We start from the raw sequence: 102,474 nt of genomic DNA on the forward strand, positions 1-102,474 counted from the left end.
ATAGTGACTCGGTCAAAAATCTAGGTGTTATATTTGATCCTAATCTGTCGTTTCAGTTACATGTGAAAAATATTACTAGAATAGCTTTCTACCACCTCCGTAATATTGCGAAGATTCGTTCGATGCTGTCCCAATCAGATGCAGAGATTTTAATTCATGCGTTTATTACTTCTCGGCTTGATTACTGTAATGTATTGCTTTCTGGTCTCCCGATGTCTAGCATTAAAAGTTTGCAGCTGGTTCAGAATGCGGCAGCTAGACTTTTGACTAAGACTAAAAAGTTTGAGCATATTACACCTGTATTGGCCAACTTGCACTGGCTCCCAGTCCACTTAAGATGTGACTTTAAGGTTCTCTTATTAACATATAAATGTTTGCATGGGCTTGCACCCTTTTATCTCTCCGATTTGATTTCCCCCTATGTTCCTGCACGGAGTCTGCGCTCGGAAAATGCCGGTCTACTTGTGATTCCGAGAGCCAAGAAGTCTGCGGGCTCGAGAGCGTTCTCCATCCGGGCCCCGGTGTTGTGGAATTCCCTGCCTCTGGAGATTAGATCTGCAACCTCAACGGAAGTTTTTAAATTGAGGCTTAAGACACACTTCTATTCCAAAGCATATGATTGATGCCCACCTCGTATTCTGTTTTGTCCTGTCTTTTTCTGAGGCCTGCCTGGCTGATACGAAGGAGAAGGATGATTTGGGATGGGTCAGCGGACCGGGGTCTGACCTGCAGCATGTCAACCCCTGCATTTACCAGCTGGCGTCGTCGCTGATGTCACGCTCTTTCCGGACATTTTCAACATCTTACCTAGTGTTTACTATTCTGTGTACAGTAATGCTAATTGTAATTCACCCTGTTCAATCCTGGAAGGGGGATTACCACATGTGAGGTCCTTTCTCAAGGTTTCTCTTTTCTCCTCACACTGAGGTTTTTGAGTTTTTCCTTGCCCGCATGCTGGTTTGCTAGTTTAAGATCAGGTAATTGTGTAATTTTGTAACTGTAATCCTGTGCAGTCCTTTGAGACATTTTTGTGATTAAGGGCTATATAAATAAATTTGACTTGACTTGACTTGATCCGCCCCGTGTGGAAATACTCTTGGTCATTTTCTCTCAAGAAACAAGCGCGCATAATTGTTAGATGAATGTGGGTCGTGTTTAGTCAATGGAGTCAGATAACTCATTTGAACAATTTGGTAAACAGTAGATTTTGATAGAAAATTCCCAACATATCTATAAAACACTGTCGGATTTCTTCTTGGCTCTTGGGATAACTAGTAGACAAGTGTTTTCATAGCGAAGGCTCCGGACCGGAACATAGGGCGAAATTAAACATGAAAGATATGAGGGAGCAAGTCCATGCATGATTTGGTATACTACCAACAGAACCTTGAAATCACATCTTAAGCTAACAGGGAGCAGGTGTTCTCAAATCGGGGTCATGTGATCAAACTTTTTTGTCTTAGTTAAAAGCCTCGCTGCAGCATTTTGTACCAGCTGAAGGCTCTTGATTTTGGACTTCGGGAGACCGGAGAGTAGGGCATTACAGTCATCCAGACGGGAAGTAAAAAACCTGTTAATTATAATTTCCGCATCCGACTGAGATAGCATAGGGCGGATTTTAGCAATGTTGCGAAGATGGAAACAAGCTTTTCTAGTAATCCAGTGGACATATTGAAAACTGCAGGTTGTTTGATGCTCATTTTTCTCTTGGGCTTCTCTCAGCGTTGTCTCATAGGCGGGCCTTATTCGGCCCACGGGCCTTGAGTTTGACACATATGCTCTCGTACTAAGTAACTGACGATGAAATCTTGTTTTTTTTTTCTTTGAAAACAATGTAAAAGGGCTTTTGTTTTGGAACGTTCCAGATTGGGTTGATGTAGATCACAGGTGCCAAACAGGCGGCCCGCGGGCCAGATCAGGCCCGCTGAGGGATTGAATCCGGCCCGCGAGACAACACTCAGAGAAGCGCAAGAGCAAAACAAGCTGCAGGTTGAAATAGGTCCACTTGATGTTGCCAAAGCCAGGTTCCTCAAACAAAGACACTGAACATGTATTTCTTTCTCTCTCTCCCTCTCTCTCTCTCTCTCTCTCTCTCTCTCTCTCTCTCTCTCTCTCTCTCTTATTTTCCACCCCTTTATCTCAATAAAGTTGTGGTTAACGTTACGCATCTGGGTCCTAATTCCGTTCTAGATGTGACAGTAATACAAGGGAGCCTCCACAGACTCTGCCGCTATGCCGCAAGTGACAGGAGACGAGTGAAACAGGAGCAGGGAGGGGATGCGAGCGGTGCTAGGAATCAAACGGACTGAACCATTTTGAGGCAGCGGAGTATTTCTGACGCTGCGTTTTTCACATTGTTTTATTTTCCTTATTTTATATTTTACCTCTCGTTTTAGATTTAAGCCTATCCCACAGGTGTCAAACAGGCGGCCCGCGGGCCAGATCAGGGCCGCTAAGGGATGGAATCCGGCCCGCGAGACAACACTCAGAGAAGCGCAAGAGCAAAACAAGCTGCAGGTTGAAATATGTCTACTTGATGTTGCAAAAGCCAGGTGCTTCGAACAAAGACACTGAACTTGTATTTCTTTCTCTCTCTCTCTCTCTCTCTCTCTCTCTCTCTCTCTCTCTTTATTTTCCACCCCTTTTCTCCAACTCTGTCTCTGTCTCTTTCACTCTCTGTGTCTCTCTTTTTCTCTTCCTTTGTTGCTCTTTCTCTCTTTTTCTCTCTGTGTCTTTTAACCTCTTTTGCTCTAACTTCCTTTTTTCCTTTTCTCTCTTTTCTCTTTCTCTCTTCCTACCCTTCCCGCTTTCTGTTCTCTTTTCTCTCCCTCTGTCTTTCTATTTCTCTTTGGATTTCTTTCTTCCTCCTCCTTTCTTTTCCCCCTCTCTCGACTTTTTATCCTTTGTCCCTCACGCTCTCTCCCTCTCTATTTTTCTTTCTTTTTCCCACCCTCTCTCCTTTTCCCTCCCTCTTTCTCTTATTTCTTTATCCCTCTTTTTCTTTCCATTTAATCTACTTGTCAGGCCCCCGACAGAATGGTTGTTGTATGGTGTGGCCCCCGAGTTCAAACGAGTTGGACACCCCTGATGTAGATGGAGGACGTGGCAATTCCCAGCTGGAGCTTTCTCAGCCGAGAGAATTCTCGACAAGTTGGCAAAGGTAACAGGCTGGAAATAGTTTATAGACTGTTGGAACATTCGGGGGTCTGCAGGCAATGACACAGAGAAGAGAAATGAAATAATCTGCATTTTATATAGCGCTTTTCAAGTCAATGACTTCCCAAAGCGCTTTACAATGTGCTCCACATTTCCCAATAGCGGCCTTGCAGCCATGTAAGGCGCTAACCTGCTTATTGGGGGTATCAGGGGTTCAGTGTCTTACCCAAGGACACTTCGACATGTAACACGGACGAGCCGGGATTCGAACTGGGATCCCTTGATCCCGAGACGAGCGCTTTTCAAGTCAATGACTTCCCAAAGCGCTGGTGGTTCCTAATCCCAAAGGTGAGAACCACCAGGAAAAGTATGTGTGTCTCTGTGTGCGGAGTCAAACTTTGGAACAATTTACATTGTAAAAAAAAAGAAATAAGAGAAAGAGGGAGGGAAAAGGAGAGAGGGTGGGACAAAGAAAGAAAAATAGAGAGGGAGAGAGCGTGAGAAACAAAGGATAAAAAGTCGAGAGAGGGGGATAAAAAAAGGGAGAGGAAGAAAGAAATCCAAAGAGAAATAGAAAGACAGAAGGATAGAAAAAAGAAAAAGCGCAAAGGGTATGAAGAGAGAAAGGGGTGTCAAACTCATTTGAACTCGGGGGCCACACCATAGAACAAACATTCTGTCGGGGGCCGGACGAGTAGATTACAGAGAAAGAAAAAGAGAGATAAAGAAATAAGAGAAAGAGGGAGGAAAAAGGAGAGAGGGCGGGACAAAGAAAGAAAAAGAGAGAGAGCGTGAGAAACAAAAGAGATAAAAAAGTCGTGAGAGAGGGATAAAGAAAGGGAGCGGAAGAAAGAAATCCAAAGAAATAGAATGACGGAAGGAGAGAAAAGAGAAAAGAAAGCGCCATGGGTAGGAAGAGAGAAAGAGAAAAGAGAGAAACGGAAAAAAGGAAGTTAGAGCAAAAGAAGTTAAAAAGACACCGAGAAAGAAAGAGACAAAGAGCAACAAAGGAAGAGAAAAAGAGAGACACAGAGAGTGAAAGAGACAGACTGGGAGAAAAGGGGTGGAAAATAAAGAGAGAGAGAGAGAGAGAGAAACAAAAGAGATAAAAAGAGAAGTCGTGAGAGAGGGGGAAAGAAAGGAAGCGGAAGAATGAAATCCAAAGAGAAATAGAAAGACAGAAGGAGAAAAAAAAGAAAAGAAAGCGCGAAGGATAGGAAGATAGAGAGAGAAAAGGAAGAAAGGAAGTTAGAGCAAAAGAAGTTAAAAAGACACCGAGAGAGAAAGAGACAAAGAGCAACAAAGGAAGAGAAAAAGAGAGACACAGAGAGTGAGAGAAAAGGGGTGGAAGAGAGAGAGAGAGAGAGATATAAGTACAGTGTCTTTGTTCGAGGCACCTTTCTTTGGCAACATCAAGTTGCCATATTTCAACCTGCAGCTTGTTTTTCTCTTGCACTTCTCTGAGTGTTGTCTCGCGGGCCGGATTCAATCCCTTAGCGGGCCTGATCTGGCCCGCGGGCCGCCTGATTCACACCTGTGATTTACAAGACCAGATCAAACAATGTTCAACTATTCACGTCTTCAAATTGAAATACAAAAAAAACATTCCTAGCGAATATAGAGATGAAGAAAAAACAAAAACAATTTTTAAAAAAGGACCTAAAATTTGAAAAGTACTTCAAAGAACTATAAAGACTTAAAAATACGTGAAAAGGTATTAATACACAAAGTACAAAAACTATTGAAAGTACAATAGTGAAAAAAGATGGAGTACAGTACTACTGTTAGCTTGTGTTGGCCGTTGCTATACCGGCAAGTGACCACAGGGTGTCGTTGTAGTGCAGTCTTTTCATGCGCCAGGTAGCAGTTATTTGTTGCCCTGGAGAGGGATGGGCGCCACCAGGCTGTACTTGCCCAAGACACACCGCAAGAAACGGGGCCCCTACCACCCACAGCCCACCAAACCGATTCAATTGAAAAGGACAATAAATAGGACAGAGAAGTTACTGGTTTTCGACCTGGGACTTGATGAGGGTCTATAGATTATTGCTCTATTACTGTAGTTGTATTTTTGTAGAATTTCTGTAGTCATAATGTCGTAGTATTGCTGTAGTTTAATTTTTGTAGTATTTCTTTTGTAAAATCTTTGTAGTATATCTGGAGTATTTCGGACTCTGATTGGCTCCCTGTCCCTGTTTGAACCCAGTCCTTTCTGTCCCCGTTTGTCAGTCTGTCTGCGAACCTCAGTTTACACTAGGCAAGCCATTTTTCAACCCTGAGTCCCACCTGTTTTTTGCTCCCGTCTGTCCCCCGGCTTCCACCCGTTTTTGATCCTGACCACGTCTACTCTCCCGTCTCAGCTTTCGACCTATTTTTGTCCCTGACCACGTCTACTCTCCCATTCTGGCTTACGACTCGCTTACGACCCAGACCGCGTTTTTGCTCTCCTGTCCCGGATACTGACCCGTTTTTCCGTTCTCGACACCGCCATCACTCGCCACGGAAGATCTACTTCCGCGTTCAGACCGACCTGCTTCCCGCGTCACCAGATGGTGGGCGCAACCCTTTCTCTTTCTTCCAATAAAACTGGTGAGAAACGCAATGCAAGTGGGTCCTGTCTCCGTTCTGGTTCTGAAATGCAGTGTTTTTATGTAGTATTTCTTTAGTATTTATATTGTATTATTGTACTTTTATTTTGTGTTATTTTGTGCTATTGTTACAGTAGTAACTTTGTAGTATTTCCATTGTCTATATTTTTAGTATATCTGTAGTATTTTTGTAGTATTATTGTAGTTGTATTTTGTAGCACTTCTGTCATAATATTTATTAAAGTATTTTTGTTGTCATAGTTTGGTAGTATTGCTGTAGTTGTATTTTGCAGTATTTCTGTAGTCATAATGTCGTAGTATTGCTGTATTATTACTGTAGTTGTATTTTTGTAGTATTTCTGCAGTCATAATGTCATAGTTTTTCTGTATTATTACTGTAGTAATATTTTTGTAGTATTTCCATAGTATTTATATTACTGTACTTTTATTTTATGTCATTTCGTGCTATTGTTACAGTAATAACTTTGTAGTAGTTTCATGATGTATTTTTTTAGTACAGGGAGTGCAGAATTATTAGGCAAGTTGTATTTTTGAGGATTAATTTTATTATTGAACAACAACCATGTTCTTAATGAACCCAAAAGTCTCATTAATATCAAAGCTGAATATTTTGGAAGTTGGAGTGGGGCTTTTTTAGTTTGAGCTATTTTAGGAGGATATCTGTGTGTGCAGGTGACTATTACTGTGCATAATTATTAGGCAACTTAACAAAAAACAAATGTATACCCATTTCAATTATTTATTTTCATCAGGGAAACCAATATAACAGCTCAACATTCACAAATATACATTTCTGACATTCAAAAACAAAACAAAAACAAATCAGTGACCAATATAGCCACCTTTCTTTGCAAGGACACTCAAAAGCCTGCCATCCATGGATTCTGTCAGTGCTTTGATCTGTTCACGATCAACATTGCGTGCAGCAGCAACCACAGCCTCCCAGACACTGTTCAGAGAGGTGTACTGTTTTCCCTCCTTGTAAATCTCACATTTGACGAGGGACCACAGGTTCTCTATGGGGTTCAGATCAGGTGAACAAGGAGGCCATGTCATTAGTTTTTCTTCTTTTAGACCCTTTCTTGCCAGCCACGCTGTGGAGTACTTGGATGCGTGTGATGGAGCGTTGTCCTGCATGAAAATCATGTTTTTCTTGAAGGATGCGGACTTCTTCCTGTACCACTGCTTGAAGAAGGTGTCTTCCAGAAACTGGCAGTAGGACTGGGAGTTGAGCTCGAGTCCATCCTCAACCCGAAAAGGCCCCACAAGCTCATCTTTGATGATACCAGCCCATACCAGTACCCCACCTCCACCTTGCTGGCGTCTGAGGCGGACTGGAGCTCTCTGCCCTTTACCGATCCAGCCACGGGCCCATCCATCTGGCCCATCAAGACTCACTCTCATTTCATCAGTCCATAAAACCTTAGAAACATCCGTCTTGAGATTTTTCTTGGCCCAGTCTTGACGTTTCAGCTTGTGTGTCTTGTTCAGTGGTGGTCGTTTTTCAGCCTTTCTTACCTTGGCCATGTCTCTGAGTATTGCACACCTTGTGCTTTTGGGCACTCCAGTGATGTTGCAGCTCTGAAATATGGCAAAACTGGTGGCAAGTGGCATCTTGGCAGCTGTACGCTTGACTTTTCTCAGTTCACGGGCAGTTATTTTGCGCCTTGGTTTTTCTACACGCTTCTTGCGACCCTGTTGACTATTTTGAATGTAACGCTTGATTGTTAGATGATCACGCTTCAGAAGCTTGGCAATTTTAAGAGTGCTGCGTCCCTCTGCAAGATATCTCACTATTTTTGACTTTTCAGAGCCTGTCAAGTCCCTCTTCTGACCCATTTTGCCAAAGGAAAGGAAGTTGCTTAATAATTATGCACACCTGATATAGGGTGTTGATGTCATTAGACCACACCCCTTCTCATTACAGAGATGCACATCACCTGATATGCTTAATTGGTAGTAGGCTTTCGAGCCTATACAGCTTGGAGTAAGACAACATGCATAAAGAGGATGATGTGGTCAAAATACTCATTTGCCTAATAATTCTGCACTCCCTGTATATCTGTAGTATTTTTGTAGTATTACTGTAGTTGTATTTTGTAGTATTTCTGTCATAATATTTATTAAAGTATTTTTGTTGTCATAGTTTGGTAGTATTGCTGTAGTTGTATTTTGTAGTATTTCTGTAGTCACAATGTTGTAGTATTGCTGTATTATTACTGTAGTTGTATTTTTGTAGTATTTCTGTAGTCATAATGTCGTAGTTTTTCTGTATTATTACTGTAGTAATATTTTTGTAGTATTTCCATAGTATTTATATAATATTACTGTACTTTGTGCTATTGTTACAGTAGTAACTTTGTAGTATTTCCACAAAGGAAATACTGGTATATTTTTTCAGTATATCTGTAGTAACCCTAACCCCTAACCCTAACCCTGAACCCTAACCCCTAACGCTAACCCCTGAATCCTAACCCCTAACCTCTAATCCCTAACCCTGAACCCTAACCCTGAACCCTAACCCAAACTCCAACCCTTAACCCCTAACCCCTAACCTCTAATCCCTAACCCTGAACTCTAACCCTTAACCCCTAACCCTGAACCCGAACCCCAAACCCCGAACCCCAAACCCCGAACCCTAACCCCTGAACCCTGACCCCTAACCCTTCCACTGACAAACAGCATGGGTGCGGAATCTTTCCCAGGGATCAGACCCTCAAAAGAGCCCATTAAGACATGACGAGTCGAAAAATGAAGAAAGCTTTTCCTAATTGGATTGCAAGAAAATCCCCTTTATGGCTAGCCGCAATCTGCTCGCTCCGTCGGAATTCTGATCCCGATTACGGAGATCCCGTCCTGGAAGCTTCTTGCCTTTTTTCGTCCCTGTCGAGGAAAAATCAATCGTCTTGCTCCTCCCTGGTTTACTCTCCTGATAAAAAAGACATTTTATTTTGGCGGGGAAGACGCAATTAATCAAATTCTCTTGATTTGAAAAACGGTGCTAAAATGTTTAAAAAATGTTCGAAATTTCATAGATGAACCCACATCCTTGGTTTGAGTCCGGAGGAATATATTACACTAGTCCCCCGGGATACAGCGACCCCGCCTTACGGTGTTTTACCCTAAGGTGTATTCCACTATACAACATCGACAACAAAATATTTTGCACCAACTTAAATTTGACGACCCTTATTAAGTCTTTAGAGGTTGTAATTACAAGAAAAACCCCGGGATACGGCGACCCCGCCTTACAGTGTTTTACTATAAGGTGTATTCCACTATACAACATCGACAACAAAATATTTTGCGCCAACTTAAATTGGACGACCCTTATTTAGTCTTTGATAGATGTAATTACAAGAAAACCCCGGGATACGGCGACCCCTCCTTACAGTGTTTTACTTTAAGGTGTATTTGCTATACAACATCAACAACAAAATATTTTGTACCGACTTAAATTTGACGACCCTTATTTAGTCTTTGGTGCCGAACGATGTAATTACAATAAAACCTCGGGATACGGCGACCCCACCTTAAGACGTTTTAACTTTAAGGTGTATTTCCCTATTACTCCAGGAGGATGAATTACATACCCCTGGGATACAGTGACATCACCTTAAGACATTTTCACTTTGTGGTGTGTAATAAAATATCTTTTTTTTACCCCTCTTTATGGCATATTCCCCACTCTACCATATCAACAACAAATTGTTTTGCACTTTTCTAAATTTGACAACGTTAAATTAGTCTTTTAAGCCGGGAGAAGGAATTACAGTAAATCTCGGGATACGGTGACCCCGCCTTAAGACGTTTATTTTCCTACTATACCACATCAACAAAAAATTGTTTTGCACTTTTCTAAATTTGACAACGTTTACTCTTTTAAGCCGGGAGAAGGAATTACAGTGAATCTCGGGATACGGTGACCCCGCCTTAAGACGTTTATTTTCCTACTATACCACATCAACAAAAAATATTGTGATTTTGGCAATCTTTACTTAGTCCTTCGAGCCAAAAGACTTGATGACGGTAGACCCCTGGTATACAGTGACCTCACCTTAAGACGTTTTCACTTTGTGGTGTGTAATAAAATGATTTTTTACCCCTCTTTATGACATATTCCCCACTATACCACATCAACAACAAATTGTTTTGCACTTTTCTAAATTTGACAACTTTTTACTTAGTCTTTCGGGCCGGAAGCAGGAATTATATGTATATCCCCACTACTCCAGGAGAATGAATTACAGACCTCTGGGATACAGTGACATCACCTTGAGACGTTTTCACTTTGTGGTGGTCTTTCGTACTGACTTACGACCTGTTTCTGACCCCGACCACGTTTTTGCTCTCCTGTCCAGGCTACTGACCTGTTTTACGTTCCCGACACCGCCATTGCTGGCCAAGGAAGATCCACTTCCTCATTCAGAGCGACTTGCTTCCCGCGCCTCGTGAACACCGGATGGTGGGCGCAGCCCTTTCCCTTTCTTCTAATAAAACTTGTGAGAAACGCAATTGGGTCCTGTTGCCGTTCTGGTCCTGACAGAAATCAAATGAGATTCTCTCCAGAAAGCGGGTTTAGCAGTTTTGCTAAAATTTCCTCTTAAAAATTTGGTGTGACTTTCTCATAAAAGAAAATCCAAATATTTTGCTACTACGGCTCTTTGGGACGAAAATGTTCCTGTCCCATGCTATAGACACAACAAAATTCCCTTAAACTGTTGAGCAGTGAAGATGGCATTTTTCAGAATGATTCAATTGGTTAGCGCATGTGCGGCACAGTTCTGAGGTCATGAGATCGAACTTCGAAGTTTGCATGTTCTCCCCGTGCTTGCGTGGGTTTCCTCCGGGCACTCCGGTTACCTCCAACATTCCAAAAACATGCATGTCAGGTTGATTGGCCGGTCACAATTGTCCCTAGGTGTGAATGAGCGAGTGAGTTGTCTGAGATCGAACCTACTGTGTGGCCTACTGTGTGGAGTTTGCATGTTCTCCCCGTGCTTGCGTGGGTTTCCTTCGGGCACTCCGGTTTCCTCCCACATTCCAAAAACATGCATGTCAGGTTCATCGGACGGTCTAAATTGTCCTTAAGTGTGAATGAGCGAGCGAGTTGTCTGTCCCTGTGTGTCCTGCGATTGGCTGGTAACCAGTTCAGGATGTCCCCTGCCCACTGCCCAAAGATGGCTGGGATGGGCTCCAGCACCCCCGCGACCCTACTGAGGATAAGCGGTGCAGCTAATGAGATGAGATGATATATATATATATATATATATACATATATATATATATATATATATATATATATATATATATATATATATAAAATGTCATGATTACCAATTGAGAGCACCTGCTATGGCTTAATTGGCGCCCAACAGCCTCGACTGCTGATTGGCTGACACTCTCTTTTTAAACCCCTGGCAAGAGGAAGCCGTCAGATCGCCTGATCTTTGTTGCCAACCTGTTTACGGGCCTGACTTCGCCCCGTTCTGCTTGCCTGTTACCTGACTTGTTTTGCCCCGTTACCTGCCTGCCTCATGTTACTGACCTCGTTTTCGAACTTGACACTGCCTTTGCTCTCCAGTCCTGACCAACGACTTGTTGTTCCCGCCTGTGTGCGATCCTCCTCGCTAGACACAGAAATGCCACTTTTGCATCTCCTGCTCCCCTTGTCCGTCAGCCATCGGATCGTGGAAGCAAGCCCTGCTCTCCTTCTTTATTAATAAAAACTGAGAAACGAGCGCTATTGGGTCCTGTGTCTGTTTCTGGTCTGTGACATATATACAGGGTTGCGTAGGGTTACTTTACCTTGATTACTTTCAATGACTTTTGGACTACTCCAATACCAAATATGTTAATAAAAGACAAAAGAAAGTAAATAGGAATAAAATGACAAAATTTTGTGCAGGCTTGGGGAGTAACGGAATACATGGAACAGCAAAAATGATGTTGGCCAGCTATTTTCATTTTGTTTTTGTGGCATTTTATGTTAGGATCGGAATGATGCATGATGGGAAATCCCCACGCGGCAGACGCATGCACACAGTAGTATCTATGGTATCTATCTATGGTATCTATCTATCTATCTATCTATCCATCTATGGTATCTAGCCATCTATCTATCTGTCTATCGTATCTATCTATGGTATCTATCTATGGTATCTATGGTATCTATCTATGGTATCTATCTATGGTGTCTATATATCTGTCTATGGTATCTATCTATGTTGTCTATCTATCTGTCTATCGTATCCATTCTATGGTATCTATGGTATCTATCTATCTATGGTATATATGGTATCTATGGTATCTATGATATCTATCTATGGTATCTATCTATCTATGGTATCTATGGTATCTATGGTATCTATCTATCTATCTATCTATCTATCTATCTATCTATCTATCTATCTATCTATCTATCTATCTATCTATCTATCTATCTATCTATCTATCTATCTATCTATCTATCTATCTATCTATCTATCTATCTATCTAGCTATCCATCTATGGTATCTATCTATCTATCTGTCTATGGTATCTATCTATGGTATCTATGGTATCTATCTATCTATCTATGGTATATATGGTATCTATGGTATCTATGATATCTATGGTATCTATGGTATCTATCTATCTATGGTATCTATGGTATCTATCTATGGTATCTATCTATCTATCTATCTATCTATCTGTCTATCGTATCTATCTATGGTATCTATCTATCAATCTATGGTATCTATCTATCTATCTATGGTATATATCTATGACATATATCTATGGTATCTATGGTATCTATCCATGGTATCTATCTATCGTTGTGCTGTCTTAAATGGCCTGGCGACCAATCACGTTTATTCCGTCTTTAGGTATCTTAACATGAACTTTCGACTGTGCAAATGGACATTGGAGCGTCTCCGACCAATCCATTTCGGTTTTCATGGGCCGGTAGATGAACGGTTCTTTGGCTTAATGGACTTCATCGGCCTGGCGACCAATCCTCAATTTCTTCTCAGAGTTCTTGCCACTGTTTTAAGTTGTTTCCCCTATCGCACATTGACTGGTCCTTCATTTTTCTTCTGACCGTGCGTCGATGTCCGATCCCTCTATCCTCGCGTGTCTCGCTCGACCACCATGGTTCCCGGGACGGAGGTCCATCTGGAAGGAGGAAGGGATCGCTCGCCGTCTTGGTGTTCTTAAAGTGGATTTGTGAAGAGCTAATCTTCATCCGGACCACCGCTCACCAGATTGGGAGGAAATCGCGGATTATTCAATTCGGGGGGCTGCCATATGTTCCTTTTGGCTGCCTTCAAAAGGGAAAGAGAAAAATATCTTTACCTGGCAAGGTGTGCACATGACATTTTATATATATATATATATATATATATATATATATATATATATATATGCAGGGTTGGGTAGGGTTACTTTAACTGGATTACTTTCAATGACTTTTGGATTACTCCAATAGCAAATATGCTAATAAAAGACAAAAGTAACTAAATAAGAAAAAGAAGAGCCGGAGCTAGCTAAGCGGCTAGCGGCGTTATAAGTCTTCGGTACCATCTGTAATCATGGTAAATGCGAACTCACGACCAAATAAGATCATCCAGTGCTGGTGGAAAACATTGAAGCGCACAGGGAGCGCAGCTGCTGTGTTTTGCGGAAACGTGGCTCACGTTTAGCATTCCGGACGCTAACGTGTAGCCACCCGGAGATACCCGGAGCTATTCGGCTTCAGCGCCGCTATACAGAGACACGAAAGCCGGGGGGAATCGGAGAGGAGGTGGACTTGCTAACACAAGGTGGTGTATCCCTGGACACAAAGAAAAGATTTCCATCTGCCGCAGGGATGTCGAACTTTTGGACTAGCGTGACGTCATCCACTTCGCTACAAGCACCCCTAGGGCATCATGTTAATCTGTTAATAAAAAACGGGGTAGACTGCTGGAAGTGGGAATTTCCCTACGGGGATGAACAAAGTATCTATCTATCTATCTATCTATCTATCTTTCTGTATGAATAAAATGATGACTCACAACGCGTGGTAAGCTTTCTCTCCTGGCTTTGATCTCCGGCAAAACGAACATCTAATACGACAGAAACAAAATGAAAATCAATCCAAACATCATTTTTGCCGTTCCATGTATTCCGTTCCTCCCCAAGCCTGCACAAAATCGAGTCATTTTATTCATTTTTTAGTTTCTTTTGTCTTTTATTAGCATATTTGGTATCGGAGTAATCCAAAAGTCATTAAAAGTAATCCAGTTCAAGTAACCCTAGCCAACCCTGATTGTGTTGCTTGCAAAAAAGACGTGAAAGTAGCTGCCTCCGCTTTCTATGATTTAAAGACGCGTTTTGATACAAAGAACCACGCCAAAAACCTTGAAGTTTAGCTTCATGAAGCAACACTTGTAATTGCATCATTTATTAAGAATATGTACAGAATGATAGAACGAAAAAAATATGGTGTGCGATTATTTTGTATTTTGTAAGGGAAAATATGACAGTTTGTGGAGCCCTGGAATTTGACAGCTATGCATTTCTGAGTGCAAAAAGACAACCAAATGAGGACAAAGACTATAAACTGCAGTGACGAAGACAAATGGAGGCTCGGTCGCCCAAAAAAAAAAAACGGATTTCTAGAATTCCAATCCCGGATTGGCACCTGAACGTCCGCTTGTGTGGCGTGCACGCGCCCCGCCTAGCGGAAGTGGGCGGCGCCTCACGCAGGAACACGCGAGCTGGCTGGCGTGCGCGCGCTCGCTGACGAGGAGCAGACAAGCGCGTGATCGCCTTCGCCTCGTCCTTCTTTCTTTTTCTTCCTTTTTATTTCCCTCTTTTGATTTTTTTCTTCTCTCGCCACGGTGGCGTCGGGCGCGGGAAACCTTCCCGCCGGCGGGATGCTCGGCGGCCCCCTGGCGTGCGCGCGCGCGTCGCCTCTTCTGCTGCTGTTGCTGCTGCTTGGCGTGCACGCGGTGCGCGCGTCCTACCCGCTTCAGGGAGGCTGCCCGGGAAAAGACTGCCCAGGTGAGCCGTCGCCGTCATTTTTAGGATTTTTTGTTTTCCACCTGTAATGGGAATTGTGATTGACGGGGACGCGCGTGCGCGGCGCGGCAACCCGCAGACGCTCCTCGGGCGCGTGCACGCGCGAACGCGTGGTTCCTGACTGGCCGCCACTGCGGTAAATTTCATTTGAATTCGACGCAAAATGTGCTCAATGACGTAGAAGAATGGACACGTGCTTTCTTATGACGTCCTTTGATGACGTCACAACGTGTCGTTCAGAGGCCCAATTGGAGTTTTGTAAATTTGGGGCCGAAACTCTAAAAATGAAAAAATATTAAGGATCCATATGCAATTCAACTCATCAAACAGTGATAGATGAAAACATTTTAGGCTGCATTTATTTTAAAGGTACAGTGTGTACGGTTTCACCAATAGTTATCGCCATGTTGTGTAGCGAAACTGAAAAATGGGTGCTAAAAAGCACAAGGAAGAATACAAACTACGGAAGCTCAAAATGACCAAACTGCAACATTCTTCTCAACTTGTTTTACCCTTTAAAGAAGAAAAAATGATTAAAAAAAGGAAAAAACAGGGAAAAATGGAAAATTCAAGAGAAGAAAAAAGAATAGAGAAAGGGGGGAAGAAAAAAGGGGAAAATAGGGGGGAATAGGAGAAAAGGAAGCAATGAAAAAAGAAAGAATGGAAGAAAGAAAGAAAGAAAGAAAGAAAAGAGAAGAAAATAAGCAAGAAAAAAGAGAAACAAAGGGGAAAAATGGGGGAAAAGGGAGAAAAATGAATTAATGAAAAAAGAAAGATGGAAGAAAGAAAGAAAAGAGAAGAAAATAAGCAAGAAAAAAGAAAAGGGGTTAAAAAAGGGAAACAAAGGGGAAAATGGGGGAAAAGGCAGAAAAATGAATTAATGAAAAAAGAAGGAATGGAAGAAAGAAAGAAAAGAGAAGAAAAAAAAGCAAGAAACAAAAGGGGTAAGAAAAAAGGGAAACAAAGGGGAGAAATGGGGGAAAAGGGAGAAAAAGAAATTAATGAAAAAAGAAAGAATGGAAGAAAGAAAGAAAACAAAAGGAAAAAAGCAAGAAAAAAGAAAAAATGACAAAATCTCAGAGTAGGATGAGCTAAATAATTGACTCCACCTCCTAGCTGCAGAATTTAGGGTTGGTACTAGTGCTTGAAATCCTTGAAAATGCTTGAATTTTAATGCTGTGTCCCTACGGTGTGAAAACTGTTTTTGAGTGAAGTGCTTGTAAATGCTTGAAATTGTTGCCCTGTTTTTCAACAAGTCCACTTAAAAATGACGCCGACACTGCTTTCTGGTGGCTAGGCTTTGTTGTTGCATTTCTTCCTGTTAGTTCGATGAGCTTACATCTTCATTTTCCTCATGTTGAGGTTTTTGAGTTTTTCCTGGCCCTCATGTAGGTTTTAGATCAGGGGATGGTGCCATAATAGTCTGTAGTTTGCAGCCCTTTGAGACTCCTTGTGCTAAAGGAGTATACAAACAAAAATGACTTGACTTGAATAAAATAAGAGACAAGAGACATTAATTTAAGCTCATGAGGAGATACAGTCAGTTCAAGGCCTGATTCTTATCCGACTAAAATTTCGCAGTTTTTATTACAACTCACTCATAGAATTGTTGGGGGAAGAAGATTGGGGGGAGGAAGATTGTATACAGGGGAATATTGTTGTAGATCAATGGAGTCTGAGCTTATTGACATAATGAGGACAAATTTGTTTAGACAGGAAATTCCAGGCTTGTTTCTCCCGAGTTTAAATGTAATAACAACACTCGCCTTGGTCTGGAACAGCTTGCAAGCTGACAGGAATTTGGCTGGATCAGGCCGACTCCAACAAATTTCTTGGAAAATCGGCGTAAATTTGGAGAATCGAAAGAGGACGAAAACATTGTCAATTCCTGGAAGCGTGCACTTTGAGAAAAACAAGTGCATCATTGCCAGGGAACGCACTAAGCAACATGTGATATTTCTGACGTGATGTTTTTGCTCCGGAGGGTATAAAAACGCTGATTGTCTCTTAGACGAATGAGAACTCTGTTTGGACACCGATGAACATCAATAAACAGCTTCTCCGTCTCCCGTCAAAACCTCTCTGTGCTTTTGTGCATATTTCTGGAGCATATTTCACGGGCTGCTCCGAAAACATCAAAGAGAAGAATGCAGCTTCACTCCAATGGCAGAAGGTTAATTGGCTTGAGGAGATCACAAGAGGATAAGTCTCTTTGTAATAAGGAAATACAATTGTCAACTGTAAGGACTCTGTCATGCTCACTGAGTAATCTGAGTTGGAACGTACAGAAATTGAAGGTTTTTATTCTAGCCTGAATTTGTTTTTGGAATCACATAAGGGTATGTCAAAGCGTTTCCAAAAGTGGCGACCAGTTTACAGCTCTAAAATCTCTACAGCCGTGTATTTGATTTTTGACCAATTTTTAGACATGGAAGAATGAAAGGAGTTGTAAATGTTTGACTTCTCTTTTTAGAAGTCAATTCATGATTTTGCACTCATATGCGTGATAATTGCGGGTAAAAACAGATCCTGCTTATTTTCTGCTCTGATTTAAACACACCCTGTAAAATTGGATTCATAATTTAATTGGCTAACCAATGTGTCAATCAACATTTAAATCGGACAGTATTTGCTAAAGATTTTTGAAGTAGGTCATGCCTTTTTTTAGGTTGTCACAGGCTAAGGACCGTATAAAAAGCTTGCAATTGGCCGAGAGTGGTGTCAATCAAAAGGTCAGAGGCTAACGGCCATATTGGAAATCCTCTTATTTTTAAAGGGGAGTTGAAGCCAAACAAACGAATTACAAGAAGGAACGTCGCATGAAGCAGACATGCATTTAGGCGGATTTTTTTTTCATTTCTGGGCATTATGGTGTGTTTTGGAGTAAAAATATAGTGTTGGGAATTAAATACCAAAATGTAGCGTTTACCAAATTGTTCGAATGAGTTATCTGACTCCATTAACCAAACACAACCTACATTTCTTGAGGGAAGAGATGAACAAGAAAGCCGATATTTTCACAAGGGGGGCAGATTTAATTTCATTAACAATTTAACTAAGTGTACTCCATCGAAAACGGCCGAATTAGTGTCCTTGGAGTCTCTGGGAAGCCCTCTTCTGAAGTCCTTTAGCTCTCTTATTCACCATCTTCTCCCCGCATAATGGCGTGCCGACTCCTCCCATGGGTGTGCCAAGGAAGCCCCCCCTGGGCATCGCGTTGTCTGGAATACTCAAAACAACACCGAGCGTTTCTACGTCATCAGGGCCTTTCTGCGTCTGGATGTCCTGATCATCTTATCAGCCTTACGTCCCGTTCCCGCCGTTCCGGTAAACAACATTTTCCTCCAGGGTGCCCTGACCTCGCACCACAGCCCAGTCAGTGAATGTCTTTTGCATTAAATGTCATTTGTAGTCAATCGTATAAAATCCTTTATAGTCTAATGTATAAAATCCTTTAAAAGAGACCGCGTTTGTGAAAATTTGTTGCATAAGTGGAGTATTATAGCACTTCTGGGTGGGTTGTAACAGCTTCATAAGTTTGAAAGTCCGTAAAAAGTGCTTGAATTTGGCGATTAAAAGGGCCTAGGAAACCTGGACTGGAGTTTCGAGACGATACATTTGCCAGTCTTGTCTCAAAATGATCTCTAGGGTCCGAACAATCCATGTGGGCGGAGTCAAATATTTCATTCCTACCCCCTATTGCTAAGCCCCGCCCCCCGAAGTATTTTTAGCCAATACATGAATTTATATTTTTTTTTTCAGCTACGTCGGAGAGGAAGGGCGACCTACGGGCGTGCGACCAATCCACGTGCCGCTTTGGGGGCGTGTGCAGGGACGACCAATCACAGCTCAAATGCGTGTGTCAGTTCCAGGTGGGTGGCGACCGATTCTTTGATTGACAGCTGGACAGCCGCCGTCATTTTTATAGGATTCAAATGAAATCCATGTTTATCCGTATATTATTCTTATATTCCATCCATCCATTATCTGCACCGCTTATCCTCAGTAGGGTCACGGGGGCGCTGGAGCCCATCCCAGCTATCTTCGGGCAGTGGGCGGGGGACACCCTAAACTGGTTGCCAGCCAATCGCAGGGCACACAGGGACAGACAACTCGCTCGCTCATTCACACCTAGGGAGATTTCGGTTAGGCCAATCATCCTGACATGCATGTTTTTGGAATGTGGGAGGAAACCGGAGTGCCCGGAGGAAACCCACGCAAGCACGGGGAGAACATGCAAACTCCACACAGGAGGTTCGATCTCATGACCTCAGAACTTGTGCCGCACACGCGCTAACCACTGCGTCGCCGTGCTCCTATTCTTATATTCCAGACTCTTAATTGCGAGCGTTACAATATAATCCAAAATACGGTACAAGATAAAAACAAACGTACAATGACACCTAAAATGGGCCAAATTATTGCCTGATTAAAAATAAATGTTTTAGGTTCATTATTATTATTGTTTTGCTGGTGAAAAAAGCCAAAGATTCAGAAAAGTAACCTAGAAACGTTTTCAGGATTTATTTTAGAAATATTTTGGAATTTTTTAATAGTAACCCTTAAAATGTGAAAATGTTTATGCCGACTCTAAATAGTACCAAAAAGGGTATTCAAAGTACACAAACCCACTAGAAAATATTGAAAATAGACTAAAAAGAAACAAAGAGTACTGAAAACGTATTCAAAGTATGCAAATGCACTAAAATGTACTTAACATACTAAAATGTACCCAAAAAGAAGTATCCAAAGTACACAAACCCACTTGAAAAAAATTGGTAATAGACTTAAAGTACTAAAGAGTACTAAAACATATTCAAAGTATGCAAATGCACTAAAAAGGTACTAAACATACTAAACAAATAACCCAAAAAGAAGTATTAAAAGTACTGAAATGGTATTCAAAGTACACAAACTCTCTTAAAAAAAAGTTGAAAATAGACTTAAAGTACTAAAGAGTACTGAAAACATATTCAAAGTATGCAAATGCACTAAAAAGGTACTAAACATACTAAACAAATACCCCAAAAAGACGTATTAAAAGTAATTAAATGGTATTCAAAGTATGCAAATGCACTAAAAGGTACCAAACATACAAAAAATACACCAAAGGGAAGTATTAAAAGTACTGAAAAGGTATTCACAGTACACAAACCCACTTGAAAATATTGAAAATAGACTTAAAGTACTAAAGAGTACTGAACAGGTATTCAAAGTATGAAAATGGATGAAAAAGTACTAAACATACTAAAAAAAATACCCAAAAAAGAAGTATTAAAAGTACTGAAAGGGTATTCAAAGTACACAAACCCACTTGAAAATATTGAAAATAGACTTAAAGTACTAAAGAGTACTGAAAAGGTATTCAAAGTATGCAAATGCCCTAAAAGGTACTAAACATACTAAAAAAAATACCCAAAAAAGAAGTATTAAAAGTACTGAAAATATATTCAAAGTACACAAACCCACTAGAAAATATTGAAAATAGACTAAAAAGTAACAGAGTACTGAAAAGGTATTCAAAGTATGCACATGCACTAAAATGTACTTAACATATTAAAATTACCCAAAAAGAAGTATTTAAAGTACTGAAAAGGTATTAAAAGTACACAAACCTACTTGAAAAATATTGAAAATAGACTTAAAGTACTAAAGAGTACTGAAAAGGTATTCAAAGTATGCAAATGCCCTAAAAGGTACTAAACATACTAAACAAATATCCCAAAAAGGAGTATTAAAAGTACTGAAAATGTATTCAAAGTACACAAACCCACTTCAAAAAATTTGAAAATAGACTTAAAGTACGAAAGAGTACTGAAAACGTATTCAAAGTATGCACATGCACTAAAATGTACTTAACATATTAAAATTACCCAAAAAGAAGTATTTAAAGTACTGAAAAGGTATTAAAAGTACACAAACCTACTTGAAAATATTGAAAATAGACTTAAAGTACTCAAGAGTACTGAACAGGTATTCAAAGTATGAAAATGGATGAAAAAGTACTAAACATACTAAAAAAAATACCCAAAAAAGAAGTATTAAAAGTACTGAAAAGGTATTCACAGTACACAAACCCACTTGAAAATATTGAAAATAGACTTAAAGTACTAAAGAGTACTGAACAGGTATTCAAAGTATGAAAATGGATGAAAAAGTACTAAACATACTAAAAAAAATACCCAAAAAGAAGTATTAAAAGTACTGAAAGGGTATTCAAAGTACACAAACCCACTTGAAAATATTGAAAATAGACTTAAAGTACTAAAGAGTACTGAACAGGTATTCAAAGTATGAAAATGGATGAAAAAGTACTAAACATACTAAAAAAAAATACCCCAAAAAGAAGTATTAAAAGTACTGAAAAGATATTCAAAGTACACAAACCCACTTGAAAATATTGAAAATAGACTAAAAAGTAACAAAGAGTACTGAAAAGGTATTCAAAGTATGAAAATGGATGAAAAAGTACTACAACAACTGATAAAGTATTCAAATTATGCAAACACATTATAATGTTCTTAAACATACCATGAAGTACTAAATAGTGGGGCAAGTACTAAAAACTAAAAAAAAACTCATAAAAATATATTGTAAATATGCCAACCCACAATAAAGTATTTAAAAATATACTAAAAAGTACCAAAGAGTACTGAAAAGATATTCAAAGTACGGAAATGTAATAAAAGGTTCTTAAACATAATAAACAAAAGAAGTATTAAAGAGTACCAAAAGTACTGAGAATGTATCCAAAGTATTTAAAGGGATTAAAAAAAGTACAAAAAAATACAAAATAGTACCAGAAAATATAAAAAGTACTTAAAACACTGATAAAGTACACAAAATATGCAAACACTCCGTAATGTTCTTAATACTAAAACGTAAGGCAAGTACTAAAAACGAATGAAAAGGTATTGTAAGTATGCAAACACACTAAAAAGTACTAAAAAGAAGAGAAAGTACTTAGAATTACCTTAAAAGTATTCACAGTAAGCACATGCCCAAAAAAGTACAAACACAGTACTAAAAAGTACTCAAAAACACTTAAATCGTGTTCAAAGTTTGCGAATGCACTTAAAAGTACTTAAAAGTACTTAAACTTACTACAATTTCAATAATATGTATCAAAGGTATTTAAATACAAACATCCTGACAAATACTCATATATGTATATATATATATATATATATATATATATATATATATATATACAAAAAATACTGAAAAAAGCTCTAAATACTATAGTACAGAGAGGTTATTCAAATTACACAAACACATAAAAAAAGTAGGAAATGACAAAATAATTCCAAAGAAGTAAAGTACCCAAACTCACTCAAAAGTACTAAAGTGTCAGGAACCCGAACAGGACCCAAACGCGTGACGTTTCTCAAACAAACCTTTTATTTTACGGGACACGGGGAGTCATGCACGTGAGGTAGCCGGTCTGGCGTGGAAGGACAGGAAGCCAGAGACCGACGAGATCGATACCGATTGCCCGAGTAGATATCGGACAGATGGGGTCGATACCGGACAGGACGGGACAGACAGGATTGATAATAAAACAGGATATCAAAATTAAACAGGAAAAACTAGACGGGAACAAAAACTGGAGAGAATAATAGACAGGGACGAAACTGGAAACCGATATTAAACAGGACAAAAATAAACGGGAACCATACCGGACAGGAAATACCAACAGGAAACAGGACCGAGTCAGAACCCACGTCTTGCGGGGAAGAAGTTCGTTGACGGACTGACAAAGGAAGAATGAGAGCACTGAACTTAAATAGACGGAAAGCCAATCTGTCAACGAGCCACAGCTGGCGCCACATGGGCGGGGAAAGACAGGAAGCCAGAGATCGACGAGACCGATTCCAATTGCCCGAGTTGATATCGGACAGATTTGGTCAATACCGGACAGGATAGATAAGGAATCAGGATATCGAAAATTAACAGGACAAACTAGACGGGAACGAAAACTGGAGAGAATAAGAAACAGGACAAAAATAGACGTAAACGAAACTCGAAACCGATATTAAACAGGACGAAGATAAACGGGAACAATACCGGACAGGAAATACCAAAAGGAACAGGACCGAGTCAGAACCCACGTCTTGCGGGGCAGAAGTTCGTTGACGGACTGACAAAGGAAGAGTGAGTGCACTGAGCTTAAATAGAGGGAAAGCCAATCCGTTAACGAGCCGCAGCTGGCGCCACACGGGCGGGGACAGACAGGAAGCCAGAGATTGACGAGACCAATTCCAATTGCCCGAGTTGATATCGAACAGATGGGGTCCATTCCGGACAGGATAGATAACGAATCAGGATATCGAAAATTAACAGGACAAACTAGACGGGAACGAAAACTGCAGGGAATAATAGACAGGACAAAAATAGACAGGAATGAAACTGGAAACCGATATTAAACAGGACAAAAACAAACGGGAACAATACCGGACAGGAAATACCAACAGGAAACAGGACCGAGTCAGATCCCACGTCTTGCGGGGCAGAGTTTTGTTGACGGGCTGACAAAGGAAGTGTGAGAGCCCTATTAGCTTGAAATAGACAGAAAGCCAATCTGTCAATGAGCCGCAGCTGGCGCCACACGGGCGGGGCCAATTAAGCGCCGTGGCAACCGTGACAAAAAGAGGACTGGAAAGTACTAAAGACGAATGAAAAAGCAAAGCGACGAACTAAACGTATAAAAATAAAAATAATTCTGAGCCTTTTTTGGAATTCTTCAGGATATTGAAGTCATTGTCTTTGTTTTTTGTGTTTTTTTGTGTTTTTTTTCTCATCAGTGCCACAAAAAGTACGTGCCGGTATGCGGTTCCAACGGCGATACTTACCAAAACGAGTGCTACCGACGCCAAGCCTCCTGCAAACAACAACGCCTCATTGCCAGGGTGGCCAACGGACCCTGCCCGCAAAACGGTAACGCTGTTTTAAAGGGACAGTGTGGAACGTTCCACCGCCGGATGTCGCTCCGTGGTTTCACGCTACCGAAAACGAGCGCTACCGAGCACAAGGAAGAATACGAATTACGGAAACTCAATGTGACCAAAATCGGCAACGTTCTGAATTTTGCAAAGGAAGAAAAAAACAGAAAACAAATTAAAAAACGAAAACTTTCAAAACAAGGAAAGAGAAGAAGGAAAAAGAGAAAGGAAAGAAAACAGAAGAGGAAAACGGTAAACAAAGACAAAGAAGAAAGTAACGAAAAGAAAGAAAAAGAAAGAACAAAAAATGTTATAAAAAAGCTGAAAAGGAAAAAAAGAGGAAAGTGAGAACAAAAAGAAAACAAGGCAAATAATTGGAAGAAAAGTAAAGAAAGAAGATAAGCGGAAAAATGGAGAGATAAAAGAAGAAATCAAGAAAAATGAAAAGAAGGCAAAGAACAGAAAAAAGATAAAAACAAACAAATGAAAAGAATAAATAAAGAAAAAGGGGAAACAAAGCAAAGAAAAATTGGGAATAAAGAAGAAAGCAAGAAAAAAAAGAAACTCAGGCACTGAATAGGAAAAAGTAAAAAAAATTGAAGGAAAGAAAAATGGAAAGGAATTAAGAAAACAAGAAAAAAGAAAGCAAAAAAAACTGAAAAACAAGGTAAAGAATAGAAAAAACATAACAAGGAATGTAGGAAAATAATTAAGTAAATAGAAGAAAAGTAACAAAAAAGGGAAAAAAATAAAATGGAGATAAAAGAGAAGAAAGACAGAAATTAGAAAACAAGGCAATGAATATAAAAAGGAAAAAAAGAACAAAAGAAAAGATTAAAGAAAAAGGAGAAAAAAGCAAGAAAGGGGAAAAATTAAAAAAAACTGAGAAGGAATTAGGAAAACAAAAAAAGAAAGCAAAAAAAACAAAGCAAAGAATAGAAAAACTGTAAAAAGGAACGAAGGAAAAAAAATCAGGAAAAAGGGAAGAAAATAAAAGAAGAATGAAGATAAAAAAGAAGAAAGCAAGAAAAGAAAACAAGGAAAAGAAAACCCAAAATAATTTTTTTGTTTTATTTTTGGAGGCAGCAAGATGGCCGACAATCAACTTGATCAAATCACTACGATAAAAACACTGTCCCTTTAATTTGCTTGATACAGAAAACAAACACATAGTGACGATGGTCCTAATACCATTTTTTTTTTAATTTGATTGACAGATGGCGGCTCTGGTTCTGGAGATCCAGAAAGTGAGTTTTCTTGTTCAATTTATATAAATATTCTTTTTGAAATCTGTTATATTTCTCTCCATTTGTCACAAAATTGGTGTATTTGACGACATTTTTATGCGCAGGCTCATAAAAAGAATACTTTTTTTTTTTCGTCAGGCAAATTGTTAGACAGCTATGTCTGCGAGTGGGAAAATGGCGCATTTTTAATGTGTTTTTTATTCAACAACAAAGCCACAAAAATATTTATTTTATCCTATTTAAAATTGTTATTTTAAATTATTATAATTAATTCCTTAGAAATAAGTTAAAACTAGTAGCTTTAGTTATAAAAAATTGTCCCACTTGGAAATAATATCGCATTTGTATTCAGGCTTAAGCATAGTCGTTCTTGTATTCTTTTTTTTATCCAGTAGATGGTGACAGATCGCTGTGTCATTTGTTTTAGTGTATTAACGTTGACTCCCAATTATCATTCCCCCTCTTTAAAGTTTTTCTTTCTTTCTTATTTTTCTTCTATTATTTGCAACATTGTGTATAGTTAGTACTTCTTATATCCAATATGTGTAATAGGATTAAATTACATTCTCAGAAATGAAAATAATTTCAAGATAAAAATGAAATGCAATTCACCTTTGATGTGATGTGACCTGAGCTGGTGCGGTGAAGTATCGGGTGGATGCAGTAGGAGGAGGAGACTCTTGTCAAATTTAGTTAAGTGCAAAATGATTTTTTGAGGTAGTATAGGTGGGAGAATTCTGTAAGGATGAGGTTGAATAATCTTATTATCCTACACTGGAGAGTGAAAACATTATAAGATGGTGTCGCTGTATCCCGGGGGTCTACTGTAATCAATTTTAGGCTTCTTATATCTAATATGTGTAATATGATTAAATTACATTCTCAGAAATTAAAACAATTTCAAGATAAAAAGGAAATCCAATTCACCTTTGATGTGATGTGACCTGAGCTGGTGCGGTGAAGTATCGGGTGGATGCAGTAGGAGGAGGAGACTCAAATTTAGATAAGTTCAAAATGATTTTTGAGGTAGTATAGGAGGGAAAATGCTGTAAGGAAGAGGTTGAATAATCTTATTATCTCACACTGGAGAGTGAAAACATTATAAGGTGGGGTCGCTGTATCCCGGGGGTCTACTGTAATTCATTCTAGGGCTCAAAGGACCAAGTAAGGCTTGTCAAATATTGAAAAAGGTTAGATAATTTGTTGTTGATATGGTATAGTTGGGAAAATGCCGTAACGAGGGGCCTAAAATCCTCTCATCCCACACCGTTGACGTAAAATGACATAAAGCGGGGTTGATGTATCCTGGGGGTTTACTGTAATGAATAGTTCTGGCTTATACAACAAAGTAAGGCTTGTCAAATTTAGATGAGTGCAAAATCATTTCTCCTTGATGAGGTACAGTGGGGAAATATGCCTTAAAATGAAAACGATGTAAGGCGGGGTCGCCTTATCCTGGGGGTCTACTGTCATCATTTCTAGGGCTCAAAGGACCAAGTAAGGATTGTCAAATATTGAAAAGGGTTAGATGCGGTACAGTGGGGAAATATGCCTCTTTTAGTAGAGGGGCTGAAAAAAAACCTTATTCCTCAGTGTTGAGTAAAAACGTCGTAAGGCGGGATCGCTGTATCCTGGGGGTCTCCTGCAAAGAATTCTTGCTCAAAGGACTAAGTAAGGCTTGTCAAATTTGGATGAGTGCAAAATAATTTCTTCTTGATGAGGTACAGTGGGGAAATATGCCTTAAAGTGAAAACGATGTAAGGCGGGGTCGCTGTATCCTGGGGGTCTACTGTAATTCATTCTAGGGCTCAAAGGACCAAGTAAGGCTTGTCAAATATTGAAAACGTTTGGATAATTTGTTGTTAATATGGTATAGTTGGGAAAATGCTGTAACGAGGGGCCAAAAAAAATCCTCTTATTACCGTTGAGGTATAATATCATAAAGCGGGATTGCTGTATCCTGGGGGTCTCCTGCAAAGAATTCTTCTGGCTCAAAGGACTAAGTAAGGCTTGTCATATTTAGATGAGTGCAAAATATTCTGTTGTGCATATGGTATAGTGGGGAAAATGCCGTAAAGAGGGGCTGAAAAAAACAGACCTTATTCCACAGTGTTGAGTCGAAACGTCATAAGGTGGGATCGCTGTATCCCGGGGGTTTCCTGCAAAGAATTCTTCTGGCTCGAAGGACTAAGTAAGGCTTGTCAAATTTAGATAAGCGCAAATTAATTTCACCTTGATGAGGTACAATGGGGAAATATGACTTAAAAGTGAAAACGAGGCGGGGTCGCTGTATCCTGGGGGTCTACTGTAATTAATTCTAGGGCTCAAAGGACCAAGTAAGGCTTGTCAAATAATGAAAAAGGTTAGATAAGTTGTTGTTGATATGGTTTAGTTGGGAAAATGCCGTAACGAGGGAGCAAAAAAACCGTTATCCCACACCGTTGAGGTAAAATGCCTTAAAGCGAGGTTGATGTATCCTGGGGGTTTGGCTTGTACAACAAAGTAAAGCTTTTCAAATTTAGATGAGTGCAAAATAATTTCTCCTTGATGAGGTACAGTGGGGAAATATGCCTTAAAGTGAAAACGATGTAAAGCGGGGTCACATTATCCCGGGATCGCCTTATCCGGGGGTCGCCTTATCCCGGGGGTCTCGTGTGCTCATTGCAGTGGAAAACGCGGAAGGTTCGGCCTCGGACGCCGTCAAGAGGAGCAAATGCAACTCCTGCAAATACGGGGCCGAATGCGACGAGGACGCCGAGGACGTATGGTGAGACGAGGTGGCGGAGTCAGGGCAAAACACCCCCCGTTGTTTTCGCCGTCTCTCCCCCTTCAGGTGCATCTGCAACATCGACTGCAGCGGTCACAACCAGAACCCGGTCTGCGCCACCGACGGCCATTCCTACAACAGTCCTTGTCTTCTTCGGGAGGCCTCCTGCATCAAACAGGAACAGATCGACGTACGCCACCTGGGGAGGTGTCGAGGTACTGCCGATGGGCTAGCCGGAACGCGCAAAAACCACACGATCGGAACGAAAACGTGAAAATGCAGTCCAGTTCCGTCTACTTGTGACGTCCTCAAAGGGCTACACAGACCACAGAATATTATGACACCATCCCCTGATCTGCAACCTACATGAGGGCAAGGAAAAACTCAAAAACCCCAACATGAGGAAAACGAAGAAACCTTGAGGTCTTCTTCATTCCAGGATGACCTACAGAAATACTACAAAATAATAACACAGTAATACCACAGGCTAGTACCAAAATGGGACTACAAAATCATACTACAGTAATACTATAAAAATACTATGACAGACACACTAAAAATAATACCACAGCAATAATACTACAAGATAGTATATATACTTGAAAAATACTACTACTGTATTACTACACATATACTGTACTGTACTACAGAAACACTAAAATAATTGTACTACATTCAAAGAAATACTACAAAATAATAACACAGTAATACCACAGAACTAGTACCAAAATGTCACCACAAAATCATAGTACAGTAATACTATAAACTCACTCCTGCAGAATTACTTCAAAAAGTCTACATTCTCCACAGTAATTCTACAAAAATACTATGACAGACACACGACAAAATAATGCTACAGTAACTAAAAAATACTACAAAAATACTATATATAGACTTAAATAATACTACGACTGTATAACTACACAAATGCTGTACTACAGAAACACTAAAATAATTGATCTACTATCAAAGAAATACTACAAAATAATAACACAGTAATACCACAGAACTAGTGCTAAAATGCTACTACAAAATCATACTACAGTAATACTATAAACTCACGACTGCAGAATTACTTCAAAAATTCTACATTTACCACAGTAATACTACAAAAATACTATGACAGACACACTACAAAAAATGCTACAGTAATGAAACAGAACTACTAAAAAATACTACAATAATAATTATATATATATATATATATATATATATATATACACTTGAAAAATACTACGACTGTATTACTACACATATACCATACTACAGAAGCACTAAAATAATAGATATACTATAACAGAATTACTACAAAATAATAACACAGTAATACCACAGAACTAGTACTAAAATAGTACCACAAAATGCTTCTACAGTAATACTATAAATTCACTACCACAGAATTACTTCAAAGATTTTAGATTTACTATTGCAGAAATACTACGAAAATACAGTGATAATACCACAGTAATACTACAAAAATACTATGACAGACACACTACAAAATAATACCACAACAATAATACAGAACTACTAAAAATACAACAAAAATACTTTATATGCTTGAAAAATACTACTGTATTACTACACATATACTGTACTACAGATACATTAAAATAATAGATATACAATAACAGAAATACTACAAAATAATAACACAGTAATACCACAGAACTAGTACTAAAATACTACTACAAAATTATTCAACAGTAATACTGTAAATTCACTACTATAGAATTACTTAAAATAATAGATATACTATTGAAGAAATACTACAAAAGTACAGCTACGGTATTATTACAAAAAAAAAAACATCTTTTTTTCTATATTTAGTCTTTTTTACTTTTTTCTTTTACTATTATATCTATATTATTTGTAGTTTTATTTCAAATTATTTCAATTGATTTTTACTATTTATTTTACTATTTTGTCTAACATTTTGTTGTACTTTTACCATTTATTTGTTTTGTTTTTTTCTGAGTTAGCTCATTTTTTAAAGTACTTTTAGCTGGATCTCATTATATAGCCATCAGAGGCGCGTGCTTCCAGAATCGGAAGGATGCTCATTTATTGGAAAACACGAGAACGAAACGTCTGATTGGTTTATATGAACACAGGAAATGAATCTGATTGGTTTAAACATAAATAACATGTTTAAATGCAGTGTATAACAAGAACCAGTACAGGATCAGGACCCAAACGCGTTCTCACACAAGCCTTTTATGGGGAGTCATCCACGTTAGGCAGCGGTCTAGCGTGGAAAGCCAGAAAGCCAGAGACCGACGAGATCGATTCCAATTGCCCGAGTTGATATCGGACAGATGGGGTCGATACCGGACAGGAAGGGACAGACCGGATAGATAATGAATCAGGATATCAAAATTAAACAGGACAAACTAGATGGGAAGGAAAACTGGAGAGAATAATAAACAGGACAAAATAAACTGGAACAAAACCGGACAGGAAATACCAACAGGCAACACGACCGAGTCAGAATCGACTGCAGTGGTTCATTGACGGACTGACAAAGGAAAAGTGAGAGCACTGAGCTTAAATAGACCGAAAGCCAATCTGTTAACGAGCCGCAGCTGGCGCCACATGGGTGGGGAAAGACAGGAAGCCAGAGATCGACGAGACTGATTCCAATTGCCCGAGTTAATATCGGACAGATTTGGTCGATACCGGACAGGATAGATAACGAATCAGGATATCGAAAATAACAGGACAAACTAGACAGGAACGAAAACTGGAGAGAATAATAAACAGGACAAAAATAGACAGGAATGAAACTGGAAACTGATATTAAACAGGACAAAAAGAAACGGGAACAATACCAGACTGGAAAATACCAACAGGAAAACAGGACCGAGTCAGAACCCACGTCTTGCAGGGCAACAGAGGTTCATTGACGGACTGACCAAGGAAAAATGAGAGCACTTAGCTTAAATAGACGGAAAGCCAATCTGTTAACGAGCCGCAGCTGGCGCCACACGGGCGGGCCCAATTGGGCGCCATGGCAACCGTGACAATAATGAGCACTAAGCATAGTGAAACTTTGTAACACAATGCCTCTCTGTAAATTTAGGGAGGCGAGGTCTCGAGCCAGCTTCCCGGCACTAAAAACGAAAGCCATCTTGATTCATAGTTAGCAGGCCCTAAGAGAAACTGTTCGTGGCCTTTCAAGTTTTAGCTTTTTAATGAGAGACACATTTTTCGGTGACTGGAAAAAGTATATAAAAATACCAGAGTATGAAAGGCATATTTAAACCATCATTTCCCTTACAGATTTCATTAAAAGAATAATATTTCTTAAAATGAGCAAACGAAATTCTGATTCAATTTTGAAGTAAAGCCGCCATCTTTTTTTTTTTTGCGTCCTGGCAGCGGACAAAGAGCGAGCCAACAGGAAGGACGACGGAGGCCCTTTCAAAGTAAATGTCCTGGGTGAGTCACGCCGCTGTTTTGCTTCTAGTGCAAGTGAGGGGAAAATATATGGAGTGAGGGCCCGCATTGGGTTCAAAATTGTGGCCAAGGGGCCCATCCTGGACACAGTTCCCGTTTTTATCATTTAGGAATAAATATACATTACATCTTATATTTACTTTGTACTATATTTACTTACAATTAACACAAAATAATATTAGGTCCCTGTTTAAAGCACTACATCTGATATTTTCTTTCATAGTATTACCGTACTTGTATTTTTTTAGTATTTCTGCTATCTGATTTTGTAGTATTACTGTAGCTTCATTTTTGTAGTATTTCTGCAGGATTATTTTTGTAATATTTACATAGTCGTTTTTTTGTAGTATTTCTGTTGTATTTCCATAGTACAATGTTGTAGTGTACCCCATATTTTTGGAGTATTACTGTGGATGATTTTGTATTACGTGATTTCTGTCATATTTCTGTTGTAGTATTTTTGAAGTATGTCTATTTATTTGCAGTATATCTGTAGTGTTTATGTACTATTACTGTAGTTGTATTTCTTTAGTATTTCTGCAGTATTATTTTTGTAGTTTTTACATAGTAGTTTATAGTAGTTTTTTGGTAGTTTTTTGTGGTATTTTTATAGTATTTCCATAGTAGAATGTTGGAGTATATTTTATATTTTTGGAGTATTTCCGCAGGATTCTTTTTGTAATATTTACATAGTCGTTTTTTGTAGTATTTCCATAGTAGAATGTTGTAGTGTATCCCATATTTTTGGAGTATCTATGTGGATGATTTTGTATTACATGATTTCTGTCATATTTCTGTAGTAGTATTTTTGAAGTATGTCTATTTGTTTGCAGTATTTCTGTAGTTTTATGTACCATTACTGTAGTTATATTTCTTTAATATTTCTGCAGTATTATTTTTGTAGATTTTACATTGTAGTCTATAAAGTCTGTATTTTTGTGGTATTTTTATATTATTTCCATAGTAGAATGTTTATCGTATTTCCGTGGTAGTATTTTTGTAGTATTTATTTCCTACATTTGTAATATTACTTTAGATGTATTAATTTTTTTTTAATTTCTGTAGTATTTTTGTACTATTACTTTAGTTTTATTTTTGTAGTAAATTTTTGTAGTTTGTAGTTTTTTTGGTAGCATTTCCGTAGTAGTACATATTATATTTTTGGAGTATTATTATAGATGATATTTTTATTCCATTATTTCTGTCATAATATTTCTGTAGTGCTATTTTGTAGTATGTCTATAGTCTATTTTCTGTAGTATTTCTGTAGTAAAGTTGTACTATTACTGTATTTTAAGTTTGGTAGTATTTTGCAGTATTTCTGCTGTAGTTTTTTGTAGTATTTCCATCATAGTATTTTCAAAGTTTTGAAGTATATCTGTAGTATTTTTGTAGTATTACTGAAGGTGTATTTTCGAAGTATTTCTGTCTTACTATTTCTGTAGTTGTATTTTTGTAGTATCACTGTCGTGATATGTCAGATTTTTACATACATATTAGTAGTACTCAAAGGAATAGTTTTGTAATATTTCGAGGAAACGTTTATTGTTAGTTTTCATAGTAGTATTTATGTAGTATTTTTATCGTATTTCCGTGGTAGTATTTTTGTAGTATGCGTTTCCTACATTTGTTATATTACTGTAGATGTATTTAATTTTTTAGATTTTTTTTTTAGTTTTGTTGTAATTTTGTAGTATTTTTTTAAATTTCTGTTGTAGAATTTTTGTAGTACTTCTCCAGTCTTTTTTGTAGTATTAAATTAACTTTTCCCTTTTTTTTGTCTGGGGTTCAGAAACCAAAGGACTGGAACACGGTGACGGCTTCTACGGGGCGGCGCCGGAAAGCTGCGCTCAATCGCACCCTGATTTTTGTCTGCAAGGACGCTGCGAGATCCATTTTAACGTGCCCACTTGCAGGTATTTCTCCCTTTTCACCAAAAAAACTACAGTAGTACTACAAAAATACTACTATGGAAATACTATTAATTAATTAAGACAAAATGATTTAGCAAATGTAATGCTTTAAACAGACAAGCCAATCATACTGTAATACAAAATTACGACAACGGAAATACTCGTACAAAAGTACTACTACAAAGATGATACTATAGTAATGCTATCAAATTACTACTACTGAAATACAACTACAGAAATACTACAAAAATATTAGATATGGTATATACTATTGCAGAAATGATATAAAAATTCAACTACAGTAATACTACAAAAATGCTAAGAAATACTACACGGTTGTTACACAAAAATACTGCAATAAGTTACTACTAAAAATACTACAAAATACTGAAGCAATACTACAAAATTACTAATACAGGAATAAAACGACAGAAATACTACAAAAATGTTTAAAGAAATACTACAACATTCTACTATAGATATACTATAAAATATTACTACAGTAATACTACAGAACTACCACAAAATACCATCAAAATACCTCAAAATACTACAGTAATACTATAAGAGCACTAATACAGAAATAAAACTACAGATACACTACAAAGTTACGAAATATACTATTATACAAATACTATACTACAAAAATGCTAAGAAATACTCGAAACATTTTACTACAGTAGTACTACAAAAATACTACTACACAAATACTACAAAATAGTGCAGAGTTACGACAAAATGATATAGCAAATGTAATGCTTAAAACAGACAAGCCAATCATACTATAATACAAAAATACTACAACGGAAATATTAGTACAAAAATACCACTACAAAGATGATACTACAGTAATGCTATCAAATTACTACTACTGAAATACAACTACAGAAATACTACAAAAATATTAGATATGGTATATAGTATTGCAGAAATGCTATAAAAATTCAACGACAGTAATACTACAAAAATGCTAAGAAATACTACACGGATGTTACACAAAAATACTGCAAAAAGGACTACAGAACTACTACAAAGTTACTGCTAAAAATACTACAAAATGCTAAAGCAATACTATAAAATTACTAATACAGAAATAAAACTACAGAAATACTACAAAAATGTTTAAAGAAATACTACAACATTCTACAATAGAAATACTACAAAATATTACTACAGAACTACTACAAAATACCACTAAATTACCTTAAAATACTACAGTAAAACTGTAAAATAACTAATACCGAAATACAACTACAGAAATACTACAAAAATACTAGATACTGTATATACTATTGGAGAAATGCTACAAAAATTCAACTACAGTAATACTACAGAAATGTTAAGAAATACTACACAAATGTTACACAGAAATACTGCAAAATAGTACTACAGAACTACTACAGAGTTACTGTTAGAAATACTCCAACATACTAAAGAAATACTATAAAATTACTAATACAGAAATACAACTACAGAAATACTCCAAAAATACAACCACAGTAGTTCTACAAAAATGTTTAAAGAAATACTACAACATTCTATTGAAGAAATATTGCAAAATATTGCTACAGTAATACTACAGAACTACTACAAAATACTACTAAAATACCTCAAAATACTACAGTAAAAATGATAGATATACTCTGACAGTAATAGCACAAAAATGCTACTGGAGAAATACTACAGAGATTGTAGTATGGAAACACTAGGAAAGTACTAGTTCAGAAATAGTACAACAATAAAACTAGAATTACTGCAAAAATACAAGCACAGAAATACCTCAAAAATGATCGATATACTATTACAGTAATACTACAAAAATGCTAAGAAATACTAACCAAATGTTACACAGAAGTACTGCAAAATAGTCCTACAGAACTACTACAAAGTTAATACTAAAAATACTTCAAAATACTACAGCAATACTATAAAATTACTAATACAGAAATACTACAAAAATACAACCACAGTAGTTCTCCAAGAATGTTAAAAGAAATACTACATCATTCTACTATAGAAATACTACAAAATATTACTACAGTAATACTACAGTACTACTACCAAATACTACTAAAATACCTCAAAATACTCCAGTCATACTACAAATTTACTAATACAGAAATACAACTACAGATATACTATAAAATTATGAGATATACTATTGCACAAATAGTATACTACAAAAATGCTAAGAAATACTCAAAACATTTTACTACAAAAATACTCAAAATATACAACTACCGTAATGGCACAAAAATGCCAGCACAGAAATACTATGAAGATAAAATACGGAAAGAGTAGGAAAAGACTACTAAAGAAATACTACAAAAATTATAGATATACTATGACAGTAATACTGGAGAAGTACTACAAAGATTGTAGTATGGAAATACTACGACAGCACTAGTACAGAAATAGTACAAAAATACAACTATAGAATTACTACAAAATACAAGCACAGAAATACCTCAAAAAAATATACTATTACAGTAATTCTAGAAAACTGCTACCTCAGAAATACTACAAAGATTGTAGTACGGAAAGAGTAGCGCCACTAAAGAAATACTACAAAAACAATAGATATTCTCTTACAGTAATAGCACAAAATTGCTACTGGAGAAATACTACAAAGATTGTGTATGGAAATACTACGAAAGCACTAGTACAGAAATAGTACAAAAACACAATTATAAAATTACTACAAAAATACAAGCACAGAAATACCTCAAAAATGATAGATATACTATGACAGTAATACTACAAAATACTACTGGAGAAATACTTAAAAGATTAGGAAAGTACTAGAACAGAAATAGTACAAAACCACAACTATAGAATTACTACAAAAATACAAGCACAGAAATACCTCAAAAATGATCGATATACTATTACAGTAATACTACAAAAATGCTACTGGAGTAATACTACAATGATTGTGGGGGTTTTGTAGAGGTTTATTGTTAAATATTCTTTATCAATTATCCATTATCCGTTATCGGTCAAATCATAATACACTACAAAGCCAAGAGGCCGAGACACTTGCTCCCAGCCAAGAGGCCGAGACATTTGCTCCCAGCCAAGAGGCTGAGTCAAGGTCCTAGTCGGGAAAGACTAGTAGTACTGGAGTATCCCTTTGTGGGCCCCCAGGTGCCACCCGGGCTACAAGGGGACCCGCTGCCAGGAGGCCCAGGCCTTCAACGTGCTCTACGTCGTCCCCAGTGGACAAAAGTTGCATTACGTCCTCATCGCCTCCGTCATCGGGGCCGTCCAGATCGCCGTGGTGGTGGCCGTCGTCATGTGCATCGGCAGGTCAGACACGCCCCCTTACGCCGGTGGCCACGCCCACTTTTTTTTTCACAGCACTCGCCGAGAGAAGCGCATGAAGAAAACGAGCTGCGGTTTTAAATGTGACCGCTTGACGTCACTAAAGTCAGGCTATCTCTCGGTCTCTCTCTTTTCCTTTTTCTCTCTTTTTCTTTTTTTTCTCTCTCTCTTTCAATCTCCCTAATCACTCTCTCTTACCCTCTCTCTTTAAATCTCTAACTCTCTAACACTCTTTATTTTCATCTGTCTTTTCTCTTTATTTCTCACCCACTCTGTCTTTTTCCTCTCCTTTTTTGGTTTCTCTTTCTCTCTTTTTTTCTCTGTCACTCTTTCATTTTTCTGTCACTCTTCAACTCTTTCTCGCTCCCTTTCTTTCCATCTCTCTTTTTCATCCTTACCCTTTTTTCCTCCCTTTTCTCATGCTTTTGCTCTTTCTTCTCTTGCTCTTTCTCTCCCTTTTTTGAATATTCTCTTTCTCTCTTTCTTTTGCTCTCACTTTTCTTTCTTTCTATCTCTCTTTCTTATCCTTACTCTTTTTTCCTCTCTTTTCTCATGCCTTTTGCCCGTTCCTTCTTTTTTTTACTTTCTCTTGCTCTTTCTCTCTCTTTTTTGAATATTCTCTTTCTCTCTCTCTTTTCCCTTTCTCTCTTTCTATTGCTCATCCCTTTCTTTCTATTTCTCTTTCTCATCCTTACTCTTTTTTCTTTCCATCTTTTTCTTAACTTTCTCTTCTTTTCTCTCACTTTCTCTATCTCTTTCCCACCCCCTTCCTTTCTCTCTCTCTTTCTCATGCTCACTGGTTTTTTCTCTCTCCTCTCATTTTTTTTCTTTGCTCTTTTCTTTCTCACTGTTTCTCACTCTTTATTTATTTCTCTTTCTTTTTCGTCTCTTTATCGCTCTCTCTTTTCTGTCTTTCTTTTGCTTTCTCTCTCCTTTTTATCCCATTTTCTCTGTCCATTAAGCTCTCTCAGTTTCTCTCATTCTTTTTACCCTTTTCTGTCATTCTTACCTTTTCTCCCTTACTCCGTCTCCCGTGTTCTCTCTCCCTTTCCCTCTCTTCTCCTCCCTACTTATTTCTCTCTCTCTCTCTCTCATTTTTCCTTCTCTGTTTCTTTTGCTCTTCCCTTTATTTCTATCTTCTTTCTCTCGCAATTTTGAACATTCTCTTTCTCTCTCTCTTTTCTCTTTCTTTTGCTCTTTCCTTTTTTTCTCACTTTCTCTCTCTTACCAACCCCCATCCTTTCTTCCTTTCTTTCTCATGCTCGTTCTTTTTTTCTCTAATTTTTTTTGTCTCTATCTCTCTCTCTTTTCTCTCTTTCTTTTGCTCTCTCTCTCCCTTTTATCCCATTTTCTCTGTTATTGAGCTCTCTGTTTTTGTCATTCCTTTTTCCTTTTTCTGTCAATCTTACCTTTTCTCTCTTACTCCGTTTCCCGTGTTCTCTCTTCCTTTCCCTCTCTTCTTCTCCCTACTTTTCTCTCTCTCTCTCTCTCTCTCTCACTCATTTCTCCTTCTCTCTTTCTTTTGCTTTTCCCTTTATTTCTATCTCTCGCTTTCATCCTTACGCTTTTTTCCTCTCTTTTCTCATGCTTTTGCTCTTTCCTTCTTTTTCTTTACCTTCTCTTCTTTCTCTCGCATTTTTGAATATTCTCTTTCTCTCTCTCTTTTCTCTTTCTTTTGCTCTTTCCTTTTTTTCTCACTTTCGCTTACCAACCCCCATCCTTTCTTCCTCTCTTTCTTATGCTCACTCTTTTTTTTCTCATTTTTTTGTCTCTTTATCTCTCTCTCTTTTCTCTCTTTCTTTTGCTTTCTCTCCTTTTTATCCCATTTTCTCTGTCCATTGAGCTCTCTCTGTTTCTCTCACTCTTTTTATCTTTTTCTGTCATTCTTACCCTCTCTCTTTTACTCTGTCTCCCTTTCCCTCTCTTTTTCTCCCTACTTATTACTCTCTCTCTTTCTGTCTTTCTTTCTTTCTCTCTCTCTTTTCTCCTTCTTTTGCTCTTTCCTTTTTTTCTCACTTTCTCTTACCAACCCCAATCCTTTCTTCCTCTCTTTCTTATGCTCACTCTTTTTTCTCTCATTTTTTTGTCTCTTTATCTCTCTCTCTTTTCTCTCTTTCTTTTGCTTTCTCTCTCCTTTTTATCCCATTTTCTCTGTCCATTGAGCTCTCTATGTTTCTCTCACTCTTTTTATCTTTTTCTGTCATTCTTACCCTCTCTCTTTTACTCTGTCTCCCTTTCCCTCTCTTTTTCTCCCTACTTATTACTCTCTCTCTTTCTTTCTTTCTTTCTTTCTTTCTTTCTTTCTTTCTTTCTTTCTTTCTTTCTTTCTCTCTCTCTTTTCTCCTTCTTTTGCTCTTTCCTTTTTTTCTCACTTTCTCTTACCAACCCCCATCCTTTCTTCCTCTCTTTCTTATGCTCACTCTTTTTTTTCTCATTTTTTTGTCTCTTTATCTCTCTCTCTTTTCTCTCTTTCTTTTGCTTTCTCTCTCCTTTTTATCCTATTTTCTCTGTCCATTGAGCTCTCCCTGTTTCTCTCATTCTTTTTATCTTTTTCTGTCATTCACACACTCTCTTTTTTACTTTGTCTCCCGCGGTTTCTCACCCTTTCCCTCTCTTCTTCTCCCTACTTATTACTCTCTCTTTCTTTCTCTTTCTTTCTTTTTCTTTCTTTCTTTCTTTCTTTCTTTCTTTCTTTCTCTCTTTTCTCTTTCTCTCTTTCTTTCTTTCTTTAACCTACTATAAGACTTAAAGACGTTTCCAAAGGGAGAGCAGTGAAGCCAAAGCTTTTCTCCCATTTTTGAACTTGGAATAAAAACCTATTCCAAATCAAAACAAGAAAAGAGAACCGCACGAAAGAGAATTAGAAAAACAAATGTCATTTCAAACTTATAAGAGTGGTTCTTCTTCCATGGGTCACAGGAGGTTATTGTACCAAGCAACCAAACTTTGGTTTATGTCGCGCGCGAAGTCCAAAAAGTTTTACACAAGTATGTCCTTAACTGGACCGGTACGTTTCTCTTTTACTTTGAAAATCCCTTTTTCGAATGAAATTTTGTAAACTGTTTTCTGTGTTAATAAATAGTGTGTCCTATTCGGAGCCATCTTTTTTTGTACTTCTTTTTGCTAGAATAAAGTTTTTCTTTTCTTTTTTTTTTCAGGAAATGCCCGAAGAACAATCGCGCCCGCCGCCACAAACACAACCTGGGACATTTTGTCAACGACAGCGACTCTCGATTGGCGTAGCCATCTTGTTTTGGGGGGTTTTTCCTCTTTTTTCGATTCGGATTCCGGAAGAAGACCACCTCAGGCGGCCGCCTTGTTCTTCCTTCCTTTCCTGGATGCCCACTTTGAGGAATGTTTCCGCCTCCGCCGCTCTTATTTTGAAGGGTCGCGGATGCCCGTCACCAAATCGAAGGCTTTTCAATGTAACGATATTCGGTATCATGAGGATGATGTCTCGTGGTGTCGTCCCGTGAGTCCTTTCCCGTTTTGTCCTTTTCGTTTGTTATTTAGTGACATATTTACATTCCCATAGACCTTTTATTTTTTAGGCCACGACAGGAAGTGCCAGACTTTTTTTATCGTAGGCTTCATTTAATTTGAGACTGCCGCATCTCACTCCAAACTGTATTTAAAGCCTGCCTTCTGCAGGGATCTTTGCTCGTTCTTTTACTTTGAAGGTCCCAACAGGAAGTGCAAGTTTGTCCGCTTCATTTATTTTCGAGGTTCCAACAGGAAGTGTGAGCCTACCCTGTTTGGTTGAACTCTTACTCTGGGTTGACTTTCTTCAGGAAACGTCTTTGCTTCTTTTATTTTGGTCGAAACAGGAAGTGACAGTCTTTTTCATGAATAGCTTTATTTTGCAGGTAGCCGTAGGACGTGTAGGCTCATTTTAAGTGAGTAAATAACGATCTCTTATTTTGAAGATTCTCGCGTTCTCCCTTTACTTTGAAGGCCCTGACAGGAAGTGTCAGTCTTTCATTGGCTTCTCTTAATTCTGAAGGCGTTCTCAGTAAGTGTAAGCCGACTTCATTTATTTGTAATCGATGCTCTGGGATGACCTTCTTCAGGAATCTTTTCCACCTCCTTTACTTTGATGGGCCCCGACAGGAAGTGTCAGTCTTCTACGTTGTTTTTTTCTGTTTTGTTTGAAAACAGCTAGAGAAAGTGTGAACCTTTTATTTATTATATTTATTCCAACTGCTGCTCTATGTCAGGGATCCTCTCTGCTTACTTTTAATTTGAAGGCCCTAACAGGAAGTGTCAGTTTTCTTCATGGTCAGCTTCATTCATGTTGTCATTTCCGACCGAAAGTGTGAAACTACTTTATTCGTTTTAACCGCTGCTCTGGATTTCGTTTCTTCAGGAATCTTATTTGTAACCTTTACTCTGAAAGCTCCAACAGGAAGTTTATGGTCAGGCTAATTTATTTTGAAAGTGTGCTGTTGTAGCGTGAGCCTATATAATTTCATTTAAATGCTGCTCTGGGTATACCTTGTGCGGGAATCTTATCCGCTTCCTTTACTTTGAAGGCCCCAACAGGAAGCGCATGTGTTTTTTGTCAGGCTTTTTTTTTTTCAGGGCTCCAAAAGAAAGTGTGAGCATACTTCTGCAGGAATATTTGTTTATTTAACTTTGAAGGCTCCGACAGGAAGTGTCAGTCTTATTCAGTGTCAGTATTTTTTACTTTGACGGTTACAAGAAATGTGAGTTGTCTTAATTTATTTCGACTACTGCTCTATATTTGGAATCTCCATGAAGGTCCCAACAGGAAGTGTCAGTCTTCTTCAGTGTCTGCTATGTTTATTTTGAAGGCGGGGACAGGAAATGTGAGCCTTCTTGATTAATTTTGACTGGTGTACTAAATTAGAAAACTTCTCTCTTTCTTTTACTATGAAGGGCCCAACAGGAAGTGTCAGTCTTTTTCATTGTCTGCTTTGTTTATTTTGAAGGCGGGGACAGGAAGTGTGAGTCCTTTTAATTTATTTTGGCTGCTATTCTCGGTTAGGAATCTTCTCTCATTCTTTTACTATGAAGGTCCAAACGGGAAGTCTCAGTCTTCTTCTTTGTCTGCTTTGTTTATTTTGAAGTCGTAGACAGGAAGTGTGAGCCCTCTTTAATTAATTTTGACTGGTGTACTAGGTTAGAAAACTTCTCTCTTTCTTTTACTATGAAAGTCACAATAGGAAGTCTGTCTTCTTCATTGTCTGCTTTGTTTATTTTGAAGGGGAGGACAGGAAGTGTGAGTCCTCTTAATTAATTTTGACTGCTATTCTAGGTTAGGAATCGTCTCTCTTTTCTACGAAGGTCCCTACAGGAAGTGTCATTCTTCTTCATTGTCTGCTTTGTTTATTTTGAAGGAGGAGACAGGAAGTGTGAGTCCTCTTAATTAATTTTGACTGCTATTCTAGATTAGGTATCTTGTCTTTCTTTACTATGAAGGCCTCAACAGGAAGCGTCTTCTTCATTGCCAGTTTCTTATATTTTGAAGGCAGCTACAGGAAATGTCGAGTTTTCTTCCTGGTTTTTCGATGTCTAAGGGAAGCGTCCATCTTTTTTGTAATTATTTTGCAGACCCCTTAAAACCTGGACCCCCGTCTCGGGGCCCCTAATTTAACGAGCACTGTGAAACACCCCCTTTCATTTTTTTTCGAATTGTTCCTTAGTTGTATGTTCCTAATTTTACTTTATTTATTTACTGTAACGGTCGAGGCGTTAGCATTAGCATCGATCGAGTACCAAAGTGAACGTGACAGCAAATGGAAACAACTGTAAAGCAGCTAACGTGCTAGGCTGCTAGCCTAGCTTGCTAAAGATGGCCGTTTTCAAGGACCAGCCTTATTTCCGTTAGCGTGTTTAAGTAAACGAGGCTAGCTGCAAATGCGGAGGGCTAATGTGTCCCGGCTAAGAGCTAGTCGGCTACGAAATTTTCATTAGCAAAAACAAATTCAAACACGTTTTCCAATTTGACGAAGAAGGTTGGGTCGCGTTTGTTTTCGTTTCGGTGTCCGACGTTTCCGGTTTCATTTTTCTAAAGTGACAATCATAAATATTTTGTTAGAGCCGAGCGTTGTCGCTGTGATGTCGTGTTCGTTAGCATAGCGTTCGGGAAAGCTGGCCCCTCCCCCCGTCGTCCGGCTGCACCGATTGGCCGACGGGCCTCCCGACTTAGCATGTAGCGGTGGGGGGAAGAGGCGGGGCCTAAAAGAGGGCGGGGCCACACAAGATCGGTCGTGGTTTCATTCTGATGATCGTCACCAGCATACGATTAGCCCCTCCCCGTTTTGTCTTTTGTCTCGTCGCCATTGGTCGTCTCGTTGTGTTGGTGTGTTGACTTGCATGTAAAGTTTGAATAAATACTTTTTTTTTTTTTCTCAAAAAACTTTATTTGTCCACTCTCTAAGTTCATCAGTACCTCGTGTGAAAAAAATCCTCTCTGATTTTAATTTTTATTTCAATGGATTGAATTTGATTACCTTTAATTCCACCAGTCGTCTCATACTGGGAACCAACAGGTTGACACCTAATTGGAAATGAAATGGACCCCTGGGATACGGTGACCTCAACTAAAGGCGTTTTCACTCACTGGTGTGAAATAAAATGCTTTTTGGCCCTTTTGGAGATTATGTCTTCACACACGAAGGCCATTAGCCCAAAGTTCATCCACAACAATCCTCCCCCCTTTGGAGTTAATCTCCCACACAAATGCTTAAACAAAAACCAACCGAAAAATAAAATGTATAAAAATAATACAGAGTAAAGGTAAAGTAAACTAAATCATAGCTGTACTTCTAATACGCGGACATAATGACCCAAATTGTACTTTTAGCTGCTGGCGCGTCAGTCTGCTGAAATTAATTTATTTGACTTTTATTGTTAACGCTTTGCTTAAAAAAAACTCTCCGACTGTTCAAACGCTGCGTAACAAACCATGCAACAGTCTGGTAGCAGAGGATGGCCCCATGTTGGGCGCCACTTATTTTTGGAGAGAACATCGTTGGGCTTCGCCCCAAAATATACGCAGAGAGGAGATATGGCAAAGAGGGAACGCTCTTTATTGCATTCGTTCAGCAACATTCATTCAAGCCACGTTCAAAGTTCGTTCAAGAAATGCTGGGCTTTAAACTGTGCTGAACAACATCTTATGTTTTTTCCGGCCTAGACTCGCTCAGTCAACATCTTGTGACTTATCTCCTGACTTCCCGCCAGATGTCTTCACACAATGGGCTACTGTCAGCTTGAAGGTTGCTGATTTACAGTTCATCCACAACAATCCTCCCCTTGGGAGTTAATCTCCCACACTAATGTTTAAACAAAAAAACACTGAAAAATAAACTTGTAAAAAAATAATACAGGGTAAAGGTAAAGTAAACTAAATTATAGCTGTACTTCTAATACACGGACATAACGACTCGAATTGCAGCTGCTGGAGCGTCAGCCTGCTGAAATTCATTTATTTAACTCTCATTGTTAACGCTTTGCTTGAAAAAAATTCTCCGACACTTCAAACGCTGCGTAACAAACCATGCAACAGTGCGGTAGCAGAGGATGGCCCCACGTTGGGCGCCACTTATTTTGGAGAGGACGTCGTATACGAAGCGAGGAGATATGGCAAAGAGGGAACGCTCTTTATTGCATTAGTTCAAGCAATGTTCGAGCAATGTTCAAGAAACGTTGGGCTTTAAACTGCTCAGAGCATCTCGTGATGTTTTCTCGGCTTGCTTAATCAACAACTTGTGACTTTCTGCAACAACATTATCCCGTGACTCTCGCCAGGTGTCTTCACACAATAGGTTACTGTCAACTCGAGATCCCGCCATACAGTCTCCCCACCTTGCAACACTTTTATAAAAAAAAAAAAAAACACCCCTAACAAAGCTCATCAGAAGATGGGCAGCCAAGTGGGTGCCAGTTTAAAAAAGTTTGGGAACCATTGTCCTAAAGCACAGGTGTCAAACAGGCAGGACAACAGTGAGAGAAGCGCAAGAGGAAACTGAGCTGTAGTTTTACATGTTTCCACCGGATGTCACCAAAGCCAGTTAACACTTGCAAAACAATTGTGGTCGTGTTTCTCCATTTCTCTCTGACTCACTTCTTTTTTTTATTTATTCCTCCCTCTTTTTCTTTCTCCTGTTTACGCTCTCTTTTCTCTTTTCTTTATTTCTCTCTCACTCTCTAACTCTCTCTTTTTCTCTGTCTTGCTCTCTTTCTATTTTCTCTCTCTTGAATTTACACTTTAGTTATCTTTCTTTTTATTTTTCTTTCTTTCTCACCCTCTTTCTTTCCCTTTTTGACCTCTCTCTCTCTCACCTCACTTTGTCTCTTTTTCTCTTGCTGACTCTTTTTTTGTCGTTTCACTTCTCTTATTCTTTTTCTCTTTTTTCACTTTCTTTTTCTCTCTATTCATTTCCCCCTTCTTCTCCATTCCTATCTCTATTCTGCTCTCTCTTTTTCTCTCACTGTTAATCTGTACTCCCTATCTTTTTATTGCTCTCTCTTTCCCTCCCTCTCTTTCTCTCTTTTTCTTTTTTCTCTCCCACTCTCTAGCTCTTTCTTTTTCTCTTTCTTGCTCTCTTTCTATTTTTTCTCTCTTTAATTTACACTTTGGTTATCTTTCTTTCTATTTTTTGCTTTCTTTCTCACCCTCTTTCTTTCCTTTTTTTGACCTCTCTTTTTCTCTCTCTCACCTCACTTTTTCTCTTTTTCTCCTGCTGACTTTCTTTCTCTCATTCTTTTTATCTTTCTCTTTTATCACTTTCCCCCTTCTTCTCCATTCAGATCTCTATTCTGCTCTCTTTTTCTCTCACTGTTAATTTGTACTCCCTATCTTTTTATTGCTCTCTCTTTCCCTCCCTCTCTTTCTCTCTTTTTCTTTTTTTCTCTCCCACTCTCTAACTCTTTCTTTTTCTCTTTCTTGCTCTCTTTCTATTTTTTTCTCTCTTTAATTTACACTTTGGTTATCTTTCTTTCTATTTTTCGCTTTCTTTCTCACCCCCTTCCTTTCCCTTTTTCAACCTCTTTCTCTCACACCCCACTGTCTCTTTTTCTCCTGCTTTCTGTCGTTTCTCTTATTCTTTTTCTCTTTCTCTTTTTTCACTTTCTTTTTCTCTCTACAGTCATTTCCCCCTTCTTCTCCATTCATATCTCTATTCTGCTCTCTCTTTTTCTCTCACTGTTACTCTGTCTTTATTGTTCTCCCTATCTTTCTCTCTCTTTTTCTCCCTCTCTCTTTCTCTTAAATTTACTAGTCTGGCCCTCGTGAGATTTTTTTTATAGCATTTGTGGCCCCCAGCTAACGGACGACTCACTCGTATTATTTCAATTTTTTTGTAAACTTTACAGACATGACAAACAACCTTTACAAACATAATTTCACATATTACCATCCTCCCAGTAAGTGTGTTCCCAGTAAGTGTGTTCCCAGTAAGTGTGTTCCCAGTAAGTGTGTTCCCAGTATATCCATCTTACCTACGAAATAGATGAGAAATGTCAGTCTCCCACGACACCGTTTCATTGTTGACGTTAAGGTTCATTGATTGAGCAAGTCTCGCTAAATCACGTGAGGTCCCGCGAGACTTGGCCCAAGCACCCTTCTCTGACCTGTGAGACTTTGCCATCTAGCGGTGATATACTGGTACTTCTCTTACCCTTTCTGATAGAAAAAACTCAATACCCTGAAAAATAATAATAAACTTCCCCTAATAGACAAATACAGATGACACAACATAAATCCCAAAATATAACATTTTAATGAAATGAAATGAAATGATGTGCATTTCTAGAGCGCTTTTCAAGTCAATGACTTCCCAAAGCGCTTTACATTGTGCTCCACATTTCCCAATAGCGGCCTTGCAGCCATGTAAGGCGCTAACCTGCTTATTGGGGGTATTAGGGGTTCAGTGTCTTACCCAAGGACACTTCGACATGTAACACGGACGAGCCGGGATTCGAACCGGGATCCCTTGATGCCAAAACGAGCGCTCTACCTCCTGAGCTACTGCCACCCCCAGGCACACCGGTTTCCTCCCACATCCCAAAAACTAGTCAGCAACCCAGCAGCAGTCTTTCCTGGTCCCAATGTCCCTGGATTTCTTTCTGACCCATCTCGAGACCTGTCATGATTGCCGATTGAGCGCAGCTGCACCAACAGCCCAGACAGCTGATTGGTGGACACTCTCTTTTTAAACCCCCGGCTTCCTCTCGGAAGCCGTCAGATCGTTATGCGAACGGTTGCCTTCAGCTTTTCGTCCGACTCCGTTCCTGCTCTGCTTTTTTCTGCCTGTTCTTTGTTGCCAACCTGTTTCCGGACCTGACGACGCCCCGCTCTGCCTGCCTGTTACCTGACCTGTTTTGCCCCGTTACCCGCCTGCCTCCTGCTACCGACGAACGAAAACGAGCGCTATCGGGTCCCGTCTCCGATTCTGGTCTGTGACAAGACCAACGATTCACTCTTAGCATTCTCCTCAACCCTTTCATGACCGCGGGGACGCCGAAGCTTGGGAGAAAAGGGAAAATCCAAACGCTTCTGGAGAGCTTTGGATAAAACCCTTGATTTCAATGCCAAGTAGTTCTCAAAACACCCACTAGGTAGTAGCGACTTCCCACATGGGATAAGGGTTGGATGAAGGAACACGTTTTTTTGAAACAGATCCATCTAAACCAGGGGTGTCCAACTCATTTTAACTCGGGGGTCGCATGATAGAACAAACATTCTGTTGGGGGCCGGACTAGTAGATTAAAGAGAAAGAAAGTGAGATAAGGAAATAAGAGAAAGAGGGAGGGAAAAGGAGAGAGGGCGGGACAAAGAAAGAAAAAGAGAGAGAGGGAGAGAGCGTGAAAATCAAAAGATAAAAAGTCGTGAGAGAGGGGGAAAAGAAAGGGAGAGGAAGAAAGAAATCCAAAGAGAAATAGAAAGACAGAAGGAGAGAAAAGAAAGCGCGAAGGGTATAAAGAGAGAAAGAGAAAAGAGGGAAAAGGAAAAAAGGAAGTTAGAGCAAAAGAAGTTAAAAAGACACAGAGAGAGAAAGAGACAAAGAGCAACAAAGGAAGAGAAAGAGAGACAGAGAGTGAAAGAGATAGAGACAGAGAGTGGGAGAAAAGGGGTGGAAAAGAAAGAGAGAGAGAGAAAGAGAGAGAGAGAAATAAATACAAGTACAGTGTCTTTGTTGGAGGCACCTGGCTTCAGCAACATCAAGTGGACATATTTCAACCTGCAGCTTGTTTTTCTCTTGCGCTTCTCTGAGTGTTGTCTCGCGGGCCGGATTCAATCCCTCAGCGGGCCTGATCTGGCCCGCGGGCCGCCTGTTTGGCACCAGTGATCCAAACCAAAGTAAGTAAAGCATGTTTTTGTTATCTGTAACCAATTTTTAAAAAAATGAATCATTTGAACATAACTTTATTCGCTTTGATTGTCACATGACTCAGCAATTCATTGCCCCTTTATCTGTTCTTCTTCTTTTCTACATTTGTAGTTTTTATCCTTTGATGTTTTTGTAACTTTTTTGTACATTCATATTGTTCTTATTTCAAGGTAGATATCTTTCCATTAGTTACTTTTCCCTTTAAGACTACTTCATGATTATCTTAAAGGACTGCTGAACACCATCTTCCCCTCTGCTAGAGAGGATTTAGGGTCATGGTCGGCAGCAGAGATCCAGGGAATTCTTTGAACACTTAATGAGCAAGACTTAAAATACTTTAAAAGATATATAATTATAACTGTACATATTTCCAGTTTGTTATAAAAACTTTTCATGTTTCAGTTCCAGTCTCCACTATAATCCTCGTAGGGATTTTTCTACCTTTAATTGTGAAAATCTTTAGGATCCAAACAAATGATTCTTTACTGCAATGAGGAAACGTATTTGCCTCTCGGTGTTTCTTGTGCTCCGCCATAAACCCTTTTTTTGTCTGAAGGAAGTTAGAATTTTCTACACTGATTAAAAAAAAATAGGTGACGTTCTTACTTTGAGTTCTTTGAGTTCTGATACGAATTACTAATCCCAAGAAAGATAGATAGATAGATACCTTAGGTACCATAGATAGATACCATAGATAAATACCATAGATAGATACCAGAGATATATACCATAGATACCTTAGATAGATACCATAGATACCATAGATAAATACCATAGATAGATACCTTAGATAGATATCATAGCTACCATAGGGAGATAGATAGATAGATAGATAGATAGATAGATAGATAGATAGATAGATAGATAGATAGATAGATAGATAGATAGATAGATAGATAGATAGATAGATAGATAGATAGATAGATAGATAGATAGATAGATAGATAGATAGATAGATAGATAGATAGATAGATAGATAAATAGATAGATAGATAGATACCATAGATACCATAGATACCATAGATACCATAGATAGATAGATACCATAGATACCATAGATAGATAGATACCATAGATACCATAGATAGATAGATACCATAGATACCATAGATACCATAGATAGATACCATAGATACCATAGATAGATGGATAGATACCATAGATAGATACAATATAGATACCATAGATAGATAGATAGATAGATAGATAGATACCATAGATACCATAGCAAATACCATAGATAGATACCTTAGATAGATATCATAGCTACCATAGGGAGATAGATAGATAGATAGATAGATAGATAGATACCATAAATAAATACCATAGATAGATAGATACCATAGATATATACCATAGATAGATGGATAGATACCATAGATAGATACAATATAGATACCATAGATAGATACCATAGGTATAAACCATAGATAGATAGATAGATAGATACCATAGATACCATAGATAAATACCATAGATAGATACCTTAGATAGATATCATAGCTACCATAGGGAGATAGATAGATAGTTAGATAGATAGATAGGTACCATAAATAGATACCATAAATAGATACCATAGATAGATAGATACCATAGATATATACCATAGATAGATGGATAGATACCATAGATAGATACAATATAGATACCATAGATAGATACCATAGGTATATACCATAGATAGATAGATACCATAGATACCATAGATACCATAGATATACATACCATAGATAGATAGATAGATACCATAGGTAGATAGATACCATAGATAGATAGATACCATAGATAGATACAATAGGTATATACCATAGATAGATAGATAGATAGATAGATAGATAGATACCATAGGTAGATAGATACCATAGATAGATAGATACCATAGATAGATAGATACCATAGATAGATACCATAGGTATATACCATAGATAGATAGATAGATACCATAGATACCATAGTTATACATACCATAGATAGATAGATAGATACCATAGATAGATGGATAGATAGATACCATAGATATATACCATAGATAGATAGATACCATAGATACCATAGATACCACAGATACCATAGATACTATAGATACCATAGATATATATATCATAGATCGATAGATAGATACCATAGATAAATACCATAGATAGATGGATAGATACTGTAGATATATACCATAGAGATATAGATACCATAGATAGATGGATAGATACCATAGATATATACCATAGATAGATGGATACCATAGATAGATGGATAGATACCATAGATATATACCATAGATAGATGGATAGATACCATAGATAGATACAATATAGATACCATAGATAGATACAATATAGATACCATAGATAGATACCATAGATAGATAGATAACATAGATGCCACAGATACCATAGATACTATAGATACCATAGATATATATATATACCATAGATAGATAGATGGATAGATAGATACCATAGATAGATACCATAGATATATATACCATAGATATACAGATACCATAGATAGATTGATAGATACCATAGATATATACCATAGATTGATACCATAGATACCATAGATATATGTACCATAGATCGATAGATAATTACCATAGATAGATAGATAGATACCATAGATAGATACCATAGATATATATACCATAGATATACAGATACCATAGATAGATTGATAGATACCATAGATAGATATATATAGAGATAGCTAGATGGATAGATATTTTACTTACATTTTAGTAAAATTTGACGTATATTTTTGTGCACACATCTCCGTATTGTTTTGTATTTGATTATGAAAACCATTTCATTCAATTGGAGTGAAAGCTATTACGTACTGTCCCTTTAAAATAGGTGTGTCCTCTATATCTTATACCAGCTCAGTAGCCTAGATGGTAAGGCGCCCGCTTTGAGACTGGCAGGTCGGTGGTTCGCGCCCCGGCCGAGTCATTCCTAAGACTTAAAAAGTGGTCGGCGGCGCCCTCTGTTGGCTGCGGCTGCATCGGCTCGCTACAACGGGTCAGGTGCAATCGACATTTCGTTCTGTGTACGTTGTTACACAGAATGACAATACGAGGAAATTATTATTATTATTATTATTATTATAAAATGGCGAGTTTTTTTTGCTCATTTTAAGATGTTTCTAAAATATAATGACTTAATTGCTCGTTTATTTTATTTTTTTAAATATAATAATATTGTTGTTTTTATTTCTAAATCACTTTAATTATTGGCTAGCGAGGCTAATGCTAACGAGTTCAGCTAGCGAGACATCGCTAATGCTAATAAATTCGGCTAGCGGGACATTGCTAACGGATGAGTCGTCGCATTCTCGGAAAGTCAAAGTATCAAAAGGATTTCTTCGGAGCGCCGGTCGGACCGGAATAAACTGGAGGGCCGGTCTCTGGACCCCCAAAGGGGGTCCGGGGGGGGGGGGGGGGGGGGGGGGTTGGGGGGCGCCTCCGTCTAGAACGGGGGTGTCAAAATCAAATGAGATCAGGGGCCGCATGCTAAAAGGAACATATTCTCACGGGGGGCCACAAGAAAGAGAGACGGAAAGGCGAGAGGGAAAAAGAGAGAGCAGGAAAGAGAGAGAGAGAGAGAGACGAAAAGACATTGAAAAAAATAAAGCGAAAAAGTAAGAGAGATGCATAAAGAAAGAGAAAAAAAGACAACATGATATGAGGAGAGAAAAAGAGATAAGAGAGAGAAAAAAAGAAAAAGAGGAAAAATAGAGAGACAGAGAGAATGAGGAGGGAGAAAGAGAGAGAGAGGGAGAGAAGGAAAGAGACATAAAAGGCGGGAGGGAAAAAGAGAGAACAGGAAAGAGAGAGAGAGAGAAAAAGAAGGAGAGACGGAAAGACATTGAAAAAGATAGAGCGAAAAAGTAAGAGATATGCATAATGAAAGAGAAATAAAGACAACATGATATGAGGAGAGGAAAAGAGACAAAAAAAGAAAGAGAGGAAAAAGAAAGAGAAAGAGAGAATGATGAGGGAGAAAGAGAGAGAAAAAGAGGGAAAGAAACATAAAAGGTGAGAGGGAAAGAGAGAGCGAGATAGAAAGAGAGAGAGAGAGAAAGGGAGACAGAAAGAAAGAGAAGATAAGAAAGACCCTGGAAAAGACAAAGCAAAAAAGTAAGAGAGATACATAAAGAAAGAGAAAGAAAGACAAGATTATATAAGGAGAGATAAAGAGATAAGAGAGAAAAAAAAGAAAGAAAGAGAGAGAGAAAGAAAGAGAGAGAGAGAGAGAGAGAGAGAGAGAAAGAGAGGGAGAGAGAGAGAAAAGGAAAAAGACAGAAAAGGGGGGAAAGAAAGAGAGAGAGAGAAGTAGAGACAGCAGTCTAGAAAGAGAGTGAGAACGAGAAATGGAAAGAAAGAAGGAAAATAGAAAGATTGAAAAAGAGAAAGAAGAAAGTATGACAGAGAGACACACAAAGAAGGAGAAGAGAGAGGGAAAATTATCTGAAAAGAGAAAAAGAGAGAAGACAAAACAGAGAAAGAAAGAGAGGGAAAAGAAAGAGGGACAAAGGGAATAAGGAAAAAAGAGAGAGAAGAGAAAAGGAGGGAAGGGCGGAAGAAAGTTCGTGTGAGAGGGAGAATGTTAGTGGGAGAGAGAAAAGAAGGAGGGCAAAAATGAGAAAAGAGAGAGAGAAAGATATATATATGAGAGAGAGAGAGAGAGAGAGAGAGAGAGAGAGAGAGAGAGAGAGAAGTACACAAAAGAAATACAAATTGAGAAAAAAAGAAAGAAAGAGAAAATATATAAGTCAGAAAAAGACAGAAGGGAAAGGAGAGACAGAAAAAGAGAAAGAAATAGATAAAACACATAAGGGGTGAGGTGAATGGAGAAAACAAAGCGAAGAAACAAAAAGACAGAAGGAAAAAAGAAACAAAGACCGAAGACACACACAGAGAGAGAGAGAGAGAGAGAGAGAGAGAGAGAGAGAGAAGACAGAGAAAAAAAAATGGAGGGGTGGAGAGAGAGAAAGGGATAAAAAAGGAGAAAGTAAAGTTGGAAAAAGAGCGGAAAGAGAGAGAAAGTGAGAAATAAAGAAATAAAGGGGAAAAACAGAGAGAGAAAGAGAGAGAAAGAGAGAGAAAGAGAGAGAAAGAGAGAGAGAGAGAGACAGAAGCACAATCAGCTCCAGTGTCTTTGTGAGAGTGGCGCTTGCCTTTGGCGACATCAAGTGGAGACATTTTTCTCTTGTGCTTCTCTCGACATTGTCTCACAGGCCACTTTAAAACCATTAACTGGTCTGAAACGGCCCGTAGACCGCATGTTTCCCACCCCCATACTCGATCATCTTGAGGTTTGTGCGGCAGACCACCTGTGAGCTTCTTCCTTCACCATCGAAAAACCGAAGAGCAATCCCAGCAGGACCAGGATTCAAAGCTCCATCAACATTTCCAAGTGTCTCCTTACTGGAGTTTTATTTTTAGCTAGCGATCGCGTTCCCATTTTCAACAAGGGGGGCGGAGTCGGAGCTTCGTTCCTCGGACCGCTCAGTGGGATCAGATCCTTCAGAACCGTTCTTACCCTGCAGGCGGAACCTTCTATCTTGGAGTCAGTGGACCAGAGCTTTGTTCTCTAAGACCGGAACCTGGAATTGCTGGAGCCTTCAGTTCTAAAGCCGGGACCCTCTAAACCATCGTTGAAGTTCTCAGACCTGGAGTCTTCAGTTCTAAAGCTGGAACCTACTATCTTACTGCTGGAGTTCTCAAATTCTGAGTCTTCAAGTTCTAATGCCAGAACGTTCTATCCCATAGTTGGAGTTCTCCAATCCAGGTTCTAAATTTGGAATCATTACTCCACAGCTAGAATTTCCAAAGTATTTAGTAGGAACCTTCTGCAAGCTTCTTCAACCAGAACCTTGTCCCCATAGCTGGAGTTCTCAAATCCAAGACTCTAGTTTGAAAGCCAGAGCCATCTACCTCACAGCTGGAGTTCTCAAATCCTGGATCTCCGGTCCTGAAGCTGGAACCTTCTGCAGCCCAACATCATATCTTGAAGTAGCACCTTCTACCCCATCACTTGAGATCTCCAAGCCCACACCTTCTGCAGCTTCATCTCAGACTTTCAACCAGAACCTAGAACCTCTTAACTTGAACCAAAATCCATCTCCAATTCAGCCCAGAACTTGTATCTTCCTCCAGAACCTTCAGAATCCCCAAACCAAGTGACAAGAAGAGATGGAACAGCCCAAGTACATGACCCAGGAGAAACTGGAGATCGTGGGCATGGAGGACGAGGACGGGAAACCCATCAGCGCCCTGAGCATCCTGTCCCTGCTGGAACGAGTGGCCGGCATCATCGACAACGTCCAATCGGGGCAGCAACGAATGGAAGAACGTCAAGTGGACCTGGAGAACAACATCCGTTCCATCCAGGGCGACGTGGTCAAGCTCGCTAAGGAGCACGCCGAGACCAGCGGCAGTCTGGAGAAACTCCTGCAGAAGACCCGTAAAGTCAGCGCCAACGTCAAGGACGTCCGTGCCCGGGTGGAGAAGCAAAACGGGCGCGTCAAGAAGGTGGAAAGTACCCAGGACGAACTTCTCACCAGGAACAAGTTCAGGGTGGTCATCTACCAGGTGCCTGGCACGGTCCTTCTCAAATGCCTGCTTCGTTTTTTTTGCATGTCCTTTAATTCTTCTCTTCTGAAAACGTCCTACCTCCGCTTCCCTGCAAATTGACTTGAGCTGGTACAATGCTGTAGCAGGTGGATGCAGAGCAAGATTTGTCTTAGAAGATTGAGCTGGGCAAAATGCAACAGCTGTAAAATGATAAAGAGAAAGAGAGAAAGGGAGACAAAAAGAAAGAGGAAATAGAAAGACACTGAAAAAGCAAAAAAGTAAGAGAGATACATAAAGAAGAAGAAAGAAAGACAAAATTATATGAGGAGAGAAAAAGAGATAAGAGACAAGAAAGAAAGAGAGGAAAAAGAGAGAGACTGGGGGAGAAAGAGAAAGAGAAGGAAAGAGACATAAAAGACAAAAGGGAAAGAGAGAGAGAGAAAGGGAGACAAAAAGAAAGAGAAGATAGAAAAACACCATTTATGTGTAATGCAAATGCATATCATCATTAATGAATATAAAAATAATTTCAATGGACTTATGGTGTGATTAGACTTGAGCTGGTGCAGTGCAATAGCAGGTGGATGCAAAGCAAAAATCTGTCATATCCTTAGAAGATTTCCTTTGTTACACTACTTTTTTCTTAATAATTGTCCCTATTCTCAATTGTTTAAGGCCATATTCTATGTATAAAATGAAATTTATCAGACTTATGGTGTGATTAGACTAGAGCTGGTACAATGCAGTAGCAGGTGGATGCAGAGCAAGATTTGTCAGATTTCCTTTGTTATCCTACTTCTTTCGAAATAATTGTCCCTATCGCCAATTGTTTAAGGCCATATTCTATATATGAAATGAAATTTATCAGACTTATTGTATGATTAGACTTTAGCTGGTACAGTGCAGTAGCGGGTGGATGCAAAGCAAGATTTGTCATGCCTTTAGCAGATTTCGTTTGTTATCCTACTTCTTTCGAAATAATTGTCCCTATCGCCAATTGTTTAAGGCCATATTTTATCGTGAGGGTACCTTGTTCCTTATCCTGCATACGGTAGACCCCGGGATACAGCATGAATAGGTTAAGAAGGGGGGATGGGCAAAATGAAATAGCTGTAAAATGATATATGATGAACACTATTTATGTGTAATGCACGTGCATATCATCAAAAATATAAATGAAATATAATGGACTAATGATGTAACATGACTTGAGCTGGTACATTGCAGTAGCGGGTGGATGCAGAGCAAAGATCTGTCATACCCTTAGAAGATTTCCTTTGTTATCCTACTTTTTTCTTAAAAATCGTCCCGATCGTCAATTGTTTAGGGTACCTTGTACCTAATCATGCATACAGTAGACCCCGGGATACAGTATGAACGGATTCCGAAAGGGGCTGGTACAGTGCAGTAGCAGGTGGATGCAGAGCAAGATTTGTCATGCATTTAGAAGACTTCCTTTGTTGGCCTTCTTTGTTCTTGGCATTTGTCCCTATCTTCAATTGTTAAAGGCTGTATTTCATAGCGAGGGTAATGATGGATGTGTCATTTTCATATTTCGTGACCATCACAAGCTTTGTTTCCATTGTTATCATGTTTTTGCTTCTCCCTTTAGCACCACTGCAATTCTTGCGACAATTAGCCAATAAATACATTATTGTATCGCAATCACTCACAAAGTCTTAAAGAAGCACCAAGATTGTCGATGGAGAGAATGAGTCATCGTGGGAAATAGTTCAGCCAAAAGCTTATCTGCAATTTCATTATGATGTGAAACGAACCAATAGGAGGCCAGCATTTGATATGATGCCGACCAAAAGCAGACTGGCACGGTTACCCATCAACAGTTCAAATTTTAATTTGATAGTTTGGTATAGTGAGGAAAATCCCATGAAGAGGGGGTGAAAATAGACTTTGCTGAGAGAAGCGCAAGAGAAAAACAAAAAATCATGGATGTGGCCAAAGCCAGCATAACTATCAAGGCAATGTAGCTCTATTCCTTTCTTTCTGTCTCTTTCGCTCATCCTTTCTCACGCTTTCTTTCTCTCTTTCTTTCTTTTGTCTCTATTTCATTCTTTATCTTTCTGTCTTTCCCTTTCTTTCTCTCTCTTTCTTTCTCTCTTTTTCATTCTCTTTCTTTCCTTGTCCCTTTCACTCTCTTTTTTCCTTCTTTTTCTTTTGTTTTCTTTTTCTCTCATTTCGTCTCTCTAGCTCTCTGTCACTCCTTTTTCTCTCTCGGTCTTCCCCCCTCTCTGCTCTCTTTATCACTCACTTGCGCACTTTGTTTCTCTCCTGCTTTTGTCTCTTTTTTTTCTCTATCTAATTCTCACATTCTCTCTCGTTCTCTCTTGTCTCCTTTCTCTCTATTTCTTGTCTCTTCTTCTATTCCTTTCCCTCTTTTTATCTCTGTCTCGGTCTCTCTTTTCTCTCTCTCTTTTTTCTCTTTTTCTTTTTCCTCTCATTTTCTGTTTTGCTATATTTCTCTCTCTCCCTCTCTCTCTTTCTCTCTCTCCCTCTCTCTCTCTCTCTTTCTGTGTCTCTCACTCTCTGTCTCACTATTTCTTCTCTTTCTTTATTTGACTCAATGTCTCTATTTTTCTCTTCTTTCTCCCCCTCGCTGTCTCTCTATTTTTTTCTCTCATTGACTCTCTCCCTCTCTGTCTCTATTTCCTCTATATTTTTTCTCTTTCATTCCTCTCTCTCTTCTCTTTTTCTCTTCTCTCTGTGTCTCTCTTTTTTTTGTTTTTCTCTGTCTTTTTCTCCTCTCTTTCTTTTCTCTCTCCCTCTATCTCTTTCTCTCTTTCCCTCCGTCTTTCTCTATTTCTCTGTCTTTTTCTTTATATCGTTCTCCCTTTCTTTCTCTTACGCTTATTTTTTTTCTTTCTGACTCTTCCTGTCTTTTCCCTCTCTCTCTTTTTATTTCTCTTTCTTTCTCTTATATTTACTAGTCCAGCCCCTGTACTTGCCCAAGACACACCTTAGGTGGGAAGCCGTGAAACCTTCTAAGATTGAGGGAGTAAATCCCTGGGATACACCTACCCCACCTTAAGACGTTTTCAGCCCCTCTTTATGGCTTTTTCCCAAATATCCAAGATGCTGGAAAATGCTGAGATACTATTGGCTGAATTACTTCCCACAATATCTTGCTCTTCATTCAGTCGATTCCAAAACTAAACCGTGCGAGTCAGTGACAAAAAACTGTCAGTAAAGCTAAAGGGAGAAACAAAAACATGATAACCATGGAAACGAAGCTCGTGATGTGATACAAAAGGCACAGAAATCGTTATCCTCGATTGGAACAAATTAACGATGAGGACGATTTTTGGGAATTTTTAAAATCACTTATTTCAATCTGCCATCTCCTCCTACTTTTGCATCCACCCGCTACTCCACCGTACCAGCTCAAGTCATGTCACAACAATGCTAAATCAAATGATATTGTTATTCAATCCTATACATGTATATTACACATAAGGCGTGGTTCAGAGCTAGTTAGCATGTATGTATCCCCCACTATACAGCAGTTTAACTCATTCACGCTGTATCCCGAGGCTCTACAGTACTTCCTGTTGGCAGCTAGCGTAACCGTAGCTCTGCCAGCAGCTGCTGCCGGCTTCTATTCTGAGCGCCCTGGCATTTAACGCACATGCTCAAGCACCACCTGTTGTCGATCGCGCACGTCGTATGCTATTTAAAAATGCCGTGACGCGCTAACCCGACGCAGCAACCCGGGGCCGTTAGCTAGCTAGTGTAAGGTTTTAGCATTTATGAGACTAAAATGGGACTCCGGAGACACTTCAAGTGTCTCGTCTAACAGTTGGAGCATGTTCAGAAGCAGAGGCGACAGAGGTAGTTTGCATTGCTAATTTATTTAGCCGAATCAAAGAGTTGAACAAATCGGATCTTTCTGCCGTGCCAAATTACAATCGTGTGGAGAAGACCCGGGGGCTCCAGGGTTTTCCCATGTTATAACACATTACGATGAAATTTACACGCCCCATGACCAAGCTGCTGCCGATCGGTTCACGCTGTTGCCGAGGCAGACTTCCCAGTACTCTTGACAAATGAGAGGAGGGGGTAATAGGTCATTGTCATCTGCATAGAATGGGGCAAGACACACACTGAAACCCCCAGGCAAGGTGATAAGTCATTGTTATCTGCACAGAATGGGACAAAAGGCACATTCCAACGCAAAGCGCGGTTTACGACACCCTTTTGCCAGAGTTTGCACTCAAAGGCTGAAGTCCAATTTAGGACAAGTATATTTAAGTAAGGGCAGCGCAGTGGTTAGCGCATGTGCAGCACAGTTTATGTCTTGGGAACCTCCTGCGTGGGTTCAAATCCAGCTCCAGACTTCCTGTGCGGAGTTTGTATGTTCTCCCCGTGCTTGCGTGGGTTTCCTCCGGGCACTCCGGTTTCCTCCCACATTCCAAAAACATATGTTTCAGGTGAATTGGCCGGTCCAAATTGTCCCTAGGTGTGAATGAGCGAGTGAGTTGTCTGTCCCCGTGTGCCCTGCGATTGGCTGGCAACCAGTTGAGGGTGTCCCCTGCCCACTGCCCGATGATTGCTGAGATGGGCTCCAGCACCCCCGTGACCCTACTGAGGATAAGCGGTGTAGCAAATGAGATGAGATGAGATATTTAAGTAAGATGAAACAAGGGCAGCACAGTGGCGCAGTGGTTAGCGCGTGTGCGGCACAGTTCTGAGGTCATGAGATCGAACCTCCTGTGTGGAGTTTGCATGTTCTCCCCGTGCTTGCGTGGGTTTCCTTCAGGAACTCTGGTTTCCACCCACATTTGAAAGACATGCATGTCAGGTTGATTGGCCAAACCAAATTGTCCCTAGGTGGGAATGAGCCAGTCGGTTGCCCTGCCACTCCTTAGCAACCAGTAGAGGGAGTCCCCTGCCCACTGCCCGAAGATAGCTGGGATGGGCTCCAGCACCCCCGAGACCCTACTGAGGATAAGCGGTGCAGATCATGGATGGATGGAAGATGAAACTGCGTATAAAATAGTATATAACTTCACTAGCCACAAATGATCGGATTTCATAGTAAGTCGGCGACCATTCGCGATCCGACGTCCCGTCTTGAGCATTTTTGCGCTATCGCAACGGCTAGCCGTTAGCCATGTTTTAACACAACTAGGGATGCATCAAGTTTTCGAATCTGTCAGAAACAAAAAAAAAATAAAACCTGTAATAAGGCACCGAAAATAACGACGTTGTGATGTCAAGTCTAAGGTGAGGCGAGCTGCTCGAAACTAGCTTTTTACCTGGGGCAGAGTTTGTGCATCACGAGGCTGCTATATTTTGTTTGGAACCTGGAAAGGAAGTCAAAACAAGAGCTTTCCCAAGTTTTTAGTAACAAATCATTTTCTCAAATGTTCGTGTCTCTCTCCGTTTCTGCGTTTTTGCTAGCGGTCGCTGGACTAGTAACGCATGCTAGCATGGACTGGCTAGTAATGCATGCTAACATTAGCGCCCGCTTACTACAGTTGGGCCATTTTGATTCGCAAACATGTACTTTGTCGTCCTCAACGTTTTTGCTAGCCGCTAGCTGGACTTCGGCTAAGGTGTACATGCTAACTCTACACAGCTAACATATTAGAACTGCAGCGCTTTTATTCAGTGCTTCAAGTGACTTACAAGTTTTTGTTGCGGTTTTCCCAGGGGGATACCGAGGTCCCGTCAGTGGCCGTCACCAAGAGCCCCAAAGGGGGCTTGGAGTCGGTGGACCTGGAGCCCGATACCTACGACGTCCCGGCCGACCTGTCCTCGGATGAGGAGTACCTGAGCCTGGAGGAGGCGGACCCTTCCCGGGCGGCCCGTCTCAAGAAGTCCATGGTGAAGAGCAGCGAGACCCTCAAGGCGGCCTTCTCTAAGGAAAACATGAGCAAGACCAAAGACAACCTGGGCACAAAATTCCACAACTTCGGCGAGAAGGTGATGCCGCAAGAACGCCGCGAAAAAATGCATCAGGCCGGGGAACGTCTCAAACAAAGCGGAGAACGCCTCAAGGAGAACATCGCCAAGAAGGCGCCCACCAAGGAGACCTTCAAGATCAAAATCAAGAAGGAGCGCGCCGTGGCCGAGGGCCAGGAGGGCGGCGACGTCGAGGCGGAAGTCGAGGTGGCATCCTTGCCCCAGTCCCCGCCCCAACCGGAGCTGGCCTATGCCGAAGTCGTCGCAGATACCAAGAAGGAGATACCGGCGGAACAGGCCCAGGTGGCCAAGAGATCTGAACTGGAAGAAGACTATGGCAATTAAAGTGATGGAAAGGAAGTCCACGGAGGTTACCGTAAGATTGCAGGAAGTCCAGAGCATTTAGGAAGAAGGCACAGACCATGGAAAGATCACAGGAAGCGGACTCCTGCGGCAGAACAGAGACAACCGAAAGTAGGTTCAAACAAGCAGATTTCTAATGCACAAAGCAGACCGCTAAAACTACAAGAAAACCAAAAAGATAGACCAAATACTGAAATCCAGGATGTTAACAGAAACTGGACCCACACTGCAAACCCGGAAAACACCAATAGTCGATTTAAGCCAACAGAGATCCAATCCACAAAGCAGACCACATCAAAAACCAAAAGACAGACCATCCTCCAAAGCCGGATACCAAAATGAAACCCTGAGTACTGGAACAAGATCATTTACAGGACGTGAACCTCCACTGCAGAACCGAGACCGCCAACAGTTGATTTAAGCATTCAGAGCTCCAAACCAGAAGTTGGATCACTGAAACCACAACAAAACCAATATGGTAGACCAACGTCAAAAATGAAAGCCAGAGTACTGAAATCTGAGGATGTTAACCGGAAGTTACCCCGCAGCAGAACTCCAATCCAGAAGGTTTTAAAACCACAAAACCTCAAATAAAAGCCCAAAATACTAAAATCTGACTAAGTTGCCAGAAGGATGAGACAGACTATCAGGAAAGACCAACAACAAACTTCTGTTACCAAAACCAAAACCAGAGTACTTAAAGCAGAGGACATTAACAGGAAGTGTCGCTCCAATCTACTACGCAGATTGCTAAATCCAGAACAAAACCAAAAGGACAGATCAACATCAGACTGCAGGTAGCAAATTAAAAGTCAAGGAACTGAAATCAGAACATTAACAGGAAGTGGACCCCCACTGCAGGACCTGGACTACCAAAAGGTCCATTAGAGCTAGCACAGCTTCAATCCAGAAAACAGACTGCTGCCACCACCCAGAAAATAAAAAAGGGGACAGGGTCTACGAGGACAGACCAATTTCAGACATTTGGTACCAAAATTAAAGTCAGGGGACGTAAAACAAAGTAGATTACCACAAGTTGACCACCACTGCAGAACTGAGACAGCCAAAAGGTAGACTCAAGCAAGCTTTGCCCCAATCCACAATACAGACTGCTACTGCCACAAAAAAAACAAATATCAAGTCTGGTACCAAAATGAAAGCCCAAGGACTGAAATCCGAGGACGTTAAAAGGAGGTGGACCCCATTGCAGAACTGAGACCACTAAAGGTCAATTAAAGAAAGTGCTCCAATCCCCAAATCAGACCACTAAAACCACCGGAAAACCAAAAGGACAGACCATTAACAAACGTCTGTTAGCAAAACCGAACCAGGAGTACTGAAGTCTGAGGATGTTAACAGGAAATGCCCCCCCTCCCTGCATTAACCAAGACCACCAAGGGTTAATTCAAGCCACTATAGCTCCAATCCCCAAATCAGACCACTAAAACCACCGGAAAACCAAAAGGACAGACCATTAACGAACGTCTGTTACCAAAACCGAACCAGGAGTACTGAAGTCTGAGGATGTTAACAGGAAATGCCCCCCCTCCCTGCATAAACCAAGACCACCAAGGATTATTCAAGCCACTATAGCTCCAATCCCCAAATCAGACCACTAAAACCACTGGAAAACCAAAAGGACAGACCATTGACAAACGTCTGTTACCAAAACCGAACCAGGAGTACTGAAGTCTGAGGATGTTAACAGGAAATGCCCCCCTCCATGCATAAACCAAGACCACCAAGGATTATTCAAGCCACTATAGCTCCAATCCCCAAATCAGACCTCTAAAACCACTCAAAACCCCAAAAGACAGACCGATACTAAAATCAGGGACGCCAACAGGAAGTGGACTCCATATACAGGAAGTAGACCAGCACAGCAGGAAAAGGATAGCAGGTGGACCTCCAATCAACCAACCACAGGAAAACACCAAACAGGAAGTGAAAGAAGAGAACTAAAGGACAAAGGACCGTTGTTTGGCGCCACCTGCTGTCCACCTAGTAAACTTCAAATGAGAAAAGAAACAAGAATCTATACAAATTAATTGAAGAGAAACGAGAAAATATTCAATTCAAGAAATCATGACATTTTTATATGATGTCATTTTGTGAAATATTGACACATTGAGTTCATGATGTCATCAGAATATTAAATGAATCCATGAAGTATTTCATTCATCCGAGTCCGTTTTTTTATCTTTGATTTTGCAAATCACTCATAGATTTATATGTACATATCTATCTATATCTATCTATATAGATATAAATATATCTATATATATATATATCTATATATATATCTATATATATATATATATATATAGATAGATAGATATATAGATAGATATACAAATATATCTATATATCTATCTATAGCTATATATATATATATATTTATGTATATCTATCTATCTATCTCTATATCTCTATCAGTCTCTATTCATCTATCTATATATCTATATCTATCTATCTCTCTCAATATATATATATATATATATATATATATATATATCTATACCAGTCTATCTGTCATTATTTCTATATCTATCTATATATATATATCTATATATCTATATCTATATATAGATATATAGATAGATATACAAATATATCTATATATATATATATATATATAGATATATCTATGTATATCTATCTATCTATATTCATCTATCTATATGTCTATATCTATCTATATATATATATATATATATATTTAGATATATATATCTCTATCTATCTATCTCTATCAGTCTATCTATCATTATTTCTATATCTATCCATCTATATATATGTGTATATATATATATCTATCTATCTATCTCTATCAGTCTCTATTCATCTATATATATATATATATATATATATATATATATATATATATATCTCTATCTATCTAGATATCTCTATCTATCTGTTGGGTTCATGTCCCCAACATTTTTAATAAAACGCTCTGAAATAAAAGAAGACATAGAGAATCGGTTATTTAGAATTAGTTACTTTATTAATCATCATTTTGAGATCGAGCTGTTACGAATCTCCTCCTCGCTTGCTCGCTAGCTGGGCTCTCTAGAAATCTCCGAATCTCCTTCTTTTTATTATGTTTTTTGCCTTTTGCTACGTAGAGTTAATCAGTCTTCTTTTGAAAGCCTGCTTTCCGGCCGATGATGGGGGGGGGGGGGTTTTAAGGGTTATTGATCTATCTTCGTTATTCATTATCCATTATCCGTTATCGGTCAGTTCATAATACGCCACAAAGCCTAGGAGCCGGGATGGAAGGTTTCCTTTGTCCTTTGACTCCCTTTCCTTCTTCTCACGCTCTTTGGTGAAAAACAATCCTGATTTATGGCATGAAGAGGTCATTCCAGGTCAGGGTACATCCGTTGGTATGTGAGAACAAAACACAGTCTGTACATCAAAACACAACTCATGGCCTTGGAGAGTAGTTTACAGGCTGAGAACTCTTCAAAATGGCTAAGAACATATATAACATATTAAATGTCAACTGTAGGATAAATATAGTTATACAATCCCAACACTATCTCTCTATATATATATATATATATACCTATGTATCTATCTCTATATATATATCTATCTTGTATATATATATATATATATATATATATATATATATATACATAAAGAATGTCATCAAGAACAAACCAAACTTAAGACTGTGAATACTACAAAAAGGTCCATAGGAGGACTCCAAAAATGTCATTAAAGACTCCAATAAATGACAAAAATATCCGAAGACTACAAGAAAAACATACAAAAAATGTTCTTGAACGAATGACTAAAAAACTACAAACGATTTACGCAAATTGGAAACAAAAGTGTTTTTCTTTCAAGGAAGGAGAGAGACGATCTTACAAGGACGGCGGGAATGATTTGACCATTCGATTTTGCTCTAATCTGTTGTGGAACTGAAAACGAGTGCTAAACAGCACAAAGAAGACTCTCAAAGTGATCAAACTCCAGCATTTGTCTTGAGCTACTCGTTTTTGTATTTTTGCTGACTATTCAAATCAATTCTGCTGTTTTTAAATGAAGGAGCTCAATTTCCTGATAACACGGTAAGATTCCATTTTGTATGATCGTACTGTCCCTTTAAATGAAAAAAATTCCAAGGCCAAATATGTGAAAGGCTTCCCTCCTTTGACACAACTGCGGCTCATCACATCTGGAAGCGATCTCGCTGTCATCGGCGGAATTTGTCTTCCCTTTTTAGGTCAGGGTTCGAAGTTCAAGTCGGGAGTCAACCAGGGGCCTCAAATTCGGGACCGGGAAGGAGACATTCCCATAAAATGTCTCCTTGGGGTCGGCTTGACCGCATGTTCCCCCGCCAAGAAGAATGTTGTTACTTGGCAAAGAAGAATGGTATTTCTTGGCAGCCCGAGGCCATTACAATCATCTCATCTCATGAGCTGTACCGCGTATCCTTATTAGGGTCGCGGGGGGGCTGGAGCCCATCCCAGCCATCTCCGGGCAGTGGGCAGGGGACACCCTGAACTGCTTGCCAGCCAATCGCAGGGCGATTATAATAATATATATATATTTATACACATATACATACACACCTATCTATCTATATCTATGTACATATACATCTATATCTCTCTCTATCTATCGACCTATCTCTCTCTATCTATCTACCTATCTCTCTCTCTCTCTCTCTATCCCTTTCTCTCTATCTGTCCCTCTCTCTCGATCTACCTCTCTCTCTCTCTCTCTCTCTCACTCTCTTATGCGATCTATCCCTCTCTCTCTATATCTATCTACCTATCTCTCTCTCTCCATCTACCTGTCTCTTTCTCTCTATCCATCTATCCCTTTCTCTCTATCTATCCCTCTCTCTCTATATCTACCTCTCTCTCTCTCTTTCTACCTATCTCTCTCTCTCTCCATCTATCACTTTCTCTCTATCTATCCATCTATCCCTTTCTCTCTATCCATCCCTCTCTCTCTAAATCTACCTCTCTCTCTCTTTCGTGATCTATCCCTCTCTCTCGATCTACCTCTCTCTCTATCTACCTATCCCTTTCTCTCTCTATCTACCTCTTTCTCTCTCTCGCGCGCGATCTATCCCTCTCTCTCTCTATATATCCATCTACCTATCTCTCTCTCTCTCCATCTATCTCTCTCTATCTACCTATGTCTCTCTCTCTACCTATCTCTCTCTATCTACCTATGTCTCTCTCTCTACCTATCTCTCTCTATCTACACATATATATATATATATATATATATATATATATATATATATATATATGTATGTATAAATGTCATCAAGAACAAACCAAACTTACGACTCTGAATGCTACAAAAAGGTCCATAGGAAAAGGACTCTAGCATGTCATTAAAGATTCCCAAAAAAATACAAAAATATTCCAGGACTACAAGAAAAACATACAAAAATGTTCTTAAACGAATGGCTAAAAAACTACGAATGTCTAGAAAAAAAGACAACAAAAACCTACAAAATCAGCCCAAAGAGGTCGCAGGTTCGATTCCCGGCTTCTCCGTATTATATATGGAAGTGTCCCTGGGCAAAACACTGAATCCCTAATGCCCCCAATAAGCAGGTAGGCGCCTTGCCTATTGGTGTGTGTGTGTGTGAATGGGTAACATTTACCATTAAACTGTTAGCAAGTAGCCATTAGCATAATTTTTAAGAAACTAGCAGTTAGCATTTAGCCGTTAGCATAACTTGTTAGCATGAAGCAGTTAGCATGTAGCAGTTAGCATGAAGCTATAACAATTAGACATTATCATAATCTTTCAGTATGTAGCTGTTAGCATAAATTGTCAATAAGCAGGTCGGCGCCTTCATGGCCGCTTTTGGTGTGTGAGTGTGTGTGTGAATGGGTAAGTGTGAAACACATTGTAAAGCGCTTGGGGAGGTCTTCAGTGACTTGAAAAGCGCTATAGAAATGCAGACCATTTACCATTTAACTGTTAGCAAGTAGCCGTTTGCATAATTTTTAAGGAACTAGCAGTTAGCATTTAATCGTTAACATAATTTGTTAGCATGAAGGAGTTAGCATGTAGCAGTTAGCATAAAGCTATAACAATTAGACATTATCATAATCTTTCAGTATGTAGCTGTTAGCATAAATTGTCAATAAGCAGGTCGGCGCCTTGCATGGCTGCATGGCCGCTATTGGTGTGTGAGTGTGTGTGTGAATGGGTGTGAAGCACAGTGTAAAGTGCTTTGGGAGGTTGAAAAGCGCTATATACATGAATGGTCTCCCTGACTGCTGATAAAACCCAAGGCCCCAAACATATCCTGTTTCACACGCGGTGTGAATGTCACCATTGTTCATTGTGTATAAACTCATGATCCAGCGGTCTTCATTTTCATTGAATTTTCTAGTCACATCCTGCTACTTCGCACTCTCACGACGGGAACTGCATAAAAAGGCGAAACCAACGATGACTAACACATTCGGCCGGAGGAATCCTGCCAGGGTGTCCTTCTTGTAAGAAGACAATTAAGCGTTACTGTTAGGATTGTATAATTATATTTATCCTACAGTTGACATTTAATATGTTATATGTGTTCTCAGCCATTTTGAAGAGTTCTCAGCCTGTAAACTACTCTCCAAGGCCATGAGTTGTGTTTTGATGTACAGACTGTGTTTTGTTCTCACATACCAACGGATGTACCCTGACCTGGAATAAATCTCTTCATGCCATAAATCAGGATTGTTTTTCACCAAAGAGCGTGAGAAGAAGGAAAGGGAGTCAAAGGACAAAGGAAACCTTCCATCATCGGCCGGAAAGCAGGCTTTCAAAAGAAGACTGATTAACTCTACGTAGCAAAAGGCAAAAAACATAATAAAAAGAAGGAGATTCGGAGATTTCTAGAGAGCCCAGCTAGCGAGCAAGCGAGGAGGAGATTCGTAACAGCTCGATCTCAAAATGATGATTAATAAAGTAACTAATTCTAAATAACCGATTCTCTATGTCTTCTTTTATTTCAGAGCGTTTTATTAAAAATGTTGGGGACATGAACCTAACAGTTACTCCGATCTGAACTCAGACTTCTGTCTTATTTCACATGTGGGCGGACTGAACCAAGGTAATAGAGGTTTATTTAGATCCCACATTAAAAAAGACTCCAAAATTACTAAAACATAAAAAAGATTTTAAAAAAACTACAACAATTTAAGAGGAAGAAAACTACAAATGTCTGGAAAAGAGACTCAAAATAACAAATTCATCCAAAGACTAAAATTTCCTTGAAAAATGCCTTGGAAAGAATGATTGAAACACTACAACTGTCTAGAAAAAAAAGAACACAAAAAAAATCCTACAAAAACATCTCAGACTCAAAAATTCAACAACAAAAAAATAGAACAACCAAATAACACTCAAAACGTATAAAAAAATATCCAAAGAAAGAACAAAAAAAACATAGAAAAATGTACTAGATCTGATGAAAAAAAAAAAAAAACTAAAACAATCATTCAAGAATGTCCTAGAAAGAATAACAAAAAAAAACTACAAATGTCCACAAAACACTCAAAAAACTACAAATATGTCCAAAAAAGATTTTTCATTTCTGTTTTCTGAACGTGGCGGCACAGCGGTTGGGTGCTTAGCGCTCAGCCCCACAATGTGCAGGTCAAGGGTTCAATTCCAGCTACCAACCTCCCCATGCAGAGTTTGCATGTTCTCCCTGTACTTGTGTGGGTTTCCTTCCGCATTCCAAATTGTCCCTAGGTGTGAATGAGCAAGTGATTTAGTTGTCTGTCTCTATGTTGGCAATTAGTTGAGGGTGTCCCCTGCCCACTGCCCAAAGATGGCTGGCATGGGCTCCAGCACCCCGTGACCCTACTGGGTATAAGGGGAGCAGAAAATGGATGTAGATCAGGGGTCTCAAAGTCAATTGAAATGGTGGCCTTGGAAGCTAGGGTCCGGGCGAGGTTGGGCCAAAGGGGTTTCCCATAAAAACAGCGCTGATAAAAACATCCCACCGTTCTTAAAGGGACAGTGTTTTTATATGGATCCACTAGATGTCGCTGTCAGGTGTAGCGCAGCCAAAAATGAGTCAAAGAAAGACTAAAAATTACAGAGACTGAAAGGGAGCAAAATGCACCCTATTTCTTCACATTTTAACCCAAACTTTGTCAAAGAAAGACGAAAAGAAGGGAAAAAACTTTTTTTACATAGGGATGAAAGTAGGGAAGAAGAAATAAGAAAAAAAGGGGGGAAATGGAAAACGGGGAATAAGAAGAAAAGTAGGGTAAAAGAAAGCAAGAAAATAAAAATGGAGAACAAGAAAAAGGAAACGAAAAGAAAAGGTATTAAAGAGAAAAATTTTCATTTTTTGTCCGTTTTTGAAATTCTACAATTTCACTTTCTTTTTTCTCTTCTTTTCCCAAAATAATGACGTGCGTTTTGGTTATTTTATCGTCTTCCGTTGCGCTTTTAGCACTCGTTTTCGGTGGCACGACATAAAACAGTTCCTTCTTGTGGGAAAATAATACACATTGTCCCTTTAACTTTCACATTAAGGCAGGGCCTCCAACGATCGGCCTGGGGTCCGCGAGTTTGAGACCCCTGTTTTAGGTTGTTGTTTTTTTTTTTTTAGATATTTGTTTCTAATAATTTAGGATTTGATTTCCTGAATGTTTTTCCTTTTTAAAAAAAAAAGTTGTATTCATTATTATTCATCATTATTCTTAAATTGCCCGGGGTGCAAATGTTGTGGATTATTGGAGTCGAGCTCGACATAAGGAAAACGGGATATTCCAGGCTTGTTTCTCTCGAGTGTAAATGTCATTGAATGTTATTATCAATGGCCTTGGGCTGCCAAGGAATAACATTCTTCTTTGCCAAGTTCTTCTTGGCGGGGAACATGCGGTCAAGCCGACCCCAACAGTTCTTGGAAATTGGGAAAATCGAAAGAGGACAAAACATTCTGTCTGGTAGCGTGCATTTTGAGATAAACACGTCCGTTATCGCGAAGGGGAACGGGCTAAATGTTGTCTTAGGATATAAAAAGCCAATTGTCTCTGAGACAAATGAGACCTCTCTGTTTTGTACGCTGATGAAGATAATTAAATGACTTCTCCCTGCATCTTTCCCGCAAAAAAATAAAAAAAATCTGCTTTTGGCCAATCGCAGCAGCTGAGGAAGTTGTCGCCAGGCAAACAGAGAGCAAAAACACAAGAAGAAGACACTTGAAAGGGATTCCGTATCTAACTATATATTTTAATTTTTATTTCGTAAAAAAATACAAAAGGTGACAAGGAGTTGAGGTGACAAGGAGTTGGCTCATGTGCAAAAGAACTAAAGTTTTTGTTTTTTTTTGTTTCTTCTTTTGTGGTGCAGTCCACCAAAAATATCGCCGGTCAACTCGAGCCTGCCCATAATTTAAAAAAATAATAATAAATGAGCATGAAATTCAAGACGCAAAGTAAGAACCCCCTCCCAATCACTTGCTTACCTGTCGCCACGGCGACTCCACAGATGCTGGAGGCGGTTCCCATGGCGACGGCGCGAAGATGGTGGTCCCAGGGCAGTCTCTGGGGCGCCCTCTCGACTTTTTCTGCCGGCGAGAGGGAGGAACGACGACGTTAATCAAATGCTGAGGTGAGAAATTCCCCGGTTCTTTTGTTTTTATACTTCGGACACACTGCAATGGTGAGTGACGTTACTTATTCCTCCCCCCAAAATGATCACCATCGAAGGTGATCTGATCTTTGTTGAATCACAAAGAAGGAAAAAAAAGTGTTTCACTAAAAGCACCAAATCAGATTTATTTTCCACATTTTAACCAGGATAGCATGCAAACAATGATAGAAGGGAGGAATAAGTAACTGAATGTGATCTTACCTTTGGCAAGATCACATAAATGATAAAATAGCTTTCACTAAAATCACCCAAACCTTTTTGAACTTCCATAAGGATAGCGTGCACACAAAAACAGTATTCCTTTACTTATTCCTCCCCTTTAATAATAAACATTCAAATGGATTTGATCATTATCAAAATGACACAGATGAAAAATAGTGTCCAACTAAAAGCCCAGAAACATTTGTAGGTTTCCATATTTTAAATAAGATAGCATGCAAACAATGATAGGAGAGGGAGGAATAAGTAACTGAATGTGATCCTACCTTTGGAAAGATCACATAAATGATAAAATAGCTTTCACTAAAATCACCCAAACCTTTTTGAATTTCCATAAGGATACCATGCAAACAAAAACACAGTAGTCCTATACTTATTCCTCCCCTTTAATAATCACCATTATAAGGGATTTGATCAGTGTCAAAATGACACAGATGAAAAATAGTGTCCAACTAAAAGCCCAAAAACATTTGTAGATTTCCACATTTTAATAAGATAGCATGCAAACAATGACAGGAAGGGGAGGAATAAGTAACTACAATTGTTCTGATATTGGTCGAAACAACAAAGTTGAAAAAACAGTGTCTTCTTGAACAATTATTAAGTTTCCATACTTTCATGAGCATAACATGCAATAAATGACAGAAGGGTGAAGAATGAATAACTGAACCGTATGCCTAAGATGACTTAAACTGCAATTAAAAACAATTTTCAGCAAACTATGGTCAGGTTCTTTATAAGTTTTTACATTTTAGTGAGGATAGCATGCAAACAACAGCAGAGAATTCAGCTACTTAGATCACATGTCATTACTTATTCCTCCCCTTGAGGATGTTTAGAGCTTATCCTCGTCAAAAAAACAGAAAGCGAAAAATATTTGGGTTCTTTTAAGTGAAGCAGAAACTTTTTTAATTTGAGCGATTTTGATTATTGTGGGTTATGTTACTTATTCCTTACCCTTGTATCGTTGTTTGCATGCTATCCTCGTTAAAATATGGAAAGCTGTACATTTTGGGTGCTTTTGTTCGGACAGACATCCATTTTTTTAATCTGCTTTTGAAAGTGCAGTGGGACACTGTTACTTATTCCTCCCCATCTGTCATTGTTTACGTGCTATTCTCATTAAAATATGGAAATGTTGACGCCTTTCAGTGGTTTTAGTCCTTGCAGGCACAGTTTTAGTAGGATTTTGATAAGGTTCAGTTACTCATTCCTCACGCGTCTGTTATCGTTAACCTGCCATCCTCATGAAAATACAGTATATACATATAAATGTTTGGGTGCTTTTAGTTGGAGCAATTATTAGATCACATTTAGTTACTCGTTCCTCCCCATTGTGTTATCGTCCACATGCTATCCTCATTAAAAATGGAAACTTGTGATTGTTTTTGATGCTTTTAGTTGGAGCAATTACCGTACTGTTTTTTTTTTTTAAATCTGTGTGATCCAGACAAAGAGATCTCATTCAGTTACTTATTCCTCCCCCTTCTGTCATTGTTTGCATGCTATCCCCATGAAAAGCTCTTAATTTTAGGCAATAAAGTCAAGCAGAGACTGTTTTTTCATCTGAAAAATTTGGACAACTACTAGATCACATTTAGTTACTCATTCCTCCCCATTGTGTTATTGTCCACATGCTATCCTCATTAAAAATGGAAACTTATGAATGTTTGGGTCATTGAATTTTTTTTTTTTTCATCTGTTTTTGAAAAAGCAGATGGTTCAGTTCCTTATTCCCCATTTTGTCATGACTTCAGGTTATCCGAATTAAAAAACATATGAGAGACGGACACAAAGCAAGCTTGTAGTCAATTTACCTTGCTTTTTGTCTCCGTCCGTCCTGTCCCTTCCCTTGTGCCATGTCAAAAACATCCTTCCGTTGTCCTTCCTCAAAGTCAAGGTGGGCAAGGGCAGCTCCCTCCTGGACTTCTTGGGAGATCTCAGTCGGTCTTTGTGGTCCATCCTGGCCGGAGGTTGACACCACTCCTTGTAGATCTTACGCTTGGCGGAACTTGTGTCCTTGAGGAAGACCTTGAGGGTTTCGGGCGCTCGACACTGCAGCTGGAAGTTACGGCGACCCGACCCGAAGAGGACCAGTTCTACCGGGGAGGCTTCCGCGTTGCGTCGGCGGACCAGTTTCTGCTTTTTCAGGGAGGGGGCGCTCTGCTTGCTCCGTTGGCGCTTGATGGTCGAAGGAAGTTTGTTGGCCATTTTTTTTTGGCGGGAGATGATTGATCGCCATTGGTTGTCGTCTTTTCCTAAGAACTTAACAGTTTGTTGGACATTTGAGATCACTTGTCTCAGAAGCTGTAGGGAGTCTGGATGATCTTTCTGGGAGACCTCCACCAGATCTCGGCAAATGTTTGGATTCTTTTGGTCGTTTTGTTGGAGGACCGTTCCCAAATCTTGTTCTTCCCCCGGTTGGTGTCCCATTTTCTTGTCGTCGTTCTGGGACACCCTAACGGACTCTCTGCATTCTCCTTGTTGATAGACACATCTCATTGGTTTGTCTTGTTTCCCTAAGTCGTTTTGTAGGGGGGCAGTTCCAGTATCTCGTTCTTTCCCTTGTCGGTGTACAAGTGCCATCTCTTGGTCCTTTTTGTAGGAGACCTCCGTAAATTCTTGGCCTTTTTCTTGTAGGTAGACACGTCCGATTTCTTCGTCTCCTTCATGGGAAACGTTCACCAGGTCTGTGCAATATTCTTGTCGGCAAACCTTTGTCTCCCTTTGGTTGTTTTGTCGGAGGACAGTTCTCAAATTTTGTTCTTCCCCTTGTTGGCAGGCATGAACCATTTCTTGGTCTTCTGTCTGGGGGACCATCACTAATTCCTGGCCGTCTTCTTGTAGGTAGACATGCCCCATTTCTTCATCTCCTTTTTGAGAGACCTCCATCAAGTCAAGGTCTTCTTTTTGTTGGTAGACATGTCCAATTTCTCTGTCCTCTTTCTGGGAGACCTTCGTTAGGACCCGGCAATATTCTTGTTGACAAACGTTTGGCTTCCCTTGGTCGTTTTGTTGGGAGACGGTTCCAAGATTTAGACCTTGGTCGACATGTCCCATTCCCTCGTCTTCTTCCTGGGAGACCTCCACAAGGACGCTGTGATATTCTTGATGGCAAACGTCTGGATTTCCTTGGTCGTGTTGTTGAGGAACGGTTTCCAAATCTAGTCTTTTCCTTTGTTGGCAGACATGTCCCATTTCTTCGTCTACATTCTGGGAAACCTCCACCAGGACTCCTTGATATTCTTTCTGGGAGACCTCCACAAGGACTCTGTGATATTCTTGATGGCAAACGTCTGGATTTCCTTGGTCGTTTTGTTGAGGAACGGTTTCCAAATCTAGTCTTTTCCTTTCTTGGCAGACATGTCCCATTTCTTCGTCTACATCTTGGGAGACCTCCACCAGGACTCCGTGATATTTTTGCTGGCAAACATTTGGCTGACTTTGGTCATTTTGTCTGGGAACGGTTCCAGGGTCTGTACACGTACCTTGTTTGTCTTGTTGGTAGACATGTCCCATTTCTTTGTCTTCTTTCTGGGAGACCCACGTCAGCTTCCTGCTTTCTCCTTGTTGGCAAACATCTGACTTGCCATTTTGTCGGGTAATGGTTCCAGGTTCTCGGCTTTCTTCTCGTTGGTAGACATGTCCCATTTCTCTAGGGTTTTTCTGGGAGACCGTCGGCAGCCCTCGGCAATATTCCTGTCGGAAAATGTTTGTCTTCCCTTGATCGTCTCCTTGGGGGCTTGTTCTTAATTTACGGCCTTCTCCTAGTTGGCGGACGAGTCCCATTTCTTCGTCATTTTTACAACTAATCTTCTTCAACTCCAGGTTAACCGGGGCAGCATCCGTTTCAATCCTCAGGTCGTTATTTTGTTCCAACGGTTGAAAGTTACTGTGGGAGGGATCGGGATCCACAATGTCGTCAGCATTTTCCCACCACATTTTCTCAGTTATTCCTTGTTTCATAGGAAGAACTAAATCCGAAGGGCTCTTATTCCAGTGTTGAAACAAAGACTCCAACTCGATGTCCAACAGAGACTCCATCTTTTGTTCAGAGTCTCCTTCGACGTTCAAAGTTTCATTCTCCACAGAGACCATAAGGTCTTTCTCAGCTTCTTGTGGGTGATGGATACTGTCGTGGATGGCCCGGGCCTGGTCTTGGGGCAGAACTTCGATGACAAAGGAGTACACGTCATCAGGATCTTCATTGGCAGACATCAACGCCGGAGATTCTGTCTCTTGTGCCTGTTGCAGTTGTTGTTCGGGTCCATTTCTTTTCGCAGAGGTGTCCTCAGCGGCCCCTGGTCTAGATAACGAAACTGGAAGTGGCCCGTCCCTCTCTGAGGCAAACTTCTTATCGATGCGATGGTGCCATTGGTCATTGTTCCTCCAAAACGACGAGTACGGTGGTCTAGAATCGACTTCGACATCCTGAAGCGGCTGATAGCAGTAGTGTAAAAAGTCACAGGTGGCTTGAGAGAGCACCACAGAGTCCGGCCTCAAATGCTTGTTGAGAAAAGTATAAATCTCCTCCATGAGTTTCCCATGCTGAAGGATATTCCCTATCAGTTTGGATTTGTCTTGCCAGAACGTGTCCAAGACTTTTTTAAGACAAAAAATGGCTGAATTATTGATAGGACTCGAGTGTGCGACCTCCAAAAGTCTATTTACCTCTTTGAGAGTCCAGTTCCGTGTTGGTAGAGACCTGGGCGGTTCTTGATTTTGGACAGGTTGGTGAACATCGTTCTCAGAGGGTCTGTGGGGTTGCTCCTTTTGGCCAGTGCTCCTCTGACAATAAAGCTCAGGGTTAACTGTCAGAAGTGGATGAGTAAGTCCTTGGCTACACCAGGATAGTGAAGATGCTTCGGCTGCTGAGAAGAACCGGGCTGAGGTGGGGGTGGTTTGAAATTTTGCTGTCGGCATCTGCTGGTGGGTCTGGAATCTGCTAGACATTTTGCAGAGCTCAGATGGTATCCCGGGAAGAGACTTTGCGTCTGGAATCGCTGCACAATTTTTCGAAAGTGGTTTTGCTGCAATGTCAGGACGAAGTGGCTCGGTGACCTGCACCGTTCCAGGTGATGAATAGGTTGGTTCCCATGTCGGTCTTCTTTCTCGTAGCGGGGTTCGATTTTCTTTCGGTTGAATGATTTGTGTGGGATACTGCAGTTGCCAGTCCTGGAAAGATCTCCTGACTTGAAGCTCAGAAGTTTCTGATGATCCTGATGATCTCAAGTCCGGTTGTTGCCAAGGTGTGTGTGCGGTGTTGGCAGCAGTATAACTCTGAGCAGATGTTGGGATCCGATTTTGTGGATATGGCGGCAGTTTCTCCGGGAATCCATTTGTCTGTGTGTAGTGCTCCGGTAGCGCCAGGCGACTGTGGCCGGCCCTCGATGGTCCCCAGGACGGAGAAGACGAGATGTGATTGGATGGCATGCTCCAACCGGACAAATTCTGGCCCGTGTTGGGATGAAAGAGTCTGTAGGGAGGCGGGGGTTTGTCATTTCCACCTGTCTGAGTCGCGTTCCGGTATCCTCCGACGCATTGACCGAGGAACCAACTGTCACCCTGACTGGTCTGGTACTGGCCCGGGTTCCCGGGGATTTGATGGTTCCACATTTTATCCGCATCCATCGGTGAACACCATTGCATCGTGTTTACTGCTTTAGTCGGACCGGGGGGAGCTCCCTGAAAGAGGTCCAAACGGGACACAGTGAGTACAAGAACATCCAAAATGTATCAATACTGTATTACTTTTGTGGTCTGCACTGGTGGTTGGTTGTTATTCTAGGTGAAACTTTCTTGTCAAATGTGCAAAGACTAAGCATGTCAAGATGGCGGCGCGTGCAAACGCTGCGGCTCGGGCTCCAGTTTGTCTTTTGTTTTTTAGTGTCCCCTGATCCCTCATATTTTCCCTTCGACTCCTTTCGCATATACAATAATATCCACTACATCCCGAGGGATATACAGAGACCACCGGATCTCCCTGGATGATCTGCCTGCCGACAACGACGGAGCAAAAGGAAAAGGCTGCCGGTCGGGTCTGAGCTAAGAAGGCGACCACACGGACCAGCGCTCCCAAGCATGTTCAACCAACGCCAGATCCATCGTCCACAATGAGTGAATTTGAGCTGCGGATCGCCACCAACAACGTCCGGAATTGGAGTATTTTTGTCATCAGGCAGTCTTGGCTTTCCCGACGCCGCATTACATCACCGGCTCGAACGAGACGAAGACTCCGGTAAAAACAGGGATTGGAGACTATTGACACACACTGCTCACTCGATATGGAGTTTCTAACAGTATCGTGCAGATACTTCTATGCACCGGGAGAGTTAACTGTGGTCTTTGTGTTTGCTGTTTACTTTCCACCGCCAACCGTTTCACCGGATGCTAACGTTAGCATAGCGCTAAATCTCCTGCCCGCTGCTATCAATAAACAGCAGCTTGCACACCCCGACGGAGCTTTATCGTCGACGGCGACTTTAATCGGGCATGTTTATGGACTGTACTCCCAAATCCATTCAATATGTGGACTGAGCAAAACACTGGACTATGTGTAATGTAAGATCAAACATTCCGGTTGTATCCACCAACTCTGTTTGTCCCTCACCCCCCTCATCGAAGTTAGCTCCATCCGTCGAATGGGCCTTGTAGGAACAATGTATTTGGAGATTAAAATCCTTTTTAGATTTCCTTACGAGCTTAAAAGAGACATTGTTGCGTGACTGAAACATTACAAATAGTCGGTTACAATTGCAAAAAATGATTAAAAGAAAATTGTGTGTATGTGCTATTTTCTAGAAGACCACGTAGACCCCCGCCCCTGAACATTCTTCAAATAGCTCACCAGGAATGGGTCCCAGTGATCAGTCATCTTTAACTGGCATTCTGTTTGTGGTTGGCTATTAAAGGATTTTATACATTTAACGATTGAAGGATTTTTTATTTGATTTAATTGACTATAAGGGATTTTACAAATTATAGTTGTTGAATGCAATGAAGATTTTTTACAGGAGGCTGAAGTTGGAGGACACCGTTCCAAAAGTAGAGTGTTTTGGCTGGGGAATTTTGATAGCGGGGCTTTGATGAGGGAATTAGGCCTTGTTTTGATAAACGCTTGGCATTGCTTTGAGTTTCCTTTAGACGTGGCGGCGCCTTTCGGCGAGGAGGTGGCGACTAGGTGGAGGCCACGTGAGGAGTCTGCCACGGGCGGAGTTCCTGGCCCGCCCATGGGTTTTTTCTTCTGCTCTCGTTTTCTCTCTCTCTCGTTTTACTCTCTTTTACTTTCCTCTCTCTCTCTCTCTCTCTCTCTCCTTTACTTTTCTCTCTTTTGCTTTTTTTCTACCTCTCTCTCTCTCTCTCTTTCTTTCTCTCTTGCTTTTCACCCTCTCTCTTTCTCTCTCTCTCTTGCTTTTTGCTCTCTCGCAGGCTTTTCTCTCTCTCTCTCTCTCTCTCTCTCTCTCTTTCTTTCACTTTTCTTTCTTTTGTTTTTCTCACCCTTTCTCTCGCTCTCGCTTTTCACCCTCTCTTTCTGTCTCTCTCTCTCTCTTGCTTTTTGCTCTCTCGCGCGCTTTTCTCTCTCTCTCTCTCTCTCTCTCTCTCCCTCTTCTCTCTCGTTTTTCTCACCCTTTCTCTCGCTCTCGCTTTTTGCTCTTACTCTCTTGATTTTTGCTCTCTCTTTCTCTCTCTCTCCTCTCTCGTTTTTCTCACCCTTTCCGTCGCTCTCGCTTTTCGCTCTCACTCTCTCAATATTTGCTCTCTCTTTCTCTCTCTTTCACTTTTCTCTCTCGTTTTTCTCACCCTTTCTCTCGCTCTCGCTTTTTGCTCTCACTCTCTCGATCTTTGCTCTCTCATTCCCTCTCTCTCTCTCTCTCTCTCTCTCGTTTTTCTCACCCTTTCTCTTGCTCTTGCTTTTTGCTCTCGCTCTCACTCTCTCCTTTACTTTTCTCTCTTTTGCTTTTTTTCTACCTCTCTCTCTCTCTCTTTCTCTCTTGCTTTTCACCCTCTCTTTCTCTCTCTCTCTCTCTCTCTCTCTCTTGCTTTTTACTCTCTCTCGCGCGCTTTTCTCTCTCTCTCTTTCTTTCACTTTTCTTTCTTTTGTTTTTCTCACCCTTTCTCTCGCTCTCGCTTTTCGCTCTCTCTTGCTTTTCACCCTCTCTTTCTGTCTCTCTCTCTCTCTTGCTTTTTGCTCTCTCGCGCGCTTTTCTCTCTCTCTCCCTCTTCTCTCTCGTTTTTCTCACCCTTTCTCTCGCTCTCGCTTTTTGCTCTCACTCTCTTGATTTTTGCTCTCTCTTTCTCTCCTCTCTCGTTTTTCTCACCCTTTCTGTCCCTCTCGCTTTTTGCTCTCACTCTCTCAATTTTTGCCTTTTCTCTCTTTCTCGCTCTCTCTCTTTCACTTTTCTCTCTCGTTTTTCTCACCCTTTCTCTCGCTCTCGCTTTTCGCTCTCACTCTCTCAATTTTTGCCTTTTCTCTCTTTCTCTCTCTTGTTTTTCTCACCCTTTCTCTCGCTCTCGCTTTTCGCTCTCACTCTCTCGATATTTGCTCTCTCTCTCTCTCTCTCTCTTTCACTTTTCTCTCTCGTTTTTCTCACCCTTTCTCTTGCTCTCGCTTTTCGCTCTCACTCTCTTGATTTTTGCTCTCTTTCTCTCGATTCTCTCTTTCTCTTTCTCTCTCTTTCACTTTTCTCTCTCGTTTTTCTCACCCTTTCTCTCGCTCTCTGCTCTCACGCTCTTGATTTTTGCTCTCTTTTTCTCGCTCTCTCTCTTTCACTTTTCTCTCTCGTTTTTCTCACCCTTTCTCTCGCTCTCGCTTTTCGCTCTCACTCTCTCAATTTTTGCCTTCTCTCTCTTTCTCTCTCTTGTTTTTCTCACCCTTTCTCTCGCTCTCGCTTTTCGCTCTCACTCTCTCGATATTTGCTCTCTCTCTCTCTCTCTCTTTCACTTTTCTCTCTCGTTTTTCTCACCCTTTCTCTTGCTCTCGCTTTTCGCTCTCACTCTCTTGATTTTTGCTCTCTTTCTCTCGCTTCTCTCTTTCTCTCTCTTTCACTTTTCTCTCTCGTTTTTCTCACCCTTTCTCTCGCTCTCGCTTTTCGCTCTCACTCTCTTGATTTTTGCTCTCTCTCGCTTCTCTCTTTCCCTCTAATCTACTAGTCCGGCCCCCGAGAGAATGTATGTTCTATATTGTGGCCCCCGAGTTTGACACCCCTGGTATAGATGATTACTAGCAGAAGCATAACATTTGGGGGGTTTTGCTTTCACATCATTCACTTCACATGTAGTTTTTAGTCCCGGACTTGAAGATCATTAGCGTAAGATTAGCCCTTTGGCTGCTTCCCATTGGAATGCCACGGAACCCTTTTGATAAACACGAACCTTCACCCCTCACGAAGAAGGAGCCTGTGACTCAGGCTTATCAGTATAAACTTTCTTGTGTCTGTGTAAACAAACCTTGGAGGCAGCTTTTCATTGTTAATGTTTCAGGGCGATTATCCTCATTCCTCTCGGGGACACTTTACATACAAATCTCTTCACGGTTGTTACTGTAGGACAGGGGTGTCCAACTCCTTTTAGCTGGGGGCCACAAACGCTATAAAGAAAATCTCAAGGGGGCCGGACTAGTAAGTTTAAGAGAAAGGGAGAAAAAGAGAGAGAAAGAGAGAGAGAGAGCGATACACAGATAAAGAACAAGGGAGACAGAGTAACGACAGTGAGAGAAAAAGAGAGAACAGAATACAGATATGAATGGAGAAGAATATAGAGAAAAAGAAAGTGAAAAAAGAGAAAGACAAAAAGAATAAGAGAAGTGAAACGACAAAAAAAAGAGTCAACAGGAGAAAAAGAGACAATGTGAGATGAGACAGAAAGAGAGAGGTCGAAAAAGGGAAAGAAAGAGGGTGAGAAAGAAAGAGAAAATAGAAAGAAAGAGAATAAAAGTGTAAATTAGATAAGAGAAAATAGAAAGAGAGCAAGACAGAGAAAAAAAAGAGTTAGAGAGTGGGAGAGAAATAGAGAAAAGAGAAAAAGAGAGAAAGGGAGGGAGGGAAAGAGAGAGCGATAAACAGATAGGGAGACAGAGTAACAGTGAGAGAAAAAGAGAGAGCAGAATAGAGATATGAATGGAGAAGAAAGGGGAAATGAATATAGAGAAAAAGAAAGTGAAAAAAGAGAAAGAGAAAAAGAATAAGAGAAGTGAAACGACAAAAAAAAGAGTCAGCAAGAGAAAAAGAGACAAAGTGAGGTGAGAGAGAGAGAGGTCAAAAAGGGAAAGAAAGAGGGTAAGAAAGAAAGAGAAAAATAAAAAGAAAGATAACTAACGTGTAAATTAGAGAGAGCAAATAGAAAGAGAGCAAGACAGAGGAAAAGAAAGAGTTAGAGAGTGAGAGAGAAATAGAGAAAAGAGAAAAAGAGGGAGAAATAAATCAAAAAGAAGTCAGTCAGAGAAAAATGGAGAAATACTACCACAATTGTTTTGCACGTGTTAACTGCCTTGGGTGACATCCGGTGGAAATATTCAAAACTACAGCTCATTTTCCTCTTGCGCTTCTCTCACAGTTTTCTTGCCGTCCGTGTGTTAGGGTGACAAGATACTCAGGGAGCTACTTTAAGAATCTCTCCGGTCATTTTTACGAGTTGAAATTAGATAAATATGGAACATTTGACCATAAAAGAGTGCCTAGCAATGCATAAAACAAGCACTTTTTTTCAATTGTTACAAAAATGTACTCACTTGGGTCTTGTTTCCTCCTTTGGTTAATAGTCCAGTCCCTTCTTTTTAGTTGAAATAGTAAATACAGCGAGAAAGAAGAGAGATATTCAACGAGTGAGGACAAAAAAATAACCAAAAAACGATTTTCTTCGAAGAAAATGAAGGTATTTTGAAAAGTGAGAGTGCAAAGATGGCGTCATCCATTTGGGAAAATGGCAGAAAAATATCCTTACGAAAAAAAGGCCATGTTTGTCTCTTGTTTTTGGTCGTAATGATGAAGTTTAAGCGTGAAAGAGGAGGGGAAGGGAAACAGGGACTCATAAGAACTTCTCGTCCTCCTTTTTCGTCTTTAAGGAAAAGTTTTAGGAAGTTGTGCTTCTTCTTTATCACTTTCTCGTCTTTTTCCAAAATAGGTGACGTCACGCGTGGGCGTGGTTAAGTCTCGTCAGAATTCAAATTTCGAATCCCAAGTTTTTGCACTCTCCAATCAGATTTTTTTTTATCTTTTATTTTTAGCTTAGAATATTTTTTTTAGATTGATTGCATGTGTAAGGGGTGTAATAATAACCCTTGTTTAATTGAAATTCCTGCTGAAATATATTAATATAGTAGCCTGCCTGATTCCATCCCCTGTTTCCTGTATCGATCCCTGATCCACGCTCCGTTCTCCTGTCCTGGCTACCCGTATCCTGCCTGATTCTGTTTCCCGTATCGATACCCGATCCACGCTCCGTTCTCCTGTCTTGGCAACCCGTATCCTGCCTGATTCCATCCCCTGTTTCCTGTATCGATCCACGATCCATGCTCAGTTCTCCTGTCTTGGCTACCAGTATCCTGCCTGATTCCATCCCCTGTTTCCTGTATCGATCCCCGATCTGTTCTCCTGTCTCGGCTACCTGTATCCTGCCTGATTCCGCTCCCTGTTTCCTGTTCCGATCCACGATCATGCTTCATTCTCCTGTCCCGGCTACCCGACTTGTCCGATCCACGATCAAGCTTCGTTCTCCTGTCCCGGCTACCCGACATGTTCCGATCAACGATCACGCTTCGTTCTCCTGTCCCGGCTACCCGACATGTTCCGATCAACGATCACGCTTCGTTCTCCTGTCCCGGCTACCCGACTTGTCCGATCCACGATCAAGCTTCGTTCTCCCATCGCGGCTACCCGACATGTTCCGATCAACGATCACGCTTCGTTCTCCTGTCCCGGCTACCCGACTTGTCCGATCCACGATCAAGCTTCGTTCTCCCATCGCGGCTACCCGACATGTTCCGATCAACGATCACGCTTCGTTCTCCTGTCCCGGCTACCCGACTTGTCCGATCCACGATCAAGCTTCGTTCTCCCATCGCGGCTACCCGACATGTTCCGATCAACGATCACGCTTCGTTCTCCTGTCCCGGCTACCCGACTTGTCCGATCCACGATCAAGCTTCGTTCTCCCATCGCGGCTACCCGACATGTTCCGATCAACGATCACGCTTCGTTCTCCTGTCCCGGCTACCCGACTTGTCCGATCCACGATCAAGCTTCGTTCTCCCATCGCGGCTACCCGACATGTTCCGATCAACGATCACGCTTCGTTCTCCTGTCCCGGCTACCCGACTTGTCCGATCCACGATCAAGCTTCGTTCTCCCATCGCGGCTACCCGACATGTTCCGATCAACGATCACGCTTCGTTCTCCTGTCCCGGCTACCCGACTTGTCCGATCCACGATCAAGCTTCGTTCTCCCATCGCGGCTACCCGACATGTTCCGATCAACGATCACGCTTCGTTCTCCTGTCCCAGCTACCGGACTTGTCCGGTCCACGATCACGCTCTGCTCTCCGGCTCGCCAGTCCGCCTTGTCATCTGTCATCGGCATCAGAGGCTTCCTGTTCCACCTGTCCGGCGAGCACCAGATCGCTGTCGTTTTCTCCCGCCCTGACTTCCCCGAACCCTCAATAAAGCATTGTGTGAAACGTTACGCATTTGGGTCCACTGCTTGTTCCGGTCGTGACAAAAATTCAACGACGGAGAAGATCAAAATCCACAATCCTTCTTCTCACATAATGTCACTTGAACAGACAATCCAAACTTTGCAAAAAAAATCAAACTGTAAATTTCTCTTTTCTTGTATAAACTTAATACTTGTTCGAAAATTTCACATTTTTATTTTGATTTCCCTTCTGTTTGAACAACAATGTTTTAAAGTCCCCCCACTCATTCCCCCAAAATATAATAACATTTAAAAAATATATATCTTTTGAAAACGACCCCAAAGTAAACTCCCCCAAATACGACTCAAATAGAACAACTATATTTTACTCAGAGTGTGGGGGGGTGAGGTGCCTTCTGAACTGTGCCCCACCCTCTAGCCAGAGGAGACATCTGGTTATGGTTTGGAGGAGATAAACTTTACGACCGCCTGCTGAAGGATGCCTCAGGGAGGAGTATGTGGATTCATGGGAGATTAGTGTTGTATTTTCATCCCTTACAACACAGCACCAGGTGGCGATTTGACCAAGGCTATTGAGGGCCTCAGAACCCTCAACAAGAAGATGAGGGAACATTCTGGTGTAGATGCTGATCTCTGGGAGGGCTCTATGGTCGCTATAAAGACCTGGTGACTTCAGCTATAGTTGCTTTGATTATAGTACCGTATTTTCCGCACTATAAGGCGCACCGGGTTATAGGGCGCACCCCCAAAAAATAGTTTTTGGTCTTATATTTTCCATACATAAGGCGCACCGGATTATAAGGCGCTACAATGGGAACGTCGACAAAACAGTCAGATAGTTCAGTCCAACTGATTACCCCCTTAACATTCCCAAAGCTTGCAAAGAAATACGTGTCTCACACATGTATGGAAACGGTGTCTGTACGATGTCACCAAACAAACATTTCTTAGTTTCCATTTTATTTTTTGCTGGCAACTGTGTGGACAGCAAAGTAAGAATTTTATTGTGCAGGGAAACGGGGTTCTTTACTGTAAACACTTTGAATTGAATTGAGTTTAAAAATAGACTCATCACAGAAACATCAAGATCGTTCTAAAACAAGATACCGGGAAAATATAAATCCGCATAGCTCACCTAAGTTCTCTTGCAGCCATCACGTTCATTAATGATACGTAACCATGGTCTTCTTACAACCGTAAGTGTAGTCAATCCAGGAGAGTCAAATATTTACAAATACAGAATAGTAAAAAATGTTTTCTCTATGCCGTAGTGCAACCCAACCAACGTGTGATTCACATTCATCTTTTTCGGCCAATTGCAGGCTTTGTTTCGCCCCTTTAGCCTATGCGAGCCTGTAAATGATAAAAAGGATCCGCCCCCTTTATTTCAGAATAACTTTAGCCAATAGTGATCGATTCAAATGATGATTGACACATTGGTTGGCCAATGAAACGCCGGTATATAAATCCCAGCATACGCCACGGACGACTTCGCCTTCGGGGGAAAACCGAGTCGGCGGCTGCTTGCTTTAGTTGCAAGACTTTGCGACTTAATATTGATCCATATATAAGGCGCACTGTATTATAAGGCGCATGGTCAGCTTTTGAAAAAAAATAAAGGCTTTTAGGTGTGCCTTATAGTGCGGAAAATACAATAATTGTTGTTTTTGGATGATGTGGTTGTTGTGTTCTTCCATGTATCAGGAACCTTATGTCTCGGGCCATTGAGAGAGCTATCGGTCCCTTGAGGGGCCAAAGAGGGAGCCACCAGGCTTCCCTTTGGGACTGCACGAGGACCATGACGGTGAGGTGGATGATCCTCCAACACCGAGCAGAGCAGACTATCTGCTTCGGAGGCTGAGGTCTTTTGGAGAGCAGTGGGTTCTCCTGAAGATCTTCTCCGTGGTGGCATCAGCAATCTCACTGGAGGGGTCTGCTGGGGGAGGATGATCTCATTTTATTAAAGGATTATCTTATCTTGTCTTATCTTAAACTGACAGCTCTCTTCAGCCGTTTTTTTTTTCTTCGTTCAAATACCCAGTCTGGATTTTTGATGAAAAAACTCATTTTTTTGGTGTACTATTTCACTCAAATTTTTCTTTTGGAATTTTCTTTCTTGAAGCAAATCTTTGTTTTATTTATCATTTTATTATTATCTTTTTATTTTTAGTGAGGGAAAACTAGTCAATTTTTTATTGGAATTTTCTTTCATGAAGCCTTATTTCCTTTTTTTCCTTTTTTTTTTTTTAAGAAAAGATTTTCCTTAAAAAACTTGTTTCTTTGTCAATTATTTCACTAGAATTATTTATTTTGGCAATTTTCTTTTTTGAAAACAAACGTTTTCTCACGTTTTCTCTGTGTAATATTTTATCAATGTCTATTCATTTTTATAGTTTTCTCGTATGAAAAAATATTTAATATATCAACGTAAAAGTACTGTATAATGTTTCTTATTGAAAGTTTCTCGAAAAAAATATTTTAGGGGAATGTTTTACATTGAGTTTAAAAATGATTTTGGACACTTGATTGTGTGAATTAATTAAGTATATTTTTTCCTTTTTGTAATTTTTTTTCTTGAGGGAAAACATTGTTTTTCTGTGTATTATTTTGGGAAATATTTCCGTTAAAATTATTTTTCTTAAACAAAATTTGCTTTCTTTGTCAATAATTTCAATTGTAATTTTGCCTTTCTATAACTTTCTGTTTTAAAGGAAAAGCTTGCTTTCTTTGTTTGTAATTGTATTATCATTTTTCCTTTTTGGGAATTTTCGTTCTAAAAGAAAAAAAAAGCCTCTTTTTGGTCTATTATTTTATTTGATTTTTTTTTCCGTTTTAGAATGTTCTTTTTGAGGAAAAAAAACTTTTTTTTTGGCTTTTGTTTCATTTGTATTTTTCCTTTTTAGAATTGTCTTTCTTTAAAGGAAAACCTTATTTTTCATTCATTATTTTAATTGAATATTTTCATTTGGAATTTTTTGTTCTTGAAGAAAAACGTTGTTCTCTTTGTCTTTTTCTTCTCTTTGTATTTTTCCAACTTAAAATGTACCTTGTTGAATGGAAACTCTCGTTTTTTTGTCTATTTGTTCACTACCGTTTTTTTCTTTTCGTCATTTTCTGTCTTGAAGGAAACATTTTCATTATATTATAATATTTCATCTGGGAATTTTGTTTTTCAAGCAAAGCCTTATTTTTTTTTTTTTTTTACTATTGTTGGATTGATTTTATTTTATTTCTTGAAGGAAAATCTTGTACAGGCAGCACGGCGGAGCAGTGGTTAGCGCGTGTGAGGCACAGTTCTAAAGTCATGGGATCAAACCTTCCTGTGTGGAAATTGCATGTTCTCCCCGTGCTTGCGTGGGTTTCCTCCAGGCACTCTGGTTTCCTCCCACATGTCATTTTAATTGGCCAGTCCAAATTGTCCCTAGGTGGGAATGGGCGAGTGAATTGTCTGTCTCTGTGTGCCCTGCGACTGGCTGGCAACCAGTTGAGGGTGTCCCCTGCCCACTGCCCCAAGATAGATGGGATGGGCTCCAGCACCCCCGCGACCCTACTGAGGATAAGCCGTGCAGATAATGGATTGATAGATGATGATGGATGTAAAACCCTGTTTAATTTTTTGAATTAGATTGTTTTACCTTTGGGGATTTTCTTATTTCTTTTCTTTTTTGTCTTTTTAAAATGTTATTTTGTGAAGAAAAATCTTGTTTTTTGTGTATTATTAGATACAATTTCTTTCACTAATAAATGTATTTCCAGTGTTCAGTTCTTTGCTCGTTATGTGTCGCTGTTCTGATTTTAGCGCTCAATAAAAAAGATCTGATGCTCACCGCTAGATGATGCTAGTGAGCTAAACTGGCATTTGCTGTCCGCCAGTCCCGAAAAGAAGAAGACGTTCCCCTTTTTTGTTTTCGATAAAATGACGGTCTCATGTCAACTTCTTTTACGTCAGGTGTTGTCAAACGGACAATTTGGACCATTCTTGTGTTTCGTTTCATTTTATCGTAAGGAAAAAGAATAAGAGGAATTTTAAGGGGCTGTTTGTTGTTAGCTAGGCGGCTAACCGCCCGTTGCCCTAACAACGGCTAGCAAACAAAACCCGCTAGCTTAGCCTAGCCACAAGCTAGCAAAGATGGCGCAGGACGGCCAGCAGCAGCACCGCGGCCGGGAGGGCCGCGAGGAGGACGACCGGGGGCCGGGAGCTCCTCACCGGGCCTTCGTGCTCATGGAGTCGCTGCTGGACAAGCTGAAAATTCTCAACTGTGATCACGAGTTACTGGAAAAACACAACATGAAGCCGCTCAACAGGTGCTAGCATGCTAACTTGAAATTGTTCTTTCGAGTCACTATTTTCTGGCCTTTTCTTTTAATAACATACCAGCAAAAGTGACGTTGTTATTTGTCCTTTTCTAATGTACTCTTTAAAAAAAAATCGTATTTATATTTTCTGCCACGTTTCTCTTGAAGAGCCACCTTGCATTATTTCACTGTAAGCAATCTTTGACAACGTTATCATCAATGTCAACGAAAACTATTTCGAATTATTTTTACCGAATTTTTAATAATTAATAATTATTTTTCAATTATTATTTTGACCGAAAATAAACAAGCAAGTCTTACGAAACAAAAACTAAGCCATCGCGATGAGTTAAAAACAGAGATGATGGAAAATGCATCTATCAAATCAAAGTGTCTACTTTAAGGGATAGCTTGGGGGCCACATGGTAGAAGAGAGAAGAAAAGAAGGAAAGAGTGTGAGGGAACGAGAGAAAGAATAAGAGTCAGGGAAAAAGAAAAAGCGAGAGATGGAAAAAAGTGAGAGAAATCAGAGATATAAGGAGATAAAAGGAAATAAAGTAAAAAAGATAGTGAGAAGGGAGAAAAAGAGAGTGAAAGAGAAAAATAGAGTCAGGTTAAAAGAGAAAAAAATATTGATAAAGGAAAGGGAGAGAGAGAGAAACATCCATTGCAGCCTGATAGATAGATAGATAGATAGATAGATAGATAGATAGATAGATAGATAGATACTTTATTCATCCCCGAAGGGAAATTCACTTTGGTCATCCTTCACAAGGTTTCTCCGTTTTCCTCATGTCAATTTTTGAGTTTTTCCTTGCCCTCATGTAGGTTTAAGATCAGGGGATGGTGTCATAATATATAAAAGTCTGTGGTTTGCAGTAATCTGTGGTCTGTGCAGCCCTTTGAGACTCTTTGTGATTAAGGGCGTCACAAATAAACATGACCTGAAGTTTTTGAGTTTTTCCTTGCCCTCATGTCGGTTTTTGATCAGGGGATGGTGTCATCATAGTCTGTGGTTTGCAATAATCTGTGGTCTGTACAGCCCTTTGAGACCCTTTGTGATTAAGGGCCAAACAAATAAACATGACCTGAAGTTTTTGAGTTTTTCCTTGCCTTCATGTAGGTTTTAGATCAGGGGATGGTGTCATAATAGTTCGTAGTTTGCAGTAATCTGTGGTCTGTGCAGCTCTTTGAGACTATTTGTGATTAAGGGCGTCACGAATAAACATGGCTTGAAGTTTTTGAGTTTTTCCTTGCCCTCGTGTAGGTTTTAAATCAGGGGATGGTGTCATAATAGTCTGTGATAATAGTTTGCAGTCGTCTGTGGTCTGTGCAGCCCTTTGAGACTCCTTGTGATTAACGGCCAAACAAATAAACATGACTTGACTTGAGGTTTTTGAGGTTTCCCTTGCCCTCATGTAGGTTTTAGATCAGGGGATGGTGTCATAATATATAATAGTCTGTGGTTTGCAGTAATCTGTGGTCTGTGCAGCCCTTTGAGACTCTTTGTGATTAAGGGTGTCACAAATAAACATGGCTTGACTTGACTTGAAATAAAGAAGAGAAAGAGAACAAAAGAAAGACAAAGGAAAGAGAAAAAATAATGACAAATACAGTGAAGAGAGGGAGAGTGAAAGAGAAAAATAGAGGCAGAAACAGAAAAGAAAACAAATAAACATGACTTGAAATAAAGAAGAGAAAAAAAGAAAACAAAATAAAGAAGAGAAAGAGAACAAAAGAAAGACAAAGGAAAGAGAAAAAATAATGACAAATACAGTGAAGAGAGGGAGAGTGAAAGAGAAAAATAGAGGCAGAAACAGAAAAGAAAACAAATAAACATGACTTGAAATAAAGAAGACAAAAAAAGAAAACAAAATAAAGAAGAGAAAGAGAACAAAAGAAAAAGGAAAGAGAAAAAATAATGACATACAGTGAAGAGAGGGAGAGTGAAAGAGAAAAATAGAGGCAGAAACAGAAAAGAAAACAAATAAACATGACTTGACATAAAAGAAAGAGAAAAGATAGTCAATAAGCGGAAATAAAGAAGTAGAGATGGAGGAATAGAGACAAAGTAGAAAATGAAAAAGAGAGAGTGCCGATGAGAGATAGAAAAAGAGAGAGATAAATTAAACGGCTCCAGTTCCTTTGTGAGTGGCGCCCGGCTTGGTCACCATCAAGTGGTCATATTTCAAACTGCAGGCGGATTTCTCTCTTGTGCTTCTCTGGGTCCCCTCGGCCCTATTGAGGATAAGCGGTGCAGATAATGGATGGATGGACGGTTATCTGGGTGTTGTTTTTCGGGCCTGAGTTGGCCCGCAGGCCGCATGTTTATCCTTTGGTGTACTACTATTTCTTGATGAGCTGCTTCACCCCAAAAGATTTGTTTTTAAGATCTATATTAATAACTGATAAGTCGATTCTCTTTTTGATATTGAACACCGGAGAATGAGATTGCATAGGATACCAGTTCTTTGTTTTGATGATTACATTTCACTGTTGTTTGTCGTTTTGACAAACCTGAATTGTTTCCATTAAGGCCGCAACAACTCATCGAAGTAATGTTGTAGATTAGAGACTTGCTTACATTTGTTCAAGGGACCTGCTAACATTTGTTAAAAAGACTTGCTTACATTTCGGGAAAGTCTTGGCAGACAAATTGGTATAAACAATCCTCCTTAAGGGAGGACAAGAGAATCTGGCAAAGGCCAAAGTGACCCAAACTTAAAAACAATTCCAAGAAAGTACAAAACCCCTTCACGTGGCGTCTGCCTCACGTGGCACGTACACGTGAAAGGGATGGGCTATATTGTGTACTCATGCTGTGTTGAAACTAGAAAGACCCACTCATATCCGGAGATTCTTTGAGTTTCTTGTTGAGATTGTTGCATCAATAAACGAGAGCTCCCTCTGACGTCGTTGATTCCTGCATTCTCTTTGAACACGTATGAGACGAGTCCTCGATCATCATCTTCCTCGATAGTGATCGATTCAACTCGATTATTAAAAGCGTCTGCAATTAATCAGATAATCGATTCGTTGTTTCACGTGATTTATACAGCCACTAAATACGTTATATCAATGTGAATAAGTGCTGAGATTTGTAGTACCGCTTTAATCCGGCAGAGGGCGCCACATCCGCTTTTATTTTGAAAAAAAATCTTACGCTTTTTAAAATCTTTTTCTTATGCAACATTGCATCGTGACGAACTGAATTAGCATGAAAGTTTCAACTTTGTAGTGTTTGAATCGTTGATCATGAAAGTGAACCATTTTCAAGGGAACAGAAAGTGCTGCAGAAGTACAGAGAAAAAAAGGAAAAATAAAAATAAATACAGTAAAATTCAAATAACGACATGTTCTCTACACAAGGGGCCTTTTTTAAGCATATCATATTTCATTTTTATATTCAGCTGTAGTTTACATCGTTGTCTCTATCAGACGTTGCTGTTCTTTGATTGCCACACCCTTTTTTAAATATAACTTAGTAGATTTGATACAAAGGAGGGCTCAGCAGAGGGATTTTAGAACAGGTTGACATTTCTTATCGGAGATTTGGGTCCTCTCTTGTTCCTGTGAGTTCAAAATCCATTGGTTTTCTCTCCTTATGTTGAGTGTCTACTAAACTATAAATGTATCAATAATCTATAAAAAGAAATATTTGGTTTATGTCTTTCTTTTTTCTAAAGTCTCTTGTGATTTTTTTTTCCTGATCTGGATTTCATTTTTATACAATACAAGCCAAAAGGGGGGTTGCTATTTGTCCAAACAAGTATACAGGAATTATCGCAATATTTGGAGACAAAGTTCTTTATTTTCTGTCAAACATTCTGGAAAGCTTTAGGTACTTGGGTTGTGATGTGGCTGCAGTTGGTGGAATGGAGTGCGAGGTATTGCACACAGTCAATCAAGCAAGCGAGGTTTTGGGTGCTCAGGGGAGAGTGATGAGCAACAAGAGTATGAGTATGGATGTTAAGAGAGTGTGATTGTGCCGACTGTGTTGTATGGTGCAGAAACTTGGAGCAGGACATGAAGTGTTTGAGGAGTATGTTCGGAGTGACAAGATTGGATAGATTGAGAAATGAAACTGTGAGAGACAGAACTGGAGTAGTAGCGGAACTGACCAAGCATGTGGATAAGAGAGTACTCGGTTGGTTTGGACACATGGAGAGGATGGATGAGGAGCGAATGTTGAAGAGGATCTACAGAGAAGGAGTCAATGGAAGGAGACCAAGAGGAAGGCCGCCATTGACGCGGATGGCTGGTGTTATGAGTGCACTGCAGGAAAGAGGTCGAAAAATAATGGAAGCTAGAGCTCTTGTTGGTGATAGGAATGATTGCAGAGGTGTTGTAAAAGGATAGTGGGATGTATAGACATGTTCTAAGGGATGGTCAGGGCACCCGTATGATGCGGCAGGGGTAAACCAGTGAAAGCTGTTGAACAGAAGAGTGTGTTGTGTCACCCTGACCCGAGTGACATGGCCGCTTTCTGGTATCCCGTTTCATCTGGAGGAACGAAAGCATGACCTACTTGCGTGCCGGGGTGCCTAACTTGTTTGGGTTTTTGGGCATTTGGGTTGGCCATGGTCCAAAAAATTTTGTGTGTGTTTTTTTTGCAATTTTTTCCCTTTTTTAATTTTCTTTTTATTTTATTTTCGTTGTTATTGTATGCGTTTGTCTTGCTGTCGGTCACCCCTCTTGAGGGACATGACCAAGGTAGATAGATAGATAGAAACATTCTGGAGTCATTACAAATCAGGTAAAATATTGCTAGTCTTCCATTGTGTTATCATTGAAAAGGGGACCAGAGCGCAGCCAAAACGGCAACCATTATTTATTCATAGTACTTTTAAGTTTTTGTCGGGACAGCCGGATCAAAAAGCCTGGCTTTTCCCGCCTTCCATCTGGATCCCAAGCAAGGAATTTGCAACTTAGTTGCCACAGTGTCACCGAGGAACCCCAAATGACCATTGTTTGGTTCTGTTTTTTGGTCGCAGGCATTACTTCGTGTCCAGCCCTTACCTGGCCGCCAATCCGGGCGAGCAGTTTTTCGTCTTCGCCATCACGGCCGCCTGGCTCATCAACTGCGCCGGCCGGAGTCTGGCGTCGCCTCAGGAAGACGACGAGCCCACCGGCGTCATCGCTAACGTCCTAGCCGAGCTAAGAGCACTCGTAAGCGCCGGGACGAGGCACCTCGTAAAAAAGTACAATATTATCCAGACTATAAGCAGCCATAAAGTAGCCTGCCCCATTTTTCACAACATGAAACGCAATAAGACGACTCATCGCAAAAAAAAACATTTTTGCAAAGTATTAAGGATCGATAATCGAAGTATATAACAGAACAACACTTTAAAATTAAGTTGATTATAAATCTACTTCTAACATTCATTGCATGGATATGACATGGCTGTTTTCAATCTGCCATCAATATGTACCTGGATTTACTCATCTTCCTTCATTCATGCAATGTTTGCTCCAAGCCACTCTTTCCACCATGCTTTTAATGTACGTTTACGTTTTGTAGCGACATCAATTTTGTCAGCTTCTTTTGAATGTTTCTTCTGGGGCTGAGGTTTTGGCTCGATTCCTAACCACTTGTCCATTTTTCTTTTGTTCTCTGACCGTCTACTTTGGAAATGCACAACCTTATAACGCTCGGGAAAGCCCGGAAGCATGAAGGTACTCGATGCGGGCTTCTTATTGGCTGTCGCCCGGACAACCTCGGGGAACACAACTGAATGTTTGGATGAAATAAACAACGTGTCCCCTCTCATTTCAACTCTTGTGTATGTTTTGGGGCAGGGCCAATATACGTCCTGCTCCGAAATATTACACATTTTTTTTTCTATTTCTTTAATTTCGTGGCTAATTTCATGCACTTTTCAGGGTCTTGCTCAATATGAGTATAGATAGTAATTTGTAACTTTAGAATATTTTTCCGGTGTCGGTAATCTGTAAAACAGTATTTATAAGAGAAGGGTTTGGATTTGAAAAATCAAACGAAGTGATAACAGGCACGTCTGGGAACTCTCATTTCAAGTCAAAAACAGTTACTACAAGAGGTTTTATGTTATACTGCAGTACTAGGATGCACGATGAACCAAAATCAAATCGATACTGCAACGTAGTGCGATCGTGTATTTGCAATACACTGCATTTTTTTTCAAGGATTTGTACTTCCATGTTTGTGAGTAATGGAGTCTTTGTCCGTCCAGAATTGAGAGGCAAGTTTTAACGACACCGGCCAATAAAAGCCGGGCAAAGTTTGAAAGCAGTGTGTGCCCGACTGTGATAGGCTGGCGTACGCTGTCAGTCCAACAGGGGGCGTTTTGCACAATTTGCCACCAAAACAAACGGAGACGCGATAGCTCGTGGCCTTAGCGGCTCGCTACATTGAAAATAAATTCATTGATTAAATCGTAGTCGGAGGAAGGAGAGTGAAAAGAATTGGTGATTACTTGCAGGTGCTCTGTGGATTGTTATTGTGTCTGTAAACTAGCATTTCTTGTAAAATCGAAAATCGCATAGAAATTGCAATAAAGGTCTAAAAAAATATTTTATTTTTCCCAAAATCGTTTAGCCCTGTAAGGTATAACAGTACTCGTTAGTCCCCATATTGCTCGCATTCCTTTTTCCGTAACAGCGGGATGAGGTGTTTGACACGCCCCTTTTTTGCCATTTCTAGGGCGTAAAGGTGGACTTCCCGCCGTCCAAGCTCAAGTCCGGCTCCGGCGAGCAAGTCTGCTCCGTCTTGAACGCGCTAGCCGACCAAGCCCTCAAGAGACGGGGATTCGCTTTCAAAAGGTACTCAAATTCCACTTCCTATGTGGCATGTGATGCCCACAAGGGGCAGTGTCAATGTAAAGTAGTCTTAAACGTAATTGCTCAAAGGTGTGTATTTCTAATCAGCTGAATGGTCCTTCTGAATGGCTTCTCCTAGTTTTCTTGTCTTTGTTTCACACCACCCCCACGGCTGTCCAGGGGGGGTGGTCGTTTTTCCTTCTTTGTCTCAGTACTTTTCCACCCCGTTGTGACTTCAATAAAACAGAGGAAAAAGGGGGGGATGGTCAGAAAGAGATGGGCCGGCGAGCTGATCTGACCTTCTTTTCTCTTAGCCTGAATTTTCTTCTACGATTAGTCAAGATTTTTTAAGCTTTCCCACACGTAAGTGGTCGTTTAGACCCGACAATCAAACACACAAACTGTCCTCAGTATGTTCTTGGCAGAGGAGAAGGAATAGTTTGTTTCCTGTGTTATTCCATTTCCAGGTTTGGTCTTTGTTTCTTATTTCGCCATTTGAGTTGCCTTGTGCCCACTTGTTTGTTTGGTATTCGGGTCCTGATTTTGTTCATAAACACCGTCCTTGTTTTGAGCACTCCTGCCTCCCCCACATGGGTCCATCATCCACGACCAAAACTTAACACATAGGACATACCAAAAGAATGCTCGTCAATAGACCAAAAATGTGTTTCTAGCTTTTAAAATTGTTTAGCAAACAGTTTCTTAAATAAATGTTTCAGGAAAAAAATCCTGAATCAAAATGGCTTTTTGTGAAAAGGTGCATTTCAAGCATAACTTTAACCCGGGGTTTTTTTTTTTTTTGCATTAGTGATATCTCTATTCTCAAAAGGCTTTCCATAAACATAAAGTAACTTTATAACGCCCAATGTTTCCGGTGACACGATCTCACAAAACGTCATCCCTCTCTGTACCGATGATGACAAAGGGACCTTGTCACCTTTTTTAAAAAGGAAAAAGCTTTGAAGGCGTAACTGTCTTCACTTCTCGCTTTTCTTACCACACTGCTTCACTGAACCTACTCGGTATATGGGCCTGCCTACACACTCTCAATCACCGGATAGAGGAAGCAACACAAGGAAGTGAGGGCTCCTCGATGTGTGGACAAAGATCTGGTCAAAGCCATTCCTGCCATCTCGTGATGATTTATCATACTCAAATCATTCCCAGAGGCTTGATACTTACTAATCAGCAGTACCAAAGCCTTTAGAACAGTTTTTTCAAATATGTCTGCATTTTGGCACTCAGGGATAATGGTTTTGAAGATCAGTTCTATACGTTATGGCACTAAAATGACTTAAGATTTTAAAAGCCTTGTCCAAATGTGGGAAAAGCCACTTAAGAATGATGACTTCGCGGCTGTCGATTTCAGACCAAACTACCCTAACGAGAGCGCAGAAGAAGACTCGCTGATGGAGGAGGCGGAGCAACTGACCCTCAGCGATAACGAGCGCAATCTCGTACGTCCTCTTTTTTTTTTTTAAACTCCTCCCACTTTGAGCTTGAAGGATTTTATACATTTGACTATAAAGGATTTTGTACGATCAAAAACAAATGACATTTAATGCAAAAGATATTCACTGGCTGGGCTTTGGGGCGGGTCAATGCAACCTAGTGAAGAACGATGTTCACAGAAACAGCGGGAACTGGGACGAAGGGCCGATATGATCATCAGCACTTCCTCGACGCAAGAGGGGCCCTGGTGACGCAGAGACGCCCACGTGGGGATTCCCTGGCACGCCCATGGGAGGAGCCGGCACACCAGCTTGCGGAAAAACCTTGGGCGGAGGAAAAAAAGGCAAAAGATCGAGAGAGAAGTCTTGACAGAGAGTCTAGCGCAGGGGTGTCAAACTCATTTTAACTCGGGGGCCACACGATAGAACAAACATTCTGTCGGGGGCCGGACTAGTAAATTAAAGAGAAAGAAATAAAAGAAAGTGGGAAGGAAAAGGAGAGAGGGCGGGACAAAGAAAGAAAAAGGGAGAGAGGGAGAGAGCGTGAGAAACAAAAGATAAAAAGTCGTGATAGAAGGGGAAAAGAAAGGGAGAGGAAAAAAGAAATCCAAAGAGAAATAGAAAGACAGAAGGATAGAAAAAAGAAAAAGCGCAAAGGGTATGAAGAGAGAAAGAGAAAAGAGACAAAGTGCAACAAAGGAAGAGAAAAAAAGAGACACAGAGAGTGAAAGAGACAGAGACAGAGCGGGAGAAAAGGGGTGGAAGAGAGAGAGAGAGAGAGAGAGAGAGAGAGAGAGAGAGAAATAAATACAAGTACAGTGTCTTTGTGAGAGGCATCTGGCCTTGGCAACATCAAGTTGACATATTTCAACCTGCAGCTTGTTTTTCTCTTGCACTTCTCTGAGCGTTGTCTCGCGGGCCGGATTCAATCCCTTAGCGGGCCTCATTTGGCCCGTGGGCCGCCTGTTTGACACCTGTGCTCTAGCGACACTAATTCGGCCGTATATTCGATGGAGTTCACTTATCTAAATTATTTAAGAAATGAAATCTGCCCCCGTGTGGAAATGCCGGTCTCTTGTTCATTTTTCCATCAAGAAATGAGCGCGCATTGTTAGGAGAATGTAGGTTGTGTTTGGTAAATTGAGTCAGATAAGTCATTGGAACAATTTGGTAAACGCTACATTTTGATATTGAAATTCCTACCAAGCTCCTTCCTCACGCCTTCGCCTCTCTTCAGGAGGAAGACGAAGAAGACGAGGAGAACCTGGTGGACCTGGAGGCGCTGGCCTTGAAAAGCAGGCCTCAGGTGAGCAGGCCTTTAGCACCGGGCAGTGCACTCGAGTCTTATTCCATGCCGTTCCTTTAGGAAGCCACGGCCAAACCCGACGAGATCTTAAGTTCCACGGTGGACGTGGCCCAGTGGAACCTGGAGGTGGAACGGGTCCTGCCCCTTCTCAAGGTCACCATCAGGACCGACAACAAGGTCAGGAACATTTGACCGCTCGCCCCGGTTCTAATCCCGTTGCTCACCATGTTCCCTAACGTGTTCCTCAATGTCAATGGAAATGTCGCCCCCCCGCAGGACTGGAGGGTCCACGTGGACCAGATGCACCAGCACCAGGACGCCATCAAGTCTTCGCTGCAGCAGGCCAAGGTGGCGCCGCGGCTCGGCCCCACCGCGGGGTCGGACCTCCTTGACGAAAATCTATTGGTCCTCAGGGCTATTTGGACAAATTGGACGAGGACGTCAGCAGGACGCTGGAGAAAGTGTCCAGTCGAGAGAAGTACCTGAACAAGCAACTAGAGGGCGTCCTCGGCGAGCATCGGGTCGCCAGGGCCAAGCTGGATGAGGTTAAGCCACGCCCGCCGCCATTCATAACAGTAATATAGTAATAAGGGAGTCATAACATAGTATTAATGTTGTCATAAAATGGTGATAACATTAATATGTGTAGTAGTAATCATGTAGAATAGAAATAACAGTAAAAGTGGTAATAACTTAAAATAACAAAGTAATAACGCAGTAGTAACAATGTATTAATAAGTGATAATGTATTAATAAAATAGTGATTACATAGTAATAACGTAGTAATAATGTAGTAACAGACGCTGCCCTACTTCGAATAGAATTGAATAGAATCTACCTTTACTGTCATTGTTACAACATGGGTTGAATATATTGTATATTGGCACTCCAGGTCCACATTTTACAGTGAGGATAAAGAAAACAAAGAGATAAAAGGAACAAAGATGTTTGTACAGTCCTTGTTGCATAGGCTTTGTTTTCCTCCGGAGGGGGTTGTATGGGGGGGTGAGGGACAGACAGAGAGTGCCGGATCCACTTACGAAGGAGTTAGATTCCGGACTATCGTTTGTAAGTTGAATTTGTTCGTAAGTTGCTTCGGTGCCACATTTTGTGTGTTTAAGGTTAATATAAGTATGTTTAAGGCTTGTATAAGTCACCTGTATCGTTTTGGACTAAAAATAAAAATTATATAAGAGAATATGCTCTATCAAGATAAATAAAGTGAAGTTTAACTTACTTTTGGAAGATGGGCTTCAAGAGTTCGGCGATTTTCTCTGTGGTAGAAAGTGACCGAAAAAAAGCGATCCAACCATTTTCTCAACCGTATCAAGCTTTCTTATTCCACTTCTGTTTCAAAAGAAACAGCTCGCCTCTTCTTTACACAAAAAATATTGAACGGATGCTTGAGATAATAAACAATAAAAATGCTTTTGGCGCACAGGAGATACAGTAAAGTATGTTTACACACGAACCAAGAAGAGGAAGTCGGATTTTTTCTTCGGGGTGGATGCCGGGTGACCTCTCACAGCGCCACACGCCGGTAGTGGCGGAAAGAGGCACTACAGTACTGTCCTGTACTCGGAAAAACTTTTTCGACATCCCGAAAAAAATCGTGAGTCGGACGGTCGTAAGTAGGGGAGCGTCTGTAGTGATAACGTAGTAACAGAAATAAAATAATGTAGTAATTAACAGTTATAACAGAGTAATAAGCTAGTATTAAGAGTGATGGCATAGTAACAGTGATAATGAAGTCATAAAATTGTAACGACACTAATAACAATGTCGTAATCACATGTTGAAATAAGAATAATAGTGATAACAAAGTATTAGGGTAGTAATAAATGAGTAATAACTCTGCTAACATCTTAATAACGTAGTAATAATGTATTAACATACAAATGAGTATTATAGGCAGGTTTTTGTTCTCGGTATCGGCCATGTTGGGTATCGGTACTCAGCGACTCGACATTGTTGTGATTGGCAGATCCAGGGGCGCTACCAGCAAGCTAGCGGGGGCGTGGCCCACAGGACCAGAATCCTAGCGGAGGTCAGTGAACGCCACCTTGACCGTAAAAGGGAAATCTCTGGCCGCATCGATGGTCGAGCGGTGGAAAACCTAGCCAAAAACGTCCTTTTCGGGATTTAATGTCACTAATAGTAGAGTGGACCCCCACGATAGGATTATCAATATGATGGTTCCCCTTGCCCGTCTGCTATTGGTCGACGTATCTGGTAGGTTGGTCGTTTTGGTTGTAATATTTCTCAGAATTCACTGTGTGAATATAATTTGTTTTTATATTTAGGAATATAAAAACAATCCTTCACACACACACACATGAAGTAACGTTTCAATAATCAGTCTAATTGCATCTCTTCTTGTACGTTTATCAGTCTTGTACTCTTTTATTTTGAAGTCGCATTTTCGGTTATTTTTCTGTTTCCTGTGAGAATAAAGTTAGCTTCTCACACGGGAGCGGTCAGTGCGGCTGAGGTCCTGGCCCGCTTGGGATTTTATTTACCTTGATGCTTGTTTTTATTTGAATAGTTTTGCCAACATAGAGTTTATATAAGTTTTAACTTTAACAGTATCAAATGCTGGTCTGCTATTGGTTTACAACATTTCCATCTTGCCCCTCAAAACATAGTAATAACAATTTAGTAATAACGGTAATAATGTAATGGCATAGTAAAATTGATATTATACGACCAACAGTGACTCTAACTATATATATATATATATATATATATATATATATATATTTATAAATAAAACACAATGGTGACAGGAATAAGGTAGTAATACGATTGTATTACCATAGCAATAACCGTGTGAACATAGTGATAAGGTATTAATAAAATACAAAGTGTTTTCATTGGTAAAATAGTATTAACCGTGTTTATAACATGGTAACGATAAGTGATAAAAACGATAAAATACAGTTAATAGGGTGATGATATAGTAATAACATTGATAACAAACTGACGTAGTAATAACGGGCATGTGTCACAATTGAGTAAGAGCAATGATGTTATTTCATAGTTTTATAGTAGTAATATTGTAGTAATGATGTAACAGATGAATTTAATTGTCATTTTCATTGATATAAGTATGAAAAATGTAATATTGTAGTAATAACTAGCATAATGAAGATGTATACTATTTTATACACTGTTTTATCTAACTAAAGTCAAATATACTGGTCCTAAATCTGACTTCAGCGTTGGAGTGCGAACTTTGGCAGAAGGGTGTCGTAAACCGCGCTTTGCGTTGCAATGTGCCTTTTGTTCCATTCTGTGTAGATAACAATGACTTATTACCTCGCCTGGGGGGTTGGACTGGGTGTCATGCCCCATTCTGTCCGGAGTGTCTTGTCCCATTCTTCAAAGGAGGATTGGGAAGTCTGCCTCGGCAACAGTGTGGACCAATCGGCAGCAGCTTGGTCATGGGGCGTGAACATTTCATCGCCATGTGTTATAACATGGGAAAACCCTGCAGCCCCCGGGTCTTCTCCACACGATTGTAATTTGGCACGGCAGAAAGACCCGATTTGTTCAACTCTTTGATTAGGCTAAATAAATTGATACGTGGACTATACTCGTCGCTCGGCTGATTACATTTCTCTGACTTGCTCCAACTGTAAGGGTTTAGAAAGACACATGAAGTGTCTCGGGAGTCAAATTTCAGTACCATTGTAAAAGGATGCAGTAATAAAAGTGTTATTAATGAAATCCATCTCAAATTTCCAGTTTGTAGAACATTTTCATCTTGTGATCCTTTCAGCTGAGCCAAGACTTGGAGAAGGTGAAACAGGAGATGGAGGAGCGAGGGAGCAGCATGTCTGACGGAGGTGGCTTCCTATTTTTCTGGATAGCATCACATGCTAACCACGCTAACACCCTTTTTTTTTCGTGTAGCGGCGCTGGTCCGAATCAAGCAGAGCGCCGCCCGTCTGAAGCAGGAAGTGGCGCTCATGGACGTACGTGCCGGCGTGGTAGCGCACATGCTAATGCACGCTAAACTCAAGCAAAAATCCCACTTGCAACACCACGTCTGACCACCGGGGGGCTCCACTTGCAAAGACTGCCGCGTTGTGGACGATTGCGTTTACGGGTTTCTAAGACGGGAGACCCTGTGGGAGATAAACTACCAAGGGAAAGATAGGTTGTGTATGGATATAACGGAAATAAATGACATTTTATGTATCCGTTTAGTCAGTTCACGAGTTTGGGTTCGTGTTGGAGCTAAAGTTAGCGTTTTGCTAGAAATCCATAACTCTACCGGTAGCCTAAGATGCCTGTATTACTGTAACATTCGGACTATAAGCCCAGTACATTTTGAAAAGGAAAAACGTTTTGTATCCACATAAGCCGCACCCGACTATAAGCCTCATGCGCTCGCATTGAAACATGATATATATACAAAGTGTTTTAATTATATACGGTAGCTTTAACCATACTCTTTGACATGTGATTTCAAATATCTCATCTCATTAGCTGTACCGCTTATCCTTATTAGGGTCGCGGGGGGGGGCTAGAGCCCATCCCAGCCATCTCCTGGCAGTGGGCACCCTGAACTGGTTGACAGCCAATTGCAGGGCACACGTGGACAGACAACTCAATCGCTCAGTCACACCTAGGGACAGTTTGGACCGGCCAATTATATACTCCGAGAAATATCACCATGAGTCTGAAACCAGATACCCGAAAACTAAAGCTGGCGTGTCGTGGAGTTGTGAAGTCAGAGCTTATCGACAGAATGAGGACACATTTGTTTGGACAGGAAATTCCAGGCTTGTTTCTCCCGAGTTTAAACGTCAGCGAAGCAATAACACTCGGCTCGGTTTGGAACAGCTTGCGAAGCTGACGGGAACTTGGCTGGGTCACGGCGACTTTTGATGAGAAACATTGGCTGAGATGGGTAATGTTGGAGAGTCGAAAAGGGACGCACCGACTTCGGGAAAAAACAACAACTGATATTCCTGAACAAAGGTTATTAGAGCTGACGTCTCAGAGAGGAAGAACCAGAACGCAGACGAATATTAATAAACGACGTCTCTCAGTCAAACTTCTCTGCTTTTGTGTATATTTTTGGGGCGAGGCCAGTTTCGGTCGGCGTAACTCACCATGACGTCCCCTGGCCGTCTTCAACTTCATGAAAATGGCTCGGTCAGGGACAATCCATAAAATCCAACTGAGTATAATATTGACTCCAAAACACACAATAATGCCCACAGATTAAAAAAAAATCCGCCTAAATGCATTTCTGCTCCATTGGAAGGTTGCTTCTTGAAATTTGTTTCGCCACATTATTTCCCATGACCCAATATGGTAGTTTGCCTCCCCCCCTTTCGATGGACACCTTTCCATGATAAGGGTCTGGTCATGCTAGTTTTATTCAAGTTACATTCATTTTCCTCAACA

The 102,474-nt window shown here is 40.1% G+C and overlaps 4 protein-coding genes across 7 annotated transcripts; 3 read left to right on the forward strand and 1 right to left on the reverse strand.

The window, feature by feature from the left end:
• Positions 1-14,509: 14,509 nt before the first annotated feature.
• LOC148376819 (tomoregulin-1-like) lies at positions 14,510-41,214 on the forward strand. Its single transcript, XM_088350515.1, has 10 exons — positions 14,510-14,795; positions 18,576-18,685; positions 23,618-23,750; positions 24,973-25,002; positions 27,670-27,769; positions 27,836-27,984; positions 31,151-31,210; positions 33,021-33,144; positions 36,289-36,450; positions 39,624-41,214. The coding sequence occupies exons 1-10, from the start codon at positions 14,669-14,671 to the stop codon at positions 39,706-39,708; spliced, it is 1,080 nt and encodes a 359-aa protein (XP_088206641.1). The 5' UTR covers positions 14,510-14,668; the 3' UTR covers positions 39,709-41,214.
• A 12,158-nt stretch (positions 41,215-53,372) lies between these two features.
• LOC148376820 (caveolae-associated protein 4a-like) lies at positions 53,373-62,807 on the forward strand. The gene is made up of 2 exons (XM_088320384.1): positions 53,373-54,414; positions 60,067-62,807. Exons 1-2 carry the CDS (start codon positions 54,016-54,018, stop codon positions 60,661-60,663), a joined length of 996 nt encoding a protein of 331 aa, XP_088176510.1. The 5' UTR covers positions 53,373-54,015; the 3' UTR covers positions 60,664-62,807.
• A 972-nt stretch (positions 62,808-63,779) lies between these two features.
• LOC148376821 (uncharacterized) lies at positions 63,780-81,660 on the reverse strand. 3 transcript variants are annotated; one of them, XM_088350543.1, is made up of 5 exons: positions 81,278-81,660; positions 74,095-76,236; positions 72,369-73,809; positions 70,145-70,246; positions 63,780-64,158 (listed from the first exon to the last, which is right to left on the reverse strand). In XM_088350543.1, exons 2-5 carry the CDS (start codon positions 76,198-76,200, stop codon positions 64,112-64,114), a joined length of 3,696 nt encoding a protein of 1,231 aa, XP_088206669.1. In that variant the 5' UTR covers positions 76,201-76,236; positions 81,278-81,660; the 3' UTR covers positions 63,780-64,111. The 3 variants fall into 3 exon arrangements, with proteins under 3 accessions (XP_088206669.1, XP_088206651.1, XP_088206660.1); XM_088350525.1 differs by having other exon boundaries at positions 63,781-64,158; positions 72,369-76,236; XM_088350534.1 differs by lacking the exon at positions 63,780-64,158 and adding an exon at positions 69,898-70,060 and having other exon boundaries at positions 72,369-76,236.
• A 5,412-nt stretch (positions 81,661-87,072) lies between these two features.
• On the forward strand, positions 87,073-101,256 carry ift57 (intraflagellar transport 57 homolog (Chlamydomonas)). Of its 2 annotated transcripts, XM_088350553.1 has the most exons (11): positions 87,074-87,504; positions 92,490-92,664; positions 94,181-94,299; positions 95,666-95,753; positions 96,985-97,053; positions 97,114-97,230; positions 97,330-97,401; positions 97,467-97,598; positions 99,038-99,100; positions 100,835-100,901; positions 100,969-101,256. In XM_088350553.1, the coding sequence occupies exons 1-11, from the start codon at positions 87,329-87,331 to the stop codon at positions 101,106-101,108; spliced, it is 1,218 nt and encodes a 405-aa protein (XP_088206679.1). In that variant the 5' UTR covers positions 87,074-87,328; the 3' UTR covers positions 101,109-101,256. The 2 variants fall into 2 exon arrangements, with proteins under 2 accessions (XP_088206688.1, XP_088206679.1); XM_088350562.1 differs by lacking the exon at positions 99,038-99,100 and having other exon boundaries at positions 87,073-87,504.
• Positions 101,257-102,474: the final 1,218 nt, after the last annotated feature.

This window comes from Urocampus carinirostris, chromosome 1, assembly GCF_059441175.1.
Source record: "Urocampus carinirostris isolate Australia breed hairy pipefish chromosome 1, RoL_Ucar_1.0, whole genome shotgun sequence".
NCBI classification, from domain to species: Eukaryota; Metazoa; Chordata; class Actinopteri; order Syngnathiformes; family Syngnathidae; genus Urocampus; species Urocampus carinirostris.

Excerpts from the sequence above, each read along its gene's own strand:
- LOC148376819 (XM_088350515.1), top strand. The coding sequence starts at position 14,669 with ATGCTCGGCGGCCCCCTGGCGTGCGCGCGCGCGTCGCCTCTTCTGCTG. Across the intron at positions 14,796-18,575 it reads CCCGGGAAAAGACTGCCCAG|CTACGTCGGAGAGGAAGGGC; the intron begins GTGAGCCGTCGC and ends TTTTTTTTTCAG. Across the intron at positions 36,451-39,623 it reads GTCGTCATGTGCATCGGCAG|GAAATGCCCGAAGAACAATC; the intron begins GTCAGACACGCC and ends TTTTTTTTTCAG.
- LOC148376821 (XM_088350525.1), bottom strand. The coding sequence starts at position 76,200 with ATGCAATGGTGTTCACCGATGGATGCGGATAAAATGTGGAACCATCAA. Across the intron at positions 70,247-72,368 it reads GGACGGAGACAAAAAGCAAG|AAAAAGTCGAGAGGGCGCCC; the intron begins GTAAATTGACTA and ends TCTCGCCGGCAG. Across the intron at positions 64,159-70,144 it reads TGGAGTCGCCGTGGCGACAG|CCATTTTGAAGAGTTCTCAG; the intron begins GTAAGCAAGTGA and ends ATATGTTCTTAG.
- LOC148376820 (XM_088320384.1), top strand. The coding sequence starts at position 54,016 with ATGGAACAGCCCAAGTACATGACCCAGGAGAAACTGGAGATCGTGGGC. Across the intron at positions 54,415-60,066 it reads TCAGGGTGGTCATCTACCAG|GGGGATACCGAGGTCCCGTC; the intron begins GTGCCTGGCACG and ends CGGTTTTCCCAG.
- ift57 (XM_088350553.1), top strand. The coding sequence starts at position 87,329 with ATGGCGCAGGACGGCCAGCAGCAGCACCGCGGCCGGGAGGGCCGCGAG. Across the intron at positions 97,054-97,113 it reads CCTTGAAAAGCAGGCCTCAG|GAAGCCACGGCCAAACCCGA; the intron begins GTGAGCAGGCCT and ends CCGTTCCTTTAG. Across the intron at positions 97,231-97,329 it reads CCATCAGGACCGACAACAAG|GACTGGAGGGTCCACGTGGA; the intron begins GTCAGGAACATT and ends GCCCCCCCGCAG.